Source organism: Delphinapterus leucas, chromosome 3, assembly GCF_059928025.1.
Source record: "Delphinapterus leucas isolate spDelLeu-1000000601 "Yukka" chromosome 3, BTC_Dleu_Yukka2, whole genome shotgun sequence".
Lineage (NCBI taxonomy): Eukaryota > Metazoa > Chordata > Mammalia > Artiodactyla > Monodontidae > Delphinapterus > Delphinapterus leucas.
Window position 1 is genome coordinate 74,716,852 of NC_143131.1, and position 124,713 is coordinate 74,841,564.

The 124,713-nt window shown below is 36.4% G+C and overlaps 1 long non-coding RNA gene across 1 annotated transcript; it reads left to right on the forward strand.

Moving 5' to 3' along the window:
• The first annotated feature begins 17,965 nt into the window (after positions 1 to 17,965).
• Positions 17,966 to 119,588, forward strand: LOC111184389 (uncharacterized). Its single transcript, XR_016392724.1, has 3 exons — positions 17,966 to 28,131; positions 105,237 to 105,328; positions 109,359 to 119,588. It is a non-coding gene; the product is annotated as an uncharacterized LOC111184389 (long non-coding RNA).
• Positions 119,589 to 124,713: the final 5,125 nt, after the last annotated feature.

The following is a 124,713-nucleotide window of genomic DNA, read 5'->3' on the forward strand; positions in this document are numbered from 1 at the left end:
AAGCTCAGCTTTCTGAGCCTCAGTTTTCTCATCCATAAAATGGGGATAAAATTACTCACCTCACAGAGTTGTTGTGAAAATTAAATCAGTTAATACATATAGTTTCCTTAAAATAGTGGCTGACACTTGGTGAGCACTACTAGGTATTATTAATGTTTCTACATCCTTCACTTTATATCTCCCTTCTGGCTGCCTTTCTGTGTGCATACTTGCACTCTTGCTAAGAAAGGCATAGATTTACTTAAAAATGTTGTGATGCCTGTTCCTATGATCATAATCGGCTTTTGTAGTTTTTAGTAAATTATATAAAGAGAAAAGTTGATTGTTACTCTTAATAGTAGCAATTATTGCTTAAGAATTAATGAGATTAATAATCTTTTCTGTGTTTAATTCTGACTTCAAATTTATGAAATTGAAACCTGTTTAAAATCAATATTAACAAAAGCCAAAAATATTAAGTGACCCAATTGGCCTTATCTTTAGTCATCATTTCAGATTAGAAGCAAAAGTGAATTTAAAATATGTGGCTATATAGAATCTTTCCTATTTTTGTACATGCTTTGTGAGTGAGGTACATGGTTAGATATCTTAGCCTTTTTGCCCAGCTCAAGGAAGAGTTAATGAAGTAAAGTTATGTAAAGTGCATCGAACTCCTCAGGAGAGAAGTCTTATATTAATACCTGCCTCACAGTGATGTTCTCAGACTCAATGACAGAAAGTTTGTAAATTGCCTTGGTACTCCCAGTAACATCTTGATGAAGCATCATTTTGTTTTATTGCAAGGAGCTCTAAGTTACACAGAATGCAAGTTAAGGGGGAAATAATATCCCGGTCTTTATTTTACAATCAGAAGTACGTAAAATAAAAAGGAAACATTTTGTTTTAGTTGTGAGTGGTAGAGTCGATCATTTTTATATTAGCTCTTTCCATTACTTTTGGGAGGGGGAGATATTTATAATACACAGTTTAATCAGGCACTCATCATTAAAGTATACAATGGCAGAAATAGCGATCATGATAGAGACCTTTAAGACACTAGTGTTCAAATATTTAAAAATCAAATTCCAGTTTTAAAAGAGTAAAACTCTTTTTTATATGATTACTATTAAGTTTGGCATTTTTGAGACATGTCTTCAATCGATACCTGTAATACTTACAAACATCAGTAGGGAGAATAGTATTGTAAACACATATTCTTGCTGTAGGGTACTTTTTAAATGTCTAAACACTAATCAATATAGAGAAATTAAGTATTGACTAAAATAGCTTTATAATAAGTAATTATTGGTTTGCTCTTTTAGAAATTAGACATTTTCACTTTGGGAATAAAGAGTAAATTTACTGTCATGAAATTAAAGTGTTTTTGACCTTTTTGCACAACTTTCCTCTCTCTATGAAATGATTAGGTTTAAATATGATTGCACAGCTGTATTATGTTGCAAGCATCAATTTTTAATTATTATAAGGTCAATGTTAGAACAAATGTGATTAGTATAGTACCTCAGTGCCCTTATTTGCTTTCCACTCAAAAACCACCTGGTGTTTACCAAAACCAACCTGAACCTCTCTCTGTTGATATGACTAATTAGATATATGCCAAATCCTTTATTGTTTTTCCTCAGTGTTCATCCTATATATGTTATTTTGTTGATTCTTTCAGGTTTAAAAAATACACATTGCTTGATTTATCTCTTCCCTTCATAGAGGGACATTTATTTTCCTATGTGTCTATGTGTAGGGTCTCTGTGTGTATAATCATAGCTGTTAATAACTTCATAATTCTCCTGCCTTTGTATGACATGTTGTCCTGGTCAGCTCAGGCTGCCATAACAGAATACAGTAAAGTGGGTGGCTTAACAACAAACATTTATTTCTCACAATTCTGGAAGCTGGGAAATCCAAGATCAAGGTGCCAGCAGATTCAGTGCTGGTGAGAACCCTCCTCCTGATTTACAAGTGGCCATCCTCTGGTTATGACCTCATATGGGCTTTCCTTCGTATGTGTACATGGAGAGACAGAGAAAGAGAGAGAGTTCTTACTTTTCTTTTAAGAGCATTAATTCTATCATGAGGGCACCACCCTCATGACCCCATCCTCATCATGACCTAATTACCCCCCAAAGGCCCCACCTCCAAATATCAGGACTGATTTGTATGAAGTCCATTTAAAAATTAAAGGAGTTTCATTTCCAGACATGGGTTTATTTGATTACATGTTTGTACAGATTTGCCATTCGCTCTTATTTTTCCTACTGCTCTATGAGACTTTGAATTTAGCTCTAGAAATGAAATGGTATTACATATAAAACCTACAGAATAATACATGACCTACACACTAGCCATTAAAATTCCCCAGATGTTTAGCATGAATAGTGATTCAGGTTTTAATGCAAAAGTAGTTTTCTAATTCTTAAAGAGTTTTTTAGATTTCATTTTCTGTTGATTTATTATTTACATTTAAAAAATAACAACACTAGACAAAAAACATTTGTTGTATTTAGTAAATGAAGTAGCATATGGTTTCCTATAAACTAGAAACGTGCAGGCCAGATATTCCATCTCTGTGGCTTGGGGAATGAATGTTCAGAAGCTGGTTGGGCTCTGGTGGGAATCTTAAGATGTTGTAGTGGAGAACAGACCTCACCAGGCTGTGACAGGGGCCAAGTGGCTGGTGGGGAAATGACTCATTAGTATTGATCAGGGTGGGCTCTGAAGAAGATAAGTCTTGCCTTTGTTTCCTCCATACTTCTTCAGTCAATTGAGTAGAGGCATAAAGGCCACTTATAAGAATTACAAGAACTTATTTCTATGTTAGATGATGCAGCTTCCCCCTCCCCCATTCCCTTCTCATCTACTGTGTTATTTTTGAGTCACATATTCTAAAAATAGTTGCTTTTAAAAAAGAGATATGTAGGGCCTAAATTTCTCTTGTTGAGAAATTTTAGGGCCTAATAATTAGGGTCTAATGATCAAATTCTAGGCATTGAAACAAGGAGTTAGGAGATATTTTGGGATTGTATGGTTCTCTTCTGAACTTCTTAAATTATGTTACCCAAGAGTAAGCTTATTCGAAATGGTTTTACGAGCCACTTTTTCTCCTACTCCACTACCTACTGCCTCTACTCTCACTACCTACATAGCAGAATATTTGTGAATAATGTACCACAAACATTGCTAGAAAAATTCTTTTTATTTTAAACAGGACATTGTGAAAGTAAGGAAAGAATTTGTTATACACTAAGCTTGTAGAAAGATCATGAATGTATGATTTGATAGAATGTAAAAGCCACAGAAATATTGATGATCAAGGTTAAAATCATGCTTTATTTCTCCCAGCCATGGAATTTGGGCAAAAGCTTTTTGAACTAGGAAAATGTCACTGATTCAAGAGATCACACATCTGATGAAGGAATTACATGGAGTCTTTCTCAGTTACCTTCACTGAGCCCAACCCTTTTCCCAAGATATAATTAAACATCTTAAGATGAGATGGCCAGCTATGGCACTTCATTTTCAGTCTCTAACTGCTTCTAGATTTGCTTTACCTTTCAAGACTATGCTGATTGTTTTCCAGCTTTTAGATGTGTAATTGCATGGATTGTACATTTAGAGAAGATTTTGCTCTGTTCAGTTTGGTGGTCAGGGGAGTCTAGTGTAGGGAGTATAAATAGGGCCCACAAGATGAAGGTGTAAGCAGTATCATACTGATAAATGTTTCTAGGTCAAATAAAGTCCATGTATTCATTATCCACCTCAGTTTGGCTAGTTAATCAATATTAGTCATAGTTTGTTGCTCTCTTCTTTTTTTGTATGGAATAGGATGCTCAGGTGTTCTATCCAACCTGAAAACACTAGGGAAGTGCTTTAGGGTACCATTTAACTTGTTTTTGCCACTGTGATAGATGCTTTTGGTACAAACTTTGATGACCAATTTGGAGGTGCAGGGCTCCCATTCTAAGCAAAGAAAGGAGAGGGAATCTTTCTCAAGTGATGGTCTTTAAAAGACTATTGGAAAATGAAAATTTTGAATAGCCTGGAGACATTTTACCTACCCTGCTTGTATCAGCCCTTCTCTGGCATAGTGATTTTTTTCCGCGAAGCCACATGAATAGTCAGTTATCCTATGAAACATGATCAATCACATTAGGAAAATGAAAATTAATATTAGAATGAGATATCATTTTACACTCCTAGATAGCAAAAATTAAAAAGGAGGACTGTAACAAGTGATGGTAAGGACAGGGAGAGATGAAACACATAAGCTGCTGGTGGGAGAATAAACAGGTGCAATCACAGGCCATAGTCACAATGTTTAACCACTGGGTCAGGCATTGACCCTTTAGTTACTGAACTGTGGGAAGGTCTCTGACATCTAGGAGGCTGGCCAGATAGTGTGACCAACTTGTCCCCGTTTGCTGGGAACTTTTTTGGTTTAAAACTGAACATCCTGTGCTCCCCAGACCCTCTCAGTCCCAGGAAAACCAGAATAGTTTAGTCACCCTATGGCCGTATTAACTGCAAGGGGACCCTCAACGGACCCAGGGTAGCAGCTGTTTCTTAAGTGTGGAATTATTTCAATATTTAAAAAACTGGTGAAGCCATACTGGTGAGCACCTGCTGAACACTAGTCCTGGATACACACACGTTGGAAGACAATGTGATGTTATCCTATGAAACTCAGTATACACGTATCCTATGACCCCCAAATTCCTCTCTATCACAAATGTATTAGGGCATCTTTTGCACATGTATACTAGGAGATATGTACAAGAATTTTGTAGCATTGTTGTCTGTAATAACCAAAAAGAAATTGGAAATAACTTGAACATCCTGCAATAAAATACTGGATGACTATATATTTAGCTTTTCACACAATGGAACACTATGAAGAAGTGAAAATGAAAGGACCATGACTAAAAGCAACATGTGAGTTCATCTCTCAGATAATATTGTGCCAAAGAAACAAGTTGAAAAATATACAGCATATGGTTCATTTATATAAAGTTAAAAGTAAGCAAAAGTCAACAATATTTTTAAAGGGATACAAACATGCAAATTATAAAGAAAAGCAAGTGGATGGAAAATACAAAAATTCATGATAGTGATTTCCTGTGGGGAAGGGGCTCACAAAGGGCTTTGAAATTACTTGAAATGTTCCATTTCTTAAGCTAAGTAGTGATAAGTGTTTGTTCTTTTTATTCTTTTCACCTAACATATATGATTTACAGTTTATTTATACACACACAGTATTTAATAAAAAATATGAAAATCCAAAAAAGAAACTTTGGGGAGTTCCTAAAAAATACATTTGCGTCTTTCATGTCCTTCAAAGGGATATGGGAAGCTAACCATTTAACAAATAGTTATTGATTCCCTACTGGGTTTTAGTTATTTAAGGTTGAAAACACCCAAATCCTGCCTTCATAGGACATAAATTCTAGTGGGAGAGAAGAATGATAAGCATGAATAAATATATAAGTAGATAGATACAATACATACGTTATAACATTTCAGGTTAAGATTAGCATTAGAGAGTAATAAAAAGCAAATAAGGGGAAAGAGGGTGATGGTGGGGTGTCGGAGGTGGATATTTCCAAGTGGTTAGACAAGGCCTCCGGAAGCTCGCGGCATGTGATAGAGGCCTGGAAGAAGTGTGGAACCAGCCATATGAATATTTGGGGGAAGAGCATTTTAGGTAGAGTGAAGAGCCCACTAACTCACTGTGCAAGGACCACTCTAAAACCTTCCTCCTCATCCAGGGCATTGTGTGCAAAAAGCAGAGGTGGCCGCTGCTCACATATCCAGATACCTTCCATTTTTCCAGGCTCGGGGAAGTTATCCTTTTGTCCTCAATAAGGCCACTTTCCATCCTCTCCAGACTCTATGGCCTCTTATAAGTAGATTTTCAAAATGGAGCCCTACTAACTTTCCCCTTTAACAAGAGAGTTCCCAGCCCTCGAGGAGTCCTGGGTTCATTTGCTCTCTGGTAGGGGGAAGAGGACAACATCTCTCATCCTTTTGAGTCTTGAAAGAAGCAAGAAGAAAACATGGATGATTATTGCAATAGACTATCTTGCCACGTTATGCACGATACAATGTTAGTCTGGTTGATTACGATGTCTGCTAAAGCCCAAGAACCAAGCTTCAAAAAGTCGGGTAGAGGTCTTCCCTGGTGGCGCAGTGGTTGAGAATCCGCGTGCCAATACAGGGGACACCAGTTTGAGCCCTGGTCCGGGAAGATCCCACGTGCTGTGGAGCAACTAAGTCCGTGTGCCACAACTACTGAGCCTGCGCTGTAGAGCCTGCGAACCACAACTACCGAAGCCTGCGCGCCTAGACCCCATGCTCTGCAACAAGAGAAGCCACTGCGATGAGAAGCCTGCGCACCGAAACCAAGAGTAGCCTCTGCTCGCATCAACTAGAGAAAGCCTGTGCGCAGCAACGAAGACCCAATGCAGCCAAAAAAAAAAAAAAAAATCTAGAGTAGGTTTTCTATAGTCATTATCTTTAGGTTAGGAAGTTTATGCTTAGCTGTGGGTGATAGATGCAGTGACAAGATGCATAATATTGTCAAGCCACCTCTATTTTACTGAGCCTCAGTCTCTCTTCTTCTCCTACCCGAAATGGTTATTGTGCAGATTAAATAAACTAATGAGTGTGAAGCTGCTTTGTAGTTGATATTATCTCTGCAGTAAAGGTAAGAATAACCATTTGGAATGAGAGACAAATTTAATTTTGAATCCTGATTCTACTTACTAGTTGTGGTTAAGTTTCTCTTCTGAGTTTTGACTTCTTCATTCATAAGCTAAAAATTCATTCAAAAAATATTTTGGTAGCTTACATAACCAGACACTGTATGAGGCATTAGAAAATAATAATAATGGTAATAATACTCATTATTAACTCAAAAGTTTGTCTTGAGGAATAAATAACTTACCTACAGCATCCAGTACATTGTTTGGTGAGTAATGGTGGAAGTAACTGTTATTAACATATTACATGAGTAATGCTTATATCTTCAGTTCTGATATTTTTCTTGCACTCTAGACTTGTATATCCCATTGCTGTCTTGGTATCTCTGCTTGGAGATATTATAGATCTTTCAAATTTCACATGTCCAAAAAACAAACCCTCAATTCTTTGCTTAATGTTTTCTTGCCATCTTTCTTATCTCAGTAAATAGCAAAATCATCCTTTATTTTGCTTAGGCCTCAAATCTCTTAATTATCCTTGACCCCATGTGTTCTATCACATGCTATATCCAATTTAGCTGACACATTCATTATGATTTTGTAACTAAATAAATGATGGCTTAGAGAGTTTAAGTAATGTGGGCATGATCCCACAGCTAGTAAAATAAATGGGGGCATCAGGATTTCAGCTCAAGTCTTCTGATTTGTAGTCCAGGGCTCTTTCCATTTTACTATTATTCTAATTATTCTACTATTTTGAGGTGTCAGGGCATGAGTAGGGATTCCTCTTTATCATCTTGGTTAATTAAATGAACGAGTGCATGTTGACTTAATACTCATATAATAATTATCACCTCTAGCAAATACCAGAGGATATAAATGCAGCCAGAAAATTATGAAGTACCATTCAAAGAAAACTATTTGTTTCTGAAAATCCAATTTCACTAGAAGGACAGAAGGAAATTTATATTATCAAATAAATAGGGCACTGATGGAAAGCAAATTTTATATGAGCTTACACTATGAGATACTGTCATACAAAACCAATGACATCTTTCAGAATCGGTTAAAAGCCACAACATAAGCAATAGAGGGAACTGGAAATCTCTGTTTAGTCATGAGGAAATCTCCAGGACAGTAGGAATGGCAATTATATTTTCCAAGCAAAATAAACACTCTTCTCTGTTGCCAAATGTTAGTAAGAAACATAGCAGGCAGAGAGTAAGGTGAAGCGAGAAAAGCACGAGAGAATTTATTTATGCTGATTTAAAGAATGCTGAGTGTCATACTTATTAACTGCAACAAAGAGGCACTAATTAGACTTACATTTGATGTTGAAAGCAGCAACTTTCTCTGTGATTTCTCAAACTAATTTTTAAATAAAAATATAGGAACCCAAGAAAGTAATTTGATTAAAACTCTTTACTTTTGACATTGGTAATTACCACAATATTTTTTTATTGCATTCTCTTTGAATATCATGATCTATTTAACTTTATGATGGCTGTCACTGACATACTAACTGCTAGAAGTTGATATGGTAGTACAGTTATCATTAGTACTTACTGATGTGTGAATTAAACATTGGTATAAAAGATGCGTCTCACGGTCACGGAAATGTTAATTAAATTGGTAAGAATAAAGACACTTCTCTGGAGGAATTTTTAATTTTAGCAGTCAGAATAAATACATTACACATTGGGAGAGTCTGATTCATGTATTTTGGGGTAGAGGAAAAGTGACTTTGGCAGGTTCCCTCTTAAAGTCATCAAATAGGCGTCTGTTTTTCTAATTAAGTATTTTGACATAAACTTTGAATGTAATAAGGTAATATTAAAAGATGACTTATAGAAAGATAACTCATAAGGCAATAGGATGATGAGGCTGCCAAAAAAAGCTAGTACAGTTTTTAACTGTTTTAAAGCTATGGTATAAGGAAGGAGAGGTGGTGCTGTTGCTGTACTTCCTGTTGGTGGGATGGATATGGGCTGTTGTCTTCATCGGTGAGGGCTGTGGCTTTGGGAGAGGAGGACAACGACCAGTGTTGGGAGAGGACTGGAAACCATGACAATGGAGCCAGTTCTGAAAGTCATGGGAATATTTAGTCTAGAGAGAGAAAGACATAGATGACTCTTTCTTTCCTTTTTTTTCTTTCTCTCTCTCTTTTTTTCTCTTTCTCACTCTCTTTTTTCTTTGTCTCTCTCTCCTTTTTGTTCTTTCTTTCTTTCTGAGAAAGAAGCATTGGTTAACTGGTGTCCTTGTTATAGTGGCTAGTAAATATTAATATTTTCCTCAAGTGTGTCAGAAAGCCCATTAAAATGAGTGAAAAAAAATTTTTTAACCACTGGACAGTCTTTTTCTTTTCTTTTTTATTGAGGTATAATTGAAAAATAACATTATATTAGTTTCAGCTGTACAACATAACAATTCAGTATGCAAAATGATCACTACAATACGTCTAGTTAACATCCATCGCCATACATAATTACAAAAATTCTTTTCTTGTAACAAGAACTTTTAAGATCTACTCTCTTAGCTGCTTTCAAATATGCAATACAGTATTATTAACTATAGTCATCATGCTGTACATTACATCCCCATGACTTATTCATTTTATAAATGGAAGTTTTTAATTTTTGATCTCCTTCACCCATTTTGCTGACCTCCCACGCCCCACCTTTGGCAACCACCAAACTATGAGATTTTTTTTTTTTTTTAACAGAGCTACTGAAAGATTCTTCACTTGAAAGGATCTATTCTCCATAAAAGGCAGTAGGGATTATGAGCAATGTATATATATATATATATATATATATTTTTTTTTTTTCTGGAGATATGTATATTCAAAACCAGGAACTAAATGAGGACAGGACTCACTTATATGGAGTCATATATTAAACCTCAATTGACTGGCACCATGTTCTCAGTTTATTTAGGGAATTTTTGGTGCCTGTTATGGTCTGGCACTCTGGCAGCTGTCTAGCTTACCAACATCTTAATTCAACTTTGATTGGATGACATGATTATTGGAAAGATACATAATAAAATTAAGTGGAGCTTAAATGTCTGGGATACAGGACTCTTAAGTTCATCCCAGCCCTAAAATACTGTAGTAGAAAATTACAAGATAATTTGGTATTCAGAGATACACAGAAACATCTTGACTGAAACCATTCAGCTAACCAGTTGATCTGTCTTCTTATGTTTCTTGAAATTAGGACAAAATGGTTAGAGCTACAGACCAATTACCAGAAAGAAGAGTCAGTAAAATTCACGCACTGTTCTTCTTCCTTTTGTTCTGTCTCTCAAAAGATTTGTGTTAGTTTTTGATTATAGAATCTTCCAAATGAAAATGATTGCATTTATAACTTTTCCGAATAAAATTAAAAAAAAAATTTGAAGTTGATATCCAGAGTGGAGAATAAGCACTCTGTTTCATTACTAATGTAACTTGTGACTTCTAATTAAGACAGAGGCAGTTTGCTGAAGAGACAGCTTGGGTGAAGTGTAAACAGAGGGTGGTTTGTAACTTGCAGGTGGAGTTTTCCTGTTTTTGCCTCTAGTCAGCTTTTTATTTTAAATCATTTAACCATGAAAACAATGTGTGTGTGTGTGTGTGTGTGTGTGTGTGTGTGTGTGTATTTTAAGTTACTTCTTATAACATATTCCAATCAAACATTTATCAGGGGATAAATAGAATGCTTTTTTTTGGTCTATTAGTGACCAGGGATCTGCTGTGGTTCACTCCTACTTTTTGCCGGCTGGGTGTTATAACTGGTCTACAACTGGGATTGCCCTATGATCTTGACTTTGGTAATGCAGGAATATCATTAGCTCAGCTCCCTAGTATAATTCTGATTGAGAACTTGGTCATGGCCCATGCTAATTATCCAGGAGCCAGAAAACAAATTTGCAACTTATTTGGGCTTATTTGCTCTTCACTACCACATTAAGTAGGAAAACTATGAAATAGTAGAGATAAACTTATAAAGAAGGAAACTGTACCTATATGAAGAAAACTGTAACATCTGTTGAAGTCCATTAACCAATCTGAAAGACACTGTGCTCTTGAATGGGAAGACTCAATAACATAAACTGTCAATAATACCAAATTAATACATATATTTAATGCAACTTCAACTAGAATCTCAATATTTTAAGAATACATTGGATAAAATGATACTAAGTATTAGAATGTAAAAGAATTTACCACAAAAGGTAGCCAAAAATGTTAAGATGAACAGTGAGAATAAATTTGTCTTAATACATATTAAGACATTAATCCATTAGTAACAAATAATATGGGTTGGTATAGTATCAGAATTTTATATATATATATATATATATATATATATAAAATAGAGAGCTCAAGGCAGTATACAAGGGATTTAATATATGGCAGTTTTCTGGGAACACATGTTGCATTTAATAAATAGTATTAATACAGCTGGTTATTTATTTTGAAGAAAGTGAAAGTGGGCTCTTCATTCCTTTTATCATATACAAGATATAAATTCCAACAGGAATAAGGATTTAGATATTATGTATTCATTGAAATAAGTTATTAACTCTCTACCCTCTACCAGCTGAGTTGGAGAGATTTTCAAAAAGTAGAGATAAACCATGCCAGTCCCCACCCACTCCACCACACACACACAGTGAAAGCCACAGAAAACTATCTTCCAGGTTTCTAACACTGGTTATCTTGATGAAAATGTGATGACTCATAGCAAGGTAGAGGGAAGACAAGGAAAATAAACACATAAGCAAATAAGTAAAGAAATAAAGTTGTTCACAATAAAAAAAATACCTTGGGTGATATAAAAGTGTGTGTGTGTACAGATGCATAGAGACCCATGAGGCAATGATCACTAAAGTATTAATGGTGGTTGTTGTAGTGTTAAGGAATTTCTGATGATTTTTGCCTTCTTCATTATGCTCTTCTGTATTGATTAAATTTTATTCATAAACAACATTTACAACTATATAAGCAGAAAAACAACTGACACAGTTTTTCTGACTGGAGGGCAGTCAGACCTGAGGGATAACAGGAGGAAAAGTGCAGGGTTTTACATTTGCAAAAGAAGATACTAAGTCACTATGTAATTCAGCCACTGTTAATAGTTTTGCCTATCTAAAAATAGACATGCTAAGAAAAAAAATCACAATTTGTTATAGAATATGAAGCTTTTACTTGTTTTCTCTAAGCATTTTTGCAGTGTTTGTGGAGAAAGAGGGATAAGCTTATAACAAAGGGAGGAACATAATTTTTGCTGCCTCTATAGCTGTGATAATTTTGTACTGTGTCAGTTAAGCTTGGTCTATATTTCCCATTGTTCTTTTTCCTGTTTGGTTCTGGGTTAGAGTTGCCACAAGAGAAATATGAATGAGATTTGGGAGGCAAAAGCGAAGCAGCAGCCATTACACTGTGATATATGTGCCTAATGAACTTATGAATATTGCTCAATAGATTTAGACATTACCAAATAGTTTTTTAGTATTTGTAGTAAAACGAAATGAGGAGAGAGAAATGAACTCAAGAAGGAACCTTTCTGAATATAATTTAGAGAAATTTAAGGAACAGTTTTAAAGCAAAATTAGAGGAAATATAAAGAAGTCAGGAGTTTCTGTGTTAGGAAAATAAAATTGTTTCTCATCTTCAATGTCTCATCTTCAAAAATTCTCAAAGTCAGTGATGACATCAGAAAAAGATCAAATCCAGGATGGTACAAATAAAGATCTCAAGAATATGCCTGTAAGATTCTTTGTTATGACCATAGAAAAATGTAAGGGTGTTTTTTCTTTTTAGTTTGACATTAAGTTCTATTTGTTGAGAGGCTATTTTTTAAATGACAGAAAGTCTAATCTACATCCAAGATAATCTTTTTTTAAAAGAATTTTATTTTAGATTGGAGTATAGTTGAGTAGCAATGTTGTGTTAGTTTCAGGTGTACAGCAAAGTGATTCAGTCATACCTATACATGTATCTATTCTTTTTCAAGTTCTTTTCCCATTTTTGTTACAGAATATTGAGCAAAGTTCCTTGTGCTATACAGTAGGTTAAGGGTGTGCTTAATAGAACTTCTAAGAATATTCTGGTATATCTTTTCTGCTAGAAAGTAGAGCCTGTGAGGAACCTTAAGAGTTTGACTCAGATATTTTCAACTAGACAGACTTCTAAGTATGCTAAGGTCACTGTCCCATGGGATCTTGGTGCATAGGCCAAGTCTTTTTTGGAAAGAAATTGGGGTGTGACTTTTGTTGAATGGAGTGGATTATAATTTGACACACGGGAAGCCCCTAAAGCTTTGAAAGAATTGTATAAACTTGGAATGAAAGGGATGAGGTTATACAAATGAAAAGTTTTTGTTTTCTTAACCTGCAGGAGGCAAGCTGAAAAAATTAGTTATAAGGATGGTTATTCTCATGGGGAAAGAAGGATGACTCAGAGGGCCAGAACCAAGATCCCAGAAGGAGCAACCAAAAGCTCCAGTGAATCATTCTCAGGAAATAGGACTGTGCCATGATCAAGGAACTGGTGACCCATGCCCAAATGGATTTCAGAACTATTATGGACCTGCTGTGTCCTTCCCATCTAGCCTCTTTGTGACAGGGAGTATCTATTTCAGTTATCCTATGCCTTCTCACCATCGTGTGGGGTGTGCATGTGGCAGATAATTTGTCTTTTAGTTAACAAGTCTTCAGATTGTTAAGAACTATACTGGAAGAACTAAACCTGAGGAAACAACACATCTGATTTAAATGACAAGATTTTGGCCCTCAAGTCTGAGCCTTAGGTCACAGTGGGATGAGAATGCTGGGAGTCTTAAGAGAGTGAGTGGGAGGAGCATGGATTTTGGTGGCCAAAGGGTAGATTGTGATAGATAGTAAAATATTACCCTTGTGAATTCTATTCCTCTTTACATATACATGCTGCTACTCATGTCAAGGGGTTGAGTTTAATTTCTTTCCCCTTGAATCTGGGCTGACCTCAGTAACTTGCTTGACCAATAGAATGTGGTGGAAATGATGTTATAGGACTTCTGAGGCTGGATGATAAGAAGCTTTACAGCATCTGCCTTGGTCTATGGTGATGCTTGCTTATGAGACATCTCCTCTTAGAAACTCGCTGCTGCTGTGAGAAGCCCAAGAGACACAGGGAGGCCACTTGCAGGCACTCCAGTTGAACACTCCCGCTGAGCTCCCTCCATGAGCCAGCATCACTGCCAACTTGGATGAGCAGCCTGGCTGAGCTTAGCCACTGTCTTACTCCAGTTGCATGAGAGACCCCAAGCAAGTGCCACCCAGCAGAGCTCAGTCAATCAATAGAACCATGAAAGACTGTAATAAAATGCTTAAGCCACTAGATTTTATGTTGCTTTATTACATAGCAATAACAAAACAGTAACCATTTTCCACACCTTGCACACCTTTCCCATGTGGAATACCTTGCTGTGACACTTTTCTAGCATTCCACAAACAAACCTTTAATCTGGATTCTCCTTCAAAACTCTAAATAAAGTTTACTCTCTCCTTTACTGAGTAATTCACTTGTTTCTGACTCTCTCCTCTGCACTTGAGATATAATTTGTCTCATTTTAATTTGCACTTGGTTACATTTTGTTTTCAAAAGTCCTTGATTAATTCTCAGCTGGTGTATCCTCTGCTTTTTCTATTTAGTTGTAGATTTCGTAAGACAGACTCAATCTCCTATTTTCCTCCTCACAGCCTCCCCTTCACAGTCCCCAAGTTTACACTGATCACTCAATAATTTTAACTGCCTAAATCTCTTCTAGATTGCTTTTTAGAACTGGATGGACAACACTCTCTGTTGTCCTAGCAGCCCTACTGAACTGGCTTACTATCAACTGTTACTCACCCCATGAAATTTTCTGTTCTATACCACATTAATGGCATGGTATTCTGGTGACTACTGACTAATCTTGAGCTGCTATTAATCTGTTTCCTTATTTTTCCCTGATCCTGTCTTGACCTGTTCGATCTACCCACCTTCCTCATTTCTTACCTGTGGCCCTGGTAGTTTTTCCTGTCTTAGGCCAAGCTTTTTCCTATCTTAAGACCTTTGTCTTTGGGGTTCCTTCAACCCTGACTTCAATCCTTCAATCTTTTCATTTCTTCTCTTCCTTGGCTTCTTTATACCCTTCTGCTCTCAGATCAAAATGTCATATCCTCAGAGAACTTTTCTGACCACCCACCCCAAAGTAGCTCCAAACTCCACTCCTGTCTCTATCCATTTATTTGGCTTTTCTTCATTGTGTTAATCATTACATGGGATTATCCTCCTCGTTTGTTTGTTTAATCTATGGCTTCTCTTAATCTTGTTTGCCCTCCTCTCTCACTAGTATGTGAGGTCCAAGAGAGAAGAATTCTTTTTTTTTTTGGTTGTTTATTTCAGTTATATATAGCTACATGTTCAGAGTATGGCAGATTGCCTGGTGCATAGCAGATATTCAATAAATATTTGTTGAGTGAATAAATAAACTCATATTCTTCTCCCCCATCAGCACTGGGTGAGCCTTGGGGAACCAGCTCTATCCAGGAGTTCTTGATTCTGCCTACTGGGAACTGCAGTGACAGCACCTGGGCTGACTGGTGGGAGGGGTAACAATGGGGAAGGAAACTACTGTAACAAGTTTAAAGAAGTTCAACTCATTCTGCTAAGGTTAAATTAAAAATATTGGAGTCATATTTCTTATTAATATTTTTGTGCTTAAAATCTGTGTTTATGATTCAGTGAGCCAGAATTGGGATGACTGAGTGTCAAAATGAAATATTTTATTTTAAATTATGTTTATTACTTTGCCAGTTGGAGCAAGTTTAAAAAATTTTAAGGATAAGTATTTTTATTAACTTAAACAATAGGCAGAATATTTGCTTTCCACATATATATTTATCCACATATATATTTATATATATAATGGAATCAGTTGTTAATCTTAACTTACCTGGTGTCATATAGGTAATTTTCTTTCTGAGTGTGTAGCATTATAGATTCCAGAGGAAGTACATATTTTTCAAGGTTCTACAAGGAGAGTTGCCTGTAATAAACTTGGAAATCTTTATTCTTTACAAACATGTAAGTCTGTCACTTCTTAAGCTCACCCATATCCTATGTTCTTCTTCCAGGCACATAGGAGGATTATGTTTTCTCCCAACCTTGCAGTTAGGAAAAGCCATGTAACTAGTTCTGGCCGATGGGCTATGAGCACAAGAGACTTATAATTTAGTCACATAATCACTGTCTCAGGACCTGCAGCTCTTTCTTCTACAGTGTCTTGGGAGGGTTTATACTCCAGATGATGCAGCTATGAGATGGTAGGGCCTCCACAAACCAGGCTCCCTCAGTGACTCTCTGGTGACCTATGTGGAGTATGTAGAATGGGTCCCTGAGCCACTGAGTCCCTAAATGACTGTCTGTGGACCTGTTTGGGGTACATAGAATGAACCAAAAAGTATTGTGTTTGGCCACTGAGACTTTGTGGTTGGTTATTACTGCATTGTAGCCGATTCTAAATGCAAAATATAGTTGACAAATGGAACTGAGGTTGATTTTTATTAGCTTATCTCTAGTAGAAAAGATTTATAAATGTTTAAGGAATCACTTTAAACTATTTTGCTAATTTTTTTAAAGAACAAAGAAATTTGTATGATGTATGTCTGAATTTAATAACGGGGAATACTTTGTTGTCAAGTTTTTCTTGATAGTATTGAAGAAAAAACTGTGTACTTAAGTACCTGGTGATAGCATTACGGATGCTTGATCATATGTGGATACAGAGGAAGAAGCTCTGGGTCTTCTGTGGCTTTAATTCACAAAAGCATCTTTTAATTCCACTTAAAAGTAGCTGTAGCTACTGTCACTTAAGATATTTTTTCAGCTTTCATTGTGCGATGGAAATTAACATTTTTATTAGCACAAATTATTCTTGTTTACTAATTCCAGAAATGTCCAAAAGCAAGAACAGCCTTCTGGGCTGTTCAACTTTGGAAGAGAATAGAATAGTAAATCAACGGGTGGATAGGACCATATATCATATTAAACACAGGGAATTCACCACAAAATCATTACACTAAAAAGCGACAATTTTGATTGATTAAAATGGTATGGGCTGGATAATGTTAAATCACTCTGAGTGATATGACATTATAATTTTATACAGCATATTTCTGCCAAGACAATGAAGGTAAAAGGCATTGTCATCAGATGATAATAGACAATAAGAAGAATCCTGATGTTAGATTTATTACCTGGTTTAGATTTAGAAAGAAGTAATTCTTGTCCTGTTCCACTTATCAAGTGACTGTAAATTCAGTGATGATGTAAAATTCTAAGGCAGAGCCACTTACAGGTTTGACAAAGTGCCAGCTATAAAGTATTTATTGTTCTCAGTGTTTCTGTCTTACACACTTAAATATTTATCATAAACATAAGTCCCTCTGATAAATGTTTCTGATCTTTGTGGCTAGATTTTTTTTTTAACATCTAGATTTTTCATCAGAAAGTACATCTACATTTTTATTATGTTAATAACTTTGAGCTGATCATTTGAAAGGGTAATAGGTGAGTTTTAAAATTTTGTTCCTTTAGCTTCTGTTTTCTTAAAAAATATTTATTTATTTATTTGGTTGCACTGGGTCTTAGTTGTGGCAGGCGGGCTCCTTAGTTGTGGCTCGCCGGCTCCAACTAATTTACAGTTAGGTCCCCACAGTTGCTTAAATTCATGGATTAAAAGTGAGAAAGCTTTTACATTTGGAACATTTTCTGACTCAAGGATAAGGAAGGTTAGTATGAAGCTAAGTTCTCTGACCCTGTAATAATTTATGTGGAACATTCAGTATCAGTGTCATTTTCTTGAATATCAAAGGCTAAAGATTATTTTGAATAAATCTAAACTTAAAAGAAGGCTCTGGGAAATATGACATGTCCATTGAGCAGGCTGTTTCATAGAAGGAGAACAATTAGTTGAATTCAGGGACATTTCTTCAATTTTAGCCATCTCTGTGAAAGAACAACAGGGAGGGCTGGCTGTCAAAGTTACATCTGTCACTCAATTTTGTTTTAACTTTCAGTTTTATATTCCCTCGAGATAAATCCTTCAAGGCCATAATAAATAATTCTCCAAAATAGCATATAGCAAAGAAAGAATGCTATTTCTGATCTTCATCTGGGCTTTATCTTAGGAGTTATAAAGACAAATCCTTAGTTTTGGACTAATTTTGAATTGTTGTCTGTATTGGAGAGTTGGGTTCCCTTTGCTAAGAAAGTGTTTAAATTTCCTAGTTTAAATTTACTTCAACAGGACTTCTGAGGGCTTTCCTGGTGGCGCAGTGGTTGAGAGTCCGCCTGCCTATGCAGGGGACACGGGTTCGTGCTTCGGTGTGGGAAGATCCCACATGCCGCGGAGCGGCTGGGCCCGTGAGCCATGGCCGCTGAGCCTGCGCGTCCGGAGCCTGTGCTCCGCAATGGGAGAGGCCACAACAGTGAGAGGCCCGCTTAGCGGGGGGGAAAAAAAAAAAAGGACTTCTGAGAATTGTGATGGTTTATCAGACATTATTAAGGGATCGGGCTTAGGAAAGAGAGGAACCCAGCAATTTCCATACTGCGCTATGTTGGAGGAGTGGAAGTATTTCAGGGCAAGGGCACACACAAGGACAAATTCTGACCACTCACAAATTACCTTACTCATTGTGCCAGTTGGGGTGTTTGGACTGTGTATGACACAGTAGTTTTTGTCTAAATTCTGGAACAAAATAAAACAAAGGCAAAGTCAAGAAAGTTTGGAGTCCTTATTTGTGTGAAAGGAAAGAAAGAATAAAAGTGATGAAGATCCTGTAAATAGGTAAACTTTATAACATGTGTTGAGAACAAAAAAAGCATTTCAAATGTTGAAATGTGTCTGCTGAAGGAAAACTTAAAATTGTCCTCCCCATGGCTCAGGACTGTTAGCATTTGTGAGGGAAATCCGAACCCCTACTGAGGAGACAAGATCACTTTCATAATTCTTTATGAGCCAGACCTCTGTTTTAAGAATTAGTTCGAAGGGGCCCAGGGAGTTGGGCTATCCTAACTTCATAGTTTGAAAATGTTTCTTTCTAGTTGGATAAATTCTTATTCTGCATTAGCTGAGTGAATTTCCACCCTTCTTTACCTAGGGCTGTTCTTGAGTCTTGGGAGACTGACTTAGAGCGAATAAAATGTCATATAAAGCTGTTGGTGTCCACACAAGATGTGGGCTGATTATAGACCTGCCACAGGACCATTGGGCAGCAGCACAAGAGCAAATAGGATTGGTGAATATTGAAATTCTAACTAAAAATTGGTCCTTTAATTAGCTACTTAATTGTGAATGTTTGATATCCTTAAATTGTTGCTTTTTATTTATTATTATTAATTAATTTATTTATGTATTTATGGCTGCGTTGGGTCTTCGTTGCTGCACGTGGGCTTTCTCTAGTTGTGGCACGTGGGCTTCTCATTGTGGTGGCATCTCTTGTTGCGGAGCACAGGCCCTAGAGCGCGCGGGCTTCAGTAGTTGTGGTGCATGGGCTCAGTAGTTGTGTCGCGCGGGCTCTAGGGCGAGCAGGTTCAGTAGTTGTGGCCCATGGGCTCTAGAGCACAGGCTCAGTAGCTGTGGCACGCGGACTTAGTTGCTCCGCGGCCTGTGGGATCCTACTGGATACACATCAAACCGTGGATCAAACGGTGTCCCCTGCATTGGCAGGTGGATTATTAACCACCACGCCACCAGGAAAGCCCCTAATTGTTGCTTTTTAAAACTGAGATTGTTTTGAAGCTTAATTTTTGCTGTTTGTGTTATCACATATCTATTCTATCTTTCTATCCATCAATCCATCCTATACTTTTTGACATATTTCAGAAATAAGTTGCAGATACCAATCAGTAGTCTTTCTCCCTAAGCACTTCAACACAATGAACATTAGAATTCAGTATATGTGTTTTTTTTGAGGTAAGATTTGTATACAGTGAAATTCTCAAGTCTTAAGTGTACAGTCTTGGCAAATGAATACTCCTGTATAACCCAAACCACTTCCTGTCACCCAGAAAGTGTGTCCTTGCACCCCTTCCCAGTCAATCCCTAATCCCGTCCTACTGTTGTGATTTTTTTCAGGGCAGATTAGTTTTGCTGTTCTAGAACTTCATATAAATGGAATCATTCATAGCCACACTGTTTGTAAGATATTCACTGAGCAGCTTTTTAAAATTCAGCTGTATCATTATGAGTATCATAGTTCATTTCTTTTTATTGTCAAGTGGTATTACCTTAAATGTAGTGACTGTAATTTCTTTATCCATTCATCTGTTGATGGATGCCTGTTTCAAGTTTTTGACCATTGTGAGTAGAGCCACTACAAGTCTTTATGTGGCCAAATGTTTTCATTTCTCTTGGGTACATACTTTAGGGTAGAACTTCTGGCTGTAGAATAGGTACGTGTTTAGTTTTGTAAGTGTTTCCCTAGGCTGCTAAAGCCTTTTTTCCTCAAGTCCCATCTTTAATGATTTTAATCTTTTAGTTCCTCTAGGCCATATTGTACTTCTCTGAAGTCAGGGCCTGAGATAAGTACAGGAATATTGCTTTTGTGATAATGCAACAAGCCTGGGCTGGGCTGGGAGAAGGAGGAGGAAGCACTGCTCTGAATTATTTCAGAGCCTTCAGTGCATTACTGTGGTCTCTTCATGATAGGTAGAGGATATGCTACATTATACTACTGTGACCCAGTCGACAGACGAAGCTCCACCCACAAAATGTGGTACAAGAGGCTAAATATGATGTAGTGTAATGGTGCCTGTGTTTGCCCTAAGTCTATAAGCCTATTGAAGACATTAGTGGCTATAAGTATAGAAAAATATGCATACAGTTCTATAAGTTAAGTTCATGTACTTTAGATTTCTACTACTCAGATTCAGCATATATATATTTTGCACTTCATCGAATACATGCTTATCCTTCTCTATAAGCAGTATAAACAAGACCCTGGTTTATAAATTTGTCAACTTTTCCTAACCATAAAAATTGGCTAATATATGGCAAGACCATAGCCAATGCAAATCTAAACTCTTTTTTATTAACACAGGATAAAACCTTTCTAAAACTGGTGCATGCCTGTGAAGTTTCCACAAAGTAGAAAATACATATGCTTTTCTAATTTCTTTTTATAAATAAACGTCATGATTGTTGGGATTTTCTAGATGTAAGTTTTTTCACGGGCTCTGGATGCACATGCTCAGCGGCCATGGCTCACGGGCCCAGCTGCTCTGTGGCACATGGGATCCTCCCAGACCGGAGCACGAACCCGTGTCCCCTGCATTGGCAGGCGGACTCTCAACCACTGAGCCACCAGGGAAGCCCCTAGATATAAGTTTTTAATGACTTTACCTATTCTTGCCTAACTTATTTCCTTTTTTCTCCCTTGACTGTTTAACTATAGGATCCTTTTTTTTACCAGCACTGTTCTAAAGGACTCGTGATTACATTGACTCACCTGGATAATTCAGGAGACTGTCCCTATTTTAAGGTCAGCTGATTAACAAACTTACTTCCACCTGCAACTTTAATGCCCCTTTGCCATGTAACTTGCCTTATTTACAGGTTCTGGGAATTGGGATGTGTGTGAGAGGGTATTATTCTGTCTACCACACATGACTTACTTATGAGCTTCATTTAATTATCAGAAATCAATTCATTTTGTGATCAAAGTTATTTGCTACTCTTTGCTATCTCATTCCCAACTGGAATCCTGAGTGGTTCTCACTTGGACAGAAAGCTCCATGGCTCTACCCGTCTTGCTTTGGTTGTACTGTTGAGAGCAGAAACTTTAGACCCTGGGTCTGGCATTTGCTAGGATGTCCTCTAGTGTATCCTGCTTCTTCCCAGACAAATTGCTAAAGGGACCTCCCCCCCACCGACCCCCACCACGAGGTGGGGCAATTAGCAAGGTGCCAGGACGCACAGATTGGTTAGAAATTAAAGGACAGATTACAGCACCATCTCAGCAGGGTACATCCTATACACAGCAGCCCTCCTTTTTCACTTATAATTTCTCTAGACTGAGTCCCATGCTTCGAGCCTCTGCCTTAAATTGGCTTCACACTTTGAACCACCAAAGGGCGACCTGTGCCTTACGAGGCTCCCTAGGGCTTAGCTTAGCGCTGAGCACAGAGTAAACCCTCTGGACCCTGTTCTGCCGGCATCTGTGGGTGGAAACACAAGACCATACCCTCTCTTCAGACAAAGTTTAAGCATCTTAAATTAAAAGTTTACAAATCTCTAGCTACTTAAGATGATTAAGAGTCATTACAAGCAATATTATTTTATAGTAAGTAAAAAAAAATATATGGGGCTTCATCTTGTGTGATGAAGACAAGGCTGAGTGCTCTGTCATCTGTTTAGGCCCAAGGAATCAGCTACTCAGAGATCCCAAATATGGCCGGGGACCTTTAGAGGAAGAGTTTCTGTAACCTCATTAATTCTGAGTTCCAGGTTCCCTGGAGAAAGTAGAGTGAAGTGTCTGACATTTTATGAAGACAAATTTTCTCAGTAGGGTTCACTCAAAGTAGAATTTCTCTGCTATTAGCTTTATTAAGCTTCCTGGACATTTGGGGGAAGAATTCTAGATGGCATGCAGTCATTTTCTTATTCCACAGCCTCTCCTAAAATCAGACATGTTAAGGAACAGTTGGTGACTTGGACCACAAGAAATATGTTGTGTTATTAAACATTCTATTTGTCATAAGACAATGCTTAGCTTTCTATGTGGGAGGATTTGCCATCCTGGAATTGAAGGTTCTAAGGCTCAGACCAGCCAAAATAATTCAGGAAAAAATAATAATTGACCTCAAAAACCTTTAATGATGAGATCCTGAAATTGCTCAAGATTCTTTTGGACACATGTGAAAAAATCCAGTTCAAATTACCTTGAGCAGAAAGGAAATGTGATGGTTTTTGTAGCGGGAATAGCTCACGTGCCTGAAGGAACTGCTAGAGGAACCAGGACCTCAGATCCTAGAAGGGGTCTCAGTACCACTGTGCTCACGGTCTCTCTCTATCCTGCTTTTATCTCTGCTGGCCTCTGATTGGCTTTGTTCTGCACACAGGCCCTTTCAAATGATGGAGAAGATGCCTGCTGAGCCCCAGTCCTGCCTCCCAGACTTAGCTCAGCAGCCTCAGCAGAGTGAGAGAACTCCTTTCTGCCAGTCCAGTTCTATGGAAGGACTCTGGTCTTCCTTACATCCTGTGGCAAATGCTCGCCAACAAACCTCTCTCGCCAGAAAGATGGGGCACCATGATTTGACCGTCCTGGCCCATGTTTCCTTGAGCCTTTCGCTTACCTATTGGTAGGAAGCACCCTGAGAAGAAGGTTATAAGTCAGAGGGGCCAGGACTAGGGTGAGGAGAGTGAGGCACTGATTTCAGATGCAAGATATAAGATGACATCTAACAATTCAGAAATCAAGAGAAATAATGTTTTAATGCAATGTTTAAAAAAAGTCAAATCAGCCACCTATGCCTTAAGGATTGCCTGCCTGTTTTGGTTCATAAAGTTTTATTGGAATCAGGGCTGAGATGGGGGTGGACCAGTGAGGTAGGGTGATGTGAGTGCAGGGTCAGAGTCCATCTTTGTTTAAAACTGATATTTTGTTCAAAAGTCTTTGCGGAAAAACATAAAATGTAAGATGTAAGAGTCACAGAAGCAGCTTGTTAGGGTTTAAAAAGGCTAATTTGATACTCTTTTCCTCTGCCTGAGTTTAGATGAGAGATCCACATATACCTATCATGTTAGGGAGATAACATTTTTTTTTTTTTTTAGATTTTGTTTATTTTCCTCCTGTCCTACAGGATAATCTTTTTTTTTTTTTTTTTGCTGCACTGCACAGCTTGCAGGATCTCAGTTCCCTGATCAAGGATTGAACCCGGGCCATGGTAGTAAAAGCCCAGAACCCTAACCACTACACCATCAGGGACCCCCCCCAACATTTTAAAACATTACCTTTTTTTTTTTTTTCCTGATAAAGCTTTTGGAGAAAGTGGTTTCATAACGATCCACTGACCTCCTCCTTACCCATTGGCTATGACACTGGGGACGGCACACCTGAAGCGAGGGAAGGTCAGGTGTTTAGAGGAGTTCCTTCCATTTGCCTGGCTGCCTGGTTTACACTGGTTCAGGGCAGCAGGAAAGAAAATCCCTGCTCTTCATTCCTTTTAGATTTTAGTAAATAAGCACCACCTGCCAATCAGGGCAATCTGGTAATTCACGGAAGGAAAATGGGGCGAGAGGTGAGGGGTGCTACCAGAGGGTCTCTTTGTCTGGAAACAAGGAGTCAGAAAGAAAAGTTGCCACTAATAATGACTTGAAAGCACCTATTCTGCATTTACTTTCAAATATCTGAAAACCCTGTTTTCCTCAAATAAAATAGATCTGTGGGTCGTCTTTGGAGTAAAGGCTGCCATTTATACTTCTGCTTAAGGCTAGACAGCGTACATCTGAACATCTCCACTTCCCAGCTACCGTCAGGGTTGTAAACTGCTGGTGATTACTGAGTACCTCCTCGAGGAAACTGCTCAGTGCTGTATTCTGGCTATGGAGTCGTGCCCTAAAGGAGCTTAAATCCAGTCGAGACGGGGGTGGATATTAGTGACCAAGGTGTGAGTCAGGAACCCAGTGACTGCTCCGAACCAGAGAAAGGAGAAATTGGGAGGATGCAGTGTTAAGAAAGTTGTCATGATGGAGGATGGACTTAGTCAAGCCTTGAAGGAAGGGTGCTCCAAACAAAGGGAACAGTGTGAGTAAAGTTACAGGACTTAGAATATACGTGGGGTATTTGGGAACTGGTAGGATATTTCACTGGTTGTGAATCTAGTGGAAGAAAGTTACCACAGCAAAAAAAAAAAAAGTTACCAAACACATTAAACACTTTCTACAGATCAAACTCTATGGTGCTTTTCATGTATCATTTAATTTAATCCCCTAAAACCCCTATGATGTAGGGACTAGCTCATTTTATCAATGAAGAAGCTGAAACTTCCAGTGGTTAAATAATGTTTCCTGGCTACATAGATAATATTTAAGACATAGGAATAAAATCCGGGTCTGTTTGACTTCAGTTTTCTTGTTCTTAACTTCTTCAATATGGTGAAGCTGAGGATAAGAAGGCAGGGAAGAGACAGGCTGGAGAGTCTGCCCCCAGGTTTGCTCAGTTGCACATGAAGAGCGAGAAGGCAAAATGAGATTGCTACTGGGCAGGTTTTGTGCTTGTGTGTGTTTTTAAAAAGTTTGTTCACTTATTGAATACTTGTTTTAATCATCCACGTTGTACATTCATAACATAGGTATGAGTAAAGAACCTGAGTAGAGCAAACACAGCCTTGATCTTGTTTTTTTGTCTCATGCAGGCAAGAGAGCCAAGCTAATCGGGAGCTAAAGGCAGTATAAAATTAAGTCTCCTAAAGAACACACAAAGTGCTAAGTTCTTTGTGTGCTTCCAGAGAAATGGGAGATACTCACTGAAATAACCTTTCATTTTCAATGTAGCAATTTCTATTTGTATAAGTAAATTGGAATAGATTAGCTAGTCTTACCACTTATCACCACTAGATGGCACCATGAGACTAAAGTTAAATGACTCTTTTAACTCCACGCTCCCCCGCGGCACCCCACCCATTTGTTTTTCACTGAAAAAGTGGATTAAGAAGTAATAAGAAGGCACACACTTTAAGGCAGAGGGCTTAAAAAAAGAATGCTTTTATCCTAAATATTATTTTTTATTCTACTGCATTACCTCTTGGAGAACATTATATCACTTGTGGAAAAATGAAGTAATTCACAATAGGTATCTGTTTAGAGTTAATATTTTAAATTAGTTTTGGTTTGAAAATATACTCATTCACTCAAAACTAGGTAGAGCTTTAGACCTAGACTTTGGGTTGTCAGTGTGTGATGGTATTTTAAATTGTGGTTTTAATAAAAAAAAAAGCAGACATAAGACAGTGTCCTGTGACTATTGCTAACCACATTTATGAAAACAGTATATCTTCAGAATGATATGGTGTTGGGGAGATGTTCTTTTGACTCTAAGCCTCAGTGAGTTTAATAGACGGTAGCTCAGCACCTTTTATGAATGCCATTTGACTCAAAGATATCTAGCTTGGTTAAAATTCACAGAATTTTATTGCCTAAATTATGTGATGAAGATTTTTCAAAAGGAGGAAGATTTTATTTTTTCCCTCTGCTGTTGTAGTCCTTGCCTTAATAAGCAGATTTTATTTTGGATAAAATACTTAGGATTTTGGACTTCTGATTTCACTTTTTAATATTTTAGAATGTTAATATTGTTTTATGATCATTTCCTCTATTCTAATGGTTTTATTATATTTCATCTCAGCTCTGACACATGAATCTCTTCTTCCTCCCTTCCTTTGCCTGAGATTCTTTCTCTGTTCTTCCTCTTTGGCTCCCTAGCAGAGCAAGTCCATCACAAGGGCCTCTCTACTGCATTCATGGTGCGTGAGTGCTTCCTTTTCCTTATTTTATTTACTCTTATGAATTTACTTTTTTATGTAGTCTTATCCTTTTCTTACCAGCTTTCTTTCTTAGCATCTTTCATTAACCTTAGATAACAGTAAAGAAGATGAAAATAGCAATAGTTTACTTCCCCCAATTTACCTTTCTCATCATTTTTGTGACTACGTGACACCAAAGCAACTAGTTGAGAAACCAATTTAGAGGACCAGCGGCTAGTTTTTACAACTTCCAATCAAACACTTACTTGGATTGATATTTATTCCCAGTGAAAAGACTGGATATTTGGATTCATATGGAATTAGCCTTTGTTTCTTTCCATTTCCCACAGTTCCTCAATTTTTCACTGTTACTACCCAATTTCATCCAACTATTTCCTACTGCCTTTAATTGAGTTTCTTCCTTACAGTTCTGAATCTTTGGAATTACACAGGACATAAGCACAGGGCTTACGTTTCTCAAGGCCCACTATTAAATAGTTTTTTTCTATCATGCAAGCAAGCATAGGACGAAACCAGTACCTCTGAGAGCTAGGTACAGGTTAACTCCTCCCTTTCATTAAAACTTCACTTTCTTTAGAACCTGATATTTGCCACATAGGGATACACTGTTCTTCCCAGTCCTGGAGACCTCATCTCACCTTGCACCCAGCTTTTCTTAGGTGTGGCCAGTGCTGGCTTGTTGCAGCCAGCCCGAAACTGTTTTCTTCCTTCTACATTAGGAGGAGATAGGTTTGAATGTTTCATCAATAATTAGATAACCAATATGCAGGATATACAGGGCATAAGGGAACCAATAACCAAATAACAATTATCAAATGGTTCCTGTGGAATGCAGTTAGGAAACATGGAGAATAGGACCAATATTACACAAAAGAGAACTAACTGAGATGTCACAAAGTTAAGCCCAATGTTAAGTCTACTTTAAACATCTGAGAGCAGTACAGGCCAGTTACAACTTTTGTTTGAATGAATCCATCTGGTAGGAACTTCTGTTGATATGCAGGGGAATCTAGGTCATTGCTACTCAGTGTGGTCCACGGACCAGCACCATCAGCATCCACGAGGATCTTTTTAGGAGTATGGACTCTCAGTCCCCATTCCTGACATACTGAATCAGAAGTTGCATTTTGGCAAGATCTACAGGTGATTGGCATGAACGTTATAGTGTGACAAATACTGATTTCGGTCATGATTAGAATGAAGACTGCTTTGTCTGTTTTAGTTCAGCTGCTTCAGACTTTGAGTGCCCCCCTCCCCTCCCCCCTCCCCCCTTGTCATTTCTCCTTCTCTCTCCCACTCTTCCTCCTCCTTTTTCTTCACTTTCATAAACCATTTGGGAGAATATTGTTAAAGAAAGAAGTTTCAAAATTTTTTTGAGACATCAGAAAAAAAGAAGAGCACCGCTTTAACTTTTTCCAACTCCTAACTGAGATTCTGTGCAAGAGGAAATGTAAAACAGCTCCAGTGGTTTGAGGAGCTATATGACTTCAACTTTGCTCTGTCATCCTCTGTGCCCAAATAAAGCGATTTTACACAAAGCCCCACTACGTTTATATTAATTTTCGATCATCTCCCCTGCCCCTTTCAGCTGTGAAATGACATTCTTTCTTTTCCCCAGTTTCTTTCTCCCAGGCCTCACCTCTGCTCACCGCCCCCACCCCTTCCAGCTGGTAACAGTTTATGAAGCACGTTGCGGTGTTAATACCCTGTTAAGGTGGTTTCAGCTGTTGGGTCTTGGCGATGTCAATGTCAGGACTGTTTCACCGTGAACTCTTGATGCTTAGGGTAAATCTGGGGCCGTGCTGAACTTCTCCCTTCTCACACTGCAGGAAGCCGTACAACTATAGGCGTCTCTTCCCATGATGTGGTGCTGCTGGCTGGGTAAGCAATTAGAACTATTCTGCTTCTAGTCAAATAATTAGGACAATTTTAAAACTTATTTAAAATTATTAGTGGACTAGACATGGCATTATTGGGATCCCCTGCTATTTTAAACTTCAGTGCAGTCAGGTATTGGAGTTAAGGATGGGATGAATCTTACAATCTTTATTTCTAACAGGTGACATGTAACATTTTAGAATTTATAACAAAGAAAAAAATAAAATAATTTTTTTCTCCAATTTTTTCATACTGGCATGTTGTTTAGAATTGTCTTCAACTTCATTAGGTTGTTTTAGTTTGGCGGTTGATATTTTAGATTTTAACAATAATATTTTAAGTATTTAAAAATTTTTTTTCAATGTAGCGTAGTTTCCTGAAAGCAACTTCTTTTCTTTTTCTTTTTTTTGTTCAAGAAATATACATTATCCAGATCTCCAACTGTGAGAAGAAAGAGGGATAAACTTTGGTGGTTCAAATCTAATATAAGCCAGTTTCACCTAAAATGCAGCATACCTAGTCTTTTTTTTTCCCCCTCCACAAAAGAATATGTAATGTGCAACATGTAATTTTTTTTCACACTCTTTTTTTTGGTTAATTTAAACATGCAATTTGGTCAGTTTTTACTCTTGCTTGCAAGGTTAACTATAGGCCAGCACTGTTTGTTTCTTTAATATTGACTTAACTTTGACTGCTGTTGACATTTTTTAAGGTCTATTTCTTTTAATACTACATAATTTAAGGGGAAAAATCAAGACTAATTAGTTGTTAATGAGAAACGTGTATAATGAGAAACAAATGTAACATTAATGTCATGTACAATGTATGTCTGTGTGGTTTAAAAGGTAGGAACACAACCATTATTCAAAATTAGGGAATAAAATCATCGTAATAATCACTAGCAGATGTGTTGTAACTTGTGTTGCAAGTCAAAATTTCTTAGTCAGGACAATGTGTTGCAGTGTTTGATAGCATGGCTTTGATAGCATTTTTGAAGGGTTTATATTTTTTTCACCAAAATCTGTTTTTAATCCAACTGCCTGGCATCTTTAGCAGATTGGAAAAGACTTAAGCAAATGTTTTCTCTTCCTCACAACTTTATTGTCCTCTCATAAGCACAGAGATACTTGTTGCCACATGCTGTTGTCAGATTGGGTTGTGGCAGCCCATCACTCTGCCAGGTATCTGTTCGCTCATGGTTTGAGTGTCTTGTGTGTCCCAACTTCAAGTTTAAAAATCAGCCAGTTACTACAAGAGACTGTTAAATTCCAAACGATGGCTGGAATGTAATGATCAGATGACCTGACATATTCCCGACAAACCTGAGGCTGCCCAACTGGTCACACTAATTCTCAGCCTCGCTTCCCAGATCCTGCACTGCTGAGCAATCAGTCGGGTTCAAGCAATAGTCTTGCCACTTAGGGAACTCTAGATGGAGGCAACTCTGAAATACCATCCTTTCAGAATTACAAACCAGAAGGACTATATGTTTTGGCTGGGGGTGGTGAAAATGTGAGGGTGAGGGTAAGGAGGGCAAAGAAGGCAAGAAAGATGGTAAAACCATCTAAAATATCAACAGGTGTAAAGTTTTAACTGTCGAGCTTTTGAGCGGTGTAAACCTGAGTCGGTGATAGTGACAACAACAGTTTTCATAGTCCTGCGCATCCCTCCATCCATCCAGCCAACAGATATTTCTCAAGTGTCCTCTATGTGTTGGAGCAAAAATTACAGCAATGAATAAAACACAGGACGTCTCCGGTCTCATGAGACTTATGGTCTAGTGAAGAATAGCTAATAGTATTGAAGCTTACTGTATTCTAAGCACCCTTCTAATTACTGCACATATTATACCTCATTTAATCCTTACAACAATCCTCATAGATTGTTCTAATTGAAAAGGTAATACGACTTTAAAATATGACATCACTGATACTAAAAATTAAAATAACACATCCTTATAGAAATACACACTTGTTAGAAAAATATTTTTGATTATTGCAACCAAATATACATTCAAGCTCCTGGAAGAATTATGTAAATATCAGTATAAGTGTAAGAAAACATACACATATATATTGTATAAAGGGAAAAAAGAATTTTGTAGTACAATAAAATTAACTCTGATGAGACAAATTTAAAGGGAAAGGCAAGCATTGGAGTATGCGTGGGGAGAGTGTTTTGCATTTATGTTGGAGCCGGTTACTACCAGGCTCCTAATAATGGACACGTACCTTTTCCCCCAAAGGAAGGCACATAGACCACTTGCATCAGAGCCACCTGGGATGTTTGCTAAAACTGCCAGCAGGGGGGAGTTTCTTAGACATAGAGTATACGAATAGCTGGAGGTAGAGCTCAAGAAACTGCGTTTTCCACCAAATCCCTATGTGATTCTTATTCACATTAAAGTTTGAGAAGCACTGATACAGAAGGTCATTTTCACAGTCTAGTATCTCACATGGTCTCTCTCTATTTGAAATTCTCAAAGAGTTATATTGTCAGCTGGTGAACATCTGTCTGGAATTCTAATACAGGCAATAATAGTGCTTAATAACATACAATATCCATTAATGTTGAACAAGGGTGTCTGTTCTCTGGCACTATGAAACCTACAATATTGCTTTTCTTTCTGTGTGTGTTATGAACCAGTGGCATAAATCTTAATTTTTGCCTAACTTTATTTTTGATGGCTACTATTTCGTTTATCATACCCAATGCTTTAGTTTTTTTGTTTCCTGTTATTTTATTATGTCCCTAATCTTCTCGCCAAACCAATTTCTTTAAAGTTATTCTGGAAATTGTTTTTGTAAGGGTGAAGACAACTAATTGCTAATCAATCTGTGATCAGGATCATTAAATTATTAAATATATATTTTTTCTTTTTATTGGTCAGGGTAAGAGAGGCTGAGTTGTAGTAACAAATAATTTCAAAATCTCAGTGACTTACCGCACATGAAATTTATTTCTCCCTTAGGCTTCTAGTCTAGCATGAGCGTGTGGGGTTCTGCTCTTCAAAGTCACAAAGGAATGTGAGCTCAAGAAGGCTCTGTGTTTTGTGGCTGTGCTGTCTGAGACTCGTACCTCTTGGACAAGGTTTGAGAGTTGAAGGGCCCCACTTGGACTTGTAAATGCTTTGGTCTAGAAGAGACATGTACCATTTCCTCCCATAGACCACGGGCCATAACTACTCACCTGGCTTTACCTAATAACAAGGGGGCAGGAAAAGGGGGAGGAGTGCTCGTGTCTTTGGTGGGCAGTAACACTCTTGCCATACTTCCGGTACCTTTAAATTTCCGGTTTGGTTCCATGCTGCTTGTCATGAACAAAGCAGATGTGGGTTAGTGTATTTCATTTAACCAGGAAGGAGGCAGAAAGAAGACGCCTTTGCTAAAAGACATTGTTACTTGTATCTGTGCATCTGTGAACACAATTTTTCTTAAACCCCTATGAAAAATACAAATAATGTATACGATATAGGAGAAAAATCATATGAAAGAGAAACAGAATACTTGACACAATGAAACCCAAGTGATAGTTTTTAATTCAACAAAAAGTTTTTAAAAACATGACAGTGCTAACAAAAAGGCATATTGGTAAGGCACTACAAGAAACTGCATAGAAATTATTTTTTGGTTTGAATTTTTTAGTAAGTAAGTTATATGAAATTGCAGTATTGTTCAAGTAGAAGTTACAGCAGTGAATAAAACAAATGAAGTGCCTTACATTAAACTTACATTAAAGAGCATGATAATGGCTAACATGTATTCAGGCTCACTATTAGTCCTCTTGTTACTGCTTTATGTACATTACCTCTTTTAATCCTTTATAACAATCTCATGAGGTGGTTGGAGTTGACGAGGGAATGGTAAGATAAACTTTGAGGAGATTGGCACCCTCTTTAAATTTTGTTTTGTTTTGCTTCTTAATTCCTGTGAATCAGCCATGGACTTAGAAACGTTATGTTGGACCGTATGAAATGATCATTTATATAGGTAAAAAAAGATCAAATATTGGCAGTTTCATGAATTTAACCTAACAGTCAAAATTTCTGAAAATTATTATCAGAACAAAAATATTCATCTTCATGTTAACAATATTTATTGAATACTTCCATGTCTCAAGCGTTATACTAACATTTTTCATCTGTTTTCTCATTTAATTCTAGATTAGTTTCCTATGGTTTCTGCAAACAAATTACCACAAACTTAGTGGCTTAAAAAACCCCACAAATTTATTATCTTACATTTCTGGGAGTCAGAAATCTAAATAGGTTTCACTGGGCTCAGATTAAGTTATTGGCAGGATTATGTTCCTTCTGGAGACTCCAGGGGAGAATCTGTTCCCTTGCTTTTTTCAAATTCTAGAGTCTGTCTGCATTCCCTGGCTTGTGGCCTCTCCCTCCATCTTTAAAGCCAGTGATCACATCGCCTGACTCTGATGTCATGGTCACAGCTCTTTTTCTGACTCTAAAGGACATTGTGAATACATTGGATTCACCAGGATGCAAAATAATGCAAAATAATCTTCCTATCTCAAGGTCCTTAACTTAGTTGCACCTGCAAAGTCCCTTTGTCATATAAGGTAATAAATATACCCACAAGTGTCCTTTTGTGGAGTTAGACAAGTTCGTAGCAAAGTTCATACTGAAAATAACATGCAAGAATAAGTAGGATAACACTGAGAAGGAAAAGCTATGAGGCGGAGTAGCTCTACCATATTTTAAAACGCCCCACAAAAGCCTCTGTAGTTAAAATGGTGTGGGTCTGGTGCATGGATAGGTAGACAGATCAGTGGAACAGACTGAAACATCTAGAAATAGTCCCAACTATATGTGGAATTTTAGTATATGAAAAAAGTGTCAAATCATTGGAGAAAGGATTGACTATTTAATAAATGATGTTGAGACAACAGGATAATTATTTGGAAAAAGATAAAATTATATCCTTTTCTTATACCAATAAACAAAAATAAAGTTAAAATGGATTGTATTTCAAAGTAAAAAGTGAATCCAGGGACTTCCCTGGTGGCGCAGTGGTTTCTTTATCTGCCTGCCAATGCAGGGGACATGGGTTCGAGCCCTGGTCCTGGAAGATCCCACGTGCCGCAGAGCAACTAAGCCCGTGCACCACAACTATTGAGTCTGCACTCTAGAGCCAGCGAGCCACAACTACTGAGCTCACATGCCACAACTACTGAAGCCCACGCGCCTAGAGCCTGTGCTCCACAGCAAGAGAAGCCACCGCAACGAGAAGACTGTGCACTGCAAGGAGGAGTAGCCCCTGCTCACCGCAACTAGAGAAAGCCCGCATGCAGCAACAAAGACCCAACACAGCCAAAAATAAATAAATAAATAAATTTATTAAAAAAAAAAAAAGTGAATCCATATAAGCCCGAGAAGAAAACAAGTGAATGCTGCTGAAATCTGGGTTTAAGGAAAGATTTCCTAAATATGATTTCAAATCCAGATGAATTAAAGAAAAAAATTTGACTATATAAAAATTTATTTTTTGTGTCAAAAATAGTACCGTAAGCAAAGTCAAAAGTCTAAAATCCCTAAACCGTAAAGAACCTTCAAAAATTGAGAGAAAAAGGACAAAAATCCTATAGGAAAATGGGCAAAAATACATGAAGAGACAACTTTTAAAAAAGTGTGAGGACCTTCAATACATGGAGAAATATTAAACTTCATTCATACTGAGAATAATCCAAATTAAAACTACAATGATATGCCATTTTTCTCACACATAAGATTGGCAAAAATGCAAAAGCTTGCTAATATCACTCTGTTGACAAGGCTCTCAGAGAGAAGGCTGGAAGGAGTGCTAAGCTATCAAGCCCCATGTGGACTCCCTGTGCATTTACTGCTTGGGCCAATGGCAAAATTTTCTGTCTGCTTTCTTTGGACACCTCAGCATTTAACAATGTTGATACTCTCTCTCCCCACATCCCAACCTTTAAAAACATATTCTCTGCTTCCATGATTTTCCAAGTCCATTCTCTTGTAGAATTTATACACATCGGATACCACCTTCTTTATTACCTCCTTAGTCTTATCTTTTTCTTTGGAAATATTAACACATAAGGGATTTCTAGTGGAATGGTCTTTAGTTACCTATCACTGTAATGTTTGATGTTCTACCTGTTTAAATTTTGGTCTTTCCTTTCTTCATCATCCTTGTGCTCTTCCTGGATAATCCCATTTATTTCTACAGCTTTAACCATCCCTTGCATGCTGATGGTGTCAGTTTATTTCCTAACACCTTAATATGTTCAAGTTAAATTTCTCTTCTCATATATACCCCTTCCAAACGTGCTCTCTATCCCTTGCTCTCTATTTTAATTACTATAATCCCTACATACTCCATAACCTAGTAACTTGGAGATCATTGCTGTTTTTTTTTTCCTTTCTCATTACCCACATTAAAGGATTACCTAGCATTCAAGGTATCCTTTGAATTGGTTTCTTTTATTTCTGGTATTATGTTAGTTTAGATCATCATCTTTTCTTACCTGAGTTAATGATGAGTTTTTAACATTGAAAAAAATATTATCTAAATTCATATAAGGTCATCTCTGTGCTATATTGAAAGTAATTATATGTAATAGTTTTTCCTTTAACTTTAAAAAAAAAATTTCCAAAATAATGTCTTATTGGTACCAGATACAACAATCTAAGGATGTAAAGGAAAAGTGAATGATTTTCTCATATCTTTCTACTTTCACTTTCCTGAATTCAGCCACATGAATAGCAGAGTGCATGACATTTTCCACCTGTCTTCATGTCCGTAAAAAGATATCAAACATAAGCAGGTTTTTAAATAAGAAAATATTACTGTACATGTTATTGCACACTTTGCTTTTTAAAAATAGACTTCCAGATTTATAGAAAACATTCTTTTTACTGGCTGGTGTATATTGCATAGAATGAAAATACTATATAGTATGTTTCATTGTCTTCCTGTGTGTAATAGTCAAGTTGATTTCAATTTTCCTTTGACACATAAAAATCCTTGTGCATATATACCAATATTCTAATGCTTTTATTACTGTCAAATATATTTCCCAAAGTGAGATTTCTGCTCTTAAGAATATTTGGCATCTTATGTTTGTTTGAATTTTCATTTTCCTGAATATTAGTGAAATCGTACGTTATTTCATTTGTTTGTTCTCAGTTTGGATATGTGCTTCCTAAGTTTGCCCACTTTTATGTTGGCTCTTTTGTCTTTTATCAGTCTGTAGGAGTGCTTTCCACTCTCCTGGGCTAGTAATGGATGAGTTGGCCAACTCTCAGTCCTCTGTGATTTATTGGGAAGAAGAGTCTCTGCTCTGAGATTTTTAAGGTGCAAGGGGACAGTCCTCTCATTACAGAAACTGGCAGTAATTTAGTTTTCTCATGTGGCTAGCTCTCTTGTAGGACAGCTGGGCCCGGTGGGATTGTGCTGCTGGCTCAAGGATTCCATGTAGAAAGTACCCTGGAGAAACTTTCTCTCGTTGTTTGATGGGTCAGTGGGTTCTGATGACTTTTGCTAGCTGTACTCCTTTTGAAAGCCAAGAAATTTGAGGCCTCTGCCTTGGGCTTTAAAGAGAAGCTACTGATATTTTTGTGTGTGATGTTTTCCTTGGATCTCATCTGCCTCTGGGATGAAGAAGCTCTGGTGATGGTCCTTGGAGATCCAAGTAGAACTTGGGACTATAGGGATATCCCCTAGTCTCTGCCAGCATGCTCGCAGTGGTTGTTGAGTTACTCCAGTGGGACCATGGAAGGCAGATGTGTCAGAGGTATTTGCTAAGACTGCTCAGATTCCCTGTGCTCAGGTTTTAAATTATAGATTTGCATGACTAATCAGACATTTTTTGACTTGTGGTTTTGAAATTGTTTTCCCAATGAAATGCTTCTCAGTTTGGGGTTGTCTAACCCTTAGGGTTGGTTAGTGAGCATAGCATAGCAGTTAAGAACAAGAAATTTTGGAAAGAGATGCATTTAAGGTCCTAGTTGCTTTACTTGTCAACAGGGCTTCCATTTATTTATTTATAGAATAAGCATAATTATTATTACATTGTAGGATTGTTTTAAAAAAATGGGAGTTAAGTGAAAAAAAAAGTTACTTAAAGTGCTTAGTAGAGTGTTTAACATGTTGTAAAGAGCTAGTAAGTAAAAGCCTTACAGGAATATTTACGATTAAACCTATCAGTGTGTATTCACATCCTTAAATTAATCTCTGTTTCTGGCGGGTCTAATTGCTGTGAATTCCTTTTACTGATCAGTTTTCACCCTTGCTGTCCTAGCAAGCATCTCTCCATGTCATTCCTTTATATGTATCAAAAGTTTGCCAAGCAGTTTAGTCCTTTCCCAACTCTATATAGTGGCCAGGTTTCCTCCACAGTTTCAGAATTTTCACTTAAAATGCATTAAAAGTAAAAGGCACATTGCTGTGGGCTCTGTGAAAATCAGTATTTTACTTGTGTGCTGCTTTTTGGGGAGAGAATCTTAACCACCACTTTTGAAACAATTTATTTTTAATGGATTAAAATCGGTTTAATATTAATAATGGCAGTGGCAGACAGCTCACAGAATGGAATACTAATAAATCTTTTCCCCTTCTTTAGTAAAGGTTTCAGGTAAAACTTGAGTTTAAAGTAAAGTCTTCAGCAGCCTCAGGCTCTGCAAATAACAGCTCCAGCAACAAATCAAAGAATGATGTTTATGTTCTTCTTATAGAAAGATCATTACCAACTGATCTTTTTTCAGCAAAACCTACTCACATGAATAGCTGTAGAATAATTGAAGTAGAATCGGTATACTCTTTGAAAGTGACCAACAATGTAATGTGGTATGATTAACTCTTTGAAAGCATTCTCTCTGGAGCACACGAAAATGCTGAACTTTATTTTGATTATGTGTTGGTAAAAATTCCTGTTGGTTTTTTTGTCTTGGAAATTCTGTTATTTTTCATTGTGTATTTCATCATGAAATGTGCCTGTAGTGGCCATCAATGATTCCGGTAAAAGGCAGTTGACCTTAGAGAGTTTAGAGGAAAAAGACTTGGACATCCATTCATTCAATGAGTACCAATTAACTGCTAGCTCAGTTCTGAGGCTGCAATGAAGGAAGACAGAAATGGACATGGTATTCATGGAGTCACACCCTAGTGGAGGAGAGTAATTAATTACAGTTGTGAGAAATGCCATGAAGGAACATTATAGTTAAAAGGAAAGCAGGGTGACAGAGCATGGTTGCCTTCACACTCAGATCTTGCACAATAAAATTCGTACCAATCCTCTCTGAGAGATGATATCTGGGAGTTTTAGATGTGATACTTATACCTGGACAAGGGAACGGGAGAGGATTTATTGAGCCTTTACTGTGTGTCATGTACTTTAAATGCATTATTTAATTTTAAGAACACCTTTAAGAGAAATAATTATTCCTATTTGCACACGAGGAAACTGAGATACAGGGATCAGGTTACTTCTCCATGCTCTCCCAGTGACTATGCAGGACGGAGCTCAGCCCCTGCTGATCCCAACATGCTACTTCTAGGTACTTTAGCTCTTCCAGTAGATTCTTCTCATTAACCAATAGCCTTCTTTTGCATTAGGCCAATATGCTTCATGGATATTTTCTGTAAAATGTTATAGAATTCTATCACACAAGTTCCCTCTCTTCACTAGAGGCTCTCAAAGCAAATAGAAAATGAGACATGATTTATGTGTCCTAAGTCAGTAGAAAAAAATTTAACACTCTCATGATGATTTGAAATAGTTTCACTTGAAAAAAGTGTATAGATGGTCAGGAACACTTGTAAAAACAGAGATAATTCAGGAAGTACTGTTTCTTTGGTATTTACCAGGGAAAATGGTCAATTTCATGAATACTCTTTTAATTATGTGCTTTAGTACAATGCAGGACCTTTAAATTAGATTTTATAAAGTCTGGCTGTTAAGAAATTATTCAGTTAAATGAAAAACTATTTCAAAGTCATGCCAGGCATTTGGGGGTGAACTATTTTACATGTACACAAACTTTTGATTCATGTAATATACTCTATGAATGAAAAGATGATTCACAAAATAGAAAAGACTGACACAAATACAGGAAAGAAGAAAACTGCTTTCAGGTGCAGAGTATTGAATGCATAATTCAACAGTTAAAAAGAATAAATTTATGGCCAGCTGATCAGTTAACATTATTTGTGGCTTCCTGTGGTTAAATGATACAGCTAATTCCATTCTCTTTCATGAGCCACAAACAAACATTCATTTGCCAATATGAGAATTAAACTGACACAGTCAGTAAATGGGTCTAAAAACCAACTAATAAAAGTGGAAGTTTGTGAATATTGGCCTATCAGTGTCAGTTTCAGGCTTCATACAAAACACCAAGCCTGCTTTCTAGAAATCTCTTTCCATTGGTATTTATTTGGTATTGAACATTAGTTATTTACTTATAAAGTATGTGCTCATTACAAAGGTCTGTGAGTGCAGTTGCATTAATTATTCATCCTAAGATTCTGAAACATGTTGGAGGTTCCGAAAGGTAATTTCAACTACTGATGGGAAATGTTCCACATGAGAGTCCATCAGCAAGGTTTCAGGAAGTGGGTCATGGATTTGGAAGGTTGCAACCAATCAGGCACTTTTATCTTCTCCCTTAAAGTTCTCTACCATTTAGAAAGAGAGAAGAAATAATTAGGAAATTAGATACACTTTTTTTCCCCTGAAAAATCGATACATTAAAATATGTTGAAAATGCATAGATTTGTATCTTATTTACCTCTTTCTCCTCCCCCACCACAGTCCCTTGAGTGAATATAGACTAAGAATTACAATATCATGAGATTGTAGAAATCAGGTTTCCTCTACTATATTTACTGTTGTAATGGAATCAGTGTGAACCACACGTTAAGTAGTCTATACCAACGTAGAAAGCTAGGCATGAAGACAGATAAACTAGAAGATTGTTAATTCATTTTAAGAAATGTTTTATTTTTTCAATGTTTAATATTTTCCATTGTATTTGTCTAAAAACTAAGCTCTCAATGCCTTAAAATGATTTATTTCTTTTTTTTTGGAAATTTTAGTTTTAATTACTCTAAAACACTCTAAAAATATTACTCATTAATTTCACACACACACAAACATGTTACACAAAGTATAAATATATCTCATTGTTAAAAAATCAAATTATACAGACCTATAGTCAGAAAAATGTGGAAATCTCCCTTTCTTATTCTCCCACCTCCATTCTCCTCCTGAGAGATAGCACTGTCAATCATTTTATGAGCTTCTTTTCTATCCTCCTCCTATTCATTTGCTAATACTAATACACACATGTACACATACATATATATCTCTTTGACTTGCAAAAATGGGATAAAGTATTTTAAAAATTAAATTTATTAGAAATATTAGGATAAACAATCTCTTACATGTGGATGAATCTAGAAAGTATTATGCTTAATGAAGTAAGACAGAGAAAAATGTTATCACTCATATGTGGAATCTAAAAGACAAAACAAACGAATGTATACAACAAAACAGGAACAGACTCACAGATAAAGAGAAAAAACTAGTGGTTACCAGTGGGAAGAGGGGAGGGGAGAGATAGGGGTATGGTATTAAGATACAAACTACTATGTATAAAATAAATAAGCAAGAAGGATATATTGTATAGCACAGGGAAATATATCCATTATTTTGTAATAACTAACTGGAGTATAATCTATAAAAATATTGAGTCACTATGTTGTACACCTGAAACTAATATAATACTGTAAACCAACTATACTTCATTTAAAAAATAAGAGTTTAATACTTGTAACACACACACAAAATGATTAAAAATAAAAAGTATACATTTGATTCTTTTTCTTGGAAGTTGTATACTTTAAATTTGTTAGTTTATAACCTAGAAAAAAAAGCCTCTCATATAAAGTCATGACTATTTTTATAATCATTATTAACTCATTCTGTTTTCTTTTGGGTTAATTACCTAGTGTAAATTTGTAGAGGTCCTTCATTAATGGTAATTCTTTTGTTCCATGTAAATGTAAAGTGCTTGGAATATATTACTGTTTAAAATTGTTTCCTTTGTAATTTTTTCCTTTTCCTTTGTAATTAACAATGAAGATATATTTGCATTTTCTGATTAGATAATCTGTGAAGGCATAGTCTAAAATAGAAGCAAGTATGTAAATATATAGTATGTGATCTTGCAAAGAGAAGAAAGGTATGTAATAAGAAATCTCTAACTTCCTTGAGAGACTTAGTGAACTGAAAATGAACCCTAGTATTTCAGGAGAGTTAGAGCCCTTTTGTTAAAGATACTGTACGTGTAAGGGGAAAATGGGAGAGAGAAGAAGCAATTTTTTAAAAATTTAATATATATATATGTTTATTTCCAGAGGATATTAAAATATTTTATCTTATTGTAAACTTTCTTTTAATTTTAAAAGGGATTTATGCACATGGATAAAATAATTCAAGCAGTACAGAATGGTACCAAATATAACGTAAAATCCTCTGACCCTGACCCTATGTCTATTATCAATCCCACTCTAAGAGGTACGTTTTAAAGTGTTTCTTTACCCCCTCAACCCCAACTCAAGAAGCAAAAATTTTTTTAAATTTTACTGACGCTGAATTTGATGGAACCAAGAGAAAGAGAAACTTTATTCTATAATAATAGGGCTCTCTGGTATCAAGATACATGAACCCTTAGCCATAGGTTAGAATTTTTCTATTGTTAAAATGGTTCTGGGGTTCTGACATAGCTGTGGATGTGCCCATGGTAATGGATGCAGATAACAAAGGGTTACCCACATTTATCTGCTCATATGTTTTTGTGGCACATCTGTGACTAAGAAGTATGTGGATGAAATGTTCATTCAATAAACATTTATTGAATACCTATTATATGAAGCTATATGAAGGCATGTTCTAGGTTTTGGGGATACAAATATGAATTAAACAAACTATCTGTCCTCATAGAGCTTACATCTTAATAGGTCATTCTGTCAATAAACAAGAACAAATTTGTAGTATAATGTGAGATAGTAATAAATTCTATAAAAATATAATACACAGTAGGGTATATTTAGATAGAATGTCAGGGAAGGACTTTATGAGTAAGATATATGTCAACAGAAATTAGAATGAAACTAGGAAGTGATCCATCAGGAGGAAGAGCATTCCAGGTGAAGGGAATGTCAGTGCAAAGTTCCACGGCAGGAACGTAGTGCTTTTGGGGAATGTGCAAAAGGCCAGTATCCTGGAGTGGAGTGAGTAGAGGGGGGAATAGAAGGATTTCATCTAAGAGAACAGAAATGTGACCAGGGAACAAACCAAGCAGGGTTTAAAGGCCATGGAAAGAACTTTTGATTTATTTGATATGAGGAGAAGCCATTGGAGGGTTTTGAGCAAGAGATTGGCATCATCTATCAGTATTTTACATTTAAAAGAATTGGCCTGGCTGCTTTGTGTCTATGTGCTGTGGTTGGAAGTCTTGGTATAGAAAGCATCCCGTAGAGGGTAAATGCAGACTTTGGAAATGTGGGCAATATCAGGTTCATGCTGGAGCTATTATATGTGAAGCTCTACTTTGTAAGTTTCTTTAGGCACAGGATGCTTTTCTCAGCTATTAAAACTGGTCGAGAAAAAAACAAAAAACAAAAACTGGTCGAGGAGCAGGAGGAGTGGAAGCTAAAGGCAGGCTGGGAGAGCAGCAAAAGCACATCCCAGAAGCAAACATTCTCCTAACATGTGCAGGGCCTGAGGTAAGCATTTACTATGAAGGACCACACATCATTTCTAAAGATTTAAAAGTTATTAATCAAGCTAAAAATGTATTCTATTCTCATTCTTTGATGAGTACACCTTCAAAATTACCTGGAAGACAAAGTTTAAGATTCCTTGACTTCTTGGAGTTGCTATATTCAACTGTGTTACAAATAAGATTACTCCCTCATCAAAAGACATTATAGAGTCAAAAGATAAACCACAGAAGATAAAATACAAATGTATTTGAAACATATTTAGCTGACAAATTTGTTTTCAGGTATATGAGAAGAAAAAAAAAAAGGAACCTAATATCAAAGTGGTCAAAACACATGAATAGGTATTTCACAGGGGAAAAAGAGAAACCATGAAATTATAAAATATTTTATAATCTAATTAAGATCAAGGAAATACAAAGTAAAACTAGAATGGGATATGACCTTTTAACCACTTGGTAGGAAAAAATTAAAATTGGAAAATACAAGTTTTGAAGATGATGTAGAGCACTAAATACTTTTTAAAAAATGTTGAGGTGTAGTTGATGTACAATATTATGTAAGTTTCTGGTGTACAACATAGTGATTCACAATTTTAAAAGGTTATATTCCATTTATAGTTATTATAAAATATACATAGTATAAAATAAATAAGCTACAAGGATATATTGTACAACACCTGGAATATAGTTCATACCTCTTTACTCCCACCCCTATATACCCCTCCCCCCCTTCCCTTTCCCCATTGGTAACCACTAGTTTGTTCTCTATATCTGAGTCTGTTTTTGTTATTTTCTCTAGTTTGTTTTATTTTTCATATTCCACATATGTGATATCATACAGTATTTATCTTTATTTCTCTGACTTATTTCACTAAGCACAATACCCTCCAAGTCCATCCATGTTGTTGCAAATTGAAAATTTTCATTCTTTTTTATGAACTTAACATGCAGCCTCTTTGAAGAAACTACTTAAAAGATTGGCAAACACTGCAAGATACTGATCCACTTTATCCATTCATCTGTTGATGGGCACTTAGGTTGCTTCCATATCTTGCAGTTGTAAACAATGCTGCTTTGAACATTTTGACTCCTTGCATATCTGAAAAAGTCTTCACTCTATTTTCATAGTGCTTTGATTAATTTTTGTGAAGGATTTTAGGTTCAAAACATTTTTTTCGGAATTGTATAACTTTTTTTTTTCACATTTAGTCTAGCATTTAGAACCCAAAAGTAATACAGTGTAACTGCAATATTGGTCTCGCTATAGGTAATATTTTTTATTAGTTCTCATTTCATCAGTTGTATTTTTTCTTTTTTCAAAATACAAATCAATTATATTTTTTAATTTACAAGGATTCTTGTTCTGTGATTGCGTCTTTTGCCCATAGCAGCTTATTCTTGCTCTGTGGATACAATAGCCACCTCAAATCCTCTGATAAGACCCATTATAATTTTTGTTGTGTATTCTCTTTTCCAGATTTATCTCTGTCTACCATGGGTCATTTTCCCCATTTGTTCAACTTGATCCTTCTCCTTTTTACTATTGGTTTTATTTGTATTTCAGAGCAAAAGATTAGGTAAATTAATATAAAATCAGATGTAATATGAAAGAAGGGTGAACATACTAAGTTACGCTTAATTTTTTTTGATTTAAATAACTAGGAAATTACGGGTGTTTTGCTCCATTAAGCATATGTCTGTTTGTAAAACATCATATATACTTGTTTCTATCTGTAATCAAGAAAGAGAATCAAAACTGGTGAGTGAGCCATACACTTCTGGGGGAAAAATGTGACTGTAACAGAATTGTGACAAAGAATTTAGGAGAGATTAGAATAGGGTAGACAAGGAGCCAAGTTTATTAACTACAGATGTAAAATACACATTAATCAATTAGAAAGAGGGTCCAACATTGTGTTCCAAAAATGATAAAATAGCTAAATTTCCTTTTCTTTTATTGAGGTATAGTTGATTTACAATATTATATGATCTTCCAGTGTATAACATAGTGATTCAAAATTTTTAAAGGTTATACTCCAATTATAGTTATTATAAAATATTGGCTATATTCCCTCTGCTAAAACAGCCAAATTTTCTTGAAATGCTAGTAACTGTATCTCATCAAATCTAGGATACCTTTGAACATAAGACGTATCATTTTTTTATACCACCAGGAAAAACAAAATCACTGCCAATTATACCGTAGCAAAATCATTCTTTTCATTTAGAATATTTAGACTTGGTTAGGTGTAATTTTAATCCTTGAGAATACACAAAAAGAGAAATCTAAGTAAAATAAATTAAGGTATAACTAGAACCTTTTCACATTCTGAGTCTTCTAAGCCACTTCTTGACTCAAAGTCATCAGTGTCTGAGTTTTTCTACACAGTTTCACCCTTTGACTCTTCACAGTATCGAGGCAGCGTCTTTTAGATGTGTGCTCCACTCATTATCTCTGGGAGTTTCTTCCAAGCCATTGGCATCCCTTCAGTAAGTTTTGATGCTGATGTTTTCCTGTTCTTGACAGCAGGTATCAATGGAAAGTTTTCAGTCAACAACCAAGGCTCATAACACTTCCTTAAATATTTTGTTCTCTGAAATGTTGAGGGCTTGCTGTTGTCCAGTCATGCCTCTAGGGATAACAACCAAGTAAGTGCATGACAAAGCAATGGCCACACTGTGTCACATCTACACCGGATGGAGCCACACTACATGATGCCCTTTTTTATAAGATGCACCTGAATTTCAAAGGTGTTAATGTGGAAAAAAAAAAGAGTGTCTTAGGAATGATGAAATAAACAGAATTTATTCTTTACCTCTGGAAGACAAAACTTCTAATTTCTGTAACCCCTACAAATTTTATTTATTTCTCTTTCTTTCTTTCTTTCTTCCTTTCTCTTTCTTTCTTTCTTCCTTCCTTTCTTTCTTTCTTTTTCTTTCTTTCTTTCTTTTTTAATTTTTGGCTGTGCTGGGTCTTCATTGCTGCATGCGGGCTTTCTCTAGTTGTGGTGAGTGGGGGCTGCCCTTCCTTGTGGTACGCAGGCTTCTCATTGGGGTGGCTTCTCTTGTGGAGCACAGGCTCCAGGCGCGCAGGTTTCAGTAGTTGTGGCGCGTGGGCTTAGTTGCTCTGTGGCATGTGGGATCTTCCTGGACCAGGGCTCAAACCCATGTCCCCTGCATTGGCAGGCGGATTCTTAACCACTGTGCCACCAGGGAAGTCCCCCTATGAATTTTAGTAAAATACTGATAAGAAATACAGGTATTTTTAATAATACCAAAAGCCAAGTCAGTAGATGATAATTATAGGAAAATTGGTCAGATAGAGTTGGTTTTTTGACTCTTAAAGAACATATTTCTGAGAAAGGCAAAATGTCTTAAAGAGTGAAATTTTATCAATAATTGGACTTCTCTTCATATGCACTCCTTCTCTCCACATGTAGCTGTGTAGAGTCCAGATTTACTTCCATCTCCGCTCTACCTCTGTCTCAGGAGTTTTAGCCCGCCCCAGAAGATCCTTCACTTTCTTTAGAGTGCATTCTTACGGTTTTATCCTGAGGCAGTGCTGCTTTCTGGTCCCCTGTGAGAAGCAAGAGAAAGGCTTGAGGGAAGAGCTCACTGACTGGTCTGTGCAAAGTCCTTTCATTTATCTCCTTGAGTACAGCTCCACAGCATGCTGTTGTTCCCTGTTCTTATTCACTCCAAACTTGGCACCCCTCTGGGACTCTGCCATTAAAATAGTTTCCACACCTGCTGCCGTCTTCTGCAGCTTTTCATCCTGTACTATCTTTTTTTTTAAAATTAATTTATTTTTGGCTGTGTTGGGTCTTCATTGCTGCGTGTGGGCTTTCTGTAGTTGTGATCAGTGGGGCCTACTCTTTGTTGCGGTGCGCAGGCTTCTCATTGTGGTGGCTTCTCTTGTTGCAGAGCATGGTCTCTAGGCACCCGGGCTTCTGCAGGTGTGGCACGTGGGCTCAGTAGTTGTGGCTCATGGGCTCTAGAGCACAGGCTCAGTAGTTGTGGCTCATGGGCTTAGTTGCTCCACGGCATGTGGGATCTTCCTGGACCAGGGATTGAACCCATGTCCCCTGCATTGGCAGGCAGATTCTTAACCACTGTGCCACCAGGGAAGTCTGATCCTGTACTGTCTTATCTGCCTCTATTTATCCTCTAACTTGAGAAAATTTTCTGGTCTGCTGATTGCTCCTATTCTCATCTCAGTACTACTCAACATCTAGTCCCTTCTGTTCATATTTCTGTTATTTTAATGTGATTTTAGGAAAGAGGAAAAGTGAATGTTTATAGTCTGCCATTTTGATCTGGAAACCCCTAGGATTTTAAAAGATGGCAAGAATCAAATTGTACATTCCAAGAAATTAAGATTTTTTTTGTGGTTTAGATGCACGTTAAATTTTAAGATATAAATAGTTTGAGTCTTTAGCTAGGTATTATGTTCAGGTTATGTTCTCATGTTGTACAGATATTGTAGGTGCATGCATCAGTTTTGCACAAATGTTTGGATTTACTCTTTCAGTAATTCCAGTTTAGTTTGGGATATCCCAGTTGAACATCTCAAATTTAGAAAAATTTTAAGTTCTTAAGGAACAGATTATGTTTTAATTATTGCATTTCAGAGTCACAAAATACTCAGTCATTTTTACCACTAGAATATGTTCCATGAGGAAATAAAATCTAAAGTGAAGTACCATTCCTTCTGTTGCTGAGAGAAAAATGTTCTTAAAAGGCTTACCTCATAGAGTTGGATTTACAGACTACTTTCTAAGCAGCTCACCTCACAGCCATCGTTGACTTCCATAACTTAGTATAAAGAAAATCTGTTTCTTCATAGATTATGGTTGTAAGATTTATTGGTGACTGAAGCATATAATTCCCATAAATAAGCCAGTTGTGTGTTAGATTCTCCAAGGCCAAAAGGCTCACGTGACATTTTTCATTTGGGTACAGAATGGCCATTTGGGCTTATAGGATCATTGAGCCTACATTTCTAGTAGTTGACACTGATCCATTAAAAGTCTATAAAATATAGCAGATGCCTCAGATGCCTTTAAAGTTTTAAGATAAATAATTCAGACACCTTATAATTTTTTGCCTGTAGGCTCTCTGAAACTAAGTGAAGGCAAACTTGGTCAGTACTTAAATGGGAGATAGTCAAATAAAGAATAAAACAAGAAGTGGCTAAAGTATCAGTAATGTTTCCCCCTGTATTTTTACAATCTTCATGGAGCAATTTCTGGTATAGTATTAATATTGTTTTGCTGTGAGTAGTGGTTTTTAGATGGGGCTTTTTAGTTCTTAGACGAAAGCAATACAACAAAATAAAGCTGCTTGGACACAAACTATTTAATCTCTATAGTTTGACTAAAATAACCTGCTAGGAATTAATGGAAGCATCTCTAAATGTTAGTAGAATGGTTTTTCTTTTTACAGAGATTGCATTTCAGTATTTTTTCCATTTTTCTTTTATCCTGTTCACAAGTCTCAGATGAGTGAAGAAGTAGATTAATGCATCTTCTAAACACTTTTAATAGAAAAGTATAGTAAATTCTGTACTATTGACATGTATATTTGTATATAGGTGCAGGTATAGTTCTTCAACAGTTGGGTAAAATTTTTATATTTTGCAGGATACAGCATTTGGGATGCCTCAAATTCCTTTTGCAAAGTAGTGGGATATAAAAGAATAAATATGATCACAGCATCTGAACTTTTTATTTAGTAGGTACTCATAGTGGAGAAAATCAGCTGTGTACATATGTGCTACGTGATTGTAGAATAGAATAAAGCAACACTAGTTATTTCCTGTCTTGCCCTTTACATTTCCTGCATCTGACCAAAGATGATAGAGAAATAATAGTGTTAGATGTTCCTTGCTGTTATTTTTCAATATCACATATCCAGTCATATTTTCAATATTCCTTAATCTTATATACAATGTTACAGGAATAATATAATCAAATAAATATTTGGATTAGGTCTGGTGGTGGTTTAAAGGGAGTTCTCCACTCATTCTTATGACTTGGATCATAAATTGACAGTCCTCAATCCTATCTCCAAAATTGCGTTTCTCCTGAGCTCCAACAACTGCTCCATACTCAACTGCTCTTGTTTTAGGATCCCTCTAATTGCAAAGGAGTTTGGGAAATGCAGTCCACTGGGATGTCTGGGCAGAAGGGGAGCATGGATTTGGTGAACTGTTAGGAGTCTTGGACATAGTGCTTCCCCTTCCTAACTTTAAGTTTAGTTAGTGGTTTCACTTTTTTCAAAGTTAGAAGTCTTGGATATACTATGAATTGTTTCCACTCTTTCCACAATTATTTGATATTGGTCACCAAATGCCACCAATTCTATCTTTTTAATCCAGTTTCTCTCCATTCCACTGCTATCTCACTATTTCTTGTGTGGCCAATTGCCTCCTACCTACTTCCCATTCACCTTGGTCCTCCTTCCACACTGGTGGAGCAGTTATATTATTCAAAAATTAAATGAGAATTAAAGAGATCATCTTACCTCACTTCTTTTAAGACAAGACCTCATGACTCACTGAAGTGTAAAATTTAAACAGAATTAGTTTGGTGTATACATTGCTCCTTGCAATCTGACCTTTATCAGTGTCTGCAACTCACCTATCACCTCATGCTCCAGTAACATTGAACTCTGTATATTTACCAAATATATTATTCCCGCTGTGTCCTTATGAATGTTGTTTCTCCTGCTAGCAATGCACTTCTCTTACCTCTCCAAGTGGATGAATACCTACTCATCCTTTTACCTAGTTCAAATGTTGGCAAGGATTCTCCTATGTTCCTCCATAGCCATGATCACATTTTTCATGCATTTGTGAGTAACACTGATAACATTCTTTGACAATTTGAGTATATGTGTATTATGTTAACATTTAGCACAGTACCTGGAATACTATAGATGCTCAGTAAATGTTTACAAAATAAATAAATACCTTAAATTGATATTGCTAAGAACTCATCACTGTTATTGTATAGCTGTCCCGGCTTTTAGATAACTAGATGATGAAATTATTTAACTTCTGATGTATGAATCAATAATATTTAGTGCTAAAGAATTGAACTGTGACTCATTCTGAAATCACATGGTCCCCTAGAGAGGGTGATTGTTGAGAAGATCGACATTTGAGTCAATGGGGGATCTACTAGTAACCTGGCCATGCTACATTCCCTGTGATTTAGGGCAGTATCAATCAGTGTGCCCTCCAGCCATATCTTTCCATGTGTCAGAAATAAAAATGTGTTAAAAGATTTTTCTGGGCTTCCCTGGTGGCGCAGTGGTTGAGAGTCCGCCTGCCGATGCAGGGGACACGGGTTCGTGCCCAGGTCCGGGAAGATCCCACATGCCGCTGAGCGGCTAGGCCCGTGAGCCACGGCCGCTGAGCCTGTGCGTCCGGAGCCTGTGCTCCGCAACGGGAGAGGCCCGCATACCGCAAAAAAAAAGATTTTTCTTTAATTTGAGGCAATAATCTCATAATTGTTCATGATTAGGATTGACTTGTTTAGGTCACCTGGTCTCATCTCTTTAAAACTTTCAAAGCCCGAACCCTGTTCCTTTTCTTCAAATAGGATTAAAAAAAAAAGCACATTGGGAACCCGGTTGATACCTTTGAACGGAAATATACTTCCAGTTGATGAGACCTTGTCTTTCTATACTCAACATTCAGCAGAAATTTTAAAAGACTGCAAAGAACATCATTTTCCTTAGAACCACAGTTTCCTGTTTTCTATAGTTGTCCTTATTAAACCTCTGAATTCCCAGATTCTGGATCCTGTCTTTATAATCCCACCTTCCGACTTTGTTGGCTTCCTGAAACTTTTTTATTCATGTTATCTATCTAGTTTCTTGCTTACTGAGTTTTATCCCTGGCCTCTTATGACCGTCTCTGCTCTTACGTAAATTTTTAGGATAGTTGTTATAACCTATATGTAGTTACCTGTATGTAACTTCTCTCTCCACTGTTCTGCAATGGAATGTCGTAGAAAGAATTTTTAACCTGATTGGATCTAAATAAGAAAGAAAGGAAGGAAGTACGTGGAATGAGTCTGGAGCCAAGAAACACTCATGATGATTTTGCCAGCAATACAAGAGTTGCCGTATTTCCCATTGGCTTTAGAGCATTGGCCAGAGCATAAATATGGTAGAGTGCCCGTCCCTACAGGGAGTACAGTTCACTTAAACTGTGAAATGTCGTTTTGTTAAAAGTGAATGTATGAAATACTCAAATTCATAATATTTTTATCTGTGGAGTGAAAAATATGTGTTTTTCTGCTCCTTGTCTCTTTGGGGGTACCCATCCTTCATTGTTGGTCAGTGTAACCCAGAGGACTGAACTCACTGGCTCCAGGGCTGGGTGTGTGGTCCAAGTCTTGTCAATCAGTATGACACACACTTGGACAGAACAAACAGTTCAGAGCTGGGTGTTTACTCAAGCTCAATCCGAGTCAGTTTGAGATTTTAGCAGAAACCACTGGGAGAGAGACATTCCCTTTCCACTTGGGTTACTAAACTGATAGAAAACCCTCTTGGAGCTATCAGAGGGCATCCTTACCGCGTGGGGAAGGCATATTTGACAATAAAGCAGACTGAGGAAAATAGGGTTAAGAAATAAAGAGACAGGAACAGTGTTCCAATGAATTTATTGAAGCAGCTGGATTCAGCACACGATTTAATCATGTGAGGTGGTAGATTCCTTTTTTGTTTTAAGCTGGTTTAAGTTGTTTTTTTTTTTTTTAGTAGATCTTTACTGGAGTATAATTGCCTAACATCATACACAAAAATAAACTCCAAATAGATTAAAGACTTAAATGTAAGACCAGATGCTATAAAACTCTTAGAGGAAAACACTCTTGGACATAAACCACAGCAAGATCTTTTTTGACCTACCTCCTAGAGTAACGGAAATAAAAACAAAAATAAACAAATGGGACTTAATTAAACTTAAAAGCTTTTGCACAGCAAAGGAAACCATAAACAAGACGAAAAGACAACCCTCAGATTGGGAGAAAATATTTGCAAATGAAACAATGGACAAAGGATTAATCTCCAAAATATACAAACACCTCATGGAGCTCAATATCAAAAAAACAATTCAGTTAAAAAATGGGCGGAAGACCTAAATAGACATTTCACCAGGGAAGACATACAGAGGGCTAAGAGGCACATGAAAAGATGCTCTACGTCACAAATTATTAGAGAAATACAAATCAAAACTACAATGAGGTATCACCTCATGCAGGTCAGAATGACCATTATCAAAAAAGCTAGAAACAATAAATTCTGGAAAGGGTGTGGTGAAAAGGGAACCCTCCTGCACTGTTGGTGGGAATGTAAATTGATACAACCACTGTGGAAAACAGTATGGAGGTTCCTTAAAAAACTAAAAATAGAATTACCATATGAGCCAGCAATCCCACTACTGGGCATATACCCTGAGAAAACCGTAATTCAAAAATGTCATGTACCACAATGTTCATTGCAGCTCTATTTACAATAGCGAGGACATGGAACCAACCTAAATGTCTATCGACAGATGAATGGATAAAGAAGATGTGGCACATATATACTATTGAGTTGGGTTTTTGTCCTCTGTAACTAAAAGAAACTGGCCAAGTCGGTCATTTGAATATAGCCTTTAGATGAGACATTTAATAGTTTTGTAATTGATAGGCTTACTTTTCTTGTTGGAAATACTGTAAGGCTTTAAAGCCATTTTCCTTTTCTTACAAAATATGAAGTCCCTCTGAGAAGGTACTATCTTGCTAACAAGATAGTTGATTACATCTTGCTGAATTTTTAAAATGCAGTGGTTTTCAGACAAATTTGAAAACAAATTATTTACCTTGTCTTCTACTTGGGCTTTATGGATCATAAGCATCCATTTCCTAAACATTATGGAGAACACCTTTTTTCTTTGTTTTCTGTGATTGTATATAAGTAGTTAATGATCCTTGTAGAATGTGCCTAAACAGTGGTAACTTGCTTAAATCCATTTAAAGTTTCTCTGGACCTGGAATTGTATATGTCCTATAACGGTTAAAGACATAGTTAGCTGAAGGATTTTCTACCTTCTGTGTCTTGGGAATCATTTCACTCTTTGACCCATCACTGAACTTGAGAAGGCACAGTGGCCATTTCTTAGGTCAGATCTTATCTTTTCAGATTTCTAAGGCTGCCTTTTGAACTTCTTTGTTGTTTTATGACTGTATAGGCTTGTCTCTGAGTAAATTTCCAGAATGAAAGGGAGCTTGGAAAACATCTCATTATCACGAAAACACGGTTTCTTATGAGCTCTATTCCATATGTAAATACCCACTCATTTGAGTTTCTTTTCAATGTTTGGCATTTCAGTTTGTATACATCTACATATTTATATATAAATTATTCCACACATTTTAGGAGAAACTATTATGGGGGTGGGAAACATTATGTTAAATAATTATCATTTTACAATTTGAAAGACTTTCCTTTTCTGTTTTAAAAACACTACCCTTTAGAGCTTATGTAGTAGTGACATTGCAAGTTCTACATTTCAGATCCCTGGAATTCAGATAACATATTTTATTCTTGCATAATTAAAGTTCATTGTAATTGGAGATTTTTGTGGAGACTATTCAGCATATTTCCATGGTCTCTCTACCTTGTCTGTTCAACTGATGAGTTACTGTTTCTAAACTTCTCTGAAAGAAATGCACCTAATAGCTTGTGATGCAAATTATGCACATGCAGGATTATCTATTTATACACATATAGCAGTATTTGTGGTGGCACTTGTGTATGAAAATGATGCTTCTGCCCTCTGGTTACTTACCTGTTTACATTACACCACTGCTTGAAATTAGGAAATGACACTCCATGGTCAGAAAGATGAGTCCAGCACCCGTGCATGCTGACATGCCTAGTGTCTTGCATTCCCTGGTTCCAGTCCCATTAACATGTCCTAGTCTCTCATGTGGTTTTAGGCTGTGGGCTTTTACACAGGCTGTTGTCTCAGTCTGCAGTGCTCTCTCTGCCTGCTTTTGTACCTGGCAAGCTCAAGGCTCAGTTTAAGTGTAGTATCTTAGATGAGGCCTTTATTGACTGCTCTGAGTAATCTTTTCCTCTTTGACCCTTGTGTACTTTTTACACACTATTATCAGAGCAATTATAGTATCCATATTTGTTGAGATGTAATATTAATATGGTAGAATAAGAAATGAGGCAAACTTTGACTACCCTTACTTTGCTGAATCTTAAGGCAGGGTGGCTTCAATTAAGGAGTCATGGTTTCTTTCCTCACAACTGGTGGAAATAGAATACTTTGTGCAATAAACATACTTCCAAATCTAGACCTCTTTTACAGAGCTTGCTTTAAACAAGTATGATTTTATAGTTTTGGATTTGTTTACCCCTCCATGATTCAATCACATCTACTTCCAAGGACCTTTCATCAAAGAATATTCTACTCTTTCCCTTGATTTGGAACCGTAGGACAAATGCATGCAGTTATCTGTATCTAAGTTCAAGGCCTTGGTTTATATGTGAGACAAAAGTTCAAGGTGACATGATTAGAAGTAGGCTCTAGATCTGTCTTCTGGGCTCTGTCCCAAAGTACTTAGCCCTGCCAAAGTCAGGGCAGAGCCAACACTCAGATGAATCCATCCTCTGCTTGATTTATAGCCATATAAAACTCATTCCCAGGAATTACGACAACTGTTCTGCTTGTTGATATAGGTGGTGATTGGCTGTGGGATACAGCCACTGCTTTGGGCCTTACTGTCTCATATGTCCTAAAGATGCTCAACTCTGTTTGACTCAACCCGTGTGGACAAGTGACCTCTCTTTAATAACCTAGGACACTATAAAGCCAAGAGTGGAGGTGGGTCTGGGATACAGGGACCACAGCCTGCACAGTGTTAGGCCATAGCAAAGGTGTTGAGGGGGACAGCACCAGCTTTTTCCCTCAGTGTTTCTAGACGGATGAAAATGATCACACTGTATCAATGAAACTGAGAATGACCGGGTAGAATCAGACATCTCTCAGGGTAAAGGACAAAGGGTGTGAGCCCTCCTGATTACATTCCCTCTCACGCTCTTGGCTTTGTATGAGTGGTGCGTTGAGAGAGTGGTGGGACTGGTAGGAGGAGACTTAGAGAAGTCATTGCAATTTAAGAATTGGTCTAAAATGGGACCTGACTCCTAGATATAGATGGTAAAATGTCTCTTAAGATTATGGAGGTCAAATGTCTCTACCTCCCATATCTTTATTTCTGTTATTCCAAGACCCAGGGGCCTGACTACAGGGGGAAATGAGTCCTCAGGAGCAGTAAAAATATTCTATTTGTCTGTTACATGTCTTTTAAATGTCTTTTTCCCCTTTCCCTACGAACATATTGTAGCACATACTTAAGTCTTTTCATATCTGTATCCTCATCATCTAGCATAATGCCCAGGTCTCTATGAAGTAAATGAATGCTGAGTGAATGAATGGCAACACATGGTTTGCTTTGATAAAAAACACATTTGATGAGACTGCTGGTGTGCTTATTTGTATCAAATTTATGACCTCTGAGCACAGCACTCTGTAAATGTTCCTTTATGAACATGCCCATTGCTAACTTTTGTTTCAAGACCTTTTTGCAGTTTCGTAAGCTAGCAAGATCAATGCAGGATTCTATGAATGCCATTATTTTCAGCATTCACTCATTTTAGAAGAAAAGGAAGCTTCTTTTCCTCACCTCCCACAGCCTGAAGAAAATTTCCTTTTTGAGAACAAAATTACCATTTGTTTCAAGCTTTCTCTTCATTTATAGCAATTTCCACATGTTTTAAACTATTCTCAGCGAAAGAAAAATCAACACGTGCACTTTTGATACATAGACTAATCTGGTTGACACAGGTTTAAAGGCATCATGGCTGCAACATGTAAGTTGGAAGATTTTTCTTTATTTGCTCTCGGGTATTGCCAATGCTGTCTATGAACTCAGAAGCAGGACATTTAGTGTCACTTCGAGAAAGGGGCTGGGAGGGCTTATGGATGCCCATCTCACTTGCCCTTTGCCTTGTGCTGGCTGTCCATCTTCTTGGGGAGCAACATGGCCTAGAAAACTGAGCTTTTTTTTTGAGTGCTGTTAAATGGGCCACATAAAGTGGACCTTGAACTGTACTATCAAATAGCTCAATCTCTTCTTAAGGATGAGACAGCATACGATTTAGCTGAAGTTTTGCCTGCATATTTTTTATCATCCTCCGTAGTCACCCAGCTGTGGCCTGCCAATTCCAGCTCCTGACAGGTAGCAAGCTGGATTCTTGGCTGCAGAGAATCTCAAAGCAGTTTCGATATGCTCTAGGGAGGGCAACTGTTTAGCCTAAGCAATTCAAAGAAGCATAATTGTGCTTCACACTACACAGAAAGTCACCACATCTGTTTCATATTTTTGGCTTTCAGAACTGAACTAGAACAGAGAAATAAACATACAGCTTTGAATATAGAGTAAAAACAAGTTCATGGTGCACAGATGAGCATATTGTATGTAACTCAGTGAAAATTTCCTTAATGAGGGTTTCTTTTGGTTAAGTGAGAAATATTTCTGGTGTTAATCAAGGTTTTTTAAAAAAGATTTAATAGAAAATATTATCTATTTAAATGTCAAGGCAGCCTATCATTCCCCCTTAAATCTATTACAGTCAATTGTTGAGATGCTGCAGTGGTGTTCACGTGACCTATTGCAAATATTTGGGGAGTCATCTGCACTGCATTAGCCTTTCTAGTGGCAGTTATTTAAAAAAAATAATTTGGATGTAGTAGGCTAAAAACATTCAAGGCAATGAATTAGAACTTCATTAACCACTTTCATCTTTTATTTTGGTTCAAATGTAAATGCAGTCATTTGATATCTAAGTGTATATAATATGTGATGACTGTCTTTTAAAAATGTAATCTAGCAGAAAATACATCTTAATTTGAATGTAACAGTGTCTTAAATATAATTTTAATATTCTTCAACATCTGGCGTCTCGAAGAATGAGGTCATTTGAGGTTAAGAAACTTTTCCCTGAAAAAATAATAATAATAATAATCTTCAGACAAACAGTGAAAAAAGCAAGCACTTATCTAAATGATCAGATACCATGGAGAAAATAGAAGAAAGAAACTAACCTGCACCAAGGTTTTCCTTTTATAGGGGGTTTTACATTATAATACTTATGTATTTCCTACAATAGCTATTATATAGGTAACATTTTTGAAATCTTTCAGATGAAGAATCTGACATGAAATAATTAGCTAGCTCAAATATCACGAGATCTGCTGTCCTCTCTTACTTTCTTTCAATTTTGCAATTATGTGTTTCTGTGTTTTTTTTTTTGTTTAAACAAAATCCTGTTCTTTTAATCTTTTTTTTTAGATGTTGGGGGGTAGGAGTTTATTAATTAATTAATTTAGTTTTGCTGTGTTGGGTCTTCGTTTCTATGCGAGGGCCTTCTCTAGTTGTGGCAAGCGGGGGCCACTCTTCATCGCGGTGCGCGGGCCTCTCACTATCGCAGTCTCTCTTGTTGCGGAGCACAAGCTCCAGACATGCAGGTTCAGTAGTTGTGGCTCACGGGCCTAGTTGCTCCGCGGCATGTGGGATCCTCCCAGACCAGGGCTTGAACCCATGTCGCCTGCATTAGCAGGCAGATTCTCAACCACTGCGCCACCAGGGAAGCCCTGTGTTTATTTTTTAATGTCTATCTTCCAGCAATCTGCAAGCTCCATGAGGCCAAAGGACTCACTGTGTACTCAGGGACCTGCTCACATATGAATAGCAACTGATTGATATATATTGATAATAATAGATGCCAGGCCCTGTTCTAAACTACTCAAATATATTGACACATTTGGTCCCCTCAACAAAACTTTGAATGGATTATTATTACCCCTACATTATAAGTGAATAAAGACAGGCACAGAGAAGTTAAGTAGCTTGCCAAAGTTACACAGCTGTAGGTAGAAGAAGCAGGGTTTAAGCCTCAGCAGTCTGATTCTATCTAGGTCCAAGCTTTTAACTACCAAATGGACTCTTGACAAAGTAAGAAATACTCTGAAGTTCATCAAGATTGAAAAAACCTCATAGAGAAAATTACTCACTTAAATGTTAAGATAGCTTATCATTACCTCTTGAAAGCAGGCTTGCCCAACTCCAAAATCAGTGCTCTGTGTCATCGTATAGTGCTCAAATCTCTTTCCCTTCTCTTATTATTAATCCAGTAGAGGCAGGTCTTTTTAGCCAAAATGTGGTGGCACCTAGGAAGATATTAATCTTCTTGATTTTTGGCTTCCTTTTTTCTTATTTAAAGATTTGGGCTTTGTGAGTAATGTGGGTCTGTTTTTTCCTTGCCTTGAAGGAAAAGTAAGATGGGGCAGAGGCTCACCTTTGTGACAGATTTAGGCTGATGGGAGTTTAAAGTGTAGCCCTGAAGTTATGGGCCTAGAGCCGCCATGGTTCTGTGCAGTAAGCCAGAAGGAATAAATTATTCTGTTCCCTTCTTCTGTCATTTTAAATCTGCAAAGGAATTGTGTGCTATAAAAACTCAAAACCTGTTCCTCTATTGTTAACATCTAATTTTTTTATAGGCTGTCAGAGATTAGAGAGAGGCTGCACAGTTCAAGTGTTATTTTCAATCAGGTACCTATCACGCATTTTATATCAGAAAGCCAATGAGTATTTGTTAATGACAGCGATCATATAATCTTTCAAATGCAAATAGTCTGACTCAGATTTCAGTTTGTTTGGTACCAAGTGATGATGAAAGAATGGTATAGCCTGAACGTTGTTTTACTCCCATCTGTGTGCACCAGGCAATCACCACTTACAGATGGTTGTGATTCAGAGACAGGTTGCCACATGCGAAAAAAGTATGTTTCAGTTATTTTAATAAGATTTATTGCAGTAGTCACAGTTAAATGCTTAAACCTTAATGATAATTGCTGCTAATCTTTCAAGAAAATGATTAGAGTTTAATAAACCTCAAGAAGGATATTTTGCTATAAACTTCAGCAAAATTACAAAGGTAAATTTTATGTTTACTCCCTGATCTCATAAATTAGAACTCTGCTTATACCCCTTTCCAGTCTCTGAAATTAGATTTTGTATATATATACACACGTTTATATTATATGTATTGGGGACAAATTAAGACACCCAGCTGCTCTGAAAAACATAATTGGTCAAGTGGCAATGAATAATTCTGAATATACTAAAACAATTTCTATTAGCCTTGTGAGCTTTTTTGTGGTAAAATATATATAACATATTTATCATTTTAACTGTTTTTTAAGTGTACAACTCAGTGGTATTAAGCACACTTACGATATTGTGCATCTATCACCACTATCCATTTCCAGAACCCTTTCATTTTCCCAAGCAGAAACCTTGTACCCATTAAATAGTTAATCCCCATGCCCCCTTAGCCCAGCTCCCAGTAACCTCTATTCTGCTTTGTATCTCTATGAATTTGCCTGTTCTCAGGACCTCATATAAGTAGAATCATACAATTTTTGTTCTTTTGTGTCTGGCTTATTTCATTTAGCATAATTTTTCTCACTTAGCATAATGTCTTCAGGTTCCTTCATTTATCAGAATTTCATTCCCCTTTATGGCTGAAGAATATTTCATTGTGTGTATATACCACATTTAAAAATCCACTTGTCTGTTGATGGACATTGGCATGGACATTGGGAATAATGCTGCAAGGAACGTGGGTATAAATCTTTGAGTCTGTGCTTCCAGTTCTTTTGGGTATAAACCTATGAGTGGGATTGTTGGGTCATATAGTAGTTCTACATTTAACTTTTTGAGGAGCTGACAAATGTTTTTCACATTGGCTGCACCATTTTATATTTCTACTGGCTATGCATGAAGGTTCCAGTTTCTCTACATCCTTGCCAAAACATGGGTAAAGGGTATTTCTCCCCTTTTTTTAAATAACAACCATCCTGATGGGTATTAACCTTATGATTTTTATGTTAAATAAATACTTTGAATAATTGTATGAAAATTTTTATTTACTAATTTTGTGCAAATGGTCACAAAGTTGTTAACTTAGAATGATCTTAATTTTAATTATTCCATTATTTTTATTTGTTTGGTTAATTTCCGTGACTCTGAATAGGAAAGTTGCTTTACTTAAAGGTGATGCCAAAAAGGCAAGTATAAATAATTTTTAACCCTTTATGAAAACCTAAATATTTTATCTTAGTGTATAAAATAAGGACAGCAATAAAATGCATAAATACATGAAAGAGATAAAGCAATATAGCTTATAATTCAGGGCATGTCAGTTGTTCAGGTAGGAGGCTGTATGTTTGCTTAATAGGTTGAAATAGTATATACATATATGTGTGTGTATATGTGTATATACATATATACATACAAACAGACCCACAGACATATACAGAAATCTCTATAACCAGGAGACTATTGCAGGGGAGATATGGGTAGATTAATTGTGATCCTGATAGGTATGAAAACCTGGGATACCCTCATTGACCTTGGATTTCAGGATTAGTCTTTACTGAGGAACTTGTTTTCTGGGGTTAGCCTAACAAACAGGTGTAATCTATTAGGCACATTCTAATTATGGCTATTTCCTTTTCAAGCCAGGAACCAAATCTGCCTCTTGATTTGAGTGAAATTAGTGCCTCTTTAAATATTGTGTTGTGTTAAGTCCATACTTCTGACTGGGGGAAATGTGGAGAGTGGGTGTTGGGGAAGAGTTCCACATGAGAGAGGCCACTCAGAGGGGAACTGGGCCTCCTGTTTTGGGAAAAAAATCAGTGGGTACTGAGTTTTGATTGAAGATGGCTACAAACCATCCGTTAGACACATTTTAAGGTTTAGTGTTTCATTTCTTGTACTAAGCACTAACATTTTATCACCATATAATTCTAGGTTTATATGGATTTGGAGCTTCAACTTTGGGTTCATGTCTGAAATAAAAGTCCTTAAATTAATTTTTTGTAGTTTTCAGATGAAATAACTTAGCTGTATTTTTTTCAGAATCAAGTTCAACATGTTTTGTAGAACTATTATGTAGAAAAACTCATTTAAGAAAGTAGATACAAATGAAATAATTCTTCTTTGAGATCTACAATTTTGGTAGCATTTTCATTGATACCATTCAATGTTTATTTATAAGTACATTAGTTTATAATAACACTTAATAAGATGCTAGCACTAAAACAAATGTTTTGCACCTCTGATCGGGGCACTGAAAAATATAAATTAAAAAAATCGTGTTCTTGTCTCGGGCAACTTACCTTCCAAACTGCACTGAAGTGCACTGCAAGATGAGCTACTGTACACATATTTAAAATGCAACCATAAATGAGAGACCACATTGTCAGGAACAGCCAATATTCTCATTGTACTGGAAATGCATGTTAGCCTGGGTAGTTGTGGAAAGGAATGAATCATAGCCTCTTTTCCAATGAATGAGTCATGGCTGACTGAATGGAGGTAGGAGTTTCAAGTGCTCTTTCTTTCAGTGATGGAAAGAATTGTTCATTGTTTTATATATTATTCAATATCTCTGTCACTATCGCTGGTGAAAAATGATATGAAAAATGATCATTTATCATTTAAAATCAATTGAGATATTTACAACTATACTTTTTTTCCATGGATCTAAAAGTGCTTTCCAAAAATCAATTAATTTGCACAATATACTACTGTAAGTTTAGTCTTATTATCACCATTTTATGGACAAATTCAAAGCAAGAGAGGTTAATTAACCCATCACAGAGTCCAAAGGGCCAGAATGGCAAGGCAAAATGGACTGAGCACCAACTTGAAGGCCAGGAACTCTGCTTTTAGCATGAATTTTAATTGATTTAGATCAGTTTCTCTCACCTAAAAAGCACAAGCAATAATTCTGAATTATCATGCAGCAATATAGTGTGGATTAAATAATTAATATTCTGAAGCCCTTTATAAATGTGAATTATTATTACTCATTCTAGCCTAGACCGCTAAGTCGGCCAAGCTACCTTCCAGCCCTGGTGACTACAGTGTAAATTAATTGACTAAGTGAGAAGTTCATCTCATACATTTCCTGCTGAGAGATAAGACTCCTCTGTTCTGTCTGGAAATATATATATACAGGGGTGCATTTTACTCTGCTTCTCTTAATGTATATATTTGCATCTGATTCCCTAATAAACTGGGAATTCATCTTACACAGAGAGATACATGTTTAAAATACCAGTATAAAATGCTCATGCTATTAGAAAAGCATATCTCTCATCTTTTAGAGATGTACTGTTAAGAATATTTGTCATGTGGCTAGCCAAACAGTAATTTGCTTTACTAGTCTTTTACACACATGTTTGGAAGGATTACCAAAAATAGTATTTTCTCCACAAATATACTGTCCTGGGCTATTAAGCTTTGTGCTTATGTTTGGTGCTTTTTCTATAAGTATACTTAGGGAACATTACAATATTGGAAATCCAAGGTTGCTTGATTGACAGTTTTCTCCCCCTAACCATTTGATTAGAAAAGTTATTGTTAGAGAGGAAAAAAGCCCCAAACACTTCGTTTAAAGGAAAGGAAGGCTAGGGATTGAAAGGTATGAGGACTAAAACTAATTAGTGTTTTATGCCTTTTCAGAGACATAAGGAAGACCATCTAAATAAGTCTCCACAGATTATTGGATAGATGATAAGAATAATTTTCAAGATTGTGTTAAGGCAGCATTTCAGTCATTTATTCAACAAATATCTTTTGAGCACCTATTATATGCTTGGCACGGTTCTAAATGCTAAGAATAAGAAGCAGGCCTGTGACTCTGTCCGCTATCACTTACAGTAAACAAAAGAATGAAAGTGTGTATGTATGTATATATGTATTCTAAGTTGATTAGGTAAGGGCTAGGATGAAATGATGAAATGGTGAAAGGGGACAGAGTATAGTGGGAGTACTATCTTCAAAGGAGTGGCCAAGAAAGGAGGAGATTGACAGTTGAGCAGAAGTTTGAATGAAGTGAGAATGCAAGCCTTATGCGTGTTTTTGGAAAGCACATACCACTACACAGAGGCAATAGTCATGCAAGAGCCCTGGGAAGGTGGCATGTGGCAGGAGTAAGCATGGTGGTGATTCTGTGGGTCATCACAAGGCTTAGATATTTGGAAGTGTACTCAATTCTCAGAAAACAGCTAAGAGACCTTTGGAGAAGGTAATTGTGCACATGTACCTGTGGGAAGACAAACTGTAAACAACTTGAACATTGGTACAGACTATCAAGAGCTAGCAGACGCCTGGTTTATATAAAGCTAGCAGAAGCTTGACATTAATTTCAAGGATATGTAGAGAATATTCTTAAATTTTCAAAACATATTCAAGAATCTGATTTTGAAGGCCGAAGAGTAAGTATATACTGGGGAAATCTATATAATTTGGACAACTGCAGGTTGGGTCAAAAGGTCCATTGGATAACCCAGACAAACCAGTAGAGTATACAGTGATTCATGAATCAGTAGATCATAATTTTTGCTTTCAATTCTTTTTATTAAGATAAAATTCACATGCCATAAAATTCACCCTTGTAAGTATACTATTTAGTAGTTTATAGTATATTCACAAAGTTGTAGAAACATCACAACTATGTAATTCCCCGAGGTTTTCATGATGCCAAAAAAATCATGTACCTGTTAGCAGTCACTCCTCTTTTCCCCTCTCCCCAGCTGCTTGCAGTCCTTAATATACTTTTTGTTTCTGTGAATTTGCCTACTCTGAACATTTCATATAGATGGGATCATACAGTAGGTGGTTTTTTTGTGTCTGCCTTCTAAAACATAGCATAATAATTTCAAAATCATCCATGTTATAGTATGAATAAGTAATACTTCTTTCTTATGGCTCAATAATATTCCATTGTGTGGATATATCACATTTTGTTTATCCATTCATCTGTCGATGGACATTTGGGCTATTATGAATAAAATTGCTATGAATATACCTGTACAAATTTTTGTGTGGACATATGTTTCCAATTCTTATGTGTATATACCTAGGAGTGGAATTGCTGGGTCATATGGGAACACTGTGTTCAGCTTTTTGAGGAACTGCCAAACGGTTTTCCAACCTGGCTACACCACTCTACATTACCACCAGTCATGTATGAGGGTTCCAATTTCCCCACGTCCTCTTCCATACTTTCTGTCTTTTTGATTACAGCCATTCTAGTGTGTACAAAGTGATATCTACCTCACTGTGGTTTTTATTTGTGTGTCTGTAATAACTGACAGTATTGAGCATCTTTTCATAGCATGTTAGCTAGTTGTAATATTTTTTTTGGAGAAGTTTTTATTCAAATCTTTTGCCCATTTAAAAAATTGGGTTATGTGTTTATATGTTGTTGAGTTGAAAGAGTTCTTTATTCCTTCTGGATGCTGTATCCAGATATGCGATTTGCAACTGTTTTCTCCCATTCTGTGAGTTGTTTTGATAGTGTCCTTTGAGGCATAAATGTTTTTAATTTTGATGAAATCTAATTTATCTTTTTTTCCTATACTGGATCCCTTGCATTTCCATATTCATTTTAGGATCAGCTTGTCAATTTCTGAAAAAAAGTCAGCTGGGAGTTTGATAGGGATTATATTGAATCTGTAGATCTATTTGGGGAATATTACCATCTTGGCAATCCATGAGCACAAGATATAGTTCCCTTTATTTTAGGTTTTCTTTAATTTCTTTCCACAATGTTTTATAGTTTTCAGTGTATATCTTGCACTTCTTTTGTTAAATTCATTCCTAAGTATTCTTTTTAATGCTATGGTAAATAGAATTGTTTTCATAATTTAATTTTCAGATTGTTTATTGCTAGTATATGGAAATATAGTTGACTTTGGTGTATTGTTCTTGTACCCTGAAACCTTGCTGAAGTAGTTTATTAATTCTAATAGATTTTTAGTGGATCTCTTAGAATTTCCTATATGCAAGATCATGTCATTTGAAAGTATAGTTTAATTTTTCCTTTCCAATCTCGATACCTTTTGTTTATTTTTCTTGCCTAATTGCCTTGAGTAGAATCTGTACAATGTTGAATAGAAGTGGCTTGGGTGGATATGCTTGTCTTTTTTGTGATCTTAGGAGAAAAGTGTTCAGTTTTTCACTGTATGATATACCTGTAGATTTTTTGTAGATAGCAGTTGAGGAATTTTTCATCTAATCTTGGAGTTTTGAGTGTTTTTTAAATAAATCTTGAAAGGGTGTTGGATTTGTCAAATGCATTTTCTGAAATGGTTAATTTTTCGTCCTTTGTTCTACTTCTCTGGTGTATTACACTGATTAATTTTCATATGCTGGTTGCATCTTTGCATTCCTTGAATAAATCCCACTTAGTCATAATGTATAGTCATTTTTATAAGTTGTTGGATTTGGTTTGCTAGCATTTTGTTGAGGATTTTTATAATGTCTTTGTCTGGTCTGATAGAATGAATTGGAAAGTGTTCCCTCCTCTTCTATTTTAAATTTTTAGGGAAAAATTTGTAAAGGATTGGTTATTGGTTATTTTTTCTTTAAACATTTGGTAAATGACCAGTGATGACTTCTTGTCCTGGGGTTTCTTTTGTGAAAAGTTTTAAAGACTACTCTTCCAATCTCTTTACTTGTTTAGGCATATTTATATTTTCCACTGCTTCCTGAGTAAATTTTGATAGTTTGTCTTTTTAGGTGTTCGTCCATTTCAGCTGGGTTATCTAATTTGTTGTCATATAATTATTCAGAGTATTCCCTAATAATTTTGTTATTTCTGTAAGGTCAGTAATAACATGTATGCCCATAGATACAGATTTATAATTATGGTTTTAGGCTGTTATTTTTTAAATCATATAAGAGAAAAATAGAGTTAAGATAAAAAATAGGTTTATACTGTCCTTTAAATTTACTTATGTAGTTAGCTTTACCAGTGCATTTTATTTCTTTATGTAAATTTGAGTTACTGTCTAGTGTCATTTTCATTTCAGCCTGAAGGACTGACTTCTTTTTGATTTCTTGTAGATCAGGTCTGCTAGGAACAAATTCTCTCAAACTTTGTTTATCTGTGAATGTATTAATTTCTCCTTCATTTTTGAGTGATAGGTTTACTAGATATAGAATCCTTGGTTGACAGATATAGAATCCTTGGTCTTTTTCTTTCAGCACCTAGAGCGTCATCCCACTGTTTCCTACCTCCATGATTTCTGATGAGAAATTAACTGTTAAGCTTTTTGAGGGTCCCTCTATATGAAGATTTACTTCTCTCTTTCTGCTTTCAAGATTCTTTCTTTGTCTTTAACTTTCAGTATGTGTCTAAGGGGTGGACCTCTTTAAGTTTATCCTTGGATTTCATTGAGGTTCTTGGTTGAGATGTATAGCTTAATATTTTTCATCAATTGGAGAAGTTTTTGGAAATTATTTCTTCAAATATTTTTTTTTTGCCTTGTTCTCTCTCTCCTCTCTTTCTAAGACTCCTATTAAATGTATGGTGGCATGCTCAGTCATGTCTCCAGGTCTGAGGTCTGTTCACTTTTCTTCATTCTTTTTAAAATCTCTGTTCTTCCAATTGGATAATATTGATTGACCTGTCTTCAAGTTCACTAATTCTTTCTTCTGTCTGCTTAAATCTGGTGTTGAGCCCTTTTAGTAAATTTTTAATTTCAGTTATTGTACTTTTCAACTCCAGAATTTTTATTTGGTTCTTTAAAATTTTTTTCTGTCTCTTTATTGATATTCTGGATTTTGTGAGACATAATTCTCATACTTTAATTGTTTGAACATGGTTTCTCTTAGTTTCTTTAATATAATTAAACTAGTTAAAGTATTTGCCTACTTAGTCCAACATCTGAGCTTTCTCAGGAACAGTTTCAATTGGTTGATTTTTTTCTCACTGTGTATGTGCCATACTCTCTTGTTTATTTGCATGTCTCTTGTATTTTTATTGAAAACTAGACATTTAATATAATGAGGCAACTGAAAAATCAGATTCTTCCCAGTATTTGTTGTTGCTGTTGCCTGCTTGCTTCATAACTTTTCCTAACTAATTTTGTAAAGTCTGTATTCTTTGTTATATGTAGCCACTGAGGTCTCTGTTCAATAAGCTCAGTGGTCAGATAATGATTCAACAAATATTTCCTTAGATTCTTAGAACCAGTAAGTCTCCCCATCTTTTCTGAGGGGCTCTTTGTGTCATGGGGCATGTCTTCAACACTTAGCCATGAAGTTGACAACTCTACCTTAGCCTTCACTTCCCATTGTACAGAGTGTCAAAGTCTGACAGAGGTGAGAGTTTACGGTCTTCCCAGGTCTTTCTGGAGTATATGTACAGCTTTGGTCATGTGCACAGCCCTATGAATGCATGACCTTCCAGATTCCCAGGAACATGTCAGAGCTTTTCAAAGTTATCTATGGACATCTCATTCCTCATATTTTCCTTTCAAGCTTTTTGATTAGCCTATTGTTTTTATCAACCATTATCCACTGTCTCAGACAGCTGATTTGTTCAACAATTGCTTCTGATTGTTTTCAGCAAACACCCCCAGGATAAAGGCTATTCTGCAGTGAGCAAGCTCTGATTCAGGTAGCATAAAGCCAGTCTTGCTAGTGGGGTCTTCCGAGGAATCAGGTCAAGTAATGACATTTGTCTGGGAACAGAACTTTGAAAGCACTTCAACCATGTTTTTTCCCCTCCAGTGACTGCCAGGCTGCTGATTTTCACCATGAGTGCAGATTTTTGGCTTTTAAGTTTACCATGGATTAGCAGAGGGAGGAATGAAAATAAAGCAAGTCTAAATGTCACAAAGCTTATCAGGACTCAGCTGTTTTTCTTGAATAAACACTCCCCAGATTGCTACAAGCCTTTGGTTAATTTCAATTTGAAAAAATTGAATCTGACAATTTTTGCCAATATTCTTGTTGCTTTTATGGAGGAGAGAATTTTCAGAGGTCCTTACTTGCTATTTTCACTGATGTCACTAGAACACTTATTGTAAACCAATTTGATCTCACCTTTTGTTACATTGTTCCAAATTAAAGCCAGTTGTCTTAGCTTGGATTTTATTGGAAGCAGAGCCTGAGGTAAAGACTTGCATGCAGGTAGTTTATTTGAAAGTTGATTCTAGGGAGCAGGGGTGAAGTAGCAGAAAAAAGGAGGATGGGAAGGAGGACAAGCCAATATAAGCCTGTGTTACTGAGGTAACTGCTACAAACAGTTGAGGCTTAGCTGCACCAAGACCTCCATGGAAGCACATTTTCCCAGACCAGAGGTTAATGCATTTATCCATAAGCCTTTGTCTTTCATTGGTTGAGGATTACCTGCAAGGTTCTTAACTCCCTTACACTTCCAAGTCCCAAATTGCTATGGAGTTAATGTGCCATTCAGACATTAGTGGGAGAGGATAGGAGACACTATCAGCACAAAATTAATCAAAGCTTTCAATGATATTGTCTTCCCTAGCTGAGATGGCAGTCAGAGGTGAGGGCAAGAGGACATGAATTGGAGCACCTATGTGTGTTGGTCAGGGTTGTCCAAAGAAACAGAACCTGAAGGAGAAACAGAACCAATAGGGTGTGTGGTTGTGTGTGCATGCACATGTGTGGTGTGTATATAACAAAGAATTGGCTCACACAGTCATGGGGCTGGCAAGTCCCAAGATATGCAAGGTGAGCCTGAAAGCTGGAGATAAAGGAGAGCTGATGATGTAGTTCCTGTCTGAAGTTCAGCAACCTTGAGACCCAGGAAGAGCTGATGTTTCAGTTTGAGTCCAAAGGCAGGAAAAAAGCCCATGTCCCAGAAGGAAGGCAGTCGAGAAGGAAGAACTTTCTCTTACCTGGAAATGAGTCAACCCTTTTGTTTTATTCAGACCATCAGTTGGTTGGATGAGGCCCACCACTTTAGGGAGTACAGTCTACTATACTAAATCTACCAGTGCTAATCTCATCCAAAAACATCATCACAAAACACCCACAATAATGTTTGACCAAATATCTGGGCACCCTGTGGCCCAGTCAAGTTGACACATACATTAGCCATTATGCTATAACAGTTAATAAGCCAGTCTACTTGTCAGGCATAACCAGAACAAACTAGTTAATGATTATGACAATATAATATATGGCGTTAGAAAATTCTAAGCCTTAGCTAGTCAATGTCCATAGATAAGAATAGAGCTCAAGTACTCAGGTAAGGTTGAATGACATTCCCAAAGTAATATAATGCATTGGAGGAAAAATAAGCATTAAAATATTCTGTTTTGGTTAAGACAACTCATTAGTAGCTGTAGTTGTAAAGGTAATTTATGAAATAAATAAATTATAATAAAAGCAATATAAAAATTTTTTACTATGAATAACATGTATACTATATTTAATGTCTCCATCATCTCAAGTGTATATACTATTATTATATTATTATTAAAGTGTACTTTATATAAATTTATATAGTATATCAATGTTTATTAATTTATGACCCAAGTTTCTCTAAGTACAGCTGTGAGTTATTTTCCATTTTATTTGCTACCATAATTTTAGGTGCTATTTTATATTAATGCTGCAATTCATTAAATTTGTCCTTAACAATCTAAGGTTCTTCTACTTTAGTGCCATGTAACAGAATTAGATTTCTAGCCCTAGGATACTGAAAGGTGGCAGCAAGTTTCTGTTGCATTTTTGCAATTTATTAGATATGTTTGGAAGAAAGAGATACCAGATGCTTAGATTAAAAAAATTTGGACTTCCAAGTTCCTTATAGTCCTGAAGAAAAAAAAATGTGTTAGTAAAGAAGTTTCAACTCTCCAACTGTTTCTATAATTTTCTTCTTCTTTTTTTAATAACAAAAAATTTATGGAGTTATAAGTTATGTTACATTGCCCTAGATTCTGTCAGGTGAATAAGATATTTATTTCATGCCAATGAAGTACTTTTTTCATATTATTAAGTTATTATCTCTCTATTAGGTAATAATTAAAAAATGACTTCCAAATTAATGACCAAAAGGGCAGGGCTGCCCTAGAGGGCCCAGAGGACAGAGTGTCGAAACAGCATTATTCTCAGGCCTTGAAACCAAATGGAATTTTCTCTGCTGGATTTTGGACTGCTTAGGGAACTGTGACCCCTTTCTGCTTTCCAATTTCTTCCTTTTGTAGTGGGAATGTCTATCTTATGCCTGTCCCACCATTGTATTTTAGAAGAGGATAACTTGTGTTCTAGTTTTCACAGATTCACAGATGGAGAGGAATTTTGCTTCACAGGGGACCATACCCAGAGTATCAACCATACCTGATTCAGATGATTTAGATGATCAGATTTGGAACATTTCATACTAATAGTTAGATGAGATTTTGAATTTAGAATTAATGCTAGAAATGTTTAAGACTTCTGAGGATGTTGAGATGCGGTGAATGTATTTTGCATGTGGTATAAACATAAATTTTGGGGGAGAGCAGAGGTGGACCATATGGCATTGGATAGTGTCCTTCCAACATTCCTGTCCACTGTGAACCTCAGGATGTGATCTTACTTGGAGATAAGATCTTTGCAGATATAATTAGTTAAGATCAGGTCATACTGAATTAGGATGGATCCTAAAGCCAATGACTGGTGACTTTATAAGAAGGCCACGTGAAGACACAGAAATACACATACACACAGGCAAGAGGTTCATGTGAAGACAGAGGTAGAGATTGGAGGGATGCATCTATAAGTCAAGGAACACCAAGGATTGTTGGCTGTTACCAGAAGCTGATGGAGGCAAAGAAGGATTCTTCCCTAGAGTCCTCACAGGGAGCATAACATTGCTGACACCTTAATTTTAGACTTCTAGCCTCCATAACTTTAAAAGAATAAATTTCTGTTATTTTAAGACTTCTAGTTTGCAGTATTTTATTACAGCAGCCTGAGGGAATTAGTGCAATTTTGGGCTCAGACATTATAGGAATGACTAAGTAAACAGAAGTTGGAGGTTTTAGAACACATAGATACAGGACAATCAAGCATTTACATGTCAGATATAGCATTGATGACTAAATTCACATTGTAGTATTGTTAGCAAGTTGCTAATTTATATACAAAGACTATGTACTTTCAACAATTTAAGAAATTGTGCTCTTATAATATAACATTTTTTAGGGATCCAGGACCCAATTAAAAAAATTTCCCAAGAATCTCTACCAAGTATATGCTTATCAGGTAGCACCAGGTATATCCTTAGAGAATGCCCAAATGTGCCCACCCAATTTGCCGCTGCTGAGTTAACTAGATACTAAAAAATTTTGTTTTCACCTAGCCTTGCATATTTCATGATCATGTGTGCTTCATCCATAAAACAAAAAACATTTAACAGTGAAGCCTGAAGAAAGGAGAGGGAATAAATATATGTGTGAAAAGGACACATGTCATTGAACATTTCTCATAAGCAGAAGCTATAGTGGAGCTGATTAAAATGTTATTTTTAACAATACTATGAAGCTAACCAACGAAAACTGACTTTTAGAGGGCTCATCCTTTTCTGCTTGGATTTTTATCTCTATTGTCATCTTACTTCAGGACACATCAGGGGCATGATTTCTTCCAGGATGCTTTCCTTGAACTCCAATTCTAGATAATCACCCCACAGCTGGTGGCTGGCTCTTCACTGCTCTTTCAGATCTCTTATTGCAGTGTAATTATTTGTTTCTGTGATTGTCCTCTCCACTTGACTATCAGCCCCAAGGAAGTTCATTGGACTAAAAAAGGCTGGTTAATTATTTTTTTCAGTCTGAACATTATTTATTTTTTTAAAACAGCTTTAACAGTGTGAGTGACATAAAATAAAATGCTTATATTTAAAGTGTACAATCTGATAAGTTTTGACATATGTATGCACTCATTGGACCATCACAACAGGAGAGCAAACATATCCATCATCCCCGAATGTTCCCTCATATAGATGAGATATATTCAAATGAAGCTCTAGAAGAGAAGTCTATTGTAGAGAATTTAAAGAATTCTGGCCAAAAAGGTCAGTGAGTTGGTGGAAATTTATATAATTTATAGCAGCTAAATCAGAAGCACCAGGCAGACCATTGAGCTAGATTTCAGAGACTCATTCTGACCTGTTGAAATCCTTTCCCTGAACCACATCTAGTCAATAAATGGTGTCTTGGTTTTGATGCCAACCTTTGTGAGTCTGGAGCTCAGTATGAGGCAATAAAAGCCAATACTGTTGTTCATTAATTCTAAGTTGCACATATTTTGTTCACATATTAACTCCTTGAAATGAGAATGCATCTTGCAATCATAATATATTAATAATATGTCATAGTTTAATTAGCATTTTTCTTGTCATTAGTATATAAAGTAATAGTCTTAATATCAATTTTGCCTTATATCTTACCACAAAATCTTCTGCTTCTCCATGGTTAAGAGATCAGAGACAGAATGCCCATATATTTTCTGTAAGTGTCAGTTCCCTCCTCAGCATGCTTGACTTTGTATTCTTGGCCAGTCTCCAGAGGTTTGGATTGTGGGGCTGTTGCCATAAGGTGCAGTGACAGTCAGTTGGGAAGACCGGGGAAAATAATAGAACCATATGATGTTAAAATGACCTGATGTACAATTGAGATGTTAATTTTTCCAAAAAGAAATTAAAACCATATTAGAAATTCTTCCAAATCATAGTATAAAAAAAGACATGTTTCAGGGCCCCACCAAAAATAAGAAAATAAGTGGGACCAGAGTAAAGGACTAATCAAAGGGTGGCAAGGAGAATGTGAAAAATGAACCTTTTTACAAGTTTTATCTGGAGCCACTCTGTCAAAGTAGAAGTTATAGATCAGAAAATTTATATTCTTGTTGTTGTTGAGTGTGTTTGGGGATGCTGCTCATTTAGGTACACCAGTTTGTTGCCTGGCAAGTCCCGTAGACTGTTGTAATTTGAACGAAAAGACAGTAGTAAAGAAATGATACTGATTGCATGAATGGCTGGCTGTCCTGGTGATGTCGAGGTGGAATTTACTTTGTGTATGAACCTCAATTCAGCGTCTTTTGTCTTGTTCTTTAAGATCAGAAATTTGATTTTGTTGCACTAAAAGTGGATCTATTTCTCAGGATCAGAGTTAATGTTAGTCAAGGACCTAAGACCAAATTGTTCATAAACAATGAGAAATGTGACTGTCAAATGGACTAACCTATTCATCTTGGCATGAAACACATTCTTTCATTTTAGGCAGAGCTACATGGGAAACTAAATTATAATCAGAAGACCACATGATTAGGACAGAATCATTACAAGCAGAGTTAATTGTGTGATAAACATCTGAAATAGTGCATAAATCAGTGGTTCAGGACATCCTCTCTCCATGTTATGCTTGTTCAAAAATCAACCTCTGGTGTTTAATCTTCTTTTAATTGTGCTCCAGAGTTGACCATCTATGTACCTTCTATTTCTACCATCCTTTTTAGGCTACTGTGCAATTAGTTATGTTTCAGATTGACTCACTTGTCATTATATCTCTGTCTCAATTGATGTGTTTATGGGACCTGAACTCTGTAGTCATGTATCACAGACAATATCTTGATTCACTCTTACATTTGAATAACCACTTCTGCTCTGTGTGTTTGTGACTGTGTACATACAGGTTTGTGTGTATTTAAATGCTTAATATTTTAATAGTTTATTTTTCAGATCATGATCTAATTCTTGGACAGGGAGATACTTTATCATTGCCCAAACATATTATAATAAGATATCATACTCCACAGTACTTTCAGTTATTTCTGGTCCTTGGAAATGTTTCTGGAATTTGGGTAGGCCATGTGGAAAAAGGAGATTTAAAGAGAGGCAAAAATATTGGTTTGGCAGTTTCCTTAAAGCAAGTTTCAATGTTTTGGTACAATCAAAGAAATGGCTTAAAAATGAGGTGGGTACATCAAGCTTTTCTCGAATATCCATGTTTCCTCCATTATAGTCACTCTGACAGATTTATTAGTCTCTTTATCTTCCTTTTTTGTTTCACTTTTTTTTCTATCAGTAATGGAGAATGATTCTCAATTCATGCAAATGAATATTACTGTACAGATAAGCGTAGCTGACATTCACTGAATGCTAATTTTATTATTCAGATTTAGCATGTGCATAAATTAAGTTGTGTTGTTCAAGTTTCTTTATACAATTGTTATGAAATGAATACTTCCTAAGCTAAAGTCATTCTCTACTAACTTTGTTTTTACACTTCTTTATAAATATACCTATGAAAACTATTTTCCTTTCCTATTTTTTAGAAAGGAAGAATTGTAAGTAGAAAGTTAACAATGGGAAGGATGTGCACTCATTTGCATAAAATTATTGTTAAGGAGAAAATTACAAGTATTGTAATGTTGAGATTGCATGCAGTACATAATGATTATGTTATTATACTTTAAATATTCTGTTATTGGTCATAATTGTCAACTTTTAAGAATAACCTTTGAGGAAAAATAAGTTAAGGGCAACGGTTAGAGTAGATCAGTGAGAAATCTTACTGGAGAGGTAGTGGTGTGGTAGAGAACGACTAGCTATTCACCAAACCAGTTTCCCTTCTTTTTTTTTTTTAAATTTTTTAAAAAATTAATTTATTATTTTTGGCTGTATTGGGTCTTTGTTGCTGTGCATGGGCTTTCTCTAGTTGCAGCGAGCGGGGGCTACTCTTCGTTGCAGTGCGTGGGCTTCTCATTGTGGTGGCTTCTCTTGTTGTGGAGCACGGGCTCTAGGCGCGCGGGCTTCAGTAGTTGTGGCGCGCAAGCTTCAGTATTTGTGGCTCACGGGCTCTAGAACGCAGGCTGAGTAGTTGCGGCGCATGGGCTTAGCTGCTCTGCGACATGTGGGATCTTCCCGGACCAGGGCTAGAACCCATGTCCCCTGCATTGGCAGGCGGATTCTTAACCGTGCGCCACCAGGGAAGCCCTCTCTTCTTCTTGACCACACAGTTAAACCACATTTTCTAGTCTCCTTTGCACTCAGGTATAGCCATGTTTTGGAGATCTATCCATTGTTATGTGAATAGAAGTGACAAGTTCCATTTCTAGCTTTGGCTTGTAGATTCTGATAATTCTCCAACTTCTTCTTCCACCAACATGGCATAGGTAGGCCCAGGGTCCTTGGAAACCACATGCTGGAGATAAGAAGTCACAAATAGCCTCCCTGAATGGCTACTTAGGTGAAGTTTCCTTGCTGCTCAGAAAAAAAAAATAAGTTGGATTTTATATGAGAAATTAACTTCTATTGCATTTGAGCCATCATACATTTTTTAGTTTGTTACTATAGCTAGTATTACCTTAATGCATACAAGTGGAAACAAAGAATTTCTAGGTAATTCTTTCTTAATTTTTAGTATGTTATTAAATCCATCAAAACTGTACATGGCCTCAAAAAGATATCTTTTTTTTTTTATTTGTGAAAGACTTTATTGTAATGACACAAGCAGTTATTATTTGTAGGGACTCTTTTATTAGTAGGTGGCAACAAAAGTCGGGAAATCTTTGACTTGTAAGGGGACTTTAAAATTGTATAGAAGCAAAAGTCATAGGTCTTTATTGTATGCACTGATTCTTAAAAAGAAAAAAAAAAAACCAACACCATGAGAAAACATGTTGATTTCTTCATTGTTGATGTTGTGTTTGGATTGTGTATGTTATCTTCATATTCAGCAGTATGTGTATGATTTCCCTCCCTGCCTTCCTCCTTCTCTCCCTTCTCTCCCTCCCTTCTTTCCTTTCTTTCTTCCTTAACACACAGAGTATGCCAGGCAAGCACAGGATGGTTGGGATACAGCCATTTTGAGACAAACACACTTTCTGCTTACAAAAACTAAGTTTATTATTAAAAAACCCCAATAATTGATTAATGACATATGACATGCACAGGAGAATTACATAGTACTAAGTGAGCATAGAGTGAGAGATTCTATCTGAAGAGAGGGTTAGGGGGAATCAGAGAAGTCTTATATGAGAAGTTAACACTGAAGCTGAGAACGAAAGAATGAGTATGAGCTATCCAGGCAAGTAAGTGAGGGAAGTGGACTGGGACCATTCAAGGAACTAGGAAGCCCGAAGGGTTGGAGAATGGAAATCATCCATCAGCAAGGTATGAGGAGAAGTTGCAGAAGAGATAGGCATTGGATGAGGCAGGGGCTTCATTAGGTATCTTGAAGACTTGGTCTTTATATTAATAGTAGCAGGCTACTCTGTCTTTTTAAGCAGATATATAGCATGAGGAGATTTGTATTTTATTTTATTATTTTATTTTTTTACATCTTCATTGGAGTATAATGGCTTTACAATGGTGTGTTAGTTTCTGCTTTATAACAAAGTGAATCAGTTATACATATACATATGTTCCCATATCTATTCCTCCTTGCATCTCCCTCCCTATCCCACCCCTCTAGGTGGTCACAAAGCACCGAGCTGATCTCCCTGTGCTATGTGGCTGCTTCCCACTAGCTATCTATTTTACGTTTAGTAGTGTGTATATGTCCATGCCACTCTCTCGCTTTGTCACAGCTTACCCTTTCCCCTCCCCATATCCTCAAGTCCATTCTCTAGTAGGTCTGTGTCTTTATTCCTGTCTTACCCCTAGGTTCTTCATGACATTTTTTTTTTCTTAGATTCCATATATATGTGTTAGGATACGGTATTTGTTTTTCCCTTTCTGACTTACTTCACTCTGCATGACAGACTCTAGGTCCATCCACCTCACTACAAATAACTCAATTTCATTTCTTTTTATGGCTGAGTAATATTCCATTGTGTATATGTGCCACATCTTCTTTATCCATTCACCCGATGATGGACACTTAGTTTCTTTCCATCTCCTGGCTATTGTACATAGAGCTGCAGTGAACATTGTGGTACATGACTCTTTTTGAATTATGGTTTTCTCAGGGTATATGCCCAGTAGTGGGATTGCTGAGTCATATGGTAGTTCTATTTGTAGTTTTTTAAGGACCCTCCATACTGTTCTCCATAGTGGCTGTACCAATTCACATTCCCACCAGCAGTGCAAGAGGGTTCCCTTTTCACCACACCCCCTCCAGCATTTATTGTTTGTAGATTTTTTGATGATGGCCATTCTGACTGGTGTGAGATGATATCTCATTGTAGCTTTGATTTGCATTTCTCTAATGATTAATGATGTTGAGCATTCTTTCATGTGTTTGTTGGCAATCTGTATGTCTTCTTTGGAGACATGTCTATTTAGGTCTTCTGCCCATTTTTGGACTGGGTTGTTTGTTTTTTTGTTATTGAGCTGCACGAGCTGCTTATAAATTTTGGAGATTAATCCTTTGTCAGTTGCTTCATTTGCAAATATTTTCTCCCATTCTGCGGGTTGTCTTTTGGTCTTGTTTATGGTTTCCTTTGCTGTGCAAAAGCTTTGAAGTTTCATCAGGTCCCATTTGTTTATTTTTGTTTTCATTTCCATTTCTCTAGGAGGTGGGTAAAAAAGGATCTTGCTGTGATATATGTCATAGAATGTTCTGCCTATGTTTTCCTCTAAGAGTTTGATAGTTTCTGGCCTTACATTTAGGTCTTTAATCCATTTTGAGCTTATTTTTGTGTATGGTGTTAGAGAGTGATCTAATCTCATACTTTTACATGTAGCTGTCCAGTTTTCCCAGCACCACTTATTGAAGAGGCTGTCCTTTCTCCACTGTACATTCCTGCCTCCTTTATCAAAGATAAGGTGACCATATGTGCCTGGGTTTATCTCTGGGCTTTCTATCCTGTTCCATTAATCTATATTTCTGTTTTTGTGCCAGTACCATACTGTCTTGATTACTATAGCTTTGTAGTATAAACTGAAGTCAGGGAGCCTGATTCCTCCAGCTCCGTTTTTCATTCTCAAGATTGCTTTGGCTATTTGGGGTCTTTTGTGTTTCCATACAAATTGTGAAATTTTTTGTTCTAGTTCTGTGAAAAATGCCAGTGGTAGTTTGATAGGGATTGCATTGAATCTGTAGATTGCTTTGGGTAGTAGAGTCATTTTCACAGTGTTGATTCTTCCAATCCAAGAACATGGTATATCTCTCCATCTGTTTGTATCATCTTTAATTTCTTTCATCAGTGTCTTATAATTTTCTGCATACAGGTCTTTTGTCTCCTTAGGTAGGTTTATTCCTAGATATTTTATTCTTTTTGTTGCAATGGTAAATGGGAGTGTTTTCTTGATTTCACTTTCAGATTTTTTATCATTAGTGTATAGGAATGCCGGAGATTTCTGTGCATTAATTTTTTATCCTGCTACATTACCAAATTCATTGAATAGCTCTAGTAGTTTTCTGGTAGCATCTTTAGGATTTTCTATGTATAGTATCATGTCATCTGCAAACAGTGACAGCTTTACTTCTTCTTTTCCGATTTGGATTCCTTTTATTTCCTTTTTTTCTCTGATTGCTGTGGCTAAAACTTCCCAAACTATGTTGAATAAGAGTGGTGAGAGTGGGCAACCTTCTCTTGTTCCTGATCTTAGTGGAAATGCTTTCAGTTTTTCACCATTGAGGACTATGTTGGCTGTGGGTTTGTCATATATGGCCTTTATTATGTTGAGGAAAGTTCCCTCTATGCCTACTTTCTGCAGGGTTTTTATCATAAATGGGTGTTGAATTTTGTCAACAGCTTTCTCTGCATCTATTGAGATGACCATATGGTTTTTCTCCTTCAATTTGTTAATATGGTATATCACATTGATTGATTTGCGTATATTGAAGAATCCTTGCATTCCTGGAATAAACCCCACTTGATCATGGTGTATGATCCTTTTAATGTGCTGTTGGATTCTGTTTGCTAGTATTTTGTTGAGGATTTTTGCATCTATGTTCATCAGTGATATTGGCCTGTAGTTTTCTTTTTTTGTGACATACTTGTCTGGTTTTGGTATCAGGGTGATGTTGGCCTCATAGAATGAGTTTGGGAGTGTTCCTCCCTCTGCTATATTTTGGAAGAGTTTGAGAAGGATAGGTGTTAGCTCTTCTCTAAATGTTTGATAGAATTCGCCTGTGAAGCCATCTGGTCCTGGGCTTTTGTTTGTTGGAAGATTTTTAATCACAGTTTCAATTTCAGTGCTTGTGATTGGTCTGTTCATATTTTCTATTTCTTCCTGATTCAGTCTTGGCAGGTTGTGCATTTCTAAGAATATGTCCATTTCTTCCAAGTTGTCCATTTTATTGGCATAGAGTTGCTTGTAGTAATCTCTCATGATCTTTTGTATTTCTGCAGTGTCAGTTGTTACTTCTCCTTTTTCATTTCTAATTCTATTGATTTGAGTCTTCTCTCTTTTTTTCTTGATGAGTCTGGGTAATGGTTTATCAATTTTGTTTATCTTCTCAAAGAACCAGCTTTTAGTTTTATTTATCTTTGCTATCATTTCCTTCATTTCTTTTTCATTTATTTCTGATCTGATTTTTATGATTTCTTTCCTTCTGCTAACTTTGGGTTTTTTTTGTTCTTCTTTCTCTAATTGCTTTAGGTGCAAGGGTAGGTTGTTTATTTGAGATGCTTCCTGTTTCTTAAAGTAGGATTGTATTGCTATAAACTTCCCTCTTAGAACTGCTTTTGCTGCATCCCATAGATTTTGGGTCATCGTGTCTCCATTGTCATCTGTTTCTAGGTATTTTTTAAATTTCCTCTTTGTTTTCTTCAGTGATCACATCGTTATTAAGTAGTATATTGTTTAGCCTCCATGTGTTTGTACTTTTTACAGAACTTTTCCTGTAATTGATATCTAGTCTCATAGCGTTGTGGTCGGAAAAGATACTTGATACAATTTCAATTTTCTTAAAGTTACCAGGGCTTGATTTGTGACCCAAGATATGATCTATCCTGGAGAATGTTCCATTTGCACTTGAGAAAAATGTGTATTCTGTTGTCTTGGGATGGAATGTCCTATAAATATTAAGTCCATCTTGTTTAATGTACCATTTAAAGCTTGTGTTTCCTTATTTATTTTCATTTTGGATGATCTGTCCATGGATGAAAGTGGGGTCTTAAAGTGCCCTACTATGAATGTGTTAATGTTGATTTCCCCTTTTATGGCTGTTAGTATTTGCCTTATGTATTGAGGTGCTCCTGTGTTGGGTGCATAAATATTTACAATTGTTTTATCTTCTTCTTGGATCGATCCCTTGATCATTATGTAGTGTCCTTCTTTGTCTCTTCTGATAGTGTTTATTTTAAAGTCTATTTTGTCTGATATGAGAATTGCTACTCCAACTTTCTTTTGGTTTCCATTTGCATGGAATATCTTTTTCCATCCCCTCACTTTCAGTCTGTATGTGTCTCTAGTTCTGAAGTGGGTCTCTTGTAGACAGCACATATATGGGTCTTGTTTTTGTATCCATTCAGGCAGTCTGTGTCATTTGGTGGGAGCATTTAATCCATTTATATTTAAGGTAATTATCGATATGTATGTTCCTATTCCCATTTTCTTAATTGTTTTGGGTTTGTTATTGTAGGTCTTTTCCTTCTCTTGTGTTTCTTGCCTAGAGAAGTTCCTTTAGCATTTGTTGTAAAGCTGGTTTGGTGGTGCTGAACTCTCTCAGCTTTTGCTTGTCTGTAAAGGTTTTAATTTCTCCATCAAATCTGAATGAGATCCTTGCTGGGTAGAGTATTCTTGGTTGTAGGTTTTTCTCCTTCATCACTTTAAATATGTCCTGCCAGTCCCTTCTGGCTTGCAGAGTTTCTGCTGAAAGTTCAGCTGTTAACCTTATGGTGATTCCCTTGTGTGTTATTTGTTGTTTTTCCCTTGCTGCTTTTAATATGTTTTCTTTGTATTTAATTTTTGACAGTTTGATTAATATGGGTCTTGGCGTGTTTCTCCTTGGATTTACCCTGTATGGGACTCTCTGTGCTTCCTGGACTTGGTTAACTATTTCCTTTCCCATATTAGGGAAGTTTTCAACTATAATCTCTTCAACTATTTTCTCAGTCCCTTTCTTTTTCTTTTCTTCTTCTGGAACCCCTATAATTCGAATGTTGGTGCGTTTAATGTTGTCCCAGAGGTCTCTGAGACTGTCCTCAGTTCTTTTCATTCTTTTTTCTTTATTCTGGTCTGCAGTAGTTATTTCCACTATTTTATCTTCTAGGTCACTTATCCGTTCTTCTGCCTCACTTATTCTGCTCTTGATCCCTTCTAGAGTATTTTTTATTTCATTTATTGTGTTGTTCATCGTTGCTTGTTTCCTCTTTATTTCTTCTAGGTCCTTGTTAAATGTTTCTTGCATTTTCCTTATTCTATTTCCAAAATTTTGGATCATCTTTACTATCATTATTCTGAATTCTTTTTCAGGTAGACTGCCTATTTCCTCTTTGTTTGTTAGGTCTGGTGGGTTTTTATCCTGCTCCTTCAACTGCTGTGTGTTTTTCTGTCTTCTCATTTTGCTTATCTTACTGTGTTTGGGGTCTCCTTTCTGCAGGCTGCAGGTTCGTTGTTCCGATTGTTTTTGTTGTCTGTCCGTAGTGGCTAAAGTTGGTTCAGTGGGTTGTGTAGGCTTCCTGTTGGAGGGGACTAGTGCCTGTGTTCTGGTGAATGAGGCTGGATCTTGTGTTTCTGGTGGGCAGGTTCACGTCTGGTGGTGTGTTTTGGGGTGCCTGTGGACTTATTATGATTTTAGGCAGCCTCTCTGCCAATGGGTGGGGTTGTGTTCCTGTCTTGCTAGTTGTTTTGCATAGGGTGTCCAGCACTGTAGCTTGCTGGTCGTTGAGTGAAGCTGGGTGTTGGTCTTGAGATGGAGATCTCTGGGAGATTTTCGCCGTTTGATATTATGTGGAGCTGGGACGTCTCTTGTGGACCAGTGTCCTGAAGTTCTCCCACCTCAGAGGCACAGCACTGACTCCTGGCTGCAGCACCAAGAGCTTTTCATCCACACGGCTCAGAATAAAAGGGAGAAAAAGTAGAAAGAAAGAAAGAAAGAGGATGAAAGAAAATAAAGTAAGATAAAAAAATAGTTATTAAGATAAAAAATAATTGTTAAGAAAAAAACTTTTTTATAAAGTAAAAGAAAAAAACCCCAAAAAACGGACAGATAGACCCCTAGGACAAATGGTGAAAGCAAAGCTATAGAGACAAAATCTCACACAGAAGCATACACGTACATACTCACAAAAAGAGGAAAAGGGGAAAAAATAATAAATCTTGATCTCAAAGTCCACCTCCTCAATTTGGGATGATTCGTTGTCTATTCAGGTATTCCACAGATGCAGGGTACATCAAGTTGATTGTGGAGATTTAATCTGCTCCTCCTGAGGCTGCTGGGAGAGATTTCCCTTTCTCTTCTTTGTTCGCACAGGTTCCGGGGCTCAGCTTTGGATTTGGCCCCACCTCTGCGTGTAGGTCCCTGGAGGGCATCTGTTCTTCGCTCAGACAGGACGGGGTTAAAGGAGCAGCTGATTCGGAGGCTCTGGCTCACTCAGGCCAGGGTGGGGGTGGTGGTGGTGGAGGGAGGGGCACGATGCCGGGCGAGTCTGCGGCGGCAGAGGCTGGCTTGACGTTGCATCAGCCTGAGGCGCACCGTGCGTTCTCCCGGGGACGTTGTCCTTGGATCCCAGGACCCTGGCAGTGGTGGGCTGCACGGGCTCCCCGGAAGTGAGGTGTGGATCGTGACCTGTGCTCGCACACAGGGTTCTTGGTGGCGGCAGCAGCAGCCTTAGCGTCTCATGCCCGTCTCTGGGGTCCACGCTGTTAGCCGCGGCTCGCGCCCGTCTCTGGAGATCCTTTAAGCAGCGCTCTTAATCCCCTCTCCTCTCACACTAGGAAACAAAGAGGGAAGAAAAAGTCTCTTGCTTCTTCGACAGGTCCAGACTTTTCCCCGGACTCTGTACCGGCTAGCCGTGGTGCACTAACCCCCTGCAGGCTGTTTTCACGCCGCCAACCCCAGTCCTCTCCCTGCGCTCCCACCGAAGCCTGAGCCTCTGCTCCCAGCCCCCTCCCGCCCCGGCGGGTGAGCAGACAAGCCTCTTGGGCTGGTGAGTGCTGGTCGGCACGGATCCTCCATGCAGGAATCTCTCCGCTTTGCCCTCCGCACCCCCGCTGCTGTGCTCTCTTCCGCGGCTCCGAAGCTTCCCCCCTCCGCCACTCACAGTCTCTGCCCGCGAAGGGGCTTCCTAATGTGTGGAAACCTTTCCTCCTTCACAGCTCCCTCCCACTGGTGCAGGGCCCATCCCTATTCTTTTGTCTCTGTTTTTTCTTTTTTTTTTTTGCCCTACCCAGGTACGTGGGGAGTTTCTTGCCTTTTGGGAGGTCTGAGGTCTTCTGCCAGTGTTCAGTAGGTGTTCTGTAGGAGTTGTTCCATGTGTAGATGTATTTCTGATGTATCTGTGGGGAGGAAGGTGATCTCCACGTCTTCTGCCATCTTCCCCCTCTCTCCGAGGTTTGTATTTTATTTTCTTTTATTTTGAATTTTATTTATTTATTTATTTTTGGCTGTGTTGGGTCTTAGTTTCTGTACGAGGGCTTTGTCTAGTTGCGGCAAGCGGGGGCCACTTTTCATCGCGGTGCGCGGGCCTCTCACTGTCGCGACATCTCTTGTTGCGGAGCACAGGATCCGGATGCGCAGGCTCAGTAGTTGTGGCTCACAGGCCTAGTTGCTTCGCAGTATGTGGGATCTTCCCAGGCCAGGGCTCGAATCCGTGTCCCCTGCATTGGCAGGCAGATTCTCAACCACTGCGCCACCAGGGAAGCCCCGAGATTTGTATTTTAAAGTGATCACTCTGTTTCCAGTGAGGTGAGGGATTTAGAGAAGGGAAATAATGACAGTGAGTCTCGTTTGGAAATGATGTCAGTAGTCAAGGTGAGAGATCATGGTGGTTTGGACTAGGGTGATGGCACTGTCTATAGAGACCTGAGGACCAATTTGAAAGATATTTTAGGGAAGAATTATCAACATTTTGTGATTAATTTGATAAGAGGGTAAGAGAGGAATCAAGAATAATTTCCTGTTTTCTGGGTTGTGTCACTGGGTAGATGACATGACACTTTACCAAGACAGGGAACACTGACAGAAAGAAAAGGAAGAAAGACAAGTTTATTTTCAGACATGTTGAATTTAGACCTCTTTAATGTAGCCAAGTGACTTAAGTATTTATATAGTTACCTAATGTGTGTCCATAATTAGACAGTTAGATTAAGGGTTTGAGATTCAGAAGATGGATCTGGGCTGGAGGTAATATTAGAATTTAATGGATCCTTAGAAAAAGTTTCATCCTACCTCATTATTTTGTAGATGAGGAAAATTATTCCTAGGAGGCATGTATTCTTATAGTGCTTACTGTTTACATAACACTTTATATCATCTCATTTATTCTTTACAAATTATCATTTGAGGCATTATCTCCATATTTGTAATTGAGAAGTTCAAGACTTAAAAGTAAACATTTTTACAGTTTCCTTCTACTCTGAAGATGATGAACCCTTCTGCAAAGGATTAAAGTGATTTACACACCTAGTGACAGATATAGACATTGTAAGAGCAAGGACAGAGATTTAGCTGGCCCTGCAAGGTCCATTTTCTTCATTTCCCTTCATTTCCTTCCCATGGATACTGAGTGAAATTGCTGAGTAGAGCAAGGGCAAAGTAATGGAACGTGTTATCTGCTCTTGAGACAAAATAACCTCACCTCTAATTCATGGGACACGCCTAACTGGAAGTCCAGCCTTCATGGCTGCTTTTCCATTGGTGAAAAGAGTAAGGGTTGTGTCTTCGTCTGTTCAGCTGCTTTAACATAATATCATAAACTGGGTGGCTTATAAACAGCAGAAATTTATTTCTCTAAGTTCTGGAGGCTGGGAAGCCCAAGATCAAGGTGCTGGCAGATTCAGTGTCTGGTGCAGATCTGCTTCCTGGCTCATAGATGCTGCATTCTCCTTATGTCCTTACATGTTGGAAGGGGCCAGAACACTCTGGAGTTACTTTTGTAAGGACATTAATTCCATTCATGAGGGCTCCACCTTCATAACCTAATCACTCCCCAAAGGTGCTGCCTCCAAATATTATCACATTGAACCCCCACTTTTCTAGGGGATCATAGCCCCATGTTCTAACTACCTAATTGTTACATAAACCAGAGTTGTGCCCCATGTTTTAAACCCATTCCCCAGTTAAAGAGTACCTGTGGTTTCACTTCCTCAGAATCCTTATTTCTGAAATTAACCGAGTTGATAAATTAGCTTATGTGAAGATACTGACAGGCTTCCAAGTACCATTTCTGGTTCCGTGTTAAATTCTAAACTGGACCTTGCTTTCATCAATTCATAAACTTTTAGATTTGTAGGGGAGATCACCTGATTTTGAATGCTAATTGTGTAAATAAGGAAAATGAGGGCAGGAAATTTAAATAAATGATATTTCTGATTTACTTTCAAGACCTTGTCTGCTGATGCTCAAACCAGTTGGTAGTCATAGATATGCTAACTGCTTTAACTATAAGATGATACTTTATATCCATAATAGAGGGAATTGTTTACAAGTACAAGAAAATCTATTGTTGACTGGAATATGAGGATATATATAGTCACCTACCATAGGAGTGGAAATTTATACTGTTACAGATGTCTTGAAAGCAATATGACATCTATTAAAAGTAAAGATACATACACCTTTGACATTATAATCCCCACTTACAGTAGTCTAGCCCACAGAAATGAAAGCTTCAGTATATAAGGATCTATTAGCTGTTGATTGTAGCATTACTTTAACAGAATATATAATCTGTAACAAGTTGAATACTTATTTCATAGGAAAATGGTTAATTAATTAATTCAACAAATATTTATTAGGTACTTTCTAGTTCTGTGCAGTTCTGTGCCAGGAACTGCTTTAGGTACTTGGAATACACTAGTGGACAAAACAGTTGAAGATGGAGCTTACATTATAGTATGGGGGAGAAAAATAAATGAATCATATAGTGTGACATAAGTAAGTGTGTAGTATAATCAAATGAGATGGTGATGCAGGTTAACATTTTAAATAGTGTGTCATGATGGCTTATTTGGGAGGGTGACATTTTAGCAAAAAAATGCAAGGCATTATCAGAAGAATATTCCAGACAGAGGGATTAGGTAGAGCAAATGCCTTGAGAAAGAAACATCTCTGATATGATTTGTATGAGGAAGTACTATGACCAATGAAGAGAAGCATAGGAGAGACATCAAACAAACATCATAGTAGAAAACGGCACCACCCATGGGACAGAGTGGTATCATCAATGGAGTGCAAAGCTCTGGAGAACTGGGTCCTAGGACTGCATCCTGGAGTACTCAAATATTAAGAATTTGGGGAAAAGAATAGGAATCAGTAAAGGAGACAGAGTAGGAGCAAACAGTGAGGTAGAAGGGAAAACCAAACAAAGTGAGGAAAAAGGAAAACTTGGAAAAAAAAAGTGAAGAAAATGTATCGAGGAGAAGGAATTGATAAACAGGATTAAGTGCCATGGATAGGTTAATTAAGGTGAAGACTGAGAATTGATTACTTCTGTAATGATTTTGGAGGTCATTGGTAAACTAGATTAGGACAACTTTAGAGGAGATATAGGGGCAATATGGAGGCGGGGGGGAGATATGTCCAGGATATATTATGAGTGAAAACATGCATGTTTGAAGCAATATGTATTTAATGATTCTATTTTAGTATAAACAATGAAACAAAAAAAAATCAAAACTCTTTAGCATCATATATATGCTTTATATATACATATCAATTTGTATATGTCTGTGAACAAGGAGAAATATATGAAAATTACCACACTAAACTGTTATTGCCACTCACTTGGTATGATAAGTGGGAATAAGCGACTTAGCGGAGGGTATGGGTGTTGTTGGAAGGGGATGTTGTTTAGCTTTGCCTTAAAATATTTTTGTATTTTATAATTTTACTGGCTTCAAAGAGTATGTATTAGAGTTAAAATTTGATTTTTATTTAAAGAAGTAAAATATGGTTAAACCAAAGAATTTATGAATTATCAAAGATAATTATTTTACAATTTGTTTCTTTTACAAAGAAATTATTTTACAATCCAGAGCAAGGAATTGCAGCATGTAATTGAGAACTTGCAATAAAACTGGACATTAACAAAATGATTCTTTTTTTTTTTTTTTTTTTGTGGTACGCGGGCCTCTCACTGTTGTGGCCTCTCCCCTTGCGGAGCACAGGCTCCGGACTTGCAGGCTCAGTGGCTATGGCTCACGGGCCCAGCCGCTCTGCGACATGTGGGATCTTCCCGGACTGGGGCACGAACCCCTGTCCCCTGCATCGGCAGGCGGACTCTCAACCCCTGTGCCACCAGGGAAGCCCCAAAATGATTCTTATATTAGAAGTTTAAATAAGAAAACAATAGTTTCATGTAAATACTAAACCTGAATTGACACAGAAGAAAATGAATATATCTTTACTCTCTCCACGAGGGACCCTTAGGGGCTGCACTGCTTTCTGATCAGTTTTGATAGTGTTTATCTTAAGACATAACAGAGAAAGCTACCAACATCAACAATTCAAGTACAGTTGTATCTCTCGTCTATGGACTTTTGAGACTAAACGACAGCAAGATTATCCATGGAAAGACCTATTTGAAAAATAACTTTATTAAATCTGCATATTATTCAAGCATATGTTGCCTTTCTCTTTTCTTTCCTCAGTTCTAACCAGGAAAAAGACCTGCTCAGGATTTCAGGAACTGTGATTGATATACATTCCCAGAACTAAAAGAGTTTTAGAGAATGTACCATTTACCTAAGCTGGTTGAAGTCACCCATTTACATGGTTGGACAATGATCAGGATTTAGAGGTTTTCAACTTTAAGAACGTTTAGGGGGGCTGTTAGGTAACTGAGTCCGAAAGATAGGCTTAAGAAAACAGTCTCAGGTGTCTGTCATCCTGGAGTGCACATGCTCCATTCAAATTTATTTTGTAACGCCATGAAAACCAAATAAAGTGTTATAGATTGGGCTTAAAATGTTCATTTTTAACTTTAATGGGTCCATGTACTACTGACATTTTGGACAATTCTTCCTTGTAAAGGACTGTCCTGCACATTGCAAGATGATTATCATTGTGTCCCCTCACTGGGTTTTGCAACTATATGCATGTAGCACCCCACTTTCACCCCCATCTCCCAGCTCTGGATATTACAACAAGCACTTTCCTCTACATTTTAGTACTCCTGCTAGGGGGACAGGTCCACCCTGGGTTATGGGCCTAGTGTTAGGATTAGGAAATGAATAATGTTATTTTGTAGTAATGTGTGTTGTTTCAACTAGACCAAATCTGAAATGTTGAACAAGTAATTTAGTTTTGCCTTTGCTGTTGAGGTCTGTGACATTCAGTGACATTGACTCATCTTTCAGTGGAGACATTACCTCTTATATGGACAAAAGTCTTTTAAAAATGTTAAAGTTTAGGGCTTCCCCTGGTGGCACAGTGGTTAAGAATCCACCTGCCAATGCAGGGGACACGGGTTCGAGCCCTGGTCCGGGAAGATCCCACATGCCGCGGAGCAACTAAGCCCGTGTGCCACAACTACTGAGCCTGCGCTCTAGAGCCCACCAGCCACAACTACTGAGCCTGCGTGCCACAACTACTGAAGCCTGCGTGCCTAGAGCCCATGCTCCACAACAAGAGAAGCCACCGCAATGAGAAGCCCACGCACCAAAACCAAGAGTAGCCCCCGCTCGCCGCAGCTAGAGAAAGCCCATGCGCAGCAACAAAGACCCAATGCAGCCAAAAATAAATAAATAAACAAATAAATAAACAAATAAATGTTAAAGTTTATTATCTTAGCCAAACATTAATTAGGTTTATATATTTCTTGTATGTATTAGTATATTACAACAATTCATTAAAGGCTGATGGGTTTTCCCCTCAATTAGGCACTCAAAAAAAACTTACTGATTAATATTTTTAAAAGCTAATGAATCAAAGAACTGTTTAAGGCACAGGAAGTGAACTAAGTCCCTGACCTTTCTGGCACAGGCTTTACCCCCATCAATAGAGCTTCACATTTACAATACTACATAAATAAAAAATAACAGTGGGTGACAAACCCAGAGGGAGAAAAAAGCAGGAGGTGAGGCATTCTACAGTCTTTCTGTGCATTATCCTCAACACATTTGTTGCATTGCGGTTTTTTGAAGACTAGGCTTCCAGAGTGTTGCTTGCTTGCTAATCAATACTAACTAGAAGGTGAGAAATCTCTCTGTCATTTACTGTGGTCAGAGAAGGAAAAGATATTTGTTGAATGCTTAGGCACATTCAGTACTCAACTGACTGTCTATTGCAGGATTTATCGGAAGGAGTTGAACCTTCCCCACAGGACAGAACTTGGCTTTAAGCACGTGTGATATTATTCCTAAATCAAAAAGTAGGTGGCAGGAGAAGGTATCCTGGGGATGAGAAAAGGGGACATGGACTTTGGATTCAGCAAAGACCTGGGTTTAAATACCAATTCTGTTATGTATTTACCTTGAATAAAATGTATTTCCAAGCTAGTTTTTTCATATATAAAATATAGACAATAACATCTCTCCCTTATAAGAGTCTGATGTGAACCGGTGGAGGTAATGTCTGCAGAATGCTCAGTTCCTTCCAGGCTTTCTTCTTTGTCTCCTCTTCTCTTTCCTTCCTTTCCCTTCTACTTTCTTTCTTCTTTCCTTCCAAGTGTTACATGGTAAATTTGACTATAATGCACTGAGGTATTTCCATACAAGTATTTCTTGTATGTAACACTTCATGTAGTATTTCTTTCTACAAAAAGAATAGTAGAACTAGAAATGATTTTCCATATCAGAGTCTATGTGTTTGGTAGTGATATTAAAATAAATGTACAGCGGTGTGGCTTAGTTTGTAGCAATATCAACGTGTGCTCAATTCTTAGGAATATTGCACTAGATTGACTTCTTAGCAGCAGTTTCTTCATGTTGCACATATTGATACAATCAGTTTTTCTCTTGAGGGGCCTTTGTGGCAACCACAGCAGTTTGTCTAGGGCCATATGTAATAATTATTAACAAATATTAATTGAATAGATTGAGTATTAAAAAGAAGTAGAGAGAAAACAAACTTTTTTTTTGAACCTGCTATTCAAATACTCAGCAGGAAAAAATTCTATTGCTTATACTTTGCCACGGGGTCCATCAGATATCCTAGCACTCTAGTTCAGAGTTTATTATAGAATTATTTTTAATTCTGGCTTTTGAAGTTTTGGAAATACTTAGCTTTGATTTTTTTAGATCATATTAGATTTTGTCAGGCTCGTGTTGTGCTCTCTAGGATACAAGATTAAAGTCAAATTACCACAGTAAAAGTATCTAAGAGGCAATGAAATCCTGGTAAAGGAAATTTCAAATCTGCTTCTTTCTGTAAAGAAAATGATGGCAAATATACATGCATGTGCATATTTTATGTATACATTTTTACACTGTAATAATGAGTCAATTTGTTCTCAATAATAATTTTTTACAAACTGATCAAGAGCAAGTTAGTGGTGTTGAAAGATTTAAATGTGAAAGAGAAAGTAAATAGTAAAGGGAGAAGTTCCTAGAAAATTACTATTCATGAACTTAAGTGTGTCAGGAAGCTCTTTTTTATTAGAAAAACTTAACTGAACGTAGGAAAAAAATAGGTAATTTAAATAAGTGTTTTATCTCCTAATAAGGTTTAAATATTCTGGATACTAAGTTTATTCCATTTTAACTAGGTATCATATTTCATATGAAAAATATTAATCTATTGTTATAACTGCAGAATGATGTTTCACATATTTGAGTTTGAGATATATGATTTTTTTTGCCTTAAATGATACTGTGCATTATGTCTCTACTGTCTCTGTTCAGCCAGGACTAGCAGGGTGTAGCATTATGCAGTACTATATTTTAAACTAGGTACTTATAAGTTGTAGTATTTTCTGATATTGGATGCCTTTTAAATATAAAAAAGATCATACTTTTACTTGTCCTCTTTTAGCAAATGTATTTAATGTTTTAATTATGAAACATCTGATGCTGAAATTTGAGGAAACTCTTGATGCTTGGAATCAAGTTCACTCGGAAGGCAGAGAAGAAATTTTAGTTATTGTAGAAAAGGAAATTTTATCCATTTCTGCTAATAAGTTATACCTATAACATCATGCTTGCTGCCCCATATCAGGCTAAGGGTGCCATTCATGAATGAGTCATTCTCTGTTCATGCTTCTTTTTCATGTAGTACATGCAAGTTTTACTGAAAAATCAAGTAATGTGCCTTTTTCTTTTAAGAACATACAACATGAAAAGGGCACACTCCAACATTAAGTGGTGTTCTCTATCAGTATAATGACAGATTTTGTTTTACCTCTTTACTGGAGTATAATTGCTTTACAATGTTGTGTTAGTTTCTGCTGTATAACAAAGTGAATCAGCTATACATATACATATATCCCCATATCTCCTCCCTCTTGCATCTCCCTCCCACCCTCCCTATCCCACCCCTCTAGGTGGTCACAAAGCACCGAGCTGATCTCCCTGTGCTATGCGGCTGCTTCCCACTAGCTACCTATTTTACATTTGGTAGTGTATATATGTCCATGTCACTCTCTCACTTTTTCCCAGCTTACTCTTCCCCCTTCCCGTGTCCTCAAGTCCATTCTCTATGTTTGTGTCTTTATTCCTCTCCTGCCCCGAGGTTCTTCAGAACCATTTTTTTTTTATAATGACAGATTTTTTCAAGCTCTTGACCACGTTATGAAACCAGCATTCAGTTTATTTTAATATAACAGCTCTATTGAGCTTTATTTTTTAATATAACTTTTTTAAAAATAGGCTTTGTTATTTAGAGCAGTTTTAGGTTCAAAGCAAAATTAGAGGGAGGTACAGAGCTTTCCCATGTACTCCCTGCCTCCACATGTCCCCTTTATCAACATCCCCCACCAGAGTGGTACGTTTATTACCATTGATGAACCTACACTGACACCTCATAATCATCCAAAGACCATAGTTTACAATAGGGTTTACTCTCAACTTCTCTTTTTGAATCAATACGTATAATAGCATTTTCTTAGATCTCGATTTGCATATTATAGGGATCTGATGTTCCCCAGTATATTTGAATCATTGTGATGGCTTTCTGACCTGGGTAGGCAAAGTGGTGAGTGCAGTGGAAGCCACAGTTCTTTGTTTCCGGAGATGGTCTTATTGATTTTGAACATTTTGTGAAAGACAAAAGAAGACCAAATAGTAATCCTCTTTAATTAATTTAACTAGTAATATGGATTATGAAGAATATTTCTTTGAATCCTAAAGGATAATATTCAGATTACATTCTTCTTTACTTTAAATTCAAAAAACAGCTATATATGTTTCACAAACTGGAGCAACATGCATTGATATTTGACATCCAGACTCTCTTCTGTCTTTCTAAACTGAATCTTAGATGCAGAGTATTTTGATACTTTTCTACCCTTTAGACTTAACACTCTGTCTCCTACCAATGTTGCTAATACTGCTATTAATGATGACCAATATTTACTGTTTTCTACATGGTGGACATTCTGCTAAGCAACTTACATATAGTTGCTCAATTTTCCCCCCAAGCTTGTAAGTTAAATATTATCTTACTCTTAAGCAGAGCTAAAAAAACAAACAGAGAGAGAGAGAGAGAGATCTAATATCTTTCTCAAGATTCAATTTGAATGGGATTTTTCTGAATAAAGAGCTCATATCCTTAACTTATACAGTGATTCTTGGCCTCTGGTGTAGGGCAGTTCTTCATTGTTTAACTCTTTGTTGAGTGTTGCAGGACAGTTAGGATCTTTAGTCCACTCTCTAAATGATAGTACACACCCCCCATCAATGTGTACCAGTAAATACCTCCACATTTCCAAACATCCCCTGGAGAAGGTAGGGTCCCAATAAAGCCCTGCTGGGGGAAAATCATTGCTGTAGTTACATGGTCAAAGAATAAAAAGTTAAAACAGACAAAAAAAAGGAAAGGCCCAATTAGTTGTATAGTCATCATATCTTTGAATCTGACTATGCTTGGCTCTCTTAGCAGGAGTAGGGCTATGGAAGGGACCAAAAGGTAGGACTACTTCCAGACTTGAGAGGCTCAACTGCTTTTATAAAAACTACATAGTGTCCTCAAGGTATTGCTGGCAACTATGTGTATTTTATGATCATAGTCAGAAACGGGAGAGTTTTAACAGTCCAAAGCCAAAGCTGAACCCCAGTCCCTAGAAGAGTTAGCCAGGGTTATAGAAGGGATAAAGTTACCAGAACTATGCACAAGGTAGAATGCCCTCATTTTCATTAAAAAGCCTTCGGTGCAGCTCTTAGATATGGGATATGAGGTTCAGAACAGTCCCTAGCAGAGAGCATGACACACTACTGAGTATTGGGGCAGACAAGGTAAATTTTTACACATTCATCTCAGGTCAGGATTGGTCACAAGGACTGGGCAGGACTGAATATATTCAAGATGCTAGAAACCAGGTAAGACTCGTGAATAATGAGTATGAAAAAGACATACTGAGGAATTTAGCTACCTCTGAGCCAGGGTGGTCTGGTAGCCTGAAGCAGGTTTATATGGAAATCGCAGGGGGTAAGATGAAAGTGCACAATGGGAAAACGGTTTGACCATATTCTTAGTTCCTGAATTGTTCACAGTGCACCACAGGCAGGAGCCAGGGCTGTAGGCAAGTCTGATACAGAAACTCTTGATAACAGTAGTGTTCACATTTACCATTTGATCTCTGAAAAAATTCTCATTTTAAAACTTTAAAAAAAATTTTGGTGGTTAGTGTTTGCACCCTGATATATGACACAGTTATAAGTGAGTTTGGAGGATATTTGTTAAGTCTTTTTGACCTTTCAGTGTCTGAAGTCTCCTCCTATGTGTGAAGGATTACTTGCAAGAGGTAGAGTTTACTTCCTGAAAATGCCAGTTATTCACTTTCTAAGCTTCCCTTCTGTGGACACGTAACCTGGGTGCTGTCAATCAGATCCCTTCCCCAGAGTCTTTGACAAGAAACCTGTGAAGGGACAAAGGATGGACCTTGTAGAACCTACTCAGGAGATGATGACTACAATTGTGTCACTATGTCCAGTTTATAGAGGCAGCCTTCATGGTGTCCCCAGTGGCTGCATCCACAGTCCAGTGATGGTCGTTATCGATGATCCAATCTGTGACATATTGTGTGAAGTAGAAGTTGTGAGCATTGTTCTTTGTTTTGTTTTTTTTTTAATATTTATTTATTTATTTGTCTGTGCCAGGTCTTAGTTGCAGCATGTGGGATCTTCGTTGCCATGTGCGGGATTTCGTTCAGGCATGTGGGATCTTTTAGTTGTGGCATGCGGACTCTTTTAGTTGTGGCATGTGGTATCTAGTTCCCTGACCAGGGATCAAACCTGGGCCCCCTGCATTGGGAGTGTGGATTCTTAGCCACGGGACAAACGGGGAAGTACTGTTGACTGTTGAGTTTTTGACTTGGTCTGCAGCCCTTGCAAAAATTCTATGGGTACTTGAAACTGAGGTATAATTTATATATGTTAACTTGCATACATCTTAAGTGTTTACTTTGATCAGTTTTGACAGCTTTATATACCTGGAGACCACAACCCCCTAAAAGATATAGAATGTTACATCATCCTATGCTCCTTTCTAGTCAATACAACCTGATCTTCTCACGAAAGAAAAGCAGTTTCTCATTTCTACTACCATAAAGTAGTTTTGCCTATTCATGGGCTTCATATAAATGGAATCCTAAAGTAAATATTCTTTTGTGTCTGGCTTCTTTTGCTTTGAGATTCATCCAGGATGCTGTGCCTTTCCATAGTTCATTTCTTTTTGTCTCTGGCTAGTACTTAATTGTATAAATATGCTACAATTCATGTAACTATTCTATTATTGGTGGCATCATAATCATTCTTACAGATATCCTCTGTGAGCATATATTTTCAGTTCTCTTGGGTAAATAACTGGGAGTAGAATTTCTGGTTAATATCTGTTTTCCCAAATTTTGATATGCTTTATTTTCACTATGATTCTGTTAAAAATAGTTTCCAATTTTCCTGGAATTTTCTTCTTTGACCTGTGGGTTATTTAGAAGTATGTTGCTTAATTTCCAAATATTTAGGAATTATTTTAGAGAACTTTTTGATATTGATTTTTAGTTTAATTCTACCATAGTCATTGTTTAGTTTCCTATGGCTGCTGTAACAAATGACAACAAACTTAATAAATCTGTGTTAAGCCATTACCTTTCAAGTTAGTAGTTCAGGATTCCAAAGTGGGTCTCACTGGGCTAAGATCAAGAGGACAGCAGAGCTACATTTCTTTCTGGAGGCTCTAGGGGAGAATCCATTTCCTTGCTCTTTCCAGCTTTTTTAGGCTGCCCACAGTTATTGGCTCATGGGCCTCTTCCTCCATCTTTAGAGCCAGCAATGTTGGGCAGAGTCCTTCTCATGTTGCTTTCTTTCTGATTCACCCTCGTCTGTTTCCTCCTACTTTTAAGAACCTTGTAGACAACACTGGGTACACCTAGAAAATCCAAGATGCTGTCCCTCTTCTAAGGTCAGTTATTTAGCAATCTTAATTCCATTGGCAACCTTATTTCCTATTTTTTTGTGTAACCCAGTATATTTACAGGCTGCAGGGATTAGGACGTGGATATCATTGGGGTAGGGGGTTCATTGTTCTGCCCACCCCACTCAGAAAACATACATTGTATGATTTTAATCCTTCAAAATTTTTGAGATGTGTTTTATGGACGGGAATATGGTGGATCTTGATGAATGCTCCATGTGCACTTGTTTTCTGCTGTTTTGAGTTGGAGTATAAAAAGTGTCAGTTAGGTCAAGTAGATTATATCTTCACTGATTTTGCTATTTGTTTTATTAACTACTGAGAGAAGAATGTTGAAATTTCCAACTAAATTAGATATTTTCTATTTCTCCTTTCAGTTCTATCAGTCTTTGCTTTAATATATTGAAGCTTTATTATTAGATATGTACACATTTAGTATTATCTTGTCCTCTGGTCCATTTTGTCACTCTGAAATGTTCTTTATCTGGTAATATTCCTTGTTCTGAAAAGTACTTTGTCTGAAATTAACGTAGTCACTCTAGCTTACTTAGGATTCATTTTTCATCCCTTTATCTTATCTGTGTCATTATATTTAAAGTAGATTTCTTGTATGTAGTATATAGTTGGATTTTCTTCTTTTTAAATACATTCAATAATTTGACAACTCTGCCTTTTAATTTAGGCTTTCAGACCATTTGTATTTAATAGAATTATCTATATGATCAGATTTAAACCTATTACCTTGCAATTTTTTAAGTAGACTTAATTTTTTTAGAGCAGCTTTAGGTTCACAGCAAAATTGAGCAGAGACTACAAAGAGTTTCCACATACCTTCTGTACCCCCCTCCGCAGCCTCTATCAACATCCTACACCAGTGTGGTACATTTATTACAATTTATGAACCTATATTGACATATCATTATCACCTAAAGTCCAGAGTTTATACTAGGGGTCACTCCTGGTGCTGTACATTCAATGGGTTTCAACAAATGTACAATGACATGTATCTGCAATTACAGTATTGTATAGAATTGTTTCACTGCCCTAAAAATCCTCTTTTCTCTGCCACTGATTCCGTCCTCCCTCCCAACCTTAGTAACCACCTTGATCTCCTTGCCGTCTCCACAGTTTTGCCTTTTTCAGAATATCATATAGTTGGAATCACACAGTGTATAGCTTTTTCAGGTAGGCTTCTTTCACTTAATAAAATGTATTTAAGATTCCTCCATGTCGTCTCATGACTTAGTGGCTCATTTCTTTCTAGTGCATAATAAGATTCACCTGTCTGGATGTACCAGTTTACTTATCTGTTCACCTACTGAAAGACATCTTGTTTGTTTACAAGTTTTGGTAATTATGAATAAAGCAACTACAACATTTGTGTGCAGGTTGTTGGGTGGATGTAAGTTTTCAGCTTTTTTGGGTAAATGCCAAGAAGCATGATTGTGGAATTGTATGGTATGTTTAGTTTTGTAAGAAACCACCGAAACTGCCTATAATTAAGTATCTTGATGATAAGAGTGTTATCAAGATTTAAAAAATAATTGAGTATAACATTGAATGTATTTGTTATCTATGCTACTTCAACTGTGTTTATGTTTTATCCCTCATTTCCTTGCATATTACTGAAAATTAATGCTTGAGTGAGTTGTTTTCCTTCCTCACCTTGTAACTTATAACTAAATATAATAATGACTGCTATTTAAGATATCCTGATGTTTGTACTATGATACCTCCTATTTAGAATGTTGTAAAGAGGCTTTAGATCACTTTTATGGGGTAGATTCATCCTGATCTAATACCACTCAAAATATGGAGAGTTTCCTTAAGGGATGCCCAAATATCTCTTGCTTACCTCTTGCAGTTCTGCTAAAATATACCACTGGAAAATCATTGAAAACTTAATTGTTTTCTTTATTGTTATGTTTTAGTGAATAAGGAAAAAATAAACTTGGTAAATCGAGAATTTGTCTTGAATGGTTCATGAAGTTTATTAAGCCTACACATTTCCCTTTCTTCTTCATCTTGATTAATTGAATTTTTATGCAATGAGTCAGTCATTTAAATCAGTTATTCATGATTCCTACGTTACCCTCCAAATTCAGTTGTCATGATGTCCTATCTTGTGAATATGTCATCTCCTCCCCATCTTCTCTCCACGTCACTATCCTAGTCCAAGCCTTCATTGCTTCTCATTTTACTTTTATTGACTGCAGTAGAAGGCGGCTACATGATTTTGTAGTTTTCAAAGAAGAGTCTCATTACTGATAGCGCTTATGGTTCAGCTTTGCACTACAAAGAAGGCAATTTTCAAAAGTTAACCGAAAAGAGCACACATGAGTTTATCATCAGCAGCTATTGGTACAAAACCACTTTTGGCTTTGGCTATCATTTACAAAGAGAGTAGCCTAGAGGGATATGCTTTAACAGGCAACTCAGATTTTCAGAAAGCTGTTGACAGTGGGCTATTTCTGGACAAAGGCAAGATTAGAAATGGGATTCCTGGAGTATAAACTATCTAGAACCCTAGAAACCTAGAAGACTGACTTGGACTTGGGAAGACGTTCTCCACTGAGTTTCAAATGCTGGTGTAACTCAGTTGACATTAGCAGGCATAATGTACTAGGTAATTTTTCTTTGCCCTTCCAGAGACGCTCTCCACCCTCCTCTTCTCTGCTTTCTGCTCCATAGGTGCAAAGAACCTTGATTTCTGCATCAGTGGGTTTTTCTTGGACTTTAGCTTCCGGTTGGGCATGGCCAGTGAGAGACACTGGCAGAAGATCAAAGTGTGACAACTCAGTGAGGTTCAGGGTATTTATTCACCAAGTTTTGTCCTGCCACCTTCGCCAAAGTGTTGTCTGTGTCTCTCTCTTGTGGCTCTTCTCTCCTCTTCAGTTTTAGGGGTGGTTGCAGTCCCACAAGTACTGACCCCAAGGCATTGCAGTATACCTTGATGGTTTCTCTTACTCCTACCTGCACTTTCTGAATAGTTCTTCTCTTCAGTTACCTTGTTTGAGTATCTCATATGTTTTGTGCTGGGACTGTGACTAATACAGGTGATGCTCAAAATATTTAATAACTTGTAAGGCAAGGGCAACAACTAGTTAGAACAGATGCAGCTGTAAATAATCAGGAAGGTGACACCAGTATATACTGTGTAAATATCAGTGCTGTTTGTGCAGTGTTGAAGAAGTATTTTGTAAGTACTAGTAGGTAATGTGTCAGAGTTCACAATTTTTAAAGAAAGCGGATTCAAGATCTGTGATACCAGCTTTCCTACTCCAATGTGCTACTTAAGTCATAGAGAAGGAGGATGGCATAGGCATCAGCTGAGGAGGGGCACCCAGTAACCAGAGTGTGGCAATCGCATACTCTTGGCTCCTGTCTATTGGGTTGAACGCCAGGTGTGTTTTTGGCCTACAGCATTCTTGTGAGGCCATGAAAGTAAACATTCCTCCAAATCTAGAGTCCTAATTTTACTAAGACATTTTGTTCTTAAATCCACTAATACATTCTATTTCTACTTACATAGAAACCATTTTTAAGCATACATGATCAGGTAATTGCAACTTGACATACCTTCAACCAAATATTTACATCCACTGTGTTTATATCCTAACTCAGTGTATCTTCCTCTCCCAATACAATAGATTTCCATTTGATTAATACTTCCCATCAGATCACATTCCATTCTGTCTGTTGGTGAAATGCTCACAACACCCAGCACGGTTATTGCCATGTCTGAGAACCTTTCCTGGAAACCATCAGGCAAAATTGATCACCGTTCTCTGTGCTTGAAAGCACTTCTCACTCTGTGTTGTGATTAATAGTGTGTTTCTGTCACCATTGCTAGATTTTGATCTCCTTGAAAACAGGGATCAAATCTTTTTCAACTTTATGACCTCAGGGTTTACAACACTGTACACGATGGAACTCCATAAATGTTGTTGAACTGAATTCAATGAATTTGGTTCCTGCAGGTTTGATGGTGAGCACTTGACAGAGCAGGGATTCCAACCCAGTTCTCTTCTCACTCCTGGGTCCAAGCTCGTACCCACTATAATATGGGGTGTTTTCTAATGGTTTCACATCTGGTAGACGCAAATTTATGTTTGTTAATGTTAAATTTTCCTTATAGCTTCGGAACTTGATGATTTCTTGTGTGGATTCTCACATCTAATTTACATGTGCATTGGTTAGTTTTGTGTTCTTTGTACCATAAATCCAAATAGTAAGAAGAGTTTCAACACATATCGCTGAATATATGATTTTTTAAGAAGCTTTATTTCAGATTCTTTTCTTTCATCGTGGGGAGCAAGAGCAAAATGAAAGGCAGAGGTATATAAACTATGTGAAGAACACCACAGAGAGCCTGATGTATAGTAATGGGTCCAGGATCGTAAACGTCTCTCTTGGCACTCTTACCACTGTCAGATTATTACTGCGTTCTCAAATTCAGCTGAATGTGTTCAAGGATCTTCTTTGGTCTGAAAGGTCAGCTGCTTTTAGTTGTGCACTGGTAGAATACTAATATGTCCTTATTCAAATTGCCTGCTGCAGCACTTATTAAATTGACGGCCTTGTGCTCTAATTTAATACTGATGTCGTTCAGTGGCAGGCTGCGGCAGCACTCTGTGCTGAACTGGGTGATGCCGAGGCAAAGTTCAAGCCGAAACCGTGGTTTGGGGCTGCATTTTCCCACTAAATTAGCAGTCAGATGCGGTGTATAATTAATTAGCACAAACCAGGGAAAGCTTGTCATTTAATAAGCCTTTTTTATTTCCACATTACACAAACAGTGGGAATTGATCCATCAAGTGCCTGGCTATTAATGCTGTTTAATGTATGCCTGGTTGTTAAATTGAGATGTCTAGGTACATACGTCCAGAGTTTAAGAGCTCCTCTTAGTTTGTTCAGTATTTGCTCAGATCTGAAGTCATGTTCCACAGAATCAATAATAGCTTCATTCCCGAATCTGAACCCGGTTCAAACATGCATATGGATTGAAATGGATAGTTTCATCATGATCTCAGAAATAAGGTTTCGTATATGTCTTTCTATGTCTTAAAATTCAGCTAGTCCCCCTCCTCCAGTATTAAATATTGCATTGTGTTTGCAGCATTCTCTCTTTACTTTCTTTTTTATGTAATCCTTGCTCACAATTGCCTTAGGCAGAGAGTATCTTTATCTTTGCAGTATTCAGCATAGTATCATGGAATTGTAGAGCTGGAAGGAGCCTTATGAAATATACAGAATGAGATTTCAGCTGTGCTGCCAAGATTTCTAGAAGGGCACACAGTCTTACTCGTGGTCTAAGAATAATCCAAAGTGTTGAATATTTGAAACAGTCCTTAACCTAATGTTTTTTTCTAAAAACGATTAAGGATGATTCACACTGTTTTGTGAACTGGCTGTATTGTTAAGTTATGAGGTGATTAACAAACGTGTTCTTTAGAATAAGTGTCATTACATCTTATACACAAATGAAAACATTAAATGCTTTTTTTTCCTTTTTTTTAGTTAATGCAGATAGGAAAACTAAAAACCTGAATGCGAAATTACTTCAAGAATAGGATAATTTGTCTGAACAGTTGATGAGGGTCATTTGCTACATGGAGAAATTATTATACTTACCAGTGTCAGTAACATTTAAATTAGTGAAATTAGTCCCTATATAAACTGCTAAATATCAAAGAAGTTAATTGTGTGTTTGTGTATATGTGTGTATGTGTACACACATATGTATGAAGAGGTACCTTGAGCACTTTTAAGAAGACCAACAAACATAATCATAAAACTACATTAACATCTCTGATTTTTTTCTTATAAACTGAGAAAACTTTCTGCAGGTTTACACAGGGAATGTTAAGAATGCATTTTTGTTAAAGGATACCACTTGGGATTATTTTTCCTTCTATAATTAGAAGAAATATTTGCTCTGCAGAAATTACTTGAGCTGTGAACATTTATTTTGAAAAACATGGTGAAGTAAAATCCCTGTGGCACAAAATACTCATGTTTTGGGGCCAGTTCAGATCTGTGTAATTGTACTTATCTCATTCTGCTCTATATTGCAATCAGATGTTTCTGTGCTTGTTTCCTATCTCAACTGAAAAGTCCTCTAATGCTGGGACAGGTCTAAATATGGCATTATACTTTAAAAAAATTTTTTTTCTGCAGAATCAAGAACAGTATTACATATTTGGGTGGTACTGAGGGGAACACTGTTTAAGTGGATGGACAATTACCATAAAAGGAAGGCAAGTTAGGAAAATATTTTATTTCCTCATGCTTAATTCACATAATGTCAAAACAGTAATTTATTGCGCTAGCAAATACAAAATTTTGAATTTTCCATTAAATTTTCTGCCTGGCCAATTTCTCATACAATATTAGAATTACCTTTATGATGTCATTGTCTTTTTCTCAGTGAGAAAGGTTTGTGATTGTTTACTCATTAACCAACTCATTCATTCATTCACTCATTCATTAATTCTCCAACATTTAATAAAGGCCTATGTTATGGCAATAACTCAATTCACAAACGGATTGAGAGTTTTTTTTTTTTTACTATTTCCCTATTTTGGTATACATTGCTTTTTCATTAATTGTCCAATAAAATGCATTTTTATCACCTACCTAGCTTGTTAACTTTTTGTGCTAGCATTAAAGCCAATCACCCAATATTTCCAGTTCTTCTTTGCCTCCTCAGACTTAGGTATATGAAGTGTAGCTTTGGCAAATGGGTTGTGAGAAGTGTGTGATTTGTCACATTCTCTGCTCCCTGGCATTGTGATTATGGAATCTGTGTCGAGATAATCTTCATCAATCTGGGTCCTGGGGCCTTTACAATGAATAGAACCTTTTATCCACCTGTTGACTAGGACTAATTGTGTGAGCTAGAAATAAAATTTTGTTAGCATAAGCCACTAATAGTTGGGTATTGTTTGTTTCTGCTATATAACCTTATCTATCCTAATCTGTACAATCATTGTAGATGTAAGTTTTCTTCTTGAATGCAATACCTGAAAATCATGCTAAGATAAAGGAAAATCTTTGAAATGTATATTCAAAAACATTTTAGCTCCATATAATAAAATTTGGTGGAGTATCCACATTTGTCGTGATTTTTAGATTGTACATAAAAATAGTAGCCTGTGTACTAACATTTAAACTATGCTGTGACAATTTTTTATTTTTAGTTAACCAAAAAAGTGCTACCAATGACTCTTCCTAAACCCCAACAAGATTGTGATTTACCTAATTCTGTGAATGGCATGTCTAAGTTGTAAAACTGGGTCAAAAGAAAAAATGACATATCTTACTTTTCATTTAGTTGATCTATCTAGTAGTCTTTTTCAATATATTTGGATAATTGTTAATCTAAAAATGAGCAAATAAAACTCACAAACAACATTAGGTTTGGTTATAAATAAAATTTACTTCACAGTGAATTCTGTCAACTTTATCCTTTGACTATTTTTGGTATATAGTGTTTATTGATATTAACAGTTCTAAATTAAAGTTTTCATAATTAGTAATATGATCTAAAAACTTTTATCCTATTGATTTTTGCACGATCAAAATCAATCAAATATCACTTTAATACAATTATTTTCAAACTTGGCATCTGAAAAATGTTGACTCTAACTACTGATGAGTTAATGTGAGAATATTTGAGTTATTTTTTAATGTCTTTGGATTAAAGGGCAACTTTAATTTCCACATGTATATAATAACAAAAATATTTAAAGTTAATTTTAAGTTAATGATTGTTGATAAACAAGCAAAGGGCAATATATAAATACTTAATTTTTTTCATTTAATTCCATACTATAGAAAGGAAATTATACCAAAAATACCTTTAATTTGGATTTTGTTTTCTGTTGGGATTTGGAAATAATGATTTTTTATGTCGAGTTTCCTAACAAAGTTGACTTTAACTCATCTAAATAAGATTTGTGGTTTGGTACTTATTCATTTTATTACTGTACATTGTACTGAATAATACATAATCTCAGTAATAGAGTCAAACTGTGTCTTTAAAATGGCTACAAACTTAAGAATCTAGGACATTCTAGAAGGGTATACACTTGTTATACTCTATTCAACCTTTAAAAGCTGATGAAACTTTCATAATTTCCCATTGTGTGACTGAGGAAGGTTATATCCAGTATTGCCTATTAAAAATAAATTTTTGCACAAAACAGTGAGTGGAAACTTATCAGTTATTGATTACTAAGAAAAATATTAGAACATATAAAGCCTACTGTGGAGCATATTACAGTATCAGGGAAATTATGTGTTTAAAATGGTCAAAAATGTTTCCTTCCTTATTTGCTTCATGAAGTTAACAATGAAAATTTTCATAATTTAAGACATTACTCCTCCACCCTGTCTGAAGTTTTATGAGTTTTTATATCCTTCATGCCTCTGATTCTTTTTCTAGTATATTTTTCCTGAGTAAACTTAGTTGAAAATATGTTTATCACAGCTTCATCTGTAATAGTAATGAAAGGAAAATGATTCTAATGCTTAAGAGGAGAAAAAATGGCTAACCAAATTACTGTGGTATATCAATAAAGTAAAATTTGATATAATCATTAATATCATACCTAAGAATACATAAGTATGTGCAAAGATATTCATAGTATATTCCTAGGAGAAAAATTAAGTTAAAAAATGATATGTACCACTCTGACCCCATTATGAACACATTATATTTTAGATATTTTTTACATATACATACGTATAGTGTATATATGTCTATATCTTTGTTCACATATGTACAAAACACTGGATGTATGGATAAATACATAAAGTTAAAGGTCTTTTAATTTTGTTTTTTGCTTATTTGAATTTAGTTTTTAAAAACTTAAAAATATTTTTCCAGCTTTATTGAGATAAAATAGACATAACATTATGTAAGTTTAAGGTATATACGGTGATGATTTGAAATACTTATATATTGCTAAATGGTTATCACAGTAGCATTAGTTAACACCTGTATCACCTCACATAATTACAATTTCTTTTTTTGTAGTGAGAACACACAAGATCTATTCTCTTAGCAAATTTCAAGTGTATAATACCACATTGTTTATTATAGTCACCATGCTGTACTTAATTTTCTTAATTTTGTAAAATGAACAAGTATTGTCTTTGTATTGAGTAAAAAAATATATTTTAGTATCATTTTGTGACTCATTAGTGAACACTGTTATAGAAAATTCATTTTATAGTGGGAAGCAGCTGCATAGCACAGGGAGATCAGCTTGGTGCTTTGTGACCACCTAGAGGAGTGGGATAGGGAGGGTGGGAGGGAGGGAGACGCAAGAGGGAAGAGATATGGGAACATATGTATATGTATAACTGATTCACTTTGATATAAAGCAGAAAGTAGCACACCATTGTAAAGCAATTATCCTCCAATAAAGATGTTTAAAAAAAAAAAAAGAAAATTCATTTTATTAGAATATCTGGCAACTTCATTACAATAATAGTTTGAACCTTTGAATAAAGGTTTTGTGAATACTTTTGACTAATAATTTTGAAAATATAAAGGAAAGGGTTTTTTTTTTTTCCTTTTTCCTATTTAGGTATTTTGAAATTGATATACTAAAGGAACTTAGCTACAGATGTGTTCCACAACAATTATCAAAAAATCAGCCTATTAAGCTTGCTGTCCTGACCTAGGTGATGTTTTTATCGAAGGAAGCACAGTACTCAAGATAATTCCCATATAAGGCACTAAAATCAGCATTAAAGGGTTTTGAATTATGGCTAATGAGTGTGCAAGGCTGAAAAGAGACATTAATTTTTTAAAAGTTCTTAACAGTTTTTAACTTCTCGGCTTAAGCATTTATTTGTTGGTGCAGGACTCTCTAGTGCTGTCTTTTCCTGCCTCAGTCATATAAGCACATACAGAGAGAGGAGCCACAAGTCAGAACAGCCCGGAATGCCCAGCCCCCCACATTGGAGAGATGTATCTGTTCAGGGGTGTCCCCCAGACCTATAATAGACTTTGTAGGAATAAGAAATAAACTTTTGTTGTGTTAAAAAAAAATTTCTAAGAGATGCATTAATAGAGATTCATAGGTACCTTTTTCTTCCTTTTTTTTTGCACATATGAACACATAAAAGAAGAGTAGAAAAGACAATGACCACACTTTTTTTATACTTTGTTAGGATCTGAAGAGACGCTTACTATTGAAATATAAAAAGTACACTCTTAAAAATGTTTTTTCTCAGTCTTAAACCTTACTTAAACCTGAACAATTGTTTATATTTCATAATTATGACTATAGGCAAAAAACAATGTAGCACATTTTATTCTGGTCATTATATACATGTTAAATGCAATTGTAAAACTCAAAATATGCAAATATTTTATTAGCCATTCAAAATGATCACATTACTTGTAATTTATTTAGCAGTATTTGAAATGCAAAATTAGACATGCGCATATTTTCCTTTTAGGCTACTTGTTTATCCATTTCTGAATTAATTGACCTATATTTCCCAGTAATTATCTTTAGCCTGAAGTACAGTGTATGGGAAACTTATTGAGTAAAAACACCTTTGGAAGATTCTTGAAACATCCCATCTTATCTACTCACAGTCTTTTCTTTCAGGTGCTTAGGTCACTAATGCTATTTTTGCTAAAAATAAGCCAATGTATTTAGTCTGTTGCTCTTTTTGTCTTATTTTCAAAAGCTTTGTTCTTAATTACCTTTCTTTTTTTTTCTGTTATAGGTCATTTTCTATTATATGGCCTATAAAATCATTTCCATTGGGAAAGAATGGCAGAAAAGTCATCATCCTTTGAAGACAGTTTTAATTAAAAGGTAAATTCAGGCCTCTGGACATCATATAGGTGATTGCTGTGCAATGAAATTGTTGTTCACATCAAAATTACTGATTGTTACCCATTTTGTTCATTTGTAAGGCAAACCCTGATGTTGAGGACTAAAAATAAGTTTTCTTGAATTATACAAATGCAAAAGTTATTTTTAATGCATAACACTTTACATATACTTTAAAATAATTGTTTAAAATAGTTTGAAGTAGGATTTCTGAATTAATCATTGTTTTGAATAGTTTAGATTAAGAGTTCTGAAAACTGTATCTCCTATGAAAAGAGGGAGTGGAAGGCAGAAAATTTATATTGGAGTGCTTTACATACTAATCATCTAGAATGGGATGTAATAAACTGTTTCAAATATCCTTCCACTTGTAATGATAGGATGTCTTTAGATAAATTCACAGAATTTATTTTATTTTACTAATTAATTGGTATATATAATTCATCCACAGATATATTAGTGAAAGCTGGATTCTAAATGACTTTCCTATATAAGCTTTCCAATTAATTCTTCTCACACTGTTTTCCTAGTGACATTTGAACTTCTTTCATTGTATAAAACACATCTGGAATGAGACATTGCTGAATAATAATCATGGATGCTAACATGTTAAAAGATTGAACCCCTGACATAGTCAAATGTGTTCTGGTTTAAAACAGTGACCTCAACTAATGCTGCTTTAAGTGAATCATATTTAGAAAGAATATATAGGGATATATGTTCAGCTTCCCTGTCTTGTGCTAGAATTGGTGAAAAAGAAAGAAATCAAATTGCAAACTGTGTCTTCATTGTTTAGTAGAGTTGACTATATTAATTCATATTTTTCCTGCCATCTGTAAATATTTTTCCTTTATTTGTCTGATATGAAAAATATTGCATTAAGTAAATATTAAAAAGCATTATCTAAAACATATGTTAAATCATGTATTACTTATAATTTACATTTGTGTCATAGGGTTACTAAATTTCGTTCATGGTGTATTCCATAAAAGAGATGATGCTGGTAAGATCTTGTTTAAATGGCTTGCTAATACAAGAAGCAGATCATTTAAAATGAACCTTACGTCTTCATAGGTTGTTAGAAATGAAGACATTACCTCAAAATGTAGGTAATTATTGCCTCCTGTTTTATCAGTGCTCTTTTCTGAGGTATTATCATAAGAGAGCACTTTAGTATTAAGCAGGGCCTTCGAGTGGCAATAAATCAGTCCAACTGAGTCATTATTGTCCAAGGCATCTGAACTACTGCAATGTTGTGGATCCTACTGAGAGTGTGAAATCACTTGACCCTTGGCATTAACCTTTGCTGAATGAATAGACACTGCTTTCCACATCGAGGAACAAAGCAGAAGACTATTGATTAAACACCACATTCACTTGATATTAAATACTGGCTGAACTCACTTCTTGCTTCCAATTCCAGAGGGAGAAACCCAGAGAGTTGCTGAGTCTCACGAGAATGGATGTTTGTAATTCAGAGCAATGTTTTTCCTGCAAAGTACTTTTTTTCTCTTTTGATCAATAACTAGCAGCCATGATCAGCCATGAGTATGTATTCTCAATTCTGACCTGTGTATTTTATCACCTAAGGTGAAAGGTCACAGTGCTGTGACTAATAGTTCTAAGCATGAATTGTTTCCTGACTTCAATATCTCTTTGAAAAAGCAATTTGTTTTATTTTATTTCTTGCTTATGAGTCATTATTTTGGCAATTGATTTGTTTGCATTAGTAAAATACATGATTTTTCTAAAATTCTTTGGTTTAATAACGTTTTTGCAGATGTTGAATTTTCTGTAACTCGACATTATTAGAAATCATAAAAAAGTACATTTTAGGATTTATGATTTATGTTATTTGGGAAAGAGAAACATTATAGTTAAATAAATTTCTCAAGTTAGAAGAAAGCAAAAAGCTTTGGAATAGAGTGTAGCAATACCTATGAGCATAAAGCATTGCTAATAGAGTGTAGCAATACCTATGATATTTTACCAGAAATCTCAAGCTAATTACCTTCTGATCCATTCCTTGTCCTGCACTATTGACAGCAGTTTGACAGCTTCTTTGTAGACCTATTTTAACCAGAAGGAGAACATGTGTTATGGACAGATAATTCAATTCAGGGAACTAAAGTTAAATTTTAAAATTTTACCCACAGTTGAAAAAGTCATTTTTATTTTAAATTTAAATAGTTTCTTTGTGTTCATATAACTGGAATTACTTTACTGTAGGAAGCAACATATTAGCTACAAGGGTTTTCTTCTTTCTCCAAAGTTTCATATTCTTTTGGACCCAGGATATTGCACCAGTAAAACTCTTCATAAATAATTGTTTTCATTGCTGACTGGCTTGTGTTCAACACCAAGAATTCTAGATCAGGTAGCTGCGAATCTGTCATGGTTGAGCTAAGATCATTCCTTGGCTGAATAATAGAAAATATTTCCTCTGAGGACATAATGGTGTAATATACTCGCAGTCTCACACAGTTTGCACAGTTTTTAAAAAGGAGTATTAGGAGGCTGGGGAAAGTTGATAAGATGAATCATGCAGCTAAACTTAATAGCCAATCCTTTTGATTTGATGCTTTCTACAGGATGTGTAGTCCCTGAAATCTTTCTTTGAAAGCTACTGAAGCTGTGAAAAATACGAAAAACATTCTATGTCATATATTGTTTTCTTTATTCCTAAGGACATTTGTATAGGAGTCATTTTTACTTCACTATTATTTTGAGCACAGACATGCTATATGTACACAAGAACCTTGAACTTGACTTGAGGGTACCTACGTACAATTTACTTGACTGATATAATATAGTACCAACTTGCTTCGTGCATGACAAATATACAATTCTAATATTTTTAAGGTTATACTTAATGAAAACATTTAACTAGAATTTGCTGCTCTGAAGTACCAAATAATTGTTTTTTATTCTGCTGCACATGCCAGTGAAGGAGATATTTTTGTGATATTTTAGACTAATCAGACTGAGTAGAGAAGTGGCTGGGTCAAGGTCACACAGTAAGTTTGTGACATAGCTGTGATTAGAATCCATGAAGCACATACTGCAAACCCATTTATAATCTCTTTGGTGTCTGTATGGGACTTCTAAATGGAAATTATTGTAAATGAGGTTGGTGAGATACAATAAAATGATAATTATAATTTATTATAACAGAAATATTAGAATATTACAGGTTAAAATTGGAAGAATAAGGAAGCAAAAGAGAGAAAGAGGAAAGAGAAGAGAAAGAGAAAGAAGAAAAAGGGAAACACTTTTGGCTTTACCATACCGATTTCAAAAGAAAAGATCAGATAAGCATCTCACTTGAGACATATGCAGAAATAGTGTTTATGCTAACAGGGGTGAGGAGTTTGTAATTTTTTTTAATGCTCAGAAGAGTAAGTAGGTCCTCATTCAAACTTCTGCTGGATTAACGCCCCCAACCTGCCATCCCTGTTCTTAAAAATAATCCAGAGATTGTTTAGAACACACTTCCATAAAGTGAAGAGCAACTCTTTCTACTGTTTAGAGGTGAGGTCCAGGACGAATTATTCATGAAAGTCTGTTGTTTCTATATTAAAAACAAAAGTTCCTATGGTGGTTTTGGAAAAGTTGAGATAGTAAAAGCTCCAAAAGTATTCTGCCACAGGTAGATTATTCAAAATTGATCTTTTCTGAGGTTTGTTGTGATTCCCATTTTTATCTGCTACCTCATGAGAAACTTCTTTTTAAAAGTTCTCTATAACCGTTCATAGCTAAAAAGGATAACTCTCAAGATGTCCATAGCTCTGAACATAACAGTCTTTCTCTAGCCTGGTCAGGAATCTTTTTAGTGCGAGTTTTTTGTTTCCTTGAATTAGCAGAAGACTTTGAAATTGACTACATGTTGTTAAATCTTTGCTTGGGATCTAGTAAAACCCCATATAGTTTATCTGACACAGTAGAGTTTGTCTTTTTACATTTGTCATTCCTCATAAAAGATATTGACCAGAATGTTTGTGACTTTGACCAGCAGAAAACCTTAGCTGACACACTCAAGGCTGAAATGCAGTCAGCGGAAATGGAAACACTCCAACCCTGCCCCTGTGGCAAGAATGGCTTCCCGTTAGACAATCTGATCAGATTCTTGATGGACCAAAGGGAGGTACGTATGCTGGGCATTGCGTTTGTATTTTTCTTGACCTACCTGCTCCTTAGAGCTGCATCCTAAGAGTGCTGCTTGTGTAAAACCTTTCAGGACTATGCATCATTGATCTAGCTATAATCACACTGATCTGTTGGCTTTTCACTGAACTTTACTTAAGTGAAAACTAACCCTCTTCGTCCTGTTCGGGGTTATGATTGACTGTATGTCTTTTGAATGGTGTGAAGATGCTGGCTGTGAAACTGGAACACTGCTTTTAAATGTCTTTAAAAGAAGGAAAGAAAAATGTATCCCCTCAACCACTATAGAGCAAGATAAAAGAAAATAATGATGGTGCACACTGCATTGTCAATGCTGAACTTTAGAGAATCTTCTTAGAACCTCTCAACAGCTTGAAAAAACTTTTCACCCTCCCCCCCACATTTATTTATTCCCAAATTATTTTTTAAAACAAGGATTTTACAAGGGTAAATTTTAATTCATTGATGCAGCTTTTCAATTATGCTACACACATATTTATTGAGAGTCCCTTAAATATTTCAGTTTCCTGGATGGCAAACAGATGCCACTCCCCACCTGAGATATAGAACCAGGATAGCTGACAGAAAGGAAAAGGAAACACAGGGCCATGAGGACATGAAAAACTGGTTAGAAAAAAGAATAAGAAAACCAGGAAGCTATGGGCATGAGATCTAGTATAGAAGGTTACCAGTCCTGTTCTCCATCCTGACCCTCCCACATCACTTAGAATCTGTAGACTGGATATATGAAGTTAAGCTTCACCGATACATAGGTAGCAAAATATAAAGTGCATAATAATAAAAACTGTGTTAAGTGTCTTTTATGTGGGCAGAGTTGATTTCAGTTGCTAAGCTTTCACTATATGCATCTGTAATTTCATGACACTAAGGGAGTCTAAGCACTTAGTAATATTTATGGGCCTCAGTCATTTCTCCCAGTACATGTATGTAATTTTTCTACAACTAATAGCTTATTTTATAAAGAATGGTAATGGGAATGAGTAATTATCCTCTAGCTGCTTAGGACTGTACTTTTGTGTATGCAAGGGCAGACCTCTTGCTCCACCTTTCAAAATAGCATTCCTAAACATCACAGCGCACCCAGAGCTGCTGAGTGGGGGCATGTGTGCTGACCCAGATTATTAGCGCATCCATCCATCCAGCAACACTATGAAATACTTTCCACTTTGCACATTGTACATCCTTTATGTGAAAACACACACACACACACACACACACAATGGCAGCTTTAATCAACAATGTAGCTCTGTTTAAGAATTAATATTTACAGTCATGATTTCTTTTCACATGTTATCCTACTAATAATAAATAATAACTATCCTAGTTCTAAAATTAATAATAATAAAGTACAGTGCTTAAATAAGCAAATATTTAAAAAATCTTGGTTTCTTTCACATTTTTCTTTAGATTATTTCTTTTTCCTTGTTTTGTTTTCAATTTTACTATAAAGGTGGGTGTTTAAAAAAATACTTTCTGGTTGGGTCTAAAAATGGTCTACTTGAGTGTAAATAAAGACTGATGAGTCATTCACCATTACCTCCAGATTAGTTTAATAAGTAGGTTAGAGAGCACCCAGGAACCAAAACAGTGGCTGTAATATATTGACGCAAGGGAATATTTTTAACAGTCGGTTACATAATAATCGACTGTGACTTTTGTTAAGGGAAAAGTTTTATACCATAATGAAAGGAATGATATCTGATACCCAGGGAAGAATTAAAACTTTCAGAGAACTTTGAAACATATTTAAGGTCTTCTCTGAGAAAAGAACCTAGAGACTGACTTTATCAAAGAACTGTTATTCTTCCATTTCTCCAGTGTTCAAGCTACTACATTTAATGTTCTTTGAATCCATTTGTTTCCTGGTACGGTAAAAAAATTTCCTTTTATGATTTTTAGAATGGCCATGATTCTCAAATCAGGTTACCAAATATTATTAAATTAGGCGATAGCATTATCTATTTAGAATTAATGTGAGGTAACATCCTTCCTGATCTATAGTATCTATTCTAGAAGATACTTCTGGGATGTATCATTGTCATGAGTATAAGTGATAAGGAATATGAAACCATTCCTGGCAAAGAACTTATCACAAGATATTCAGTGCAAAGGGATATCTGATGCTTATCAACATGTTATAAAGAACTTTAAGTAAAAAAAAATGTCTTGGGATTTTGTGTGAGAGACAGCCTTCAAGATAAGTTTGGGCGGTTCACCTTTTGGAAGGAAATTGAAACCTCACTGTCAAATGGCATTTTCATCTATTTGAGAGGTTATTTTATCCATCGAAGGGGACCCTATAGCAGATGTACAATCCATATCTTAGCCCATATCGTACTTGATTATAATTGCTTTCCATCTCTCCCACTAGGCTGTGACTCCATGAGAGAAAAGAGGAGCCGGTCTGTCAGTGTAATTGAATTCTAGTCTCAGAAATTGGATGTTTGTATATACCCTTAGCATCTTTGAAGGGGTCCTGAAACTTCTAGCAAACTGGGCAAAGGGAGCCCCAGAACATTAGACCTAATTTAAATGTGCAGGTGTGACATTGAGACTTTCTTTTTAAAATACCTTCAACATTCTCAGCTAGTTTTTTCCCAGAGTCATTGTTAAGTCTCAATCAAGTTAGATCTCTTTTTAAAGACATTCATCGAAGTAGTAACTTCCTACTAACAAAAAATAAAACATAGGTTAACAATGAATGTGACTCTAATCCAATTTATTATCACAAACTACAAATATAGTTTTTAAACAAGTGAAGTTGTATTCCTTAAGGCATCCACAGTGTTTGTCCCAGGTGAGTTGATTGTTCATCAGTACTAAGGGATCCTTTGTGAATTATTATTTGATGTAGAATCCTAGATTGCGTGTGAAGGGTCAGATAGCTTACAAGATATTTCTAGATGGATCTGCCTTCAAGAAAATAAACTTATACTAGCACTCCATCCTAGTATTTGCACTTTAACTCATTTTAAGTGTCCCTATATATAATTTGCTGATATCAACATTTTATTTTCTGTTTTCTGTGTAATTTAAAATCTAGGTACTCTGTTTTCATTTATATCTTCTCGTCTTTAGAACAAACTTTTTTCTTCCCTTGGGAATGTACCACTGGCTATTAATGGAACATCTTGTTTCATTATAGATATCTTAAAACAAGTTTTCGTAAATAATCTCATTCATGCCATGAAGTTTACTAATATGGAAGTCTTTTGACTAGAACACTAACACTTCCTAGTTAACCTTTGTCTTCAGTACAGCAAAGGGTATACATTAATAAGGGTATTTGTGGTTTAGCTGCAGATTGGTTAAATAGAGCTACAGTTTGTTAAGGAAATAATGTATACAGGCATTATGCCAAGCACTTGATGGACGTTATAACATTACTTTTTACAGTTACCTGGAGAGGAAAGTATTATACCCAATCTCTTCACTCTGTTTGCAGAGGAGGAATAAACTAAGACTCTAGCTCAAAGATGTTAAGTAACTTTCCCCAAACCACAAAGCTAATAAGTGACAGACCCAGGATATAATTCCAAGATAATTCCACTTTTTAGTCACATTATTCTTCCTTCCCATCACTTTTATGGTAAGACAAATGCTTATTTCATAAATAGAATTAAGGTTTTATGTTTATATTTTCTGTGTCTGTGCATAGTAGTGAAAATATTGCTGGGAAACAGAATTAAAGAGCTTTTCCATTTCTTGGTTTGGAACATGTTTGCTTACTTAGTGCTTTGGTCAAAATCATAGTTTATCTTCTTATTTTACTAAAAGTGCCCTTTCTGTATCACTCTCAGCTTTGAGTCAGTATCTTATTATTCATTAATATAATGAATAATCCTTAGCAGCTTTTTGATAATATACTTCTCGATATATAATGGGAGAAAATTCATTATAGAATGCTAATATAGTAATTTAAAATTAATTTTTAGGGCTTCCCTGGTGGCATAGTGGTTGAGAGTCCGCCTGCCGATGCAGGGGACACGGGTTCGTGCCCTGGTCCGGGAAGATCCTACATGCCGCGGAGAGGCTGGGCCCGTGAGCCATGGCCGCTGAGCCTGCGCGTCCGGAGCCTGTGCTCCGCAACGGGAGAGGCCACAACAGTGAGAGGCCCGTGTACCGCAAAAAAAAAAAAAAATTTTTCTTTTAAAAAAGGCTAAAATATAAATTTTCACTATAAAAGGTACACGTGTAAACTAATTTGATTTAAGGCTAGTACATATTTTCAAGATAAAGAAGGAAAATAATGGATCTACAGTAACACCAGGACTTTTATACCTGAGTGTACTCGCCCAGACCTTGTATATTTTCTTGTCTGTCATCATTTGTCATTTCGATAAAATTTCAAGGTATTGATTTTTTGAATTAAAGAAATCCTTGTATTATTTTTCCTAATTTTGTCACTGAAATAAACAAGCAACTTATCACAATTATGATCTACAATTTCCCCACAAGAGAAAATCATTTTAAAATTTTTATTTTTTTATTGAAGTATAGTTGATTTACAATATTGTGTTAGTTTCAGGTGTACAGCAAAGTGATTCAGATATATATATATATATATATTCTTTTTCAGATTCTTTTCCCTTATAGGTTATTACAAACTACTGAGTGTAGTTCTCTGTGCTATACAGTAGGTCCCTGTTGGTTATCTATTTTATATATAGTAGTATGCATATATTAATCCCAAACTCCTAATTTACCTAATTTATCCCTTCCCCCTTTCCCGTTTGGTAATCATAAATTTGTTTTCTGTGACTGTGAGTCTGTTTCTGTTTTGTATATAAGGTCATTTGTGTCATTTTATTTTGCTTCCATATATAAGCACTATCATATGATATTTATCTTTCTCTGTCTGACTTACTTCCCTCAGTATGATAATCTCTAGGTCCATCCATGTTGCTGCAAATGGCATTATTTCATTCTTTTTTTATGGCTCAGTAGTATTCCATTGTATATATGTATGACATCTTCTTTAGCCGTTCATCTGTCGACGGACACTTAGGTTGCTTCTATGTCCTGGCTATTGTAAATAGTGCTGCAGTGAACATTGAGGTGCATGTATCTTTTTGAATTATGGTTTTCTCCAGATATATGCCTGGGAGTGGGACTGCAGGATCAGAGAAAAGCATTTTTAATTTTATTTAATTGATCCATACAAACACGGAGCAGTTACTACTATGTGTTAGGCACTGATCTGGCACTGGGAATATAACAGTGGACCAAATAGACAAAAAGTCCTGCTCTCAAGGAAATTATATGACAATAAACAAGAGTGATAAGTATATAGTATGACACATAGTAATGAGTGCTAAGAAAATAGTAAAGAAAAGAGGTAGAGGGAGTATTGGGGATGGTCAGTCTTAGATAGGGTGGCCAAGGAGGGCCTAAATGCGATGGTGTCATTTAAGTAAAGACTGGAAAGATGCGTGAAGTAGCAAATCACACAATCTTCTTTTTAAAATTTTTGTCCTACAAAATATCTTATAAGTTAATGTAGGCGTCTTGTTTACTTGGCCTTATGTAACTACTATAGTGACATTAGTGTTTAAGTGTCTTGCTCTCAGCTCAATTTTAATAATTTTTAAATGATACTCTCTATGTGTGTGTATTTGTGTACATTCCTTAGGCTCACTTGGTGTGGTTTTTTTTTTTTGCTTTTGTTTTATTTATTTATTTATTTTTACTAGTGCCTGAAGAATTTAGAGGCAATTGGTTAAATATTGAGAAAAGTAGTATCCTTGCCATTCAATATGTTGACTGTAGAATATTGGGATATAAGACAGAATCCCAGACTACGGTTTTTTTTCCTATCAAAAGAATGCATATTGCCAGAAAACTAGAGAACTCCTCTTTTCTCCAAAGTAAACAGTCGCTAAATCTCATCTCCTTATTGCATCCAACTCAAAGTTTAGAATTTCTAGGTGGTGAACAGTTCTCTTCATTGGTCAAGATGTGGTTTCCCATGATGGAGATTCTTAAAACCAAAACTTATCTGCCCCCTACATGCCCAATACACAATGGCAGAGAAAAATCAAATCTGTAATTTGATTGAAAATACTTTATTTTAAGCATGGTGCTATATAGGTAGTCCCCAATTTATGATGATTCAACTTACAATTTTTTGACTTTACAATGATGTGAAAGCAATATTCCTTCAGTAAAAAACATACTTTAAATTTTGAGTTTTGGCCTGTTCCTTGGCCAGTGTTATGTGGCACATACTCTAGATGCTGGGTAGAGGTAGTGAACTACAGGTCCTAGTTAGCCACTCCGTCAAGAGGGTAAACAGCTGCTAACAGTTACACTGTTAAGTACCCATACAACTTCTGTTTTTCAATTTCAGTACAGTATTCAGTAAATTACATGAACTGTTCAGCACTTCATTATAAAATAGTCTTTGTGTTAGAAGATTTTGCCCAACTATAGGCTAACGTAAGGGTTCTGAGCATAGTTAAGGTAGGCTAGTCTAAGCTATGATGTTTGTTGATTTAGGTATATTAAATGCATTTTCAATTTATATTTTTGACTTACGATGGCTTTATCTGGACATAACCCCATTGTAACTCGAGGAAGATCTGTGTGTGTGTGTCATTTAAATATATATCCTATGAGTAATTGGTTAACATTTGAAGCACTTTATTTGTGCTTGCATTCACTAAAACTTAGCTCCACCGCTGAAGCTATGATAAGCCCTTGGATTTTTTTTACCTCACCACCAACAAAGGATTTATGAATAGTTGACTTTAGAAATGATTACTCATTCATGAAATGAGCGATCTTTAAGATATGTGGACTGTCTAGAAATGTTCACACTTACCTCTGTCCTTGCATGAATAGGGTCTAAGAATCTAGCGACTTCAGTAGCCTTACCTTTCTATTTGCTTCCCATTCCCTTTGAAATGGCACTCTAGGCATGGGATTTTGTATAGTTCTGTGTTTAGATACATATGGAGGGGCTCACTGACTTAATCCAACTCTATGTACAGTTGAATCCTGCTGCTAGAATATTTGCTCAATGGAAAAGTCCTGTTTGGAATGGGGAGAAGGGAGCACATGGCAGTCACATGGTTCTGCAATGTTTGAGTCTCATTGGAAGTAGCAGTGGGCCTTCCTGTCTTACAGCGCCTAGTCCTGTTTTATCTTTGCGAGGAGCTTTGATACCCAATGTCACGAAGGCCACATCTGATGTACGTTTTAGGGTGAGCCCCCTTGGTAGTTATGCACCTTTCCTCCCACTTCTTGTGGTGCAGATCTGGAGGCCTGGGAATTCCTTTGCCAGTTGCATAGTCACAAGTAGTTCTCGGCCAGCTGGTTTATTTCGTAGTTCAGTTCCCTACATATCTTAGTTGGAATTTGGTCTGTTTCTGCCTATGAAGAAACTCAGCCAAAGATCCTGCCTAGATGTAGCCTTAAACCCCAAAATTTTGGATCTTGGGGATTGGCCTCCATGCTCTGACCTTTTCTCCCTGTATTAAGAACCCCAGCCTTGAAGCCAATCAGAACAATAGGCTGCTGTGGCGAGGCTCTTCCCCAGTCTTTGCTGGGCTACACTTGTTCCCATTGTTCAGCAGAGGACTCTTAAGGAAGTGTGCCCCCTGCCAACATTTAGGGCATAATTTTATCTATTTCCAAGCCTACCATTTTTGAATAATCTTTTAATTTTAGAGCAGCTTTAGATTTATTGAGAAATTATGAAGGTAGTAAAGAGAATTCCCATATACACGGTAACCAGGTTTTCCTATTTTTAACTTTTTATATTAGCCATATATGATACATTTCATTAATTAGTAATCTTGATAATTATTAGTATCTGCATACTTTATTCAGATTAACTTTTTCTGTTCCAGGGCCTCATCCAGGATGCCACATTGTATTTAGTCCTCCGGTTTCCTTTGGTTAATCTCGGCTGTGACCTTTTCCCAGACTTTCCTAGTTTTGTCATGACTTAGCTTTGAGGAGTGCTGGTTGGGTATTTTGTAGAATGTTCCTCAACTAAGAATTTTCTGATGTTTTTCTCATGATTAGACTGGTGTTATAAGTTTTTGGGAGGCAGACGACAGAAGTCAAGCGCCGTTTTTATGACATCATATCATATCAAGAGTATATACTATCAACATGAGTTGATTTTGAAGTTAACCTCAGTTGCCTGAATAAGGCGGTGACTGTTGGAATTCTCCACTGTATTCTCTAGAAAGAAATCACTATGCACAGCCCACACTTAAGGAGTGGGAGTTATGCTCCACCTTTTTGAGGGTGAGGTATCTACACAAATTACTTGGGATTCTTCTGCATTGGAGATTTGTCTTTTCTTTCCTATTTGTGTATTTATTAAATCATCTATTTATATCAGCATATTTATTGTATACTTTGTGTTATAATCCAATATTTGTTCATCTATTGTGGTTCTCAGTGTTCCAGCTTGGCCACTGGGAGCTCCAGGCTTATCTTGTATATTTCTTGCCCCAGTCTTAGAAGTAGCTTTCTCTAAGGAGCCCTGGTTCCTTTTTTTGAATGATGCTATTAGAAACTAAAATCTGGGTACTAGGCATGCACGTTATTAAATGAGGTCTTCTTAATACTTCTAGGCCCTCTTAGTTGACAGAGCAAGAAAGTACATGTGTGTGTACTAACCATACACATTTATACATGTAGATAAATATTTCTATATATAGCCATCTGTATCTATATTTAGACAGATGCAACTCTAACCTATTACTTCATGGATCATTTTAGCCTCTTCTCCTTGTTCATCTGTAACCTCCTACTACTATAGTAAGAAGCCTAGCTTCCTCCATCCACCTTCCATTCACTTAATTGTTCAAGTCCGGTATACATGTATTGAGATATCAGAATTATAAAAACATACCACCTTAGAAAAGAACCTTATCAACTAGAGTACAGTGCTTATGTATAATTTCCTTTGTCTTTAGTCTTATAGGTTCCACTCATTTCCAAAGTGAGGTTGCTGTATACATTTGTAATACAGTTAATTTTGTACATTCTGCATTCCATCCCCTGACCTCTTAAATAATTTTAAAAACCCTGCATACATTGAGGTTTGTTCTCTGTGTTATACATTCTATGACTTTTGACAAATGGCTAGTATCATGTATTTACTGTTATAGTATCATTCAGAATAGTTTCCCTGCTCCCCCAAATCCCCTGTGCTTCACCTATTCAACCCTTCCCTCCTCAAATCCTGAAATCACTGATCTTTTTTACCAACTCTGTAGTTTTGCTGTTCCAGAATTTCATATAACTGGAATCAGAATGGCTTCTTTTACTTAGCAATGTGTTTACGATCCACCTACATCTTTTTATGGCTTGATAGCTCATTTCTTTTTATCACTAAATAATATTCCATTGTACATATGTACCACAGGTTGTTTATCCACTCAGCTGTTGAAGGTCATCTTAGTTTCTTCTGGTTTTTGGCATTTGCAAATAAAGCTGCTACTGTTTATGTGCAGGTTTTTGTGTGGACATATGTTTTCCAATCAGTTGGGTAGATAATTAAGATCATGATTGCTAGTTTGTATGGTAACACTATTTTTAGCTTTGTTAGAAACTGCTAAACTGTCTTCCAAAGTGGCTTTACCATTATGCACTCTCACCAGCAATGAATGAGAGTGCTTCAGACCAGCCATTAGTATTATCAGATTTTTGGATTTTAGGCATCTAACAGATGTGTAGTTGTATCTCATTATTTTAATTTGCAGTGCCCTAATGACAAATGATGTTGAGCATCTTTTCCTATGTTTATTTATCATCTGTTTATCTTCCTTGATGAGATGTGTGTCTGTTCAGATCTTGTGCCCATTTTTAAATAGGGTTTTTGTTTCCTTATTATTATTGAGTTTTAAGAGATCTTTTTATATTTTGAATACAAGTCCTTTATCAGATACATGTTTTGAAAATATTCTGTCATAGTGATTTGCTTCTCTTTTCATTCTCTTAACAGTGTCTTTTGCAGAACAGAAGTTTTAATCTTCAAACTTACCAATTTTTCTTTCATAAATCATGCTTTTGTTTTGTCTTCTTGGCCTTGTGATGTGTGTGTGTGTGTATATATATATATATATATATATATATATATATATATATATAAAATTGAGGTATATTTGCTTTACCATGATGTGTTAGCTTCAGCTATACAATGAAGTGAATCAGCTATATGTATATATATATCTAAAAATTCATTATGAAACTTCAGGTGGCATGAATTTTTCTTCTATGTTTTAGAAGTTTTATAATTTGCATTTTTTTTTTTTTTTTTTTTTTTTTGTGGTACGTGGGCCTCTTACTGTTGTGGCCTCTCCCGTTGCGGAGCACAGGCTCCGGACATGCAGGCTCAGCGGCCATGGCTCACGGGCCCAGCCGCTCCGCGGCATGCGGGATCTTCCCGGACCGGGGCACGAACCCGTGTTCCCTGCATCGGCAGGCGGACTCTCAACCACTGCGCCACCAGGGAAGCCCTATAATTTGCATTTTAAATTTAGTTCTATTACTGTTTTGAATTACTTTTTGTGAAAGGTGTAAGATCTGTGCCCAGGTTTGTTTGTTTGTTTATTTGTATTTGGACATCCAGTTGCTTCAGCACTATTGGTTGAAAAGACTATCCTTTTTCCATTAAATTGTATTGCATTTGTTTCTTTGTCAAAGGTCAGCTGACTATATTTGTATAGGTTTATCTCTGGGTTTTCTATTCTGTTTTATTGATCGATGTGTCTACTTTTGGTTAATACCATGATGTCTTGATTATCATAGTTTTAGAAGTCTTCACATTGAGTAGTGTGAGTCTTTCATCTTTGTTCCTCTGAAGTATTATGTTGGCTAATATAGGTCTTTTACCTTTCCTTGTAAATGTTAGAATCCGTTTGTAGATATTCACGAAATAACTTGCTGTGTTTTTGCTTGGGGTTGTGTTGAGCCTATAGATCAAGTTGGAAAGAACTGACATCTTAATAATATTATCTTCTTATCCATGAACATGAACCATCTCTCCACTTATTAAGATCTTTGTATTTTTCATAAGCATTTTATAATTCTCCTTCTATAGATCTTGTTATATTTTGTTAGCTTTATACCTATGTGTTTTATTTATTTTTGTGGTGCTAATGTAATGGCATTGTGTTTTTAATTTCACATTCCAATTATTGGATGTTGGTATATAAGAAAGTATATTAACTTTATATCCTACAGCATTGCTATAATCACATATTAATTCCAGGAGTTTTTCCTGTTGATTTTTTGGGATTTTTTACATACACAATCATGTCATCTGTGAACAAAGACAGTTTTATTTCTTCCTTTCCAATCTGTATACCTCTTACTTCCATTTTTTTGTCTTACTGCGTTAGCTAGGATTTGCTGTACAATGTTGAAGAAGAGTGGTGGTAGTGGCATCTTTGCCTTGTTCCTGATCTTAGAGGGAAAGAAAGCATCTGGTTTCTCACCATAATGTATGTTAGCTGTAGGTTTATTGTAGATGTTCTTCATCAAGTTAGGAAGTTCCTTCCTATTCCTAGTTTGCTGAGCACTTTTTATCATTAGGTATAGCTTTTTGTTATCTCTTTAGGTGAGACAGAAAGGTTGGAGGGGCTGCAATTATAGGAATGCTCTTCCCTCCAGCTGTGATAAGAATAAGGTAACGAATAAGAATAAGGTTAAGTCTTTTCCCCTGGAAAGAAGATCTTTGTTATGCAGAATGCTTTGGGTGTATCTCACAATAATTACTCGTCCTCTTCTTCTGCTGCAACCATGAGAGGATTTTTCTTGGATTTTCACCATGAGAACCTCGTGACATTTCCAGAGGTAAATCTCACAAAACTCCGGGGGCTCTCCTAAGACTGATGCCCCCCAGGAGTTTCTCACTTTCATGCTAGTCAACAGTCAGTCTACAGCAGTTCATCAAAATTACCATTTAAGTGTTATTACCACTTTATATTCCAGTGGCTTGCATCACCAGTAGACAGTTCTTGTGTAACTTTCTGGATTCTCCTATCTCTCCAGATTTTGGAGTGGCAGTTTTTCTTGCAACTTATGTTTTCTCATGGGTCTAAGAAAAGTCAGTGAGTGTAAGTCCAAGCATGAAATTTTTGATTGCTTCTATTTGGACTATAGGAACAACTTGTACATATCCAAAGTAAAGAACATTCAGTCTATTTAGATTTTGCCTTAGGAACTAGGGCTATATTTCAAATCTAAGAAAATGGCACATCCCACGCTCCCTTTATAAGATGCAGGAAAACAGGTCTCCAGTTCTGCTGCTACCCTGTGTTAACTGTAGCACTTATGACTTTCAGTTAGCTTCTACGATTCTGATTTTCCTTGTTGGCAATAAGTTATGTTCAGATAACATTATGTATTCATTAATTACTTTTATGCTTGTTTGTAGGGCACTGTGTTAGATATTAGAGAGAGAGGAGTCATTAAAAAGTGAGCCAGATATGAATTTGCCATCAGTCTCAGACTATAAGAACGGAAATGAGATAAATGCCCCAAAGTGGAACAGATGAAGTGTTATTGGAAAGGTCACTATTGACCAGTAGGAATTGGGAAGAGAGGATTAAAAGAGGTGTCATTGGAACTCTTCATTCTTGAAGAATAGGTAGGATTTAGGCAGGCTGGAACAGGAAGTAAGGGCATGCCAGGCAGAGCCATCTGGTATGTATGTCGGAGGCAAGTTTAATTTTTAGAGAACAGGCTGAATGGAAAAGAAAAAAAGAAGAAACTTTTATTCAGCATCTACCATGTGTTAAGAAATACACTTTTCAAAACCAGTTTCATTTAGTGGCACAAATAACCCTTCAAATGTGGTAGTATTAGCTCCATTTAAAAGATAAAATAGAAGACTTCATTTTTATTGTGTGTGATTTATCTAAAGTTACTATAGCTAATAAGTGACACAGCTTATTGGTCAAACATTGCCTCCTATAGTCCTAATTAAGCTATAAGTGGTACACACACACACACACACACACACACAGGTTAAATAAACAAATAAATAAGTAAATAAATTTTACTGTATCTTATATATTCACAGTGTAATTAATGGCCTGGAATCCAAATGAATTTTCAATTACCAAGCAACAATTTTTTGAGCACTCTGATGTTGTAGGCCTAGGATTGCATCAATAACAAAATTGACGAAAGTGTCTGTTTTCCTACTTATGTTACTTCCCCATCATATTTCTATTTCACTATTTCTTCTACTTCACACTCCCTAGAGAAGATAGGAGGCATGAAAATAATATTGTGGCCAGATGTGGGAATGTTGGCAAATTTGAACATCAGACTGAGGAGCTGAGACATCAGTAATTTTTTTCCTTTGATTTATTTGTTTCACCTCTTAAAAACATTTTAGTTGGAGGTATATTCTGCTGTCAACATATAGTTTTTTGAGTAGTGAGTAGAGTTTAGAGCTGTGCTTTAAACAAATTCAATGGGCAAAAATGGGAAGATTAAATACTAGATGAAAACGTAGGAGGTAGGGAACCAATTAGGGAGCAAGTGAAATAGAACAGACAAGAGAGAATAATGGACTGGATGAGGATAGAGATTTGGGCAGTAAAGGGGAAGGGGAGGATGCAGCTGGACTTGGAAGGGCTGGGTGTCATAGACAAGGAAAGGGATGTCTCTGGTAAGTCAAAGTATTGAGCCTGTTGCTAGGAGGGTGTTAATACCATTCTTACGACTAGGGGTACAAGAAGAAAACTAAGCTTGGAATGAAAATGAATTTTTTTCTGGACATACAATATTTTTGGAGTTCTCGTAGAGCACATGGATTGTTTTGCCCAAGAGAAAGTGGGGAAATTGAGGCTAGAGATTTAGAGAGAGCTTGGCGTTGCAGGTGATAATCGAGGCTGTGAAATAGCTCAAAGGATAGAATGGTTTTGCATGTGGGGGCTGTGGGAGAGAGGAAGAGAGGGGGAGAGAATGAGTGAGCACTGAGTATGAAGAACTACCTCTAATCACACTATTTAGTATTAAGGCTAATTATCAATTATTTGAAATCTTTAAATTATCGATGAAACTTTAAAAACAATAGTTGTTTTGAGTATATTATAGCTGTAAGTTCCATCTCAACACATTGTCTTTTTTATCTTAATATAGGCAAATACAGGTTTGTAGGATGAGCAGTTTATGATTGCATATAGGAGACATGTTTGACAGCCCCCAAATCAGAAAATCAGAGGGATTGACGGTGGAATCCATTAAGGGTATATAATATAAAAACTGGTTTACTATTTAGGTAAACCACTAACTCTGAAAATTATCAATGCTGTTTCTATTTGTTAAAGTAATTTTAAAATTGAAGGACTTCTCAACAAGTTGTGTGTGTGTGTTTAACAAAATATGCTTTTGAATTAAATAGTCCAAGGACAAAAACTGCTGGAAAAAAGTATTTATTCATCTAAATGAAACACGTGCTTAACCATTTCTCACTGTTATTCTAAACAAGAAAAAATTGCATCTGGACTGAGAATTTTTATTTCACTTTGTACCGGTGTGATGTGAATTAATAAAGTGGATAAATAATCAACTCTTGAAGCTCAAGTGTTACTGAGTTAACAAAGATGTATGATATTCGTGTTTTAAGTAGTCCCAATATCATTTTTCATACTGAGCTACAGAAAAAAATAAGGTGACTATTTATTTATGAATTGCTTTTAATTTGTAGTATCCTTTCTTCTTCATATTTTTCCTCCCATATCACTCTAATCTGAAGAGCCTGTTGATTTATCTTGTGTCTGGCATTTTTCTTCACATGATTTAAAAATAATTAATTGCAGCACTCAGTGATGATTTATGATTTCTACTGACGTAATTAATGATACACATCAATTTTCCTTCTTAATTGAAGGAGTCACTACAAACTTTTCATTAAATATGTTGAAAGGGCATGCTGTTGTAGTTCAATAACCTTTGGAAATCTTAAGTGGAACTTTATAATGTAACAGCTTTCAGAGAAATTAATGCTTCATGGGAAACAAAGTTATATGCAACATGTGAAAATTGCCAGGGAAGATTTTTGTAGAGATTTGGATAACTCATTTAAGTAATTTACGAATCAAGCTACACTTAGCCAGAAACTAAGGATTAACCATTTACAATGTCTGAAAATAAAACATTTTATTCATAGAAAATGTTAAATATTTTGGTAGTAAAACTGA